Genomic DNA, 107,572 nt, shown 5'->3' on the forward strand with positions numbered 1-107,572 from the left:
AAACCACAGAGAGAATTTGAGTATGATAATGACTTACCACTTGCAGGCTTTAATTCCACATGGCTTATTTTATACTTGCAAACAATCAATATTCCAGTGATAAAATTGAGTCTTCGACATTGTTTTTTCTCTCTCCTTTTAAATCCCCAAAGCACACGATCAAATAAAACACCCTGTTTGACAACTATTCATGCCCTCTGCACAAGGTCCTTTTGGTTCGAAGTCTCAAGGCTATACTAAAGCCTGTCTGCTTTTCAAACAAAAACCCGCAACAAGGTACACAATAAAAATCGAGTAATTGAATCTTTAACGTAAAATACAAAACATTTCAATAGCAATACTTCCTGTAAGAATCAAAAGCTGCTATATCTATTCCTCTTGGAAAGGTTGTGTGATCAGATGATAGGACAAAGTAGAGCTAAGATCATACGTCTGATGACAATGAGTGTTGTGCTGTTATTATCGTCACCCTCCTGCATGGTCGAGACTGGAGCCTGTCTGTAAGCGCTGGAAACTCCATGTGCACACGTCCCAAAACAGTGAGTCCGTGGCCGTGCTGAGTACATAGGACCGTCTCTTTCTGTACTATTTTGTGTGTGTGTGTGTGAGTGTGTGTGTGATGGATCATACTGTACTTCCTCCCACAGCCAAACACAGGACCTCTTCACTATACTGTATCTCATTAATACGGCCTTATACAGTTGTGTACTAGTGAGTCTTGGCATAATACTGTAGCTTTCAAGATGAAATAAAAGACATCAATGTCAACTCTCGGTTACCCAGGTTACTACATTGGAGTTATCATTGAGAGTATTGTTGTTGTGATTCTGTATATTTCCCACTTGGTCTGTGGTGATGAATGAGAAACAGATATGGTTGTGCTTCTACTGCACCATTAACAGTAGCCACATGATAAATAAGCATCGGTTGACTAGACTAAGCAACACACCACTGAATATCACACTGCCAAGGACTGTGTTCACCCCAGAAGTCTATACCACAAATGGATTAATACACACTAGCAGTAGCTGTGGTTTTTTATCATGTGTTTATTATTTCATCGTGGTACACCCCCCCGTCAAATACACGTGGATCAATGTACAGTAATAAAGAAACCGACGTCTTTGATCCTCAGCTAGTTTCAGAGGCAGACAACCTACAGTAAATGTGCCTGTGCTCACAAACAATCATCATCCCCTCGCAGCTTGAGGTTCTACATGGAAGCCAAAATACTTCTGTCCACTATGGGGACTGCCACAGAACCCTTTTGGAACCCTTTTGTCATAGATATCTATTTTCTAGTAACCCTTCAAAATGTCATTCATATGAACCTTTTTCATTTCCATACGTATGTACTGCTGTAGGAGGCTAAGTGTTTGTTTCTTGGGCTTTAGGAATATGACTGAAAAAGTGACTCAGGCCTTGACAAATAAAAATAAAATACTGGTTGAACACATAAGGGGATATCGGTTGACAAATGCCGCGGTCAAGGCTACGCCAGTGTAATGAGTGGAGCTTACACAAGTGCTCAAAAGGCATATCAGAACAAGAGCCTAATGCTTCTAGTTCTTCGTGAGTTTTAGTTTGGAAAACAATCTCTCCGCAGAAGCGACAGTTACAGGATGGTAAAAAAACAGCTTTATTACCTTGGGATACATCAGGGAAACTGGGCCGAAGGGAGTTGGGCTTCAAATAGAGCAGCTCTGCAACATCTTTAATTGAGCCGCTCATTCTCCTTAATTGCCGGCCTCCACACGTTACGGAAAGAGATTAACTGTACAGGTCGTCTGGATACTGGACAGCCAATACATTGGCAGACGCAAATAGATGATCATGTTTAGTGGACAAAAAAAAGAGGGTTGCAATTTTGTTCATTCTGGTGAACCGCCGTTTGTGTTGTGTGGTTGTAAATATCAACAGTCCTTTACCTCTGGTATGTCTTCGCACGCACCATTCAAAACTAAGTTTAAATTGTGTGCATCACAGTGGACATAGGCATACAATGCACAATGTTTCAGGAAAGACTGTCTAGGTTGGCAATACTTGGTATAGAAAACAGTCGGCCCGCAACCTGGACAGACAGGCCATGGTGAATTTGTTTTCTCCAGGGGACTCTCTGAAGTTGGATTTCATGTAATTTACCTTGAATATTGCAGGCCATTTGTGTAGGCTATTAGCCAGAAAAAAATATGTCGACTTCAACAATAAATAGTTGCTTCATTTATCCTCGAGCCAACTACTTTTTTCCTCATTGTTAGGCTATTTGTATTTATTGAGGATGACCATTAGCTGCTGTGTAGTTTTTATACCAAGTTCATAAATAGCATCTAAATACGATAGATGGCTATAGATAGTGTACTGAATTAAGAAACAATCCCTAGGAAGCTAGTGTTTTGAAGGTGGACTGACTATTATTTGGCATTGTTAGACTGGTTTTTACACACAACAGCTTTCCATCCAAGCTGGGAGAGAGCACGGGGACGGCTCATGTCATGCAGGTTCAGGTAGCCTACACTGGACAGGTGCATATTATAAAACATCTCGTGGTAGCTGATTAGTATTAGTTGCAGAAAACATTTATTTTACAATCTGCAATGTTTGAATTTCCAAATTGAATTACTGAACAAGTAATTACATCATCATTGCCATCAACCAGCAGTCAAGAAATGACAACATTGAAACACCATGTATAGCTTCGTGAAATAGGCTTAACGAAAATGATGAACAAATACGCCTACCAATAAACATGTATCCATTAGCTAAAGCAAAGATACACATGCCCTTGCACCACAGAAAGCCTATCATCGATTCATTAGGCATGCAGCCAAATGGGGGAGTCTGGGTGTTTGCTACCATGTCTGTGCTGGATGTGCCAGGGCCTGGGGATGGATGGATAGTGGGGCTGGGGCTTGGAGAGAGGTCTGGGGACTGGGGATGGATAGAGGGCTGGGGGTTGGGGCTTGGAGAGAGGGCTAGGGCTGGGGCTTGGAGAGAGGGCTGGGAATGGGGCATGAGATGGTTGTCTTGTATTACAGGTTAGAGAGGCAAAGACTGAAAAATAAACTTGTAAATAAACATTTATTACAGTAAAGTGCAACACAAAAAACTCTCTTACTCTAGATACAAAGATTTCTGTTTGTTGGTTTATCTAATGTCATTATGAATATACCACTTTTTAACATAGCTATTGATCTTGATCAACATTGTCCTCGTCACTATGGTAAATGCAATTCCCGAGCATAAAATAATGAACTTACAGTAGCAGTCAAAAGTTTGGAGACACCTACTCATTCAAGGCTTTTTCTTTATTTTTACTATTTTCTACATTGTAAAATAATATTGAAGACACTAAAACTATGAAATAACACATATGGAATCATGTAGTAACCAAAAAAGTGTTAAACAAATCAAAGTTGCCACCCTTTGCACACTCTTGGCATTTTCTCAACCAGCTTCATGAGGTAGTCACCTGGAATGCATTTCAATTAACAGGTGTGCCTTGTTAAAAGTTAATTTGTGGAATTTCTTTCCTTCGTTAATGTGTTTGAGCCAATCAGTTGAATTGTGACAAGGTAGGGGTGGTATACAGAAGATAGCCCTATTTGATAAAAGACCAAGTTCATATTATGGCAAGAACAGCTGAAATAAGAAAAGAGAAACGACAGTCCATCATTACTGTAATCTACAATGTAAAAAAAAATGAAAAAATAAAGAAAAACCCTTGAATGAGTAGGTGTCTCCAAACTTTTGACTGCTACTGTATATCAATCGAGCTTTCCTGAGGCTATAATATGAATACTGTTCGATACAAACTGTAGCTTATTCACTTCAGTTGACACTGTACTTAGTAGTGTTTGAGTTTATTACATTTTTTACAGGGATAGTGCACATTAATCAATGTTTCTGTAAAAGGGATGGTTTTAGCCGGCCAGCTAATTTTCAACCGCTCTCCCTAGTGTATATGGTAACTTTGTGTTGTTATGAGCTCATGAGAACAGTTATGAGAACGGTTTAGAGATATTCCTCCTCAAGCATCAGAGTTAACCCCTCTGAACTCTGCAGGGTCTGAAGAGGGATCATACAAGGTGTTGAAGAATGACAGCTCAGATTCCCTTCCGACTTCTAAACCCTAGAAATAAAAATGGAGTCTCTTCATTACAGTCCTAGACAGAGCACAACTTGGCCAATATGGCTCTCAAACACACGTTATTCACGATGGCATTGACTGTCATAACTTTTAACAGTATAGAATATGATTTTGTGATGATGTTCGCTATTTTATGTTATTTCATGTAATTCTACTTACGCTGCTAAGATCAAAAACGTGGACATTTTCCAGAGGTTCAGGTAGGCTGTGGGGGAGACATCACTGAATTATTTCTACCACTGTTGTGATCAGATATCATTGGATCTGTTTTTACATTGGAATCACAAATATTGTCATTGTCATCGTCACTGCTATAATCATTAGCAGCAGCAGCAGCAGCATTCTCATCACCACGAAAGACATCACCAACTCATCATTAACAACTTGATCATAATTCTCATCGTGACATACTTGGTGGAGCGTTTCCGTGGGAGGACAAAGAGAACAGCGGCGATGACAGCCACCGCCAGCAGAGAGAGAACCACTCCCAACCACATGGCCCACGAATCTGTTGGCACAGGAACACATTAGAGAGTTCAAAAGTCCATGAACACTGTAACATTGTGTACATCAGTGTAACACCCTCGTCCAAACGGGGTTGTTCGTAAACTCATTCTAATACCATCCTGTCGACCACACCAAATGTCTAAACCTGGGGGGGCTGAGGGACCATTGATCAGACGTTCCAGTCCAGAACAAGTCCAGCCCAGTCCAGTACAGTACAGTACAATACAATACAGCTCAGTGCAGTGTGGTCCAGTCTACTGCAGTGCAGTCTAGTACAGCACAGTACAATACAATACAGCTCAGTGCAGTGTGGTCCAGTCTAGTGCAGTGCAGTCTAGTACAGTACAGTACAATACAATACAGCTCAGTGCAGTGTGGTCCAGTCTAGTGCAGTGCAGTCTAGTACAGCACAGTACAATACAATACAGCTCAGTGCAGTGTGGTCCAGTCTAGTGCAGTGCAGTCTAGTACAGTACAGTACAATACAATACAGCTCAGTGCAGTGTGGTCCAGTCTAGTGCAGTGCAGTCTAGTACAGCACAGTACAATACAATACAGCTAGGTGCAGTGTGGTCCAGTCTAGTGCAGTGCAGTCTAGTACAATACAGAGAGAGGCCTACTATCTGGAGTTGGAGTGTCCGTGGGTACGGTGTTGTAGCAGTGACCAGGATGGATGGTGATGTCATCGAGAGCCACGTCACCGCCGGGGGCCCGGCCCCTCCAGTACATGAACACAAACTGTGGAGGGGACAGGACACAGCCTTTATATAAATCACAGACATATAGAGTATAATTAGTGACACATCAGTCTCACATTACCGTACTTCCAAGTCTTGTTAATGATTTGGCTTGGAAGCCTGGGAATGGTGGTTTCTGACACAGGTAGTCACACACTAATACGGTAGTCCAGTGATGTTTAATCAAACCAGGGACAAAACGTATATGGAGAAGACAAGTATAAAATGTAAGAAGATCCTTGTATACTTTACCTGGCCACTACAACGACCGCTTCATATAAAGCCTCCCTGAAGAGTTAAATGAGTTACTTAATATGTATGACTGTAGACACTTACCCAGAATGGCTGTGTATAATCCACGTATACACTGTCCTCCAACCACACGTCTCCCTGGCTGCCTGACTCCGTCCACAAGACATCAGCAGCACCTCCACTAGCATGCTGTTTCCTGGGGGAATGAAAGAATCAACCAATCAATAAGCAAATCAATCTACCATTCATACACCCCGTCCATCAATCCATCCATCCATCCACCCACCGTCCAAACTGTCCATCCATCCTTCCATCCTTCCCGAGGACAACACGATCGTACCCACCTGTCATTGCGGTAGAGGTTGAGGGTCCCGATGTGAGGGCCATACATGTGAAACCAGAAAGTCAGACAGTAACCCCTGCTGTCCGCCTGCAGTATCTCACTGACCAGCATGGATCTGTCTCCCCATTGGCCAACAGAACTGTCCACATACAGGTAGTAACCTGGGAGGAGACAGGACAGGGAGAAACTAACGGGCCTTTTCTGACCAGCATCCCATTGACAGCCAGACTATCCAAAATATAGAACTGACACTTACCTTAAACCTAACCTTAAAGGGATAGTTTCGGATTTTGGCAAGTTCCATTTATCTACTCCCCAAGAGTCAGATGAACTCGTGGATACCATTTCTATGCATCTGCGTGCAGTTTGAAAGAGGTTGCTAATTAGCATTAGCGTAATGACTGGAAGTCTATGTAGACTTCCAGTCATTGCTTTTAAAAGCTAGTTAGCATTGGCTTGTGAATCTACCTCCGACTTCCTTTATACTGGAGGCAGATACATAAAAATGGTATCCACTAGTTCGTCTGACTCTTGGAGAAGTAGATAAATGGCACTTGCCAAAATCCCAAACTATCCCTTTAATGTTAGGGTTAAGGTAAGTGTCAGTTATATATTTTTGTTAGTCGGGCTGTCCCTTTAACCAAACCCCTAACCTAGGGGTGTCAAACTCAATCAGTGCAAGGGCCATACTGAAAAAAAAAAATCACAGGCCAGACATAGCCTATTATGTTTGTTAAAAACATTTTTTTTTAAATCATACAACTACGACCTAAACTGGCTGCTGCGACCCTAACCAAAAAAACAATTGAATAACTCCAAATAACAAAAACATAGCTAGGTTGTTGTATCATTTAAACCTAAAACTACGTTTTTCCGTTTTTTTGCACTGCATGGATCACCGGTGAGGTTGAATGCAGATTTGCTGTATGGCAGTGGAGGCTGGTGGGAGGAGCTATAGGAGGACAGGTAATAGTTATAATGGAATAAATGAAATGGAGTCAAACATGTGGTTTCCATATGTTTGACACTTTTCCATTCCATCCAATATAATAAGCCTGTCCTCCTAAAGCTTCTCCCACCAGCCTCCTCTGCTGAATGGTGCACTCAAAGGGCCGGTTTCCCGGACACAGATTAACCCTAGTCCTGGACTAAAGAGTACTTTCAATGGAGATTTTCCATTGATCTTGCTTTTTAGTCCAGGATTAGGCTTATTTCTGTACCCAGGAAACCGCCCCATTATGTCTTGTAGTTGTAGGCTACAGAAAAGGGCCCGTTGGAACCCAAACTTGGCACGACCAGTTAGCCTACAACAAGTTTACACTTTCAGTCTGGTAAAAGATTTGGTCAGTGCCATTAGTGATGATATGACACAGTGCACTGGCTGGCTCGTGTGTAGGTCTGGGAGGAGGCGTGTTGTGTGTGGCCATTTGGCGTGCAGCACATTGGCTGTGACTTGTAGTGCAATGCATCTTTTGGCCCGCTTCCATGCAGCTGTATGCAGCTGTATGGAAGCGGGCCAAAATGAATTGACAACCCAAATCCTTGCGTGGCCCGGATAGAAATGTGTCATGGGCCGGATTCAGCCCGCGGGCCTTGTGTTTCACACGTGCCCTAACCCTAACCGAATTTGAACAAATTCTCTAATTAAATAGCCGTTTGCACGTCAGCAACGTCCCCTGTGTTTTCCCCCACAGGACAGGTACACGTAACACAAAAACTTTCAAAATGTTTGGAAAACAGAGACAATCATACCAGAACGGTAACATTAAGAACGCTAATTTGATTTCTCTGTTTGAAAACATTTTGCTACGTTGTGCCCTACTGAACATAACACATGCTCACCTAGGGAGGAGTTGGTGGTGTGGTCCACACTGGGTCCAGTGTTAGGGTTTGGTGAGGCCCCTCTGCCCCTCAGCCAGTCCCCCTCATCCACCCCTGCCATGGCGACGTTGGTCCAGCCACACAGGTTGGTCTGGAAGTCACAGCGTCCAGGGGGAGGACAGGGGCTGTTGGACACCAGGATGTCATCAAAGGCCATGTCTCCCTCATCACTGCTCCCCTTCACCCCCTCCACAATGATCTGAAACAGTGTAATAGCTATGAGAACCACCAGGAACAAAATCACTGTCATGTACAGCCACCTTCAAACGACTCCTTGTGGACCCCCAGATGTATCAACATTTTGTTGTGGCCCTGAAATAACTCACCTGGTTCACCTATTCAAGAGTTTGATGGTTAAATCAAATTAAATTGTATTTATCACACGCGCCGAATACAACTGGTGTAGACTTTCACAGTGAAATGCTTTGCTTACGAACCTTTCCCACAGATGCAGTTGTATTGATTATTATAAAAGTTATTATAAAAAATAAAATAGTAACTAACACGAGAGGAATACAATAAAATACATAAGAATGGAGCTATATACAGGAAATACCCATACCAGGTCAATGTGGAGCTATATACAGGGAGTACCAGGTCAATGTGGAGCTATATACAGGGAGTACCAGGTCAATGTGGAGCTATATACAGGGAGTACCAGGTCAATGTGGAGCTATATACAGGGAGTACCAGTACCAGGTCAATGTGGAGCTATATACAGGGAGTACCAGGTCAATGTGGAGTTATATACAGGGAGTACCAGATCAATGTGGAGCTATATACAGGGAGTACCAGGTCAATGTGGAGCTATATACAGGGAGTACCAGGTCAATGTGGAGCTATATACAGGGAGTACCAGGCCAATGTGGAGTTATATACAGGGAGTACCAGGTCAATGTGGAGCTATATACAGGGAGTACCAGGTCAATGTGGAGCTATATACAGGGAGTACCAGGTCAATGTGGAGTTATATACAGGGAGTACCAGATCAATGTGGAGCTATATACAGGGAGTACCAGGTCAATGTGGAGCTATATACAGGGAGTACCAGGTCAATGTGGAGCTATATACAGGGAGTACCAGTACCAGGTCAATGTGGAGCTATATACAGGGATTACCAGGTCAATGTGGAGCTATATACAGGGAGCACCAGGTCAATGTGGAGCTATATACAGGGAGTACCAGGTCAATGTGGAGCTATATACAGGGTGTACCAGGTCAATGTGGAGTTATATACAGGGAGTACCAGGTCAATGTGGAGTTATATACAGGGAGTACCAGGTCAATGTGGAGTTATATACAGGGAGTACCAGGTCAATGTGGAGCTATATACAGGGAGTACCAGGTCAATGTGGAGCTATATACAGGGAGTACCAGGTCAATGTGGAGTTATATACAGGGAGTAACAGCACCAGGTCAATGTGGAGCTATATACAGGGTGTACCAGGTCAATGTGGAGCTATATACAGGGAGTACCAGGTCAATGTGGAGCTATATACAGGGAGTACCAGGTCAATGTGGAGTTATATACAGGGAGTACCAGGTCAATGTGGAGTTATATACAGGGAGTACCAGGTCAATGTGGAGCTATATACAGGGAGTACCAGGTCAATGTGGAGTTATATACAGGGAGTACCAGGTCAATGTGGAGTTATATACAGGGAGTACCAGGTCAATGTGGAGCTATATACAGGGAGTACCAGGTCAATGTGGAGTTATATACAGGGAGTACCAGGTCAATGTGGAGTTATATACAGGGAGTAACAGCACCAGGTCAATGTGGAGCTATATACAGGGTGTACCAGGTCAATGTGGAGCTATATACAGGGAGGACCAGGTCAATGTGGAGCTATATACAGGGAGTACCAGCACCAGGTCAATGTGGAGCTATATACAGGGAGTACCAGCACCAGGTCAATGTGGAGCTATATACAGGGAGTACCAGGTCAATGTGGAGCTATATACAGGGAGTACCAGTACCAGGTCAATGTGGAGCTATATACAGGGAGTAACAGCACCAGGTCAATGTGGAGCTATATACAGGGTGTACCAGGTCAATGTGGAGTTATATACAGGGAGTACCAGGTCAATGTGGAGTTATATACAGGGAGTACCAGGTCAATGTGGAGCTATGTACAGGGAGTACCAGCACCAGGTCAATGTGGAGCTATATACAGGGAGTACCAGGTCAATGTGGAGCTATATACAGGGAGGACCAGGTCAATGTGGAGCTATATACAGGGAGTACCAGGTCAATGTGGAGCTATATACAGGGAGTACCAGATCAATGTGGATCTATATACAGGGAGTACCAGGTCAATGTGGAGTTATATACAGGGAGTACCAGATCAATGTGGAGATATATACAGGGAGTACCAGGTCAATGTGGAGCTATATACAGGGAGTACCAGGTCAATGTGGAGTTATATACAGGGAGTACCAGATCAATGTGGAGCTATATACAGGGAGTACCAGGTCAATGTGGAGCTATATACAGGGAGTACCAGGTCAATGTGGAGCTATATACAGGGAGTACCAGGTCAATGTGGAGCTATATACAGGGAGTACCAGGTCAATGTGGAGCTATATACAGGGAGTACCAGGTCAATGTGGAGCTATATACAGGGAGTACCAGGTCAATGTGGAGCTATATACAGGGAGTACCAGGTCAATGTGGAGCTATATACAGGGAGTACCAGGCCAATGTGGAGCTATATACAGGGAGTACCAGGTCAATGTGGAGCTATATACAGGGAGTACCAGTACCAGGTCAATGTGGAGCTATATACAGGGAGTACCAGTACCAGGTCAATGTGGAGCTATATACAGGGATTACCAGTACCAGGTCAATGTGGAGCTATATACAGGGTGTACCAGGTCAATGTGGAGTTATATACAGGGAGTACCAGGTCAATGTGGAGTTATATACAGGGAGTACCAGGTCAATGTGGAGTTATATACAGGGAGTACCAGGTCAATGTGGAGCTATATACAGGGAGTAACAGGTCAATGTGGAGCTATATACAGGGAGGACCAGGTCAATGTGGAGCTATATACAGGGAGTACCAGCACCAGGTCAATGTGGAGCTATATACAGGGATTACCAGGTCAATGTGGAGCTATATACAGGAGGTACCAGGTCAATGTGGAGCTATATACAGGGAGTACCAGGTCAATGTGGAGCTATATACAGGGAGTACCAGTACCAGGTCAATGTGGAGCTATATACAGGGAGTAACAGCACCAGGTCAATGTGGAGCTATATACAGGGTGTACCAGGTCAATGTGGAGTTATATACAGGGAGTACCAGGTCAATGTGGAGTTATATACAGGGAGTACCAGGTCAATGTGGAGCTATGTAAAGGGAGTACCAGCACCAGGTCAATGTGGAGCTATATACAGGGATTACCAGGTCAATGTGGAGCTATATACAGGAGGTACCAGGTCAATGTGGAGCTATATACAGGGAGTACCAGGTCAATGTGGAGCTATATACAGGGAGTACCAGTACCAGGTCAATGTGGAGCTATATACAGGGAGTAACAGCACCAGGTCAATGTGGAGCTATATACAGGGTGTACCAGGTCAATGTGGAGTTATATACAGGGAGTACCAGGTCAATGTGGAGCTATATACAGGGAGTACCAGGTCAATGTGGAGCTATATACAGGGAGTACCAGGTCAATGTGGAGCTATATACAGGGAGGACCAGGTCAATGTGGAGCTATATACAGGGAGTACCAGCACCAGGTCAATGTGGAGCTACATACAGGGATTACCAGCACCAGGTCAATGTGGAGCTATATACAGGGAGTACCAGCACCAGGTCAATGTGGAGCTATATACAGGGATTACCAGGTCAATGTGGAGCTATATACAGGGAGTACCAGGTCAATGTGGAGCTATATACAGGGAGTACCAGTACCAGGTCAATGTGGAGCTATGTACAGGGAGTACCAGCACCAGGTCAATGTGGAGCTATATACAGGGAGTACCAGGTCAATGTGGAGCTATATACAGGGAGTACCAGGTCAATGTGGAGCTATATACAGGGAGTACCAGGTCAATGTGGAGCTATATACAGGGAGTACCAGGTCAATGTGGAGCTATATACAGGGAGTACCAGGTCAATGTGGAGTTATATACAGGGAGTACCAGATCAATGTGGAGCTATATACAGGGAGTACCAGGTCAATGTGGAGTTATATACAGGGAGTACCAGATCAATGTGGAGATATATACAGGGAGTACCAGGTCAATGTGGAGCTATATACAGGGAGTACCAGGTCAATGTGGAGCTATATACAGGGAGTACCAGGTCAATGTGGAGCTATATACAGGGAGTACCAGGTCAATGTGGAGCTATATACAGGGAGTACCAGATCAATGTGGAGCTATATACAGGGAGTACCAGGTCAATGTGGAGTTATATACAGGGAGTACCAGATCAATGTGGAGCTATATACAGGGAGTACCAGGTCAATGTGGAGCTATATACAGGGAGTACCAGGTCAATGTGGAGCTATATACAGGGAGTACCAGGTCAATGTGGAGCTATATACAGGGAGTACCAGGTCAATGTGGAGCTATATACAGGGAGTACCAGGTCAATGTGGAGCTATATACAGGGAGTACCAGGTCAATGTGGAGCTATATACAGGGAGTACCAGGCCAATGTGGAGCTATATACAGGGAGTACCAGGTCAATGTGGAGCTATATACAGGGAGTACCAGTACCAGGTCAATGTGGAGCTATATACAGGGAGTACCAGTACCAGGTCAATGTGGAGCTATATACAGGGATTACCAGTACCAGGTCAATGTGGAGCTATATACAGGGTGTACCAGGTCAATGTGGAGTTATATACAGGGAGTACCAGGTCAATGTGGAGTTATATACAGGGAGTACCAGGTCAATGTGGAGTTATATACAGGGAGTACCAGGTCAATGTGGAGCTATATACAGGGAGTACCAGGTCAATGTGGAGCTATATACAGGGATTACCAGTACCAGGTCAATGTGGAGCTATATACAGGGTGTACCAGGTCAATGTGGAGCTATATACAGGGTGTACCAGGTCAATGTGGAGTTATATACAGGGAGTACCAGGTCAATGTGGAGTTATATACAGGGAGTACCAGGTCAATGTGGAGCTATATACAGGGAGTACCAGGTCAATGTGGAGTTATATACAGGGAGTACCAGGTCAATGTGGAGCTATATACAGGGAGTACCAGGTCAATGTGGAGCTATATACAGGGAGTACCAGGTCAATGTGGAGCTATATACAGGGAGTACCAGGTCAATGTGGAGCTATATACAGGGAGGACCAGGTCAATGTGGAGCTATATACAGGGAGTAACAGCACCAAGTCAATGTGGAGCTATATACAGGGTGTACCAGGTCAATGTGGAGTTATATACAGGGAGTACCAGGTCAATGTGGAGTTATATACAGGGAGTACCAGGTCAATGTGGAGCTATATACAGGGAGTACCAGGTCAATGTGGAGCTATATACAGGGAGGACCAGGTCAATGTGGAGCTATATACAGGGAGTACCAGCACCAGGTCAATGTGGAGCTATATACAGGGATTACCAGGTCAATGTGGAGCTATATACAGGAGGTACCAGGTCAATGTGGAGCTATATACAGGGAGTACCAGGTCAATGTGGAGCTATATACAGGGAGTACCAGTACCAGGTCAATGTGGAGCTATATACAGGGAGTAACAGCACCAGGTCAATGTGGAGCTATATACAGGGTGTACCAGGTCAATGTGGAGTTATATACAGGGAGTACCAGGTCAATGTGGAGTTATATACAGGGAGTACCAGGTCAATGTGGAGCTATGTAAAGGGAGTACCAGCACCAGGTCAATGTGGAGCTATATACAGGGATTACCAGGTCAATGTGGAGCTATATACAGGAGGTACCAGGTCAATGTGGAGCTATATACAGGGAGTACCAGGTCAATGTGGAGCTATATACAGGGAGTACCAGTACCAGGTCAATGTGGAGCTATATACAGGGAGTAACAGCACCAGGTCAATGTGGAGCTATATACAGGGTGTACCAGGTCAATGTGGAGTTATATACAGGGAGTACCAGGTCAATGTGGAGCTATATACAGGGAGTACCAGGTCAATGTGGAGCTATATACAGGGAGGACCAGGTCAATGTGGAGCTATATACAGGGAGTACCAGCACCAGGTCAATGTGGAGCTACATACAGGGATTACCAGCACCAGGTCAATGTGGAGCTATATACAGGGAGTACCAGCACCAGGTCAATGTGGAGCTATATACAGGGAGTACCAGTACCAGGTCAATGTGGAGCTATATACAGGGATTACCAGTACCAGGTCAATGTGGAGCTATATACAGGGAGTACCAGCACCAGGTCAATGTGGAGCTATATACAGGGAGTACCAGCACCAGGTCAATGTGGAGCTATATACAGGGAGTACCAGTACCAGGTCAATGTGGAGCTATATACAGGGAGTACCAGTACCAGGTCAATGTGGAGCTATATACAGGGAGTACCAGTACCAGGTCAATGTGGAGCTATATACAGGGAGTACCAGCACCAGGTCAATGTGGAGCTATATACAGGGAGTACCAGGTCAATGTGGAGTTATATACAGGGAGTACCAGGTCAATGTGGAGCTATATACAGGGAGTACCAGGTCAATGTGGAGTTATATACAGGGAGTAACAGCACCAAGTCAATGTGGAGCTATATACAGGGTGTACCAGGTCAATGTGGAGTTATATACAGGGAGTACCAGGTCAATGTGGAGTTATATACAGGGAGTACCAGGTCAATGTGGAGCTATATACAGGGAGTACCAGGTCAATGTGGAGCTATATACAGGGAGGACCAGGTCAATGTGGAGCTATATACAGGGAGTACCAGCACCAGGTCAATGTGGAGCTATATACAGGGATTACCAGGTCAATGTGGAGCTATATACAGGAGGTACCAGGTCAATGTGGAGCTATATACAGGGAGTACCAGGTCAATGTGGAGCTATATACAGGGAGTACCAGTACCAGGTCAATGTGGAGCTATATACAGGGAGTAACAGCACCAGGTCAATGTGGAGCTATATACAGGGTGTACCAGGTCAATGTGGAGTTATATACAGGGAGTACCAGGTCAATGTGGAGCTATGTACAGGGAGTACCAGGTCAATGTGGAGCTATATACAGGGAGTACCAGGTCAATGTGGAGTTATATACAGGGAGTACCAGGTCAATGTGGAGCTATGTACAGGGAGTACCAGGTCAATGTGGAGCTATATACAGGAGGTACCAGGTCAATGTGGAGCTATATACAGGGAGTACCAGGTCAATGTGGAGCTATATACAGGGAGTACCAGTACCAGGTCAATGTGGAGCTATATACAGGGAGTAACAGCACCAGGTCAATGTGGAGCTATATACAGGGTGTACCAGGTCAATGTGGAGCTATATACAGGGAGTACCAGGTCAATGTGGAGTTATATACAGGGAGTACCAGGTCAATGTGGAGCTATATACAGGGAGTACCAGGTCAATGTGGAGCTATATACAGGGAGTACCAGGTCAATGTGGAGCTATATACAGGGAGGACCAGGTCAATGTGGAGCTATATACAGGGAGTACCAGCACCAGGTCAATGTGGAGCTACATACAGGGATTACCAGCACCAGGTCAATGTGGAGCTATATACAGGGAGTACCAGCACCAGGTCAATGTGGAGCTATATACAGGGAGTACCAGTACCAGGTCAATGTGGAGCTATATACAGGGATTACCAGTACCAGGTCAATGTGGAGCTATATACAGGGAGTACCAGCACCAGGTCAATGTGGAGCTATATACAGGGAGTACCAGTACCAGGTCAATGTGGAGCTATATACAGGGAGTACCAGTACCAGGTCAATGTGGAGCTATATACAGGGAGTACCAGTACCAGGTCAATGTGGAGCTATATACAGGGAGTACCAGCACCAGGTCAATGTGGAGCTATATACAGGGAGTACCAGAACCAGGTCAATGTGGAGCTATATACAGGGAGTACCAGCACCAGGTCAATGTGGAGCTAAATACAGGGAGTACCAGTACCAGGTCAATGTGGAGCTATATACAGGGAGTACCAGCACCAGGTCAATGTGGAGCTATATACAGGGAGTACCAGTACCAGGTCAATGTGCAGAGGTACGGGATACCTTAGGTAGATATGTACATGAAGGCAGGGTAAAGTGACTAGACATCCAGATAGAAAATAATAAAAGTTAAATAAAGAACAGAGTAGCAGCAGGAAACGATTAGTGTAAAAGTGAGTGAGTGTGCATGTAGGTTTGTTTACATAGTGTTGATATGTTATGTGTGTGTGCGTATGTAGTGTTTGAATGTGTGAGAGATTTGTGTGGGAGTGACCGTGTGGGATTGAGTGTTACCCGTTTCAAGAAGCTAGGTGTATGTCACACGTCACTACTTCACAGGAGAGGCATTTTAACGCAATCATTTATTTTTAATCTAAATTTTGTGAACATGTCTAGACAATAGTGATCCAACCAATTACCTAGATGTGGCTGGTGGGAGGTTAAAGCATTTCTTTCACATGACCCATCAATTTAACAGGTGTGTCTGGGTAAGCATCACCTAATTATTATAAAATATTTATACAATATTTTTTATCTGGACACTTACAAAGTCAGATTAGGATATAGGCCAAGGACTAGATGAGGTGTATTTTTTACCTGGAGTTTTTCCTTATTGTAGGCTACTACTTTCATCACGTTTAGTTTTGAAATCTTTCGTTGTTTACTAACACTACCTTACTCACTCTGTTTAGCACATGGCCTCACATGTGAATCCTTAGAGGTGGGTGGGGCTAAAGCTTAAGATTCTGAATGGGTGTAGACAAAGAACAGCTCTCCAGTAGGTGTACCAAAAATATTCAAGGGAATTTGCTCAAAAGTGGGGTTACAAGTTTATCAACTTTCAAATGAGAATTACTTTCCCATTGTTCCTCAACTGTAGTGTATGATATATCATTTTGTAGCTGAGTCTCTACTTTTATGTAAAAAATGTAAAAAATGTAAAAATGTAAAAAAACACAATTTCAAATTTTGCTACATAAGACCGAATAGAGGAGGTCGGTCACATATATGGTGAGTATATAAAGTGAGGGTGCGTAGGGTCAGTGCAGATAGTTTGTGTACCATTAATTGACTTATTAACTATTTAGCAGTCTTATGACTTGGGGGTAGAAGTTGTCTCGGAGACTGTTGGTCCGAGAGCCGATGCTCTGGTACTGTTTGCCAGACGGGCTTTCCTCTGACACCACCTGATATAGAGGTCCTGGATGGCAGGGAGCTCGGCCTCAGTAACGTACTGGGCTGTCCGCACCACCCTTTGTAGCGCTTTACGGTCAAGGGTGGTGAAATGACCATACCAAGCGCTGATGCAGCCAGTCAAGATGCTCTCGATGGTGTCGCTGTAGAACTTTGAGGATCTGAGGGCTCATGCCAAATCTTTTCAGACTCCTGAGGGAGAAGATGCACTGCCGTGCCCTCTTCACAACTGTGAGGGTGTGTGCGGATCAAGCCCTTAGTGATGTGGACACCAAGGAACTTAAAGCTCTCGAACCACTCCACAATAGTCCTGTCGATGTGGATGGGGGCCTGCTCTCCCATCTTTCTCCTTTAGTCCACGATTAGCTCCTTGGTCTTACTTTGTGGGAGAGGTTGTTGTCCTGGCACCACACTGCTAAGTCTCTGACATCCTCCCTGTGGGCTGACTCATCACCGTCGGTGATCAGACCTACCACCATCGTGTCATCAGAAAACTTGATTTTGGTGTTGGAGTCGTGCGCGGCCACACAGTCATGGGTGAACAGGGAATAGAGGAGAGGACTAAGAACACCCCTGAAGAGCCCCCGTGTTGAGGGCCAGCATGGCAGGGGTGTTGTAGCCTACCCTCACCACCTGGGGCTGACCCATCAGGAAGTCCAGGATCCAGTTGCAGGTTGAAGGGGTGAGTCCCAGGGTCCCTAACTTGGTGATAAACTTGGAGGGGACTTTGGTGTTGAACGCTGAGCTGTAGTCTATGAACAGCATTCTCACATAGTTATTTCCCCTTTTGTACAAGTGGGAGAGGGCAGCGTGAAATGTAATTTAGATTGCGTCATCTGTGGATCTTTTGTGGAGGTATGCAAATTGGAATGGGTACAGGGTGTCTGGGATGATGGTGTTGATGTGTGTCATGACCAGCCTTTCAGAGTACTTCATAATTACATTTAGGCTGATTAACTTGGAGCTCGTGGGAACAGGGACAATGGCGGTCAGTTTGAAACATGTTGGGATTACAGACTGGGACAAGGAGAGATTGAAACTGTCTGAAGATACCTACCATCTGGTCTGCACATGCTGTGAGAACGTGCCCTGGTATTCCATCTGTCCCGGCAGCCTTGTGATTGTTAACCTGTTTAAACATTTTGCTCACATTGGCCACGGAGAGCGGTATCATATAGTTATCCGGAAAAGCATGGGCTTTCGCGCGAGGCACAGTGTTATATTCCTCGACGCGAGCATAAAAGACATTCAGCTTGTTTGGGAGTTCTGTGTTGCAGGGCAGCTCATGGCTGGGTTTCCCTTTGTAATCCGTTATCGTCTGCAAGCCCTACCACACAAGACAAGTGTAGAACAAGTAGTAGGATTCCACCTTAAACAGGATTGTTTACAGTAAGGGTTAGGCTGGAGAAGGATGGGAATAGAAACTAAAAACATTGGGTTTCGACACATAGCAATCATCAGTGTGTTTGGTCTAGGACGGCATCCCACAGCGCCAAGACAGGGGCTCACCCTGTAATCGTCCCTGTCCAGCTGCAGCGTTGCCTGGGCAAACCTCCACAGAGCCCCCTGGTCCCCTGAGCGGGACAGCAGCATTACCAGGGCCCCTTGTTCACTCCACTGGTACACATTCAGCGTCCCCATGCCCCTCCCGGACATGTGGTACCACAGCTGAAGACACACCCCTTTACCTGCGCCACAAACAGATACGTAACAAATATTATTTTTCTGTTTTTTTAGGATCTGCTCAAAAGTAGTACACTATATGCAAGTGAAATAAGCTATAATTTAAGACCGAACCTCCGTCATCTCTAGGAGATGGTTGCCAGTCTATGATTGCGTTCTGATTCCCTCAAAGTGTGCACTGATTCTCTCAGTGTGCACAAGTGTGCACTTGTCCACTCTCCCCCACGCATTGAATAGCATTGGGGATGGCATGGGTTCATACCAATCTTCCACCAGCCCTTTCCTTTTAATTCAATGAAGGGAAGTGAACAAGTGCACATAGAGCAGAAGGGTAGAGAAATGGGACGCAGAATATCCCTTTCACCTGCAGGGAAAAGTGGGGAGGCCATCCTGGCTGTCTGTCCAGGCTGGTCAACCCCCGATGAGGGCAGGTAGAAGTAGTGTCCAGTGGCGGTGTTGGTGGTGTGGTCGTAGTCCGGACCAGTGTTAGGGTTAGGTGTGGACCCGGACCCCCTGACCCAGTCACCGTCATCATCAGCCTGCTGAAGCCAGTTACAACTGCTCTCCTCGAAGTCACACAGGTCTGGAAGGTAAAAAAATATTTTAAGATATACAAAATATACACAAAATATGCAAAGGTATGTGGATGTCAAATTAGTGGATTTAGCTATTTTAGCCACTCACAGCCATGCAGTCTCCATAGACAAACATTGTCAGTAGAATGGTGTTACTTAAGAGCTCAATGACTTTCAATGTGGCAGCGTCATAGGATACCACCTGTCCAGCAAGTCAGTTGGTCAAATTGCAAAGTGGTAGGCCACACAAGGTCACAGAACGGGACCGCCGAGTGCTGAAGCGCGAAGTGCGTAAATATCTTCTGTCCTCGGTTGCAACACTTAATACTGAATTCCAAACTGCCTCTGGAAGCAACGTCAGCACAAGAACTGTGTGTTGGGAGATCATGAAATGTGTTTCCATGGCCGAGCAGCCGCACACAAGCCTAAGATAACCATGCCAATGCCAAGCATCGGCTAGTGGTATAAAGCTCACCGCCATTGGACTCTGGAGCAGTGGAAATGCGTTCTCTGGAGTGATGAATCATGCTTCACCATCTGGTAGTCCAACGGACAAATCTGGGTTTGGCGGATGCCAGGAGAATGCTATATGCCCGAATGCATACTGCCAACTGTAATGTTTGGCGGAGGGAGGAGGAATAATGGTCTGGGGATGTTTTTCATAGTTCGGGCTAGGCCCCTTAGTACCAGTGAAGGGAAATCTTAACACTTTGTGTAGTTTGGGAAAGGCCCTTTCCTGTTAAAGCATGACAATGCCCCCGTGCACAAAGTGAGGTCCATACAGAAATGGTTTGTTGAGATCGGTGTGGAAGAACTTGACTGGCTCCATTGAACACCTTTGGGATGAATTGGAACACTGACTGCGAGCCAGGCCTAATCTCCCAACATCAGTGCCCGACCTCACGAATGCTCTTGTGGCTAAATGGAAGCAAGTCCCCGCAGGAATGTTCCAACATCTAGTGGAAAGCCTTTCCAGAATAGCGGAGGGTGTTATAACAGCAAAGGTGGGACCAAGTCCATATTAATGCCCATGATTTTGGAATGAGATGTTAGATGAGCAGGTGTCCACATACTTTAGGTCATGTAGTGTATCAACATATAGTTAATGATATACGGAAATATACAGGTATATTAACATATACAGACATACATAAAAACTAACAAATGCATGCTAGGACTTGTATCAGAGTACACCATTAAGAAGAGTTATACTAAGTGTACAGAATGAAGTTATGATGAAGGGTACCTGATGGGGCACAGAGTCCCGCGGTGAAGGTTATGTCATCGATGGCGATGTCCCCCGCCTCCCCGCCCACCGAGCCCTCCAATACCACCAAGTGGACTTCTTGTAAGGTCACATGACTCTGGGCCAGCCGCCACTCATCCCCCTGAGTGCGACCCCTGTACCACACCTATAGATAAAGACAGGAGAGCAGGTAGATGATATAGATCACTGATCTAGTGTCAGATATTACCTATAGATCATGGATAAAGACAGGGGGAGATTTAGATGTTACTCCTAATCTCTGATCCAGGTTATGTTCTTACCAGTGTTCCTAGCCGGGACTGTGTGGTGTGTAGCACCATCCTGAGTGAACCTACTGTGGGCCCAAACATGTGGTACCAGAAAGAGAGGCAGTACCCCTGGGGCCCTGCAGGGGGCAGCAACTGGGACTTCAGCTGAGCAACACTACCAACAATGCTGGGAGCAGAGCTCTCGATGTACAGGTAATACCCTAGGAATTAAACAACACACTGATTAACATTGAGGAAACCATTGAATTATGCAACAGGTTGGAACCATTGAAGAAATTGAAAGCACCCTGCTGACTATGCCAACATAAAAAAATAGCAACAGTTCCATAATATTACGTTATATTGTCCAGATTTGATGAAATCATGATCATTGGTTACACTACCCCTTTAAAGTACCAGAAACAGTGAGGGAAGAACCACAGCCTACTATATCGCTAGCATCAAACATTGAGAGATGCTTTTATGTTGCAATAAAATATCAAATTAAAACAGGGTGTGTTTTAATGTACATCGTCATGAAATGAGTACATTGAGTGGTGATGTGATGCAACTGTGGGACTGACTGACCAGTGGTGGTGGTGTGGTCCCCAGCAGGCCCAGTGTTTGGGGTGTCTGTAGGACCAGACTTCACCTGCCAGTCCTGTTCCTCCTCTGCCCCCTGCATCCAGCCACACAAGTCCCTCTCGAAGGAACAGTCATATGCAGACAGGGCTGGGGAGAGAAAAGTCAAATAGTGACCCAGTGACATGATGTGGCCTCGGCCTGTATTCATAAAGCTTCTCAAAGCACTGATCTAGGATCAGGTCTAGGATCAGGTCCCGCCCTGTCTACCTAGTCTTATTCCTTATGATCTAAAAGGCTAAACTGATCCAGTCCTAACCCTACCTGGTGGCTGGTAGGATGTGTCACAGTTGAGGAAGGAGATATCGTCCAGAGCAACAGCACGGGAGACATCTGAGAGGCTCTCCCCGGCCAAGCTTCTGAACACTACCTGAGAGTACAGACAATTACGTCAGTACAGTCAACTAGCATGATCGCCTGACCTGAGAACAGAATAATCTCGGCCCTAGTAGAGTCGAGTAGCGACCAGAGTTTTTCCTGGTCTAGTAACATGATCGGTTAAAAATGACTCCTGGACCTAAACATGTGGTTTTATGGCTCCACTGAAGTACCGTGCCAGATCAATGTACGCCCCAATGGGGTCATATCAACAAAGCTAGTAAAGGGTATATGGGAACACACACCTTGTAGGGCTGCAGATGTTGACCTAGGGGCAGGTGCTCTGGTCTCCACTGGGGGGCGGTGGTGAGTGTGCGTGACCATAGTGCTACCTCTTTGCCCTCAGCCTCCTGCAGAAGAACAGTCAGAGAACCTACACTTTTACCACGCATCTGGAAGTGAAACCTGAGTGAGTGAGTGAGAGAGTGAGAGAGAGAAGGGTGTGGTGGATAGAGAGAAGGGGGGGGGGGGCAGAGAGAGATGCTAATACATGGTCCGTGAGTCTATAATACAAAATATTGTTGAATAAAACGGAGGTCAAAATCCACAGGTAGACATCGAAGGCGGGCTCGTGGCATCAGCCTACTAGCTGTCCTGTCTGTCACTCACAGTATCTGGCAGTAGGGGGACAAGGATGGGAGGGCGGGACTCTGGAGACGAGCCTCGATTTGGGACTGGCTGAAATTGACTGCCATGTAGAAGCCTATACACAAAGTAGGAGGGAGAAGGAAAAGGCTTAAAACATGCAATCTGTAACTTTCATTTCCTGTCAAAAGTGCTGCTGCTGCACTTGCTTTTTCAACTGTGTTGAGGAACGTAACCATCTGTTTTTTTCTTGGCTGATTGTGTTAATAGTACCGATCGAGTTGTCACTGGTGAAATGAAAATAACAGAACACACCTTTATGTTAAATGGCTTTACATGTGCTGTTGCGTTGTCATTGGTAGGTGGTTGTGGCCATGTGTTTGGTCAGTGTGTGTGGTCCATTGTAGTTACCTGTGCCAGTCGTGTGGTCCGTCTCTGGTACTGTGTGGTTTCCGGCTTCCTGTCTCTGCCATCTGTTGACGCCCTCGCTGGTGTCACTCCACAGACACTGGTCACTCTCAAACGTACAGGGACTGGTGGTGGGAGGGACTGAGGAAGTGGGTGTGGTTTCAGTTGTGGGAAGGTCTGAGGGAGTGGGTGTGGCTGGATTAGTTGGAGGGACAGAGGAAGGTGGGTTGACTGGCAGCTGGCTGTTGTTAGGGTCGTGGACACACTCCTTGAAGAAGGAAACGTCGTCAACTGCAACCAGACCAATGTGGTTATCTCCTCTCTTATACTGGAATACAATCTGCAGACACACAAGCATACGTACACACACACCAAGTGAGTCGATGTGAGCAAGACGGATTACCAGGACATGTGATCAGAGCATGTGCTGACCAACTTGCAAGTGTCTTCACTGACATTTTCAACCTCTCCCTGACCGAGTCTGTAATGCCTACATGTTTCAAGCAGACCACGATAGTCCCTGTGCCCAAGAAAGCTAAGGTAACCTGTCTAAATGACTACCGCCCGTAGCACTCACGTCGGTAGCCATGAAGTGCTTTGAAAGGCTGGTCATGGCTCACATCAACACCATCATTCCAGAAACCCTAGACCCACTTCAATTCACATACCGCCCAACAGATCCACAGATGACACAATCTCAATCGCACTCCACACTTCCGTTTCCCACCTGGACAAAAGGAACACCTATTTGAGAATGTTGTTCATTGACTACAGCTCAGCGTTCAACGCCATAGTGCCCACAAACTCATCACTAAGCTAATGACCCTGGATCCTGGACTTCCTGATGGGCCGACCCTAGGTGGTAAGGGTAGGGAACAACATATCTTCCACGCTGATCCTCAACATGGAGGCCCCTCATGAGTGTGTGCTTAGTCCCCACCTGTACTCCCTGTTCACCCACGACTGCGTGGCCAAGCACCACTCCAACACCATCATTAAGTTTGCCGACGATACAACGGTGGTAGGCCTGATCACCGACAACGATGAGACAGCCTATAGGGAGGAGGTCAGAGACCTGGCAGTGTGGTGCCAGGACAACAACCTCTCACTCAATGTGAGCAAGACAAAGGAGCTGATCGTGGACTACAGGAAAAGGAGGGCCGAACAGTCCCCCATTAACATGTTACGGGGCTGTGGTGGAGCGGGTCGAGAGTTTCAAGTTCCTTGGTGTCCACATCACCAACAAACTATCATGGTCCAAACACACCAAGAAAGTCGTGAAGAGGGCTCGACCACGTCTTTTCCCCTCAGGAGACTGAAAAGATTTGGCATGGGTCCCCAGATCCTCAACAGTTCTACAGCTGCACCATCAAGAGCATCCTGAATGGTTGCATCACCGCTTGGTATGGCAACTGCTCGGCATCCAGATGTAAGGCACTACAGTAGGTAATGCGTACAGCCCAGTACATCACTGGGGCCAAGCTTCCTGCCATCCAGGACCTATATACTAGGCGGTGTCAGAGGAAGGCCCAAAGAATTGTCAAAGACTACAGTCACCCAAGTCATAGACTGTTCTCGCTGCTACCGCGCGGCAAGCGGTACCGGAGTGCCACGTCTAGGTCCACAAAAGGCTCCTTAACAGCTTCTACCCTCAAGCCATAAGACTGCTGAACAATTAATCATATGGCCACCTGGACTATTTACATTTACATTGCCACCTCTCCTCCCTTTGTTTTTACACTGCTGCTACTCGCTGTTTGTTATCTATGCATATTCACTTAACCCCTACCTACATATTACCTCTAACCTGTACCCCTGCACATTGACCCGGTACAGGTACCCCTTGTATTTAACCTCATTACTGGGTTTTTTCCCCCTTTAGTTTATCTAGTAAATATTTTCGTTATTATATTTTCTTAACTGCATCATTGGTTAAGTAAGCATTTCACGGTAAGTTCTACACCTGTTGTTTTCGGCACATGTGACAAATAAAATTATATTTTAATTTGACACCAATGAGCTATCCAATCTGATATGCAATACACACTAAATAATCTCCATGTCACAAATGTATGTGTGTGTGTGTGTTTGTATGTGTATGTGTGTTGTCCTCTCTGACCTTGCTGTTGACCGGTATGAACAGTATGACCTCTGCCCTGTGCCAGCTGTAGTCCTGTGATGAGTCTCTGGTCCACAGCACAGTGTCATCAGCCCCATCCTGGTCTGTCCTCAGCCTCATAGTCAGACTGGCTGTCTCCTCATCCTGACTGTAGTAGAAGAACCTCACCTGTAGGGAGAGACAGAGAGCAGCGTCGCACTGAGAGAACTACAGACTAGCTTGAGGAGGCTTCGGCACTGCTGTTGGCAAGTGCACCCTCTAGCCAACTCTATGTGCTGGTGTAACATTCATGTTCATTGTGAACCATATAGATAGCGATTGACAGAGTGGTTGTGAACGTAGAGCGACTCACGGTGCAGTTAGAGCTGGGTAGCAGAGTGCTGGAAAGCAGCTCTGATGTCTGGCCCTTCTCAGTCAGGTGGCTCCCGGGAATCACATAGTGCCCTGAAACATAAAGACAACCTCGTTCTATCACAAAGAACCGGCCTGTATCGACACCACCGACAGTAGTGGGGGGACGGTAATCTCAGCACACTGAAGTAAATCTCTCAGGAGCGTTGCTACTCTATAAGTCTGTGACGAAAGACCACGGGGATGGCCAGAGGGCAATTCTTGAACTCCCCGATCCACACACTATAATCTGTCTCGAAGTGCACCGAGTGGACCTACCTGCTCCGTTGTTTTTGGTGTGGTCCCTCGGCGGCCCGTGTTGAGGCCAGGCGCTCTCTCCCTTCTGGAAGGTCCAGTCAGCCCCGGGGGTGTCCACCTCACTCTCCTCCCAGGAGCACAGGCCCTGCTCGAAGCTGCAGTGCCCTTCGTAACCCTGCTTCTCTGGATACACGCGGACAGAGGAAAGGGAACACTCAGGATACAACCAACCCGATTAGAGCACTTTGTTATTATTATGTGACCTGGCCAGGAAAAACTCCAGGTCCTTGTTAAAAGTGTGAACCAAGGTTTTCCTGCGTACAAAACGGTCCTTCTCACTCACCACAGTCGGCCTCGTCAGTCCCATCCCCACAGTCATCGGTGTAGTCACACACTCGGCTCTGCGCCACACACACACGGTTAGAGCAGGTGAACACTCCAGCTGGACAGGAGTCCTGGGGCTCTGAGGGGGAGCGAAAACAGAGTTCAGCAAAGACTCACTCAACCTGCTTTAAAATCAGCACTGGAGCAAAGTGAGATTCAATCTATATACTGTAGCTCCTGTAATAGACAGGTAGTACTATGCTATGTTTTGCTATACTATATTCCCCTAAATGCAATTGACCACTTAGGATATTGCCATTGTATTTTACAGTGTAATAGTTTCCCTTCCTCTGCAACACAAGTACCACAACCCCTGTCTACAGTCACTTTGTGTGTTTGTTGCTCACCAGGCAGACTACAGTTGAGGAAGAGGATGTCGTCGATGGCGATGTCCCCTAGCTGACTGAAGGTCCTGGTCGCCTGGAAGAACAGGGTGAACACATGGGGGGTACGACCCACGATCACCTCCCCCCGACGCCACGCGTCCCCCTGGTCCCCCGACCGCCACCACAGAGGAGTGGTCCTGGAACCCTCCTGAAGATGCACACGGAGTTCCCCTACACCTGCATCAACGCAAGCACACACACAATACACACACCCCTAAACACTACGACGGCACGTACCAAAAATGTAACCATTAGCAGACCAAACTCTTTGGTCCTTTAAAAACCTGCTGTATGTAAAACATTGTGTGCTATAGCTTGGAAAATAAATAAATGTGACTCTGGGTGACAACATAATGATGTTTGTTTCCAACATTAGGTCTGTTTTCCTGAAGAAGTTAAATCCGCTTTGTGTTTTGTTTCCTTGCCACGATACTAACGAGTATCACGATACTGGTATCATCCCGGCCCTTATAAACACGCATAAACGCAAAACGTGCACATACAGGTAAAAAGTATATTGAAATAAGGTGCTTCCACACAGGTGTAGCTCCTGAGCTAATTAAGCAATTAACAGCCCATCATGCTGGGCAGGCCATTATTTTGGCCACCGTGGCTATGTTCCTATAGGACGACAATGCTCCCCATCCACCGAGCACGAGGGGTCCCTGAATGGTTTGATGAGCATGACAACGATGTCAATCCTACGCCATGGCCGTCTCAGTCACCAGAGCTCAACCCAGTTGAACCCTTAAGGGAGATCCTGGAGCGCCCTGCCTGAGACACCGTTTTCCACCACCAACAACAAAACACCAAAGGATGAAATGTATATGGAGTTCCAGACACTTGTAGAATCTATAGCAATGTATGGAAGCTGTTCTGGTGACTCGCGGTGGCCCATTACACTATCAAAACACTTTATGTTGGTGTTCCCTTTATTTGGGCAGTTACCCGTACGTGCAAGCACGCACAAACACACAGCACTTGTTACGCACGCGTGCAGATGTGTTGGAGCATCTTACCTGTTCCATACATGTGGTAGTAGAACTCCAGCAAGCACACAGCACTGGCCTGCTTCATGGTGGGACTCTGCAGCGCTGCAAAGCTGTTCACATCCCCACGGCTAGACTCCACCGCCATGTACCAGCCTGGAGGAATACAGGGCAAACAGAGGGGAGTTCAAGTAGAACTACAAGGGTGGTGTGTGTCTTAAATGTATGTATGTATGTGTGTGTGTATGTATGTGTGTATGTATGTGTGTATGTGTGTGTGTGTATGTGTGTATGTATGTATGGATGTATGTATGTGTGTATGTGTGTGTGTGTCTTACCCAGCTCAGTGCCCAAGGTGTGGTCTAGTGACGGGCCAGTGTTTTCCGTGGTAGTGCCATTCCTGCCCCGCTGCCAGGTAAACTGTCCCACACTGACATCCGCCCAATCACAGGTGCCGTTCTCAAAGGAGCACCCCACAAAGTCGCCGCTGGTCCCATTGTCTGTCGGGACAGGTGAACGTGGGATGGAAGGACATGGAATAGGGTATGGGGGGCCCGAAACAGGTGTAGGGGACAAGGGCCGACAGAGGACAGGGACAGTCTACAACTATAGCTATAAAGCCCCATGGTTTGTACTGTACCTGGACAAAGCCCTGGCGTTACAATGATGTCATCAACAGCAATAAATCCACGGTCTCCAGATTCTGCGTCTATCAGCACCTAGACAGACAGGGGTTAGAAAGTACACTCAGATGAGCAGGACCAGTGTGTGAGCTGCTTACAAAGCGTTAAACCAGTCACTCAGTCACTGTACCTGGAATGGGCCGGACTTCTCCACAGAGCCAGAAAAACGGGTCCAGTTGGATCCCCCAGACTGGGTCTCAAACAGTAACTTTTGTTTTGTTGGACCAGAGCGCTCAAACACGCGCAGGGCCCCAGACTCACTACACAATAAGGAACACATAAAGGGAGGGCCGATAATTATTCTATTAGAGAAATGTTGACTCCTACCACACTTTACCAATATAGAGCCTGCTATCCCAATAGTAGTAGTTCATATACAGGTCATTACAATAGTAATGTTCCATAAAGGTGGCAGGTAGCCTAGTGGTTAAGAGCGTTGGGCCAGTAACCAAAAAGTCGCTGGTTCGAAACCCCGAGCCGACTAGATGAAGAAAAAAACATCTGTTGATGTGCCCTTGAGCAAGGCACTTAACCTTAAACTGCTTCTCGATAAGTGTCTGCTAAATTACTAATACGTAAATTACTCCAACCAGAGGGGGGGGTGTGTATGTCTTGTTTTTGAATGTATGTAACTTGTCATATGTGGTTTTAATGTACCGGACACCACACAAAATAACTTCCCCTCTAAGAAAAGTCAAGTCCCAGTAAGTCTAAGCTCTGACCTGCCATTCATGTGGTACCAGATGGTAAGGCAGGTGGCTTCAGCCTGAGACTGGATCCACTCGGAGACCACCACGGCCCGACTGCTCTGGTTCTGTGGCAGGGCCGGGCTCAGCAAAAACCTCCCTGATAGGAGAACAGATCACAATATAGGTATACATCAGTCATCATCATAAGGCAGCAACTATCATTTCAGCTTGAATATCTGATGCACAGGAAGATGGGCTTTGATGTCTGACTGCACCACATTAAGCTACTAAAACGATGTGTGTACAATCTCTGTGACTGAGAGCATCTTCTCTTTCACAGGTCTAATTGGAAGGGAATCCTATTCTAGCATGATTTTCAACTAGTTGACCTGGATCGATCGACATGTTTCTCTTTGTAACTGCCTGCGGTGCCTGTGGTCCAAGCTCTCACCCTCTGGTGTCTGACTGGTGTGGTCAGTGTCTGGGCCATGGAAGCGTCCGTCTGCCTGTACCCAGTCGTGTCCGCTTGTCTGGACCTCGTTGACCCAGGTACACTGGCCAGACTCAAAGTCACAGCTGCCCGTGGGAGTACAGGCTCCTTCCCTCATAGACACATCATCAATCTGCACCGTCCAATCAGAGCCCGGCGCGTGCTCTGCTCTGAAAACCACCTGAGAGTGTGTGTGGTGTGTGGGGTGAGGGGATGGGAGGTTTGTGGGCGTGTGAAGTCAGAAGTCAGAAGAAAGTGGAAAGATATCCATCAGTCACTCGCCATTCCACTTTCCAATGAGGATACCTGGTCATAGGAATGGCTGGTATCACAGCCAATTAGAATGCGTACAGTGTTGCGGTAGCTAGCTAGCGGAGCTAACCTTAAAGGTGTTAGGGGCGGACACAGTGAGTTCTGCCACCTCCCAGCCTGTAGAGGGAGCTCCAGAACGCTGCCACAGAGCCAAGCCCTGCTCCTCGCTCCTCAGGACATGCACTGACAGACGGTCAGTGGAGCCAGCAGGCAGCCAGTACCTAGAGGCGAGGAGTGAGAGATCAGGGCGGTGAAATGAGAAGATTGTGGGGTGAGGTTTTTAGTAGGAGAGTGAGGTGAGAAACGAGGCTAAGGGGTGAGAGGGGAAAAGAAAGGTGAGGAGAGGTGAGTTGGGAGGAGAGTAAGGTAACAGCGAGGGACTGAGCTCACCAGAAACGAACACACATCCCTGTGGTAGAGCTTAGCTCTGAAGAAAGCAACTGAGCCACCTCGATCTCCTCAGAGTTCCGTTTCAACACAGTCAGATAGAAACCTACAGGACACAGACAATCAATATTTGCCATTATAATAGATTGGATTTACGCAGCACTTTAACGGGTGCTCAAATCCCGCTTTTGCACCAGCTAAATTCTCAGCCAAACAATGCCATGAATGACTACTGTTTGACCTGCTTCCTGACGGCCAGGTGGGACTTCCTGGTTAGATAAGGTTAAAAAAAAAATAGATGTATCCCTTCCTTTTCTATCACCCTTCCCAAACACAAGGATATTGGGCCATAATAGCACTCACCATTCTCAGTTCTGTAGGTGTGGTCCAGTCGGTCCTTCCTGCCTCTCAAACGGCCCCAGCGCCCCTTGTGACTCACGTCTACCTCAAAGTCACACCAGGAGTCTACCTCAAATCCACACGGATCTGTATGAAGCAAACACTTATTACCCCCTGATACTTCCCCATCCTCTCGCGATTTAGAATATCCTCATAGTCTCAAATCAGTGAGGAAATATATTGCCTACATGATGTGTTTCATTTGGTGTAACCCCACAGAATGAAATGGAACTCTAGTAAGTGATATGATCGATATAGGTTATACTATGTGCATTAGTGGCAATATAATAACAACAATTATATACACTTTCAGTGTTAAAAAAATGCTTCACAGGGCAGTGTGTTTATAGAGCCATTATGAACGCATCTCTTACGTTGATCTTTGCAGGCCCCTTCCTTGACTGTGACATCATCGATGGCTATAAACCCACTGCCAGAGGTATTCCTGCTTCCAGAGAACTGAACCTAGACCACAGATCATACATACGTGCATTTATTATGGATCCCCATTAGCCAAGGCAGCAGCTACTCTTCCTGGGGTCCAGCAAAATGAAGGCAGTTTATACAATTTTCAAAACATTACAATACATTCACAGATTTCACAACACACTGTGTGCCCTCGGGCCCCTACTCCACCACTACCACATATCTACAGTACAAAATCCATGTGCACGTGTGTGTATGTTATCGTGTGTGTGTGTGTATGCATGTGTCTGTGCCTATGTTTGTGTTACTTCACAGTCCCCGATGTTCAATAAGGTGTATTTTTATCAGTTTAAAAATATATATAATTCACTGCTTGCATCAGTTGTGTGTGTGTGTGTGTGTGTGTGTGTGTGTGTGTGTGTGTGTGTGTGTGTGTGTGTGTGTGTGTGTGTGTGTGTGTGTGTGTGTGTGCGCGCGCATACCTCCTGTGTGTCTACTATGCCGAGTTGAACCTGTGCATTCATCCACTCTGAATCCTGGCTGCCTTGGCGAGTCCACACCACAGTTCTTGATGTTTTCTACCATGAAGAGAATGATTATAGTTCCATGTAATACTAAATGTTACAGTACTCTTATAGGTGACGCATTGAAAAAAACAGAACTATTAGTTGAGAAGGTAGTTATGTGCAAGTTAGAGGACAATAACATAAAAGCTTGGTGATGAAAGGCACTTGTTCAACCGTCAGTTCAACCAACTGTAGAAGGCTGTTACTCTAAACCCCCTCGCCACTAAAACATATATTGACAATGATTTGGGCAATTGCAGTCATCAGGGAATTCTGTATGTTTATTATAACGTAACTAAGGCCCAGAGTTGTAAAACTCCTTATAAAACATCTGTGTAAAAAAATATACGGCCAGGACAGGAGATTAAGCCTAGCCCCGGATTAAAAAACAAGCTCAATTTGGATTCTGAATTGAAAGTACTTCTCAGTCCAAGACCCGGTTGAGTCTGTGTCTGGGAAAGCAGCCCATACTGTAGTAGCTGTCTACTGTACATACCGTCTGCACTAAGAGGTCCAGGGTGGACACAGATGGTCCCAACATGTAATACCAGAAGCCAACACAGAGGTCCGTGGTTTGGAACGTAAGAGGAACAGAGACGACCGCGGTCTCACCGTCCACGCTACCAGACATATTCACCATCAGGTAAAACCCTGTCACACACACAGGACACAAAGCAGCCATTTTTTAAACGACAGTCTTCGCCACTTTGAGTGAAACTTGTGGCAGATGCACAAGGCGACATGACCCCCTCCTTTGGACCATCTGGCAGAACGGCCAGAATATGTAGGAGACGGTGACAGACGCATGACGGAACCAACCCTATGAACTATGCCTATGTAACGTGTAACCAGTATATACAGTGCCTTGCGAAAGTATTCGGCCCCCTTGAACTTTGCGACCTTTTGCCACATTTCAGGCTTCAAACATAAAGATATAAAACTGTATTTTTTTGTGAAGAATCAACAAGTGGGACACAATCATGAAGTGGAACGACTTTTATTGGATATTTCAAACTTTTTTAACAAATCAAAAACTGAAAAATTGGGCGTGCAAAATTATTCAGCCCCCTTAAGTTAATACTTTGTAGCGCCACCTTTTGCTGCGATTACAGCTGTAAGTCGCTTGGGGTATGTCTCTATCAGTTTTGCACATCGAGAGACTGATTTTTTTTCCCATTCCTCCTTGCAAAACAGCTCGAGCTCAGTGAGGTTGGATGGAGAGCATTTGTGAACAGATTCTCGATTGGATTCAGGTCTGGACTTTGACTTGGCCATTCTAACACCTGGATATGTTTATTTTTGAACCATTCCATTGTAGATTTTGTTTTATGTTTTGGATCATTGTCTTGTTGGAAGACAAATCTCCGTCCCAGTCTCAGGTCTTTTGCAGACTCCATCAGGTTTTCTTCCAGAATGGTCCTGTATTTGGCTCCATCCATCTTCCCATCAATTGTAACCATCTTCCCTGTCCCTGCTGAAGAAAAGCAGGCCCAAACCATGATGCTGCCACCACCATGTTTGACAGTGGGGATAGGGTGTTCAGGGTGATGAGCTGTGTTGCTTTTACACCAAACATAACATTTTGCATTGTTGCCAAAAAGTTCAATTTTGGTTTCATCTGACCAGAGCACCTTCTTCCACATGTTTGGTGTGTCTCCCAGGTGGCTTGTGGCAAACTTTAAACAACACTTTTTATGGATATCTTTAAGAAATGGCTTTCTTCTTGCCACTCTTCCATAAAGGCCAGATTTCTGCAATATACGACTGATTGTTGTCCTATGGACAGAGTCTCCCACCTCAGCTGTAGATCTCTGCAGTTCATCCAGAGTGATCATGGGCCTCTTGGCTGCATCTCTGATCAGTCTTCTCCTTGTATGAGCTGAAAGTTTAGAGGGACAGCCAGGTCTTGGTAGATTTGCAGTGGTCTGATACTCCTTCCATTTCAATATTATCGCTTGCACAGTGCTCCTTGGGATATTTAAAGCTTGGGAAATCTTTTTGTATCCAAATCCGGCTTTAAACTTCTTCACAACAGTATCTCGGAACTGCCTGGTGTGTTCCTTGTTCTTCATGATGCTCTCTGCGCTTTTAACGGACCTCTGAGACTATCACAGGTGGATTGTATTTATCATCATTAGTCATTTAGGTCAACATTGGATCATTCAGAGATCCTCACTGAACTTCTGGAGAGAGTTTGCTGCACTGAAAGTAAAGGGGCTGAATAATTTTGCACGCCCAATTTTTCAGTTTTTGATTTGTTAAAAAAGTTTGAAATATCCAATAAATGTCGTTCCACTTCATGATTGTGTCCCACTTGTTGTTGATTCTTCACAAAAAAATACAGTTTTATATCTTTATGTTTGAAGCCTGAAATGTGACAAAAGGTCGCAAAGTTCAAGGGGGCCGAATACTTTCGCAAGGCACTGTAAAGAGATCTAACGGGACTGCCCCGTGGGGGAAGCTCACTTCAGACCGGTACTTTATGCATCTATCCAGCATGCTGATAATAAACAATGATTGATTTAAACATTTATTTGGAATGTCCCTGTGTAAAATGTCCATGACAGTAGCTAGCTCTTCAGGTCCAGAACAGTACCTTTGTCATTTCCGACCGTGTGGTCATACAGCGGTCCATTCCATGGCTGGTCCACCTGCAGGCCTTGGGAGTGGACCCAGTCGAAGGCGTCGTCGGTCTCCTGGACACAGTTACACAGGCCTGATGGGGAAAGACAGGAACATTTTCATCTCATGTAGTTTTCCCATCTTCTCTGTTACAGGCGTATGTTATTGCTTCCTTCACAGTGCTCCTTTATGAAGCTGAACCCTCCCCGCAACTCATTCTTAATGCCAATCAGACCTAAGTAAATCTTCTTGGAATTCTTCCGCAATTCCAGGAGACTTCAGGCTAAACTAGGAGGGGTTGGCAAACAGATCTGGGACCAGGTTGATGTATTTCCTAGTAAGCCTCTTCCCTGTGCCTCACCATGTTCAAAGGTGCAGTCCATAGGAGTGGCTGGAGGGGTGGTGGGTACTGTGGTGGGGGCTGAAGTGGTTGGGATCAGCTCTGCACAGCTCAGGTTCATCCTAACGTGGATGTCATCCAGGGCTATGCCTCCGTCTTCCCTGCCGGGGCGCCTGGTAGAAAATATGATCTGCAACAAAACACATGGTCCAACAATGTCTACTTGAATGCTCACTGGTACATTGGTTGACCGCTGTCTGATTGGTTGACCGTTGTCTGACCTGGTGTGGTCCTGTAGCGTTGTAGTCCACCATGGCCTGATACCAGATTGGGTCGAGTTGACCAAATCTGCTCCATATCGAACGTAGAACACCTGTCTCGTTCACATAGACTGTCAGCTCCATCTGGTCTGGGGAGGGAAGCAAACACTAAATGCACACTTTTTTGGGGGTATGTATGACACTAGTAGGCCCTATAGTGGCATGGTATTACACGCACATGAGGCTGCTGTGGGGAGGACAACTCATAATAATGGCCGGAACGGAGCAAATGGAATGGCATCAAACACCTGGAAACCATGTTGGATGTATTTGACACCATTCCACTGACTTCACTCCAGCCATTACCACGAGCCCAATTAAGGCCGCCGCCAACCTCCTGTGCGTGCAAGATCGGTTTATTGTTTTGCATTATATCCTTCAGCATTTACAGCCATATCAGAGCCAGTTTAGGCTACTTACCCATGGTTCCCCACATGTCCATGAAGTACCAGAACTCTATACATGCATTCTCTACCGCCTCCATAGGTTCACTCTGCAGCTGGGTAATCTCCAGTCCAGAGGAAAATACACCTGTCGAGAAGATGATGTAGTGTCCTGGAGAGGAGAGCCACAACAAACACAAGTAAAGCCATTTTCTTTAGACAACGAAAACCACAGCGGGAAACGCTGTGCCCTGGGTATAAACTTCAGCAGGCTAACGCTGTCTTGTGGCACAGGGCCGACCAGGGCTCAAACCCAATTGGTCACACAGGCTTGAGGACTTGTTAAAAGCTCCCCAAGCCTAAAGTTGAGCTAAGACTTTAGCTCAGCGGTCAAATACGATCTTGTGGCACAGACAGAATTGACCTAGGATCAAACCCCTTCAGTCACACCGTCAGCCTACCCTGGCCAGAGTTGGTGGTGTGGTCCACTGTTGGAGAGAAGCGTCCTCCACTGGACCCTGACCACCATTCCCAGTCCACTCCTGACGCAGCTGGGGGACTGTTCAGCCAGCCACAGTAGTCCATCTCAAAGTCACAGAACCCTGCAGAACACACACACACACACACTGATGGACTTCAAATCAAATCAAATTTTATTTGTCACATACACATGGTTAGCAGATGTTAATGCGAGTGTAGCGAAATGCTTGTGCTTCTAGTTCCGACAATGCAGTAATAACGAACAAGTAATCTAACTAACAATTCCAAAAAAACTACTGTCTTATACACAGTGTAAGGGGATAAAGAATATGTACATAAGGATATATGAATGAGTGATGGTACAGAGCAGCATAGGCAAGATACAGTAGATGATATCAAGTACAGTATATACATATGAGATGAGTATGTAAACCAAGTGGCGTAGTTAAAGTGGCTAGTGATACATGTATTACATAAGGATGCAGTCGATGATATAGAGTACAGTATCTACGTATGCATATGAGATGAATAATGTAGGGTAAGTAACATTATATAAGGTAGCATTGTTTAAAGTGGCTAGTGATATATTTACATCATTTCCCATCAATTCCCATGATTAAAGTGGCTGGAGTAGAGTCAGTGTCATTGACAGTGTGTTGGCAGTAGCCACTCAATGTTAGTGGCTGTTTAACAGTCTGATGGCCTTGAGATAGAAGCTGTTTTTCAGTCTCTCGGTCCCAGCTTTGATGCACCTGTACTGACCTCGCCTTCTGGATGACAGCGGGGTGAACAGGCAGTGGCTCGGGTGGTTGATGTCCTTGATGATCTTTATGGCCTTCCTGTAGCATCGGGTGGTGTAGGTGTCCTGGAGGGCAGGTAGTTTGCCCCCGGTGATGCGTTGTGCAGACCTCACTACCCTCTGGAGAGCCTTACGGTTGAGGGCGGTGCAGTTGCCATACCAGGCGGTGATACAGCCCGCCAGGATGCTCTCGATTGTGCATCTGTAGAAGTTTGTGAGTGCTTTTGGTGACAAGCCAAATTTCTTCAGCCTCCTGAGGTTGAAGAGGCGCTGCTGCGCCTTCCTCACGATGCTGTCTGTGTGAGTGGACCAATTCAGTTTGTCTGTGATGTGTATGCCGAGGAACTTAAAACTTGCTACCCTCTCCACTACTGTTCCATCGATGTGGATGGGGGGGTGTTCCCTCTGCTGTTTCCTGAAGTCCACAATCATCTCCTTAGTTTTGTTGACGTTGAGTGTGAGGTTATTTTCCTGACACCACACTCAGAGGGCCCTCACCTCCTCCCTGTAGGCCGTCTCGTCGTTATTGGTAATCAAGCCTACCACTGTTGTGTCGTCCGCAAACTTGATGATTGAGTTGGAGGCGTGCATGGCCACGCAGTCGTGGGTGAACAGGGAGTACAGGAGAGGGCTCAGAACGCACCCTTGTGGGGCCCCAGTGTTGAGGATCAGCGGGGAGGAGATGTTGTTGCCTACCCTCACCACCTGGGGGCGGCCCGTCAGGAAGTCCAGTACCCAGTTGCACAGGGCGGGGTCGAGACCCAGGGTCTCGAGCTTGATGACGAGCTTGGAGGGTACTATGGTGTTGAATGCCGAGCTGTAGTCGATGAACAGCATTCTCACATAGGTATTCCTCTTGTCCAGATGGGTTAGGGCAGTGTGCAGTGTGGTTGAGATTGCATCGTCTGTGGACCTATTTGGGCGGTAAGCAAATTGGAGTGGGTCAAGGGTGTCTGGTAGGGTGGAGGTGATATGGTCCTTGACTAGTCTCTCAAAGCACTTCATGATGACGGATGTGAGTGCTACGGGGCGGTAGTTGTTTAGCTCAGTTACCTTAGCTTTCTTGGGAACAGGAACAATGGTGGCCCTCTTGAAGCATGTGGGAACAGCAGACTGGTATAGGGATTGATTGAATATGTCCGTAAACACACCGGCCAGCTGGTCTGCGCATGCTCTGAGGGCGCGGCTGGGGATGCCGTCTGGGCCTGCAGCCTTGCGAGGGTTAACACGTCTAAATGTCTTACTCACTTCGGCTGCAGTGAAGGAGAGACCGCATGTTTTCGTTGCAGGCCGTGTCGGTGGCACTGTATTGTCCTCAAAGCGGGCAAAAAAGTTATTTAGTCTGCCTGGGAGCAAGACATCCTGGTCCGTGACTGGGCTGTGTTTCTTCCTGTAGTCCGTGATTGACTGTAGACCCTGCCACATGCCTCGTGTCTGAGCCGTTGAATTGAGATTCTACTTTGTCTCTGTACTGGCGCTTAGCTTGTTTGATAGCCTTGCGGAGGGAATAGCTGCACTGTTTGTATTCAGTCATGTCACCAGACACTTTGCCCTGATTAAAAGCAGTGGTTCGCGCCTTCAGTTCCACACGAATGCTGCCATCAATCCACGGTTTCTTGTTAGGGAATGTTTTAATCGTTGCTATGGGAACGACATCTTCAACGCACGTTCTAATGAACTCGCACACCGAATCAGCGTATTCGTCAATGTTGTTATCTGACGCAATACGAAACATCTCCCAGTCCACGTGATGGAAGCAGTCTTGGAGTGTGGAGTCAGCTTGGTCGGACCCATGTTGGACAGACCTCAGCGTGGGAGCTTCTTATTTTAGTTTCTGTCTGTAGGCAGGGATCAACAAAATGGAGTCGTGGTCAGCTTTTCCGAAAGGGGGGCGGGGCAGGGCCTTATATGCGTCACGGAAGTTAGAGTAACAATGATCCAGGGTCTTTCCACCCCTGGTTGCGCAATCGATATGCTGATAAAATTTAGGGAGTCTTGTTTTCAGATTAGCCTTGTTAAAATCCCCAGCTACAATGAATGCAGCCTCCGGATAAATCGTTTCCAGTTTGCAGAGAGTTAAATAAAGTTCGTTCAGAGCCATCGATGTGTCTGCTTGGGGGGGGATATATACGGCTGTGATTATAATCGAAGAGAATTCTCTTGGTAGATAATGCGGTGTACATTTGATTGTGAGGAATTCTAAATCAGGTGAACAGAAGGATTTGAGTTCCTGTATGTTTCTTTCATCACAGCATGTCACGTTGGCCATAAGGCATACGCCCCCGCCCCTCTTCTTACCAGAAAGATGTTCGTTTCTGTCGTTTCTGTCGAGAAACCCGCTGGCTGCACCGCTTCGGATTGCGTCTCTCCAGTTAGCCATGTTTCCGTGAAGCAGAGAACGTTACAGTCTCTGATGTCCCTCTGGAATGCTACCCTTGCTCGGATTTCATCAACCTTGTTGTCAAGAGACTGGACATTGGCAAGAAGAATGCTAGGGAGTGGTGCACGATGTGCCCGTCTCCGGAGTCTGACCAGAAGACCGCTTCGTTTCCCTCTTTTTCTGAGTCGTTTTTTTGGGTCGCTGCATGTAATCCACTCCGTTACACTGGTTGTAAGGCTGAACACAGGATCCGCATCGCGAAAAACATATTCTTGGTCGTACTGATGGTGAGTTGACGCTGATCTTATATTCAGTAGTTCTCGGCTGTATGTAATGAAACCTAAGATGACCTGGGGTACTAGTGTAAGAAATAACACGTAAAAAAACAAAAAACTGCATAGTTTCCTAGGAACGCGAAGCGAGGCGGCCATCTCTGTCGGCGCCATATGTGCACACACATATGGATGGACGCATGCACGAACTCAAGAACACACACACATAGTAAGAATAGCTTTCAGAGCCTTTCTGGTTTCTGTGTGTATTTTTTTGTTTTTTACATTAACATTCCACTGGTCATCGATTTATTGACACACTCACCTTGTGGTGGACACGGCCCATTAACAAGGGTGAGGTCATCAATGGCAATGTCCCCCTCCCGTCCATCCCCGGCCACAGCCTCAAAGATGACCTGTCAATCAGGAAACACATTGCTGTAATCTTAGTGAGTCTATCTATGAACGGTCTGTGTTTGATTGTACGACAATACGTACAGGGTCCATGCTTCATAAGTGTAAATTAGTGGGAAAGTAGATTACAGGGTACAGTAAACAGTGGTCCTCAGCTGAAGGTTTCCTCAGCTGAATTCCAGAGTAGAAGTCATACTATATCTAGGGTTTGTCTGAAATTGAACTCTATTCCCTATATAGTGCACCACTGTAGGGCTCTGGTCAAAAGTAGTGCACTATTTAGGGAATAGGGTGCCAATAGGATGCCTTGATATCACCCCGTACTCTCATTCTGACTCTCTGTGTGTGCTAGTACACCTTTAGTGGTCTACTGAAGGGTTGAAGTGCACAACGTGACTGCAGATTGCACGTCAGCACTCACCAGACTGTTTGCACAAAACGCATCTGATTATGTTGAGGGTATATTTCTGTTTTTTTTCCAGATTATCCAAAGATTATATATCGCAGACCATGGTGGACTTTGTGACAAACTCAACCATGTACGTGCCAGCTGTTTTATCTCCAGCGCAGAAAAGCAAGACTCCTCTTTTCTTTATCTTTTCATTGGAAGATGATTTATGACGCTCAATCAGATGTTTAACGGTTCACATGTGATAAAACACTTTATCGGTGTGGATCTACTTCTAGTGTTAATTCATGTACGACCAAAATGTGTGTTTAGCTTTCACATGCAAACACCACAGTTGGGGGTCAATGCGATTTCAATTAAGTTGTGTAGTAAGTCAGTGTTGGGGCAGATTACTTTTAACATGAAAAAATAAAGTAATCAGTAACGTAACCGATTACTTTTGGATTACTTTCAATTTTAACACCCCGGGCATATTTTAACTGCAACTAAAATATAGTAACATGACTATTTCTAATTTGGGGACTGGTGTGAAAGCATTCAAATGCTATAATTCACATTATATTTGATATTGTTAGACCATCCACAGGGCTCAAAAGAAACTTTTTGGCGGCACAAGCCAACAAATCTGGTCATGCGGGGTCAGGCAATAGAACACACGAGTAGTCTAATGATCTTATCTTAAACCCACTCAAATGACTTAAGTCTAATAGACTACTAAAATGGTATGATTCAATAAATCAATTGTTTAAATTAATTAGCATGTCCGAGCAGGAATGCATGATTCAAGATACTGTGGTGTATAACCTTAACCACGGATTATCATAACATTTGGGTTGGACAATAGGTTCGATAGTTCATGGTTTGAAATGTTGCTCAATTAGAAAGCATTTTCTTTCCCGCTACTAAGGGACAGAGTAAAAGTGAACTGTAAATACACTACAAAGCAGCAACTCTATGGAGTCCAGACAACTTTCTGATTGACCAGGCCTGTGGTATATGGTTTGGTAGCCTTACCTATCGATTCAATCAATTGGAACACAAAAGAAGCCACGCACCCTTGACGGGCGATCAGCAGGACAATAGAATCTTGCCGAGCTGAGGGCATGTGAGAAGTCTTGAGGGTGCACAAAATGACAGCAGTGCTGATGAAGTGTTATCAAATGTTCCTATTCATATTGGATGAAGAAATCCTATTTAAAAATAAAAAAAATTATACCTTTATTTAACTAGGCAAATCAGTTAAGAACAAATTCTTATTTTCAATGATGGCCTAGGAACAGTGGGTTAACTGTCTGTTCGGGGGCAGAACGACAGATTTGTACCTTGTCAGCTCAGGGGTTTGAACCTGCAACCTTCCGGTTACTAGTCCAACGCTGTAACCACTAGGCTACCCTGCCGCCCCAACATCATTAGCTGTTTAAGAAAGTAACTGTAATCCTGATTAAACATGTTTTTAAGTCGTCCGGGCTGATTACAGTTACCTCATTTTTGTAATTTGATTACTTAATCTCCATTACAAATAATCCATAGGAGCAGCAGTAGTAGTAGTAGCAGTAATAATAGTAGTAGTAGTAGCAGCAGCAGTAGTAGTAGTAGCACCAGTAGTAGTAGTAATAGTGGTAGTAGTGGTAGCAGTAGCAGCATCAGTAGTAGTAGTAATAGTGGTAGTAGTGGTAGCAGTAGCAGTAGTAGTAGTAGCACCAGTAGTAGTAGTAATAGTGGTAGTAGTGGTAGCAGTAGCAGCATCAGCAGTTGTTGCAGTAGTAGCACCAGTAGTAGTAGCAGTAGTAGTAGCACCAGTAGTAGTAGTAGTAGTAGTAGTAGTAGTAGTAGTAGTGGCAGTAGTAGTACCAGTAGTAGTAGCACCAGTAGTAGTAGCACCAGTAGTAGTAATAGTAATAGTAGTAGTAGCCCCAGTAGTAGTAGCAGCACCAGTAGTAGCAGCACCAGTAGTAGTAGCACCAGTAGTAGTAGCACCAGTAGTAGTAATAGTAATAGTAGTAGTAGCCCCAGTAGTAGTAGCAGCACCAGTAGTAGCAGCACCAGTAGTAGCAGCACCAGTAGTAGTAGCACCAGTAATAGTAGCCCCAGTAGTAGTAGCAGCACCAGTAGTAGCAGCACCAGTAGTAGTAGCCCCAGTAGTAGTAGCAGCACCAGTAGTAGTAGCACCAGTAGTAGTAATAGTAATAGTAGCTCCAGTAGTAGTAGCAGCACCAGTAGTAGCAGCACCAGTAGTAGCAGCACCAGTAGTAGCAGCACCAGTAGTAGTAGCACCAGTAGTAGTAATAGTAATAGTAGCCCCAGTAGTAGTAGCAGCACCAGTAGTAGCAGCACCAGTAGTAGTAGCACCAGTAGTAGTAATAGTAATAGTAGTAGTAGCCCCAGTAGTAGTAGCAGCACCAGTAGTAGCAGCACCAGTAGTAGTAGCACCAGTAGTAGTAGCACCAGTAGTAGTAATAGTAATAGTAGTAGTAGCCCCAGTAGTAGTAGCAGCACCAGTAGTAGCAGCACCAGTAGTAGCAGCACCAGTAGTAGCAGCACCAGTAGTAGCAGCACCAGTAGTAGTAGCACCAGTAATAGTAGCCCCAGTAGTAGTAGCAGCACCAGTAGTAGCAGCACCAGTAGTAGTAGCCCAAGTAGTAGTAGCAGCACCAGTAGTAGCAGCACCAGTAGTAGTAGCACCAGTAGTAGTAATAGTAATAGTAGCCCCAGTAGTAGTAGCAGCACCAGTAGTAGCAGCACCAGTAGTAGCAGCACCAGTAGTAGCAGCACCAGTAGTAGCAGCACCAGTAGTAGCAGCACCAGTAGTAGTAATAGTAATAGTAGCCCCAGTAGTAGTAGCAGCACCAGTAGTAGCAGCACCAGTAGTAGCAGCACCAGTAGTAGCAGCACCAGTAGTAGTAGCACCAGTAGTAGTAGTAGCCCCAGTAGTAGTAGCAGCACCAGTAGTAGTAATAGTAATAGTAGCCCCAGTAGTAGTAGTAGCACCAGTAGTAGCAGCACCAGTAGTAGCAGCACCAGTAGTAGTAATAGTAATAGTAGCCCCAGTAGTAATAGTAGCCCCAGTAGTAGTAGTAGCACCAGTAGTAGCAGCACCAGTAGTAGCAGCACCAGTAGTAGCAGCACCAGTAGTAGTAATAGTAATAGTAATAGTAGCCCCAGTAGTAGTAGCAGCACCAGTAGTAGCAGCACCAGTAGTAGCAGCACCAGTAGTAGCAGCACCAGTAGTAGTAGCACCAGTAGTAGTAGCACCAGTAGTAGTAATAGTAATAGTAGCCCCAGTAGTAGTAGTAGCACCAGTAGTAGCAGCACCAGTAGTAGCAGCACCAGTAGTAGTAATAGTAATAGTAGCCCCAGTAGTAGTAGTAGCACCAGTAGTAGTAGCACCAGTAGTAGTAATAGTAATAGTAGCCCCAGTAGTAGTAGTAGCACCAGTAGTAGCAGCACCAGTAGTAGCATCACCAGTAGTAGCAGCACCAGTAGTAGTAATAGTAATAGTAGCCCCAGTAGTAGTAGCAGCACCAGTAGTAGCAGCACCAGTAGTAGCAGCACCAGTAGTAGTAATAGTAGCCCCAGTAGTAGTAGCAGCACCAGTAGTAGCAGCACCAGTAGTAGCAGCACCAGTAGTAGTAATAGTAATAGTAGCCCCAGTAGTAGTAGCAGCACCAGTAGTAGCAGCACCAGTAGTAGCAGCACCAGTAGTAGTAGTAGTAATAGTAATAGTAGCCCCAGTAGTAGTAGCAGCACCAGTAGTAGCAGCACCAGTAGTAGCAGCACCAGTAGTAGTAGTAGTAGTAGTAGTGATAGTAATAGTAATAGTAGCCCCAGTAGTAGTAGCAGCACCAGTAGTAGCAGCACCAGTAGTAGTAGTAGTAGTAGTAGTGATAGTAATAGTAATAGTAGCCCCAGTAGTAGTAGCAGCACCAGTAGTAGCAGCACCAGTAGTAGTAGCACCAGTAGCAGCAGCAGTAAAAGCAGTGCCAGTAGTGTCTGCATGTACCTGGTAAGGTATATCAGGGCTGAGGACCGTAGTTCGGCCGTGTCTCCAGCGATCTCCCTGGTCTCCAGTCCTGCTCCACAGTAGGGTCTGGGTCCTGGAGCCTGGGAAGGGCTGCAGATAGATGTTGAGCTCCCCTGAGGCCCTGCCCTCCATGTGGTACCAAAACATCCAGCACTCTCCACTGCGAGGGGTGGCATCGTTCACCCCCGTTATCATACGCCCCCTGCTACCCACGTGGTGGTTCCACAGCTGGGCACTCAGGTAGTATCCTGAGCAAAAACATACCATCATATACAGGATGAGTGTGTGTGTGTGTACACGAGTGCCTGCTTGTGTACGTGCGTGTGCGTACGTGTCTCTCTCACCCAGTTCAGTACCCAGAGTGTGATCCAGCGCTGGGCTGGAGGTGTTGGCTCCCAGGGCCCCGGTGGTTCTGTTCCAGGTGAAGTCTCCAGACATCTCCACCTGCAGGCCACACAGGGACCCCTGGAAGGTGCACTCTCTCTCCGCCGGACAGGAGCCATTCACATTGCTGCTGCTGCTCACTACCATGTCGTCTATGACAATGCTACCTTGCTTACCACCCACCACAGCCTCCAATATGAACTGAAAAACACACGTTTTGTGGTCAAAATACATGACAATACATTGAAAAATACAGATGGTATATGGTCAAAATGTAGAGACGGCGCATTTGCCATACCAGGCGGTGATACAGCCCGACAGGATGCTTTCAATTAAGAAACTACTCAAGCAGCTCCTCCAGTAAGAGTAAACAAAGTATCCAGCCAGAAGTACTAGTTACACATTTAGTTTGGTCATTTTTTTACACCTTATGGTAAACTGTGACAGCAAACAAAAAAGACAACTACTTAGTCTAACTGATTTGACATTCATTTATTATTTAACCCTGCCAGCAGGTAGTCTTCAGGTAGTCTTCAGTGGAGACTGACACCAGACACAAGTCCGTAGCCTGTCGTTTTTTTTCTGCCTAAATTGGTCATTACAGTCACGTCCCATCGCTGCATCTCCTGTACGGACTTGGGAGACGCGAAAGTCGAGAACCACAAAAAATGACCCTGCCAAGCTGCACTGTTCCTTGACACACTGCTCGCTTAACCTGGAAGCCAGCCGCGCCAATGTGTCAGGGGAAACACCGTGCAACCCGGCAGGCCAAACCCTCCCCGAACCCGGACGACGCTGGGCCAGTTGGCGCTGCCTCCCGTCTACATCCATTTTTGCCATATATATTCTATTACAGACACCTTAATGCAAACTTTTCAATTATACTATGTGAGCTAAACATTCAAATAAAAAAAATATGTAAAACATTTTCCTTATAGTATTATTTTTTGAGATTACTAATGATACTGTCCCGACTACAACAAAAAAAGACTTTAATACGTGTAATTTTGTCCTTGAAAATGTTTAGTGAAATACTATTCATTACTGCATTAGTGGTGTGGGGGCTGTGCTTTGGCAAAGTGGGTGGGGTTATATCCTTCCTGTTTGGCCCTGTCCGGGGGTGTCCTCGGATGGGGCCACAGTGTCTCCTGACCCCTCCTGTCTCAGCCTCCAGTATTTATGCTGCAGTAGTTTATGTGTCGGGGGGCTAGGGTCAGTTTGTTATATCTGGAGTACTTCTCCTGTCCTATTCGGTGTCCTGTGTGAATCTAAGTGTGCTCTCTCTAATTCTCTCTTTCTCTCTTTATTTCTCTCTCTCGGGGGACCTGAGCCCTAGGACCATGCCTCAGGACTACCTGACATGATGACTCCTTGCTGTCCCCAGTCCACCTGGCCGTGCTGCTGCTCCAGTTTCAACTGTTCTGCCTTATTATTATTGGACCATGCTGGTCATTTATGAACATTTGAACATCTTGGCCATGTTCTGTTATAATCTCCACCCGGCACAGCCAGAAAAGGACTGGCCACCCCACATAGCCTGGTTCCTCTCTAGGTTTCTTCCTAGGTTTTGGCCTTTCTAGGGAGTTTTTCCTAGCCACCGTGCTTCTACACCTGCATTGCTTGCTGTTTGGGCTTTTAAGCTGGGTTTCTGTACAGCACTTTGAGATATCAGCTGATGTACATTACTGATTCAAACCCATGCCGACTCCGGCATACGTGAGCCGGGTCAGCGGCTGTAACCACTGGATCACACAGGCACTGAGGCAACCAATCATTTATTTGGCCTATTGTTTGCCTTGAACAATTTATTATAACAAAAAAATACATCTACCCCCTACAAATATGTAAATTTATTCTAAATATTAAACACCCATTCAAACCCTTCTGCTGCAGGATTATTTCTTCTCCTGCGGCGAAAGGGGTCAAATTAAGATCCGACATACCTGTAGTGGGGTGTCAGTGGTGAAGGTAAGGTCTGTAAAGCGCCACTTGTTCCCCTGAGTCCCATGTCTCATCCACACAACAGTCTCTGGCTCTCTGGTTGACTTGGTGAGGAACCTCACAGAGCCTGGAGAAGAACCAGATAGGGGTCATGTCTGTTCAACTGTGACAATAGACAGTAGGCACCATTTGGTCTGTTTTGATCCCCCTCAGAGTCTGATGTCAGAGTTATCATGCCTATTGAAACTCCCCACGCAATTGTATCTTTCATGGGCCGGGAAAAAAATTACTAATTGCCTTTTGCAAATAATGAATTTAAAGATATTGAGTTTGGCCATCAGTGGCGCCTAAAAAAAATATCCTTACCAATATCACTGCCGTACATGCGATACCAGAAGCTGACACAGATGACTGTGCCTGCTGGCTGAGGGTAGCTGATGAGTCTGGCTGTTGATGAGGGGTCCAGCTTACTGCCGGGGTTAATGGACATGAAATAACCTGTTAACACATGCACACGCACACGCACAGTTGAGAACGATCTTGTACTCTAACCAGGTTTCCATCCAACTGTTTTATGCAAGTAAAGTATGGATTTAAAAAAATGGAACAGTCTTTGGTAAAAAAATTATTATAATAATTCACTAGGTGGCATCTTTTTGTTTCAGTAAAATGAATTATGCAGCATGCAGTTTATTAGACTACAGACTAAATACATTATGATGAACTTCACAGGGGGATGAAAGTGCAAGGTGATGAGTTTGATGATCCATTCACACCGATCTCAACAAATCATTTCTGTATGGACTTCGCTTTGTGCACGGTGGCATTGTCATGCTGAAACAGGAAAGAGCCGTCCAAACTGTTGCCACAAACTTGGAAGCACAGAATTGTCTAGCATGTCATTGCATGCTGTAGCGTCTGTCGGACTGCCAGATGGTGAAACGTGATTAAACACTGCAGAGAACGCATTTCCACTGCACCAGAGGCCAATGGAGGTGAACTTTACACCACTACAGCCGACGCTTGGCATTGTGCATGGTGATCTTAGACCTGTGTGCGGCTACTTGGCCATGGAAAGCCATTTCACTAAGCTCCCAACTAACAGTTATTGTGCTGATCTTGCTTCCAGAGGCAGTTTGGAACTTGGTAGTGAGTGTTGCAACCGAGGACAGGCAAATATTATGCGCTACGCGCTTCAGCACTCAGCGGTCCCGTTCTGTGAACTTGTGTGGCCTCCCACTTTGCTGAGCTGTTGTTGCTCCTAAACGTTTCCACTTCACAATAACAACACTTACAGTTGACCCGGGAAGCTCTAGCAGGGCAGAAATTTGACGAACTGACTTGTTGGAAAGGTGGCATCCTATGACGGTCCACGTCGACAGTCACTGAGCTCATCAGTAAGGCCATTTTACTGCCAATGTTTGTCTATGGAGATTGCATGGCTGTGTGTTTTATTTTATACACATGTCAGCAACAGTTGTGGCTGAACTGGCCAAATCCACTAATTCGAAGGGGTGTCCACATACTGTTGCATGTGTAGTGTAGTCAACATCCAAAATATACATCAAATAAACAAAACCACACACCAAGAGAATAATCATGTTTACATTTCCTGACTAAAACACCTCTCCTTCCATCTCTCCATCTAGGATATGATCTAGTCTGTGGTTTGGCAAACCCTTGACTTACCACTGCCAGTAGTGTGGTCTATTCCTCTTGCTCTCTTCCACAGAAGGGAAACAGTCTGGTCTGGGTACCTTTAAACATCACCAGGAATAATGTTATCTTAAGGAGGAGGATGATGAGTATGATCATGAGGATTGGAGATTATATTGATTCTTATTATGGTTGTTATTGTCATTACCAGGCACAGGTGTCCTTCTCAAAGTCACAGGTGAGGAGTTGGGAGCCTGCAGGTATGTCCCCTTCCCCACAGCTCTCAAAGCTGATATCATCCAGCATGATGTCCTGAGCTCCAAGGAATGAGGGGTCCACAGAAAACTCCAACTAAAGGGGGGAGGAAAATAGAGATAGAGCAAGAGAGAAAGAGTGTGCATGTACAAGTGTGAGAGTGTGTGTGTGTGTGTGTGTGTGTGTGTGTGTGTGTGTGTGTGTGTGTGTGTGTGTGTGTGTGTGTGTGTGTGTGTGTGTGTGTGTGTGTGTGTGTGTGTGTTTCCAATGCCAACCTTGAAACCTCCTGGTTGATTACCGATGAAGGCCGTAGCATTCTCCCATCCTCTATTCTGCTGTGGCTTGGAGATCATCAGTAATTCTGTGCTCCCAGTGGTTCGGATCATCTTCAGATACATCCGAGCGGACACACTACTGTCATCATAGAGGTGGTACCAGAAGCTAAAAATATCAGAGCATCCTTAGTACAACAGCTACTGTAGCGACCTCAACAAGAGGCTTGGACCTCTTGGCTATAAGGTGTAATGGCTAAGGCCAATTACCTCTGACCATGTCTGGCTAAGAACCCACAAATATTATTTTAAACTCTTTCTTGATATAATAGTAAATGAGGTCTAGCTACCACATAGAAAAGCATCTGTCAATACACCATCAGGTTATTAAATACTTTTAAGAAGACACAAAACAAACTTTTTCCCAGATGAAAAACTATGACTTCATACCTCACAAACTCTCCCTCCTCCTCTTTTTGTTACGCAATGATTAAAACCGTAAAGCCGTAAATCAAAGGGAAACGCTGACTAGTACAGAATTTCTCCTTACCTTATATGGCATCCCAAAGCCATTGGTTTGTCAACGGAATGCAGCAACACGGCCTTGCCAAAGTGTGTTGCTGAGTCTCCTTCCACATGCATAACATGACCTGGGACATATAAACACACACATCAAGCAGGCAGCACAGATACTGTACAAAGACGCACATGGACAACACAGCAGTCATAACAATGGAGCTATGTGACCATTCTATTCCCTAGGGCTGGGTTTCCCTTAAAGCAACGCAGCACTGAGATCATCTTTCGTCCATTTCAATGGAATGAAGATGAACTTAGTGTGTGTATTGAGACATATACCCCAGGGTGATCCCGTGGTGTGGTCCTGTCCAGGAATCAGGCTGATGTTAGCCATCTCCAGCCTCCAGCGGTACACTCCCACACTGCTGTCGTTCCATCCACAGGAGTGGCGCTCAAAATCACACGACCCTGAGAGGGGACACCAGGGTCATATTCATTTGGCACAAAACAGAAGATAACAGGCGGACACAGGGATGGACTACCTGAACTTGTCCAATAGAAACGCTCGTTTTTTTTGTTTGTTGTTGCACGGTGTGCCCTAATGAATATGACACAGCAAACAGTCTGAGACGCGCTAGAGAAACACTAAGACTAAAACTAAAAGGGATAGAAAGTGTTTGATTGTTAGACAGAATGGTGTTTGTTTGTTTTTTATCAAAGGAAGAAACAACTGGTTCCCACAGCCTCTGTCGGGCATTTTGAACGAGAAGAACGAAGAGTTTTGAGCAGAGAGAAGAGAATAATAGCTCTCTAGAGCTGAAGAGTACGCAGAGAAGCCGGAGGAAGATTTCAGATTGACGTACCACAGAACTCCTCATCGGAACCATCGTCACAGTCGTCCTTGAAATCACAGACATCATCAACTGGGACACATTTGCCAGACGCACACAGGAAGTCGCTCTCAGGACAACAGGAAACTAGGATCAAAAAGACTGAAAAAGAAAAAATCCCATTAGATGAGTTCCTTGACCTCTCGGATCTGATCATTCTATATTTTGAATGACAACATTACATTGGTAAACTGCAATTAATAGAATTCAGGAGGTGTGTGTCTACTGAAATGAGAAAGGGAGAAACAAATTAAGAAATATGTAGAGTATTTTCATTCTGAATAGCACTGCTTGATCATTGTCTGCCATGCTGGACTTATATTCACAAAGCGAATTCACCGTTCAGATGGTTGATTACAGCGGCAACCATTTGAATATAACGGTTACCGACGGCCTCTGACGAACCATTCCATTCCCTCTAGGTATCACTGTTGCGCCACACGTGAGACCACCCTGACTGTCCTGCTTATACACTCATCCAAGAGGCAAACACAGTCGTGCACATAGGATCATGCGAAGTCAGTATGTGTAAGGTAAACTCACCTGATAGGAGAACCAATAATCTTCTCATGTTGAACAAACCATGGAAACAATACAATGAATACAGAAAAGAAAGAAAAGGAATGTGAGGCTTCAGAAAACTGCCTGACTGGTATAAACTTTATCATCCTATCCAAGGAACTGATTGAACTGATCGTTTTTATAAAGATTCCATTATCTCAACCGTTTGGTCTTATCAATAGCATGTGCTTAAAGTCCACACAGTGCACTCATTAAACTCACATCACATTCCCTCTGCCTAGTCTTTATGGCCCACCGTGTATTTCAGGGCCAGTATTCATTAAGAGAGTCTCAGAGTAGGAGTGCTGATCTAGGATCAGTTTAGCCTTTTAGATCATAATGAAGAAGATTGTATTACGGGGGGGGGGGGGGGGGGGGGGGGCTGATCCTAGATCAGAACTCCTAATCTGAGATGCTTTTTGAAAACGGGCCTTGAACCCCTTTCACTCTGTCTGTCTGGCACAGCACAGCTGAGCTCTGGACTACCTGATCTAGAGAGAGAGTTAATATGGTTCTGCCCCTTGAACCCTATCACTCTGTCTGTCTGGCACAGCACAGCTGAGCTCTGGACTACCTGATCTAGAGAGAGAGTTAATATGGTTCTGCCCCTTGATCCCTCACTGTGTTCCTATCTTTGCCAGCTTTCCTAGAGATTGTAAGGCGGTGGGAGTTGAGGCAACAAAAATCAAGTGTGCTTGTAACCAACTGGCAGTGAACCTAGTCGTCAGTGTTGAGAGTGGGAACAGTACACCGACGTTAAACGTCAAACGACTGTACAGTTCACCTATCAGTGTAAGGGTGACAGTTGCATATGAGGTCTGGAAATCAAAGTCAGTGATAAGCTACTGTGTGATTCTAATTTAATCTAATCTAATCTAATCTAATCGACACGGACACAAAAGTGACGTGATTGGGACATACATTTTTTTATTTTTTTTTAATGAAAGTTAATACAAATTATTTACCATAGTAACATTCATTGGGTTATTGATAGATGGACTTCTAAATAACGCAAATAATATGTTACTATGGTAGTCAGACTATGGAATTGTGATGTGGAACCTCCTCTGTGACATCATATTGTGTCCAAGCACAGTCACCATAGACATTATGACATCATGAACAGTCATCTGTGGTTTATTGTGACATCACCATCCCTCTGTATCCATTTGAGGACAACAAAGTCAGTGGGTCATGAGGTATGGCATCTTGGAGGTTGTCAAATCCATCAACTGCCCCTGGTATGTTCAGATAATTAATTGAAAATAAATATTGCATTACAATATCATTGGTTATTACAATATATAGAACATGCCAATAGTTTGAATTATGCATTTACTTTGTAGATTCATATGTTTACTCTTACAGAATATTAGTAAGGTCAACCCTGTCTGAATTAACAGTTTCTTTAAGATGCCATTAAAGAGGCGAGGGCTACAAATCTTATAGATTATAGTGGTAAAACATACGGTAACAGGCTACTGTAGGTGGTTGTTTCTGTCTGAGAAAACTTAGTGGTACTCTGTTTCCCTGCCAGTCTGTGGGAGGCGTAGGGGGCTCAGGAGACCTCTCTCCATGGCCAGAGACTCACTGAAAGTACTGAGGAGGGGGAGAGAGGGGAGAGGGAAGCGTGGGACTCCGGCTTGCCCCTGCCCACCAGGAGCCTCTGAGCCAACAGAGCAGAGAGACTCTCCCCAGCCACAGTGCAGGAGAGTGGACGCCAACTCTGTGAGAAGGCGCAGGCCTCCAGTAATCGGCTCTAGAGATGGGATGAAACACTTTCCCCGTAAGAGGCTGGAGGCCGACTCTGTGAGGAGGTGCAGGTCTCCGTGCGGAAGAAGGAGAAACTCTCCCCAAGGCAGGAGGTTAGACAACCCTATCAGGAGACGCAGGTCCCAGATCGAGAGGGACCAATCTCCTGGGAGCTGCAGAGAGAGGGAGGGAGTGAGTGATGAGAGTAAGGAAGAAGAGGAAGGTAGCAGCAGCAGCTCTGGCTCTGCCAGTGAGAGTGAGACATCTGGAGAGAGTGAAGGAGAAAGACAGGAGAGAGAAAGTAGAAGAGTGATGAAGCAGGCTGCTTGTCTGTTTGAAGAGATATCAGGGCTGAGGGTCAGGGAGAGTCACACCCAGGAGACAGAGAGTGAGGAAGAACAACAACAAGCATTCCCTTATTTGTTGAGAGTAAGGACCAACAGAACACCCAACCATTTACCAGTAGAGAACGCTAGAGGCCGAGCCAGACCCAAACCAAAACCAAGTAGGAGCGAACCCACCAACAACGACTCTCCCGGCCCATCCCGAGCCAAGAACCCACGCATGAGGCCCATCATGATCAAACTGAATTCCAGAGAGAGAGTCAAAGCCAAGGACATGGGGGAGGAATCGCTCCTGAGCCGACGCAGAAGTCGAAGTGAGACATCCAGCAGAAGTCCTTCTTCTCAGAGTGAGACAGTAGGAAGACGGGTCACTCCAGCCTTAACGTACACTTACAGACTAAGGCCCAGAGCCCCAGCTCCAGCTCCACATAGGCAGGCCGAGCTTGAGAGAGAAGCTGCTGCCATTAGAGAGAGGGGGAGGAAGAGAAAAGAGGAAACCCTGAGAGGACAGAACAAAGTCCAGGAGGAAGAGGAAGACGAGGAGGAGGAGGAGGGAAAGGAGAGCGCAGCTCTTTCCTGCTCGGGACTGAAGGGAGGGAGAGGAGGGTTGGTGAACAATGGTAAGGGACTAAACCTGAGATGGCGTGATGACAACACCAAACGGAAGAGAAGAAAGAGGGCCAGAGAGGAGGAGGAGAGCAGTGAGGAGTTGGTGGAGAGGGTGTGGTCCAGGGAGGGCTGGAAGAGGAATAAGAACAATAGAAACACTAGTCCGGAGAAACCCATCGTTATCCACTATCTAACCCGACAAAGGAGAGGCCAGTTGAAGAACCCACTACCCAACGATAGAGGATCGTCCTCTTCTTCTTCGTCCTCAGACTCCAGTATCTTTAATCTTGGACCCAACCCCAGTAAGACCGGACTACACGTAGTATCAATTCAGCAGAAGAAGAATTAGCCTGGTCCCAGATGTGTTAGTGCTGTCTTGGCATGGGCCTGACAATGACCACAGGAGCTGGCAAGACAGCACAAAGACATCTGGGACCAGGCTAAAGAAGAACTAGTATTTGGATATGACATGAAACAGTATCTAATCTTGAGTTTGTTATTTCTAATCTGTGATGATTTGGGCATTATCTCATGCGTAACTTTGTTGCAGGTAGCTTTGAGTCTCTTTTCACACTAGGGAGCATGCTGGGTAAAGGAGGATGTGGGGCGGTCTACGCCGCCATGCGCAAAAGTGACGGCCAACAGGTGAAGCTTTTAACAGTTGGTTAAAGAATTCTAATTCTGGTCGTAGTAAGTTAACAGATAGGAGTAAACATTAGAATTTTCATCTATCAATATTCACATAAGGCAAGAAGTGAAAGCACACTACTATATGAATATATCATGTTGCTTTTACCCCGTCAGGTGGCCATAAAGTATGTGAACAGAGGAATGGCCGAGCCATACGTAAAGCTTGTAAGTAGCCTGTTTTAGTTGACGCAATGGCAAGTACTGTAAGTCTAAGAAGACAAGAACGCTCCTACTGGGTTTTAGTCTGGGTTTGGCTCGCCCTCTTGCGTTCTCCGTTGGGAAACAGTTGGGTGTTGTTTGTCTTTACGCTCAATAAAGGGAACGCTTGTTGTTGTTGTTGTTCTTCACTCTCCTTCTCACCTGTGGAGAACACCTCATCTAATGGCAACCCCCCCCCCCCTCTCAACCTTTCCACCCCATCTCTCCAACTTCCCCACCCCTCTCACCTCCAGCCCGGAGAGAGGAGTGCCTTGCCCCTGGAGGTGGCCCTGATGCAGATCGTCTCACGGCCCCCGTCCTGCTGCTACGTGCTGGGCCTGCTGGACTGGTTCGAGGAGGCCGAGCGTTTCATCCTGGTGCTGGAGAGACCCTATCCGTGCATGGACCTGTTTGATTTCATCGAGGAGCTGGGAGGCCGGGTGGACGAGTGTCTGGCCAGGATCATCATGATACAGGTGATGGGTCAAGACCTGTGTGGCGCAGTTGGTAAAAGTGTGGCGCTAGAAACGCTAAGGTTGTGTGTTCATTTCCCACAGGGATCACATACACAAATATCTCTAGTCACTCCTAAGTCACACTTTACTTAATCACTGTTTTTTTAAGAGGCATATATTATGTTATTGCCAGGTGGTACTGGCTGTTCGGCATTGCCGCGACCGAGGGGTCCTGCACCGAGACGTCAAGGCTGAGAACCTGCTGGTGCAGACGGACAACCTGCGGGTTAAGCTCATCGACTTTGGCTGCGGAGACCTTCTGAGAGAATCCTCCTACAGAGACTACTCAGGTAGGACACAACAGGAGAATGGCAGGTCAGGGTGATCATGTTCAGTAGGCACGGAATGCAAGGAAACGCTCTGAAACCGAGGGAAATGTGGAGGTACTATCTAAACTCGTCCAATAAGAAACGCTCATTACCGTTTAAAAAAAACAACATTTTGTCAGTGTGCCCTAATGTACATGACCAGTGGTAAAGATAAATAAAAAATAATGTTTCACCCCTCAGGCACAGAGGAGTACTGTCCTCCAGAGTGGGTGCTGAGCGGTGTGTACCAGGGCCGCCACGCCACCATCTGGTCACTGGGGGTACTGCTCTACGGCCTGGTGTGCGGCCGTCTGCCCTTCAACAAGGAGGCTGATATCATTGCTGGGCGCCTGCGCTTCAAAAAGGGCCTGACTAAAGGTGAGCGGGAGGGAGGCAAGTGCAATAGACCATTTGAGAGAGAAAAATAAAGAGTTTGTGTTGGTAAACGTGGGTATGCATTTAGATGTGGTTATGGATACATAAAATGGTGCTCAATGACAAAAAAAATATATAAAATAGGGACCCAAAGGCAAACTCACCATCCTATCATTTTTCCCCCCTTTATGGTACAGAGTGTAAGGAGTTGATCAACTGCTGTCTGCAGCAGGATCCCACCAAGAGGCCTGTTCTAGAGCAGATCCTCCTTCATGACTGGATGGCAGATGGACCGGTGATCTAGGAGGAACTTTATGAGACTGGGTGATCTACCACCTGGGTCAGCTGTGGTCGGCTCGCAGGTTACCATGACAACAACGATCAGGGAAGAAACGCAAAATGAACCTCAGCAAGATACCAGTATATGAATAAAGAGAAGAAAGCAATCAAAACACACCGAGTGGCATGTCAGGGTTTTTTTCCGGCAGTTTTTTCATAGACATTTTCCATTGTCTTGTTTAGTGTTTGAAATTTAAGAAATGTTTAAATTTCAAGGAAAAAAAAAAATTGTAAGATGTTTGTTTATTAAATCCAGAAATGTCCTATACAGCATATATATAAAAAATGAATATTTCAATAAGGCATTTTGGTCATTTGATTCAGAATGTGTACACTTGTTCTAAAGGAATGTGCTATTCCCTCAATAACTCTACCAAGACATTCGGATATTTTTCTATACTTGTAAATAGAAAAGAAGAGGCCCTCTGAGACATGTGTCCAGGATCATAGTGATAACGTCACTCCATCACTACATTCCAAAGGGCTCGTTCCTAGCTTGGCCCTAGATCTGTTAGTGCTGTATATTATTCATGCCCAGTGGAGTTGGCTATAGATGACAAACAGATCTGGGACCAGGTTAACTTGTTCCAGCGTAATCGCACACAAACTGGTCTCTGCATTAGAGGGCATGAAAGCTTAATTGACGGTGCCATCCTACCCACCATGACGATAGCACAATATTTATCTAGGAAAATGACACAATAGCACATGTCATCCTTACGACGTTACGATGACGTAAATCTTACAATATAAGTATTTCTCAACTTCGTTAACAACAACAACATTTTGACAAACGTTGGATTCCGATGGAATATCGTTAAGCATTTTAGGACTACGAAGGGGCCGTTTGAGACAGGCTGTCCGATGTCTGCAAGCATAGAAAGAAAACCAGTCCTGGGGGGGGGGGGGGGGGGGGGGGGCACATTCATAAAGAATCTCAAGAGTGTCCGTGTATTCTTACTCATTAGGATCTAAAAGGCCAGACTGATCCTAGGTCAGTGCTCCTGCTTTGAGACGCGTTATGAACACACGCCCCCTGGGGGGGGGGGGGTTTCCAGTGCCAGCACATCCCCTGAGTGAGTGGTCCCAGCGGTCAGTCAGTCAGGTCCAGTACAAGCCCTTACACAGTTTTCCTGGCCGTGAGCACTCTCACGATGGAGCCCACTCCTCCTGCAGAGAGAGCCTAGAACACACACAGAAAGAGACACACAGTATGAACACAGTGAATGCAAAGAACAGCATTATATCAGCAGCTTGCGGGACACCCACTGGAGATGTTTGTCATCACTCAATTGTAATTCCTCTCTCCTGCTAATCAAATAGCCTGTGTGTTTATCTGGTCAGCTTTTGGTGTCTCTGGATAGACTGACAACGTTCTCAAAATAACGTGTTATATAGGGTGCGGTTTTTGGAGGAAACTTGCTTTCTGGACCGTTACTGACGTTTGTGAGATGTGCGACATGCCCACTCGCTGCCGCGTGTGTAGGTGTCACATGGTTTGATATGAATAACATGGGTTCGTGGTAGGCCTATTTATTTAAAAACAGAAGCCTAGAATGTAATGACTATAGTGATGCATAATTGCAATGCAGTTCACCCCCGTCTGCAAATTAAAAATGTGTTCATCTGTTCAGGTTTTTGGTCTCTGGATATAGAAAAAAACCTCCCACAGGTCATTTTTTTGAGGCCAATGTGTTTATATATTTTGTTCGGGGGGGCATTACAGGTACAATATTTAAATTAATATCAATTCATATTCCTCCCATGGGCCTATTTCCCTTGGGATCGTGGCACTTCTATTTACAATTAAATGTTTTGATAGGCATTTTTACATTTAGGTCATTTAGTAGACGCTCTTATCAAAAGCGACTTACAAAAAAATAAAAGGATAGTGATCCACTTTAAAATGACAGCTGGTGGGGACTTGGTGGGACACAAACACAGGATGTCATTCAGCCAACCGCGTCGTTGTCTGGTATCAGGGGGTCAAAGGTGAGCAATGGTGGTGAGTGCATACATCTTCATACTTTTCTCTCGTACTGGTCCCCTGTGGGAATCGAACCTACAAGCCTGGAGTTGCAAGCGCCATGCTCTACCAATTGAGCCACACGGGAAAACATTTGCCTACCCATGAGCCTTCCAACTGCACCTACCATGAACCCATCTCATCCGTATCTATTTTTAAAAAAGCACAGTAGGCCTGTAGGTTAGGGATGGTCCTGCATGTCCGTTGTGCAAGACTGTCCGCCATAGACTATAAGCGCAGCGGCGCAGTTGATAGGATGCTGTGCCTTGGATACTGCGGATCGCTGGCTGCGTATTCATATTACGACGCATAATTGCCATGGTAATTTGGAATGTTCAGTCAATTAGCATATCTATTAGGGATCCCCATGGCAGCAGCTACTCTTCCTGGGGCCTGGCAAAATTAAGGCAGTTATACAATACCGAATTCACAACACACTAAGTGAGTGCCCTCCTCAGGCCCATACTCCACTACCACATATCTACAACACAAAATCCATGTGTACGTGTGTATTCCATGTTTGTTAATTCCATGTGTAACTCCGTGTTGTTGTTTGTGTCGCACTGCTTTGCTTTATCTTGGCCAGGTCGCAGTTGTAAATGAGAACTTGTTCTCAACTAGCCTACCTGGTTAAATAAAAGTGAAATAAAAATAAAAAATTAAGAAATTGTGCATATGTTATCGTGTGTGTGTGTGTGTGTGTGTATGCATGTGTCTGTGCCTATGCTTGTTGCTTCACAGTCTCCGCTGTTCCACAAGGTGTATTTTTATCTGCTTTTTAAATCTGATTCTATTGCTTACATCAGTTACCTGATGTGGAGTAGAGTTCCATGTAGTCATGGCTCTATGTAGTACTGTGCGCCTCCCATAGTCTGTTCTAGACTTGGGGACTGTGAAGAGACCTCTGGTGGCATGTCTTGTGGGGTATGCGTGGGTGTCCGAGCTGTGTGCTAGTATTTTCAAAACAGACAGCTCTGTACCTTCAGCTTGTCAACACCTCTTACAAAAACAAGTAATGAGGAAGTCAGTCTCTCTTCCACTTTGAGCCAGGAGAGATTGACATGCATGTCATTAATGTTAGATCTCCGTGTACTTTTAAGGGCCAGCAGTGCTGCCCTGTTCTGAGCCAACTACAATTTTCAGAGGCCCCTCTTTGTGGCACCTGACCACACGACTGAACAGTAGCCCAGGTGCTACAAAACTGGGGCCTGCAGGACCTGCATTGTTGATAGTGTTGTTAAGGCAAAGCATCACTTTATTATGGACAGACTTCTCCCCATCTTAGCTACTGTTGTTTCAATATGTTTTGACCATGACAGTTTTACAATCCAGGGTTACTCCAAGCAATTTAGTCACCTCAACTTGCTCAATTTCCACCTTATTCATTATGATATGTAGTTGAGGTTTATGGTTTAGGGATTGATTGATTTGTCCCAAATATAATGCTTTTAGTCTTGGAAATATTTAGGATGAATTTATTCCTTGCTACCCAACACTTTGTTAAGTGTTGCAGTCATTTAGCTGAAGTGTCTAGCGTTGAGTCATCCGCATACATAGATATAATGCCCTTACTCAAAGCATGTCGTTAGTAAAGATTGAAAAAACCAAGTGGCCTAAACAGCTACCCTGGGGAATTCCTGCTTCTACCTGGATTATGTTTGAGAGGCTTCCATTAAAGAACACCCTCTGTGAACACCCTCTGTTAGACAAGTAACTCTTATCCACATTATAGCAGAGGGTGTAAAGCCATAACACATACATTTTCCAGCAGCAGACTATGATCGATAATGTCAAAAGCTGCACTGAAGTCTAACAAAATAGCCCCCACAATCATTTTATCATCAATTTCTCTCAGCCAATCATCAGTCATTTGTGTAAGTGCCGTGCTTGTTGAGTGGCCTTCCGTATAAGCACGCTGAAAGTCTGTTGTCAATTTATTTACTGTGAAATAGTATTGTATCTGGTCAAACACTATTTTTTCCAGAAGTTTACTAAGGGTTGGTAACAGGCTGATTGGTCAGCTATTTGAGACAGTAAAGGGGGCTTTACTATTCTTGGGTGGTGGAATGACTTTAGCTTCCCTCCAGGCCTGAGGGCACACACTATCTAGTAGTCTGAAATTGAAGATGTGATTTTCCATCCAGATTGTCAGACCCCGGTGGCTTGTCATTGTTGATAGACAACAATAATTTTGTCACCTCTTCCAAACTGACTTTACGGAATTCAAAAGTACAATTCTTGCCTTTCATAATTTGGTCAGATACACTTGGATGTGTAGTGTCAGCATTTGTTGACGTTTATCTTGCCAATGAAAAAGGAATTAAATAAGATGGCAATATCAGTGGGTTTTGTGATAAATAAGCCATCTGACTCAATGAATGATGGAGCCGAGTTGTCTTGTTTCGCCAAAACGTCATTTAAGGTGCCCCTAAGCTTTTTTACTATCTATCTTTATATCATTTATTTATGTCTCATAGTACAATTTATTTGTATTTGTATTCAGCTTTGTCACATGACTTCTTAATTTGCAGTACTATTGCCAATCAGTTGGGCTGCCAGACTTATTTGCCATACCTTTTGCCTCATCCCACTAAACCATACAATTTTCAATCCCTCATCAATTCAAGGGGACTTAACAGTTTTTACAGTCATTTTCTTAATGGGTGCGTCCTTATTATTAACTGGAATAAGCTATTTCATAAATGTGTCAAGTGCAGCGTCTGGTTGCTCCTCATTACACACCACAGACCAGCAGCGTCTGGTTGCTCCTCATTACACACCACAGACCAGCAGCGTCTGGTTGCTCCTCATTACACACCACAGACCAGAAAATATTCTTTACATCATCAACATATGAATCCCTACAAAACTTCTTGTATGACCTCTTATACACTATATTAGGCCCAGCCTTTGGAACTTTGGTTTTCCTAGATATGGCTATTATATTGTGATCACTCCATCCTATGGATTTGGATACATGTTGAAGATTTCATTCCTGTGCTGTTTGTAAATACCCTGGCAGGTTGACTGATAACCTGAACCAGTTTACAAGACCTGGTTACAGTTTGAAGTTTTTTCTTGAGTGTGCAGCTTGATGATAGCCAGTCAATATTTAGAAATCACACAGAAAATATACTTCTCTGTTGATATCACATACAGTATCAAGCATTTCACACATATTATCCAGATACTGACTGTTAGCACTTGGTGGTCTATAGCAGCTTCCCACAAGAATACAGTTGAAGTCAGAAGTTTACATACACTAAGTTGACTGTGCCTTTAAACAGCTTGGAAAATTCCAGAAAATGATGTCATGACTATAGAAGCTTCTGATAGGCTAATTGACATCATTTGAGTCCATTAGAGGGGTACCTGTGGATGTATTTGAAGGCCTACCTTCAAAACTCTTGATATGATGGAAAAATAAAAATAAATCAGCCAAGACCTCAGAAAGAAAATTGTAGACCTCCACAAGTCTGGTTCATACTTGGGAGCAATTTCCAAACGCCTGAAGGTACCACGTTCATCTGTACAAACAATAATACGCAAGTATAAACACCATGGGATCACACAGCCGTCATACCGCTCAGGAAGGAGACGCCTTCTGTCTCCTAGAGATGAACGTTTCATGAGCTCTGTCAGAAGGAATGGGCCAAAATTCACCCAACTTATTGTGGGAAGCTTGTGGAAGGCTACCTGACACATTTGACCCAAGTTAAACAATTTAAAGGCAATGCTACCAAATACTAATTGAGTGTATGTTAACTTCTGACCCACTGGGAATGTGATGAAAAAAATAAAAGCTTGAATAAATCATTCTCTCTACTATTATTCAGACATTTCACATTCTTGAAATGAAGTAGTGATCCTAACTGACCTAAGACAGGGAATTTGTACTAGGATTAAATGTCAGGAATTGTAAAAAAAACTGAGTTTAAATGTATTTGTAAACTTTCGACAGTCAGGCTTTAGCATGCCCACACACCCTGTAAGTGCTTCCAGCCATTCACCAATAAGAATACGTCTTACCTTTTCGTGCCACAGCAGCAGTGTAGCACTGCTGTTTTCAGAAGGCTTCTCAAAACCCTTGTAGATGTACTTCATGAGCAGGTCAACGCCGTTCTTATCCAGAGACTGAACAGCCTTCTCAATGTCACTACTCTTGAAGGCGCTCAGCACTTTAAGCACCAGGGCCTCCGCACGATCCTATAAACACACACTTTAGTATCTTCTGCTAAGGAAGTACACACTTTCACATGCCTCGACTCTGTATGATGTCATGATGTGTGAACCGCATATACATATACAGTTCTGTTTTGAGGAGATGGAAGCTCAAAGTGTATGTTGAGGAACACAGAGGCAAGTTGTGTTTAACATTGGGCTGTTATTAATGCTCAAAACGGATCTATTGTGTTGTAATGAAGACTCACCTTAACATTTTGGTTTTTGGTGTTGATTGGAGGATTCTTCAGCACAGCCTGCAGAGCTTCCATCAGGTTGCCTGTGCATCACAGTGTTAAGGAAAACAGACAGAGAGACAACACACAACACAGTTTAACACTGATGAGACAGTCATGGTCGGCTTGATTCACCTCTTCAAATCAAGTTGCTTTTATGTTTCAGAAACTCAATGACTAACTGACTTGTGGAATCCACTTCCTACCCCCCAATTTGTCAGAACCTGCTTTGAGGTAATAAACAGAACCTGCTTCAGGTAATAAACAAAATATTAGGCCTACCACCACCACTAAACTTCTACTGAATAAAACACCAAATCTGACTGCACAACGTGTATTGTATTTTCTCCTCAAATATACATACATATATATACTGGAATTATATATATATATATATATATATATATATATATATATATATATATATATATATATATATATATATATATATATATATATATATATATATATATATATATATAACGATTAAAATAAATAAGAGCACCACGCCCTGACTTGAAGTGACACGCGCAAAGGCATATACTTGATTCTGCAAAATCATACCACGACTTGCCAGATGGTCTGTGCATTGCAACATTTGAGAAAATCTGTATCGGCTTCACGACACTTTATCAAATGTAAATGTGCACGTATTAAATCAAATCAATGTAAAAGGATATTGTCTGATCAGCGAATCCACTTCTGCTTCATCTGGACCGACCTGACTCTCTCCATTATCCTCATCATCCACAAATTTGTTCTCGTCGTACTCGTCAACGTCCACCTTCCTGAATTGGTTCGAATCAGTATTTTTCGACATTTTGACGATATGGTTTGTTGTTTAAAGAAGAATACTGCAATCTGTCTGTGCTCCTTTTACAGTAAAATAATTCCTGGTTTAATTTCCTGTCTCGCACTGACAGCTTCACTTCCGCATAGAGGGCGCTTTCTAGTGGTTGATGTATGATTTGTATAGTTGGAGCAGTACTCATAAATAACAGTAGATGGTGGTAGAGGTCAAGAAAACACTATCTCTCTGCCTAAGTGAAAAGCTAGGCTGAAACGCCTGCATTTTGGAGCTGCCTTACTCAAGAAAAAAAGAGACCATGTTTGTATTCGGCTTTTTAATAAATAAATAAACTTTGTATGCAAACTGATATGTGACACGTATTAATGCCAAAATAGTATGCAAAACAGGCAACGAAAAAGTATATATACAGTGGGGCAAAAAAGTATTTAGTCAGCCACCAATTGTGCATGTTCTCCCACTTAAAAAGATGAGAGAGGCCTGTAATTTTCATCATATGTACACTTAAACTATGACAGAAAAAATGAGGAAAATCACATTGTAGGATTTTTAAATGAATTTATTTGCAAATTATGGTGGAAAATAAGTATTTGGTCACCGACAAACAAGAAAGATTTCTGGATCTCACAGACCTGTAACTTTAAGAGGCTCCTCTGTCCTCCACTCGTTACCTGTATTAACGGCACCTGCTTGAACTTGTTATCAGTATAAAAGACACCTGTCCACAACCTCAAACAGTCACACTCCAAACTCCACTATGGCCAAGACCAAAGAGCTGTCAAAGGACACCAGAAACAAAATTGTAGACCTGCACCAGGCTGGCAAGACTGAATCTGCAATAGGTAAGCAGCTTGGTTTGAAGAAATCAACTGTGGGAGCAATTATTAGGAAATGGAAGACATACAAGACCACTGATAATCTCCCTCGATCTGGGGCATCACGCAAGATCTCCCCCCATGGGGTCAAAATGATCACAAGAACGGTGAACAAAAATCCCAGAACCACACGGGGGGACCTAGTGAATGACCTGCAGAGAGCTGGGACCAAAGTAACAAAGCCTACCATCAGTAACACACTATGCCGCCAGGGACTCAAATCCTGCAGTGCCAGACGTGTCCCTCTGCTTAAGCCAGTACATGTCCAGGCCGTCTGAAGTTTGCTAGAGAGCATTTTGATGATCCAGAAGAAGATTGGAAGAATGTCATATGGTCAGATGAAACCAAAATATAACTTTTTGAATGCTGAGTTGCATCCAAAGAACACCATACCTACTGTGAAGCATGGGGGTGGAAACATCATGCTTTGGGGCTGTTTTTCTGCAAAGGGACCAGGACGACTGATCCGTGTAAAGGAAAGAATGAATGGGGCCATGTATTGTGAGATTTTGAGTGAAAACCTGCTTCCATCAGCAAGGGCATTGAAGATGAAACGTGGCTGGGTCTTTCAGCATGACAATGAACCCAAACACACCGCCCGGGCAACGAAGGAGTGGCTTCGTAAGAAGCATTTCAAGGTCCTGGAGTGGCCTAGCCAGTCTCCAGATCTAAACCCCATAGAAAATCTTTGGAGGGAGTTGAAAGTCTGTGTTGCCCAGCAACAGCCCCAAAACACCACTGCTCTAGAGGAGATCTGCATGGAGGAATGGGACAAAATACCAGCAACAGTATGTGAAAACATTGTGAAGACTTGACCTCTGTCATGACCTCTGTCATTGCCAACAAAGGGTATTTAACAAAGTATTGAGATAAACTTTTGTTATTGACCAAATACTTATTTTCCACCATAATTTGCAAATAAATTCATTACAAATCCTGTGATTTTCAGCATTTTTTTTCTCATTTAGTCTGTCAGTTGAAGTGTACCTATGATGAAAATTACAGGCCGCTCTCATCTTTTTAAGTGGGAGAACTTGCACAATTGGTGGCTGACTAAATACTTTTTGCCCCACTGTATATACAGTACCAGTCAAAAGTTTGGACACACCTACTCATTCAAGGGTTTTTCTTTATTTTTACTATTTTCTACATTGTAGAATAATAGTGAAGACATCAAAACTATGAAATACACACATGGAGTCATGTAGTAACCAAAAAAGTATTAAACAAATCAAAATATATTTGAGATTCTTCAAAGTAGCCACCCTTTGCCTTGATGACAGCTTTGCACACTCTTGGCATTCTCTCAACCAGCTTCTTGAGGTAGTCACCTGGAATGCATTTCAATTAACAGGAGTGCCTTGTTAAAAGTTAATTTGTGTAATTTCTTTCCTCCTTAATGCGTTTGAGCCAATCAGTTGTTTTATGACAAGGTAGGGGTGGTATACAGAAGATAACCCTATTTGTTAAAAGACCATGTCCATATTATGGCTTTTTGGATTCCTTTCTCTGCAAGTTGAACGAATGGATAACTCAATTCGATGGTGCCAACTAAACTGACTTTTTGGGATATAAAGAACGATTTTATCTTACAAAACGACCATGCATGTTGTAGCTGGGAACCTGTGGATTGCAAATCAGAGGAAGATTTTCAAAAAGTAAATGAATATTTAATCGCTATTTGTGATGTCAGGTGTTGGTTGAAAAATATTTTGTTGTGGGGCGCCGTCCTCAAACAATCGCATGGCATGCTTTCGCTGTCAAGCCTATTGTAAATCGGACAATGCAGTTAGATGTACAAGACTTTAAGCTTTTAACCGATATAAGACACTTGTATGTACCTAAATGTTTAATATACATAATTTTTATGATTATTTATTTGAATTGCGCATCCTCCAATTTCACCGGAAGAAGTCGACAGGTTTCCCGCTGATAGGACGCCTAGCCCTAAGAAGTTCAGTCAATCCGGAAAATTTCAAGAGCAAAAACCATCAAGCGCAATGATGAAACTGGCTCTCATGAGGACCGGCACAGGAAAGTAAGATCCAAAGATACCTCTGCTGCAGAGGATAAGTTCATTAGAGTTAACTGCACCTCAGATTGCAGCCCAAATAAATGCTTCACAGAGTTCAAATAACAGACACATCTCAACATCAATTATTCAGAGGAGACTGCGTGACTCAGGCCTTCATGGTCGAATTTCTGCAAATAAACCACCACTAAAGGACACCAATAAGAAGAAGAGACTTGCTTGGGGCAAGAAACACGAGCAATGAACATCAGACTGGTGGCAATCTGTCCTTTGGTCTGGAGTCCAAATTTGGCCGAGACCCCCCCCAACCTCGGGGTCTTTGTGAGACGCAGAGTAGGTGAACGGATGATCTCCATATGTGTGGTTCCCACCGTGGAGGAAGAGGTGTGATGGTGTGGGGGTGCTTTGCTGGTGACTTCGCTTAGTGGGACTGTCCTTTGTTTTTCAACTGGACAATGACCGAACACACCTCCAGTCTGTGTAAGGTCTATTTGACCAAGCAGGAGATTGATGGAGTGCTGCGTCAGATGACCTGGTCTCTACAATCACCCAACATCAACCCAATTGACATGGCTTGGGATGAGTTGGACCACAGAGTGAAGGAAAAACAGCCAACAAGTGCTCAGCATACAGCATGTGAGAACTCCTACAAGACTGTTGTGAAAGCATTCCAGGTGAAGCTGGTTGAGAGAATGCCAAGAGTGTGCAAAGCTGTCATCAAGGCAAAGGGTGCCTACTTTGAAGAATCTCAAATTTAAAATATATTTAGATTTAACACGTTTTTGGTTACTACATGATTCCATATGTATTATTTCATGGTTTTGATGTCTTCACTTTTATTCTACAATGTAGAAAATAGTAAAAAATTAAGGAAATCCCTTGAGTAGGTGGGAGTAGGTGTGTCCAAACTTTTGACTGGTACTGTATATATCTTTTTTTTGCTAAACAGGTGTACCAATAAAACATTATGAATGCGTTTAGACAGGCAGCCCACTTCTGATCTTTTTTTCACTAATTGGTTTTATGACCAGTCACATAAGATCTTTTCACAGCAGCTCTTTTTCAGAGCTGATCTGAATGGTCAAAAGACCAATTAGTGGGAAAAAAGATCAGAAATTAGCTGCCCGTCTGAACGCAGCCTATGAGCCACATAAATAAGAAGTATTATTGAGGTTGCATAGTGACCATTTGAGAATAATAATAAACAAGGTATCGTTGTATATTAGACAAAATCCATGTGAATAATTTTGGGGCGGCAGGTAGCCTAGTGGTTAGAGCTTTAGGCCAGTAACCGAAAGGTTGCTAGATTGAATCTCTGAGCCGACAACGTAAAAATCTGTTGTTCTGCCCTTGAACAAGGCAGTTAACCCACTGTTCCTAGGCTGTCATTGTAAGTAAGAATTTGTTCTTAACGGACTTTTCTAGATAGGTAAAGGTTAAGTAATAAAGAAATATGCAAAAAATATGCTGTGTCAGATCAAATGTATTGAGTGTACTGTGCTTTATTTCAGTTTCATAGCCATTGGTAGGGTTACTGAAGTTGGTGGGTACTTTTATTTGTCATGTTACACACTTGTACAAGTGTGTAATGCAAATTTGTTTTTTGCATATCCCAACTCCCCCCGAGACACCCGCGGAGAGTGGCTTCACAGACAGGGTCACCATTTTGCAGCACCCCTGGAGCAATTGGGGTTAAGTGCCTTGCTCAACTGCATTGCAACAGATTTTTAACTTTGTCAGCTCTATAATTCGAACAAGCAGAATTTTGGTTACTGTCCTAACGCTCTAACCCGGAAACTGGTGTGAGAGAGAAGAGGGAACTTCCCTCTCAATTATAGGTGAGGAATGATGAAATTCCCAAGTAACCTATTGAAACACATTGCTTAAATGAGGAATGATGAAATTCCCATGTAGTCTATTGAAATGTATTGCTTAAATGAGGAATGACGAAATTCCCGGGTAGCCTATCGAAACGCATTGCTTAAATGAGGAATGACGAAATTCCCAAGAAGCCTATTGAAACATGTTGCTTAAGTGGGTTCCTAGCAAGAGGTAGGACGTTCTATGACTCCTGTATGCCATACCACTGCCATAAGCCTACCCCTAACCACTTTCAATACAACGAGGACCCCGCTAACCATCAGCGGACAACGAAGTATGCTAAGTTGAGAGCCTAGTCAACTAGGTTAACAGAGGGTACTGTGACATAACATGAGTCAACTAACACATTCCTGCTCCAGTTTATTCCAGTTTATGAATGGAATAGATACATACTGTGTGTTTAGGTGATTCACTTAAGTGTTAGTAGTATGTGTTATTAAATATACCTTTGAAAACCAGGAAATAGGGGTGAAACAGTGAGTCAGCATTCAATTTCTACAGTAGATGACAAGTGTGTGAGTCTTTGAAGTTTTTACTAGGGGAAATGCAGGAGCATATGTCTAGACAGCTGGTTCACAGACAAAAAGGTCTTAGAGCTGAGTCATTGTTTTTGTAATGATCTCTTTTCGGTCTACCAAGAGCTGTATGTGATTCCCTTCCACTTGCACACATAGCAAGTATACAATACAAATACAATCAAATTTTATTCACACGCGCCGAATACAACAGTTTTAGACCTTACTGTGAAATGCTTACACACAAGCCCTAGGATTGACACTCCGGTACCGCTTGCCGTGCGGTAGCAGAGAGAACAGTCTATGACTTGGGTGACTGGAGTCTTTGACAATTTTTAGGGCCTTCCTCTGACACCCCCTACTACATAGGTCCTGGATGACAAGAAGCTTGGCCCCAGTGATGTACTGTGCCGTACGCCCTACCCTCTGTAGGTGAGGGTGATGGTTGGATGCCGAGCAGTTGCCATACCAGTCGGTGATGCAACCGGTCAGGATGCTCTTGATGGTGCAGCTGTAGAACTTTTTAAGGATCTGGGGACCCATGCCAAATCTTTTCAGTCTCCTGAGGGGGAAAAGGTGTTGTCGTGCCCTCTTCACAACTGTCTTGGTGTGTTTGGACCATGATAGTTTGTTGGTGATGTGGACACCAAGGAGCTTGAAGTTCTCAACCTGCTCCACTACAGCCTCGTCGATGAGAATTTTCCTGTAGTCCACGATCAACTCCTTTGTCTTGCTCACATTGAGTGAGAGGTTGTTGTCCTGGCACCACACTGCAAGGTCTCTGACCTCCTCCCAATAGGCTGTCTCATCGTTGTCGGTGATCAGGCCTACCACTGTTGTATCGTCGGCAAACTTAATGATGGTGTTGGAGTCGTGCTTGGCCACTCAGTCGTGGGTGAACAGGGAGTACAGGAGGGGACTAAGTATGCACTCAATGTTCTAATGCAGATCTTAATTTCTTGACGATATTAGTGAATCAAGAATGACAATGCAATTTATGTGGGCTTATTCTGTCAAAAGTTTGAGTTACTACACACATAGGGCTAATTTAAAAGGCAAATAGCAGTTTCATTTGTCATGTAAATAAACATTGACCCATTTTCTAAACACATACCATCGCACACATACTGTCCAGTCCATATTGTCCATTTCTTTATCAGTATTTGATACTTGTAAACAACATTGTCTACCTGTGAAACAGGAACCCATAACTTTAATTTACATGAAACATTGCTACACTACCGGTTCACAAAGACAGATTTTTAAACACATTCAAACCATTAATGAATCATTGCATCTCCTGGCCCACTTTTTTGAATATATCTCTGTATTGGCAACAGGGCAGTATACTATTTGTTATCTATTATATACAAATAAGTGGTTAACCATTCCACAGGTATACAGTAGGTTCACTTTGTTGCATGATTTGGCCAGTGGCAGAGTAGCTAAAAGCAACCCAAAGGAGGTGAGACACCATCAATGGAATAGGGCCATCCCAATGTGGAATGTGTGTATAATGAGCTTATGGTATGTTGCCAATCCATTTCAGCCTGCCAGCCTGCCAGCCTCTGAGAAATAAAATAGAGGTTTGCTCAACTTTCCACACAAACACATTTCTTTTCACCCTCACATCACGCCACTCAGTCAGCCATCCCCTGCTTCTCTCCCACTGGGTAGAACAGGGGAAGGGGAGGGGAGCTCTAACATTTCCCCCAACCCCTTTCTCTGCTTCTCTTCCGCAGTGTAGGGGATGGAGAAGGAGGGCCGAAGGAACTGAGCACTGTGTGAACGCTGTGAATAGTGAGTGAGGTTACGTAGGGAGAGTGTGGGCTCGGGCCAATGGAATTTCACTGATTGACTCACATAAGGAGTGGTGGCGCTGTGGAAAGGCAGGCATGTGCTCCTCATTAGTATAGTGAGTGGTCAGTATCCCCGCCTGCCACGGGTGGGCCAGTCGTGTATAGCCGTAGCACAATTTTGGTGACCTTATGACCTTTTTTAAGACACGGTTTGATCCCACCCAGGAACACATAATTATTTACAATACTTGTCACACCGTACTTAATAAAACATTCATCATATGATAACGTTTACTCTGTTGATAGGGATCAATGGCGGTCTATAGACAACAGAGCAGAATGCCTCAAGATAAAAACCTAATATTCAATATCTGTAAATCTGACTAAATACTTCACTCCACATACTCGTATGCTGGTGGGAAATAACCTTCAATCTGGATAACACAAAACAAAATGAAAAGACTAGAGATATGTATCAACCAATATTACCAATACATTCAACACCAAAACATGTTGAAGAATAAGCACAGAGAACCAATCCCCAAAAGAAAAGTAGACTCCTCGACTGGCACAAACGATGTATGCTTTTCACCACCAGGAACGGTAAGCGTAGAAACCAACTTGCTAAAGTCGATCAATTATATTGGGCTTACTTGAACTTGAGATGAGTGACCAAAAAGACGCGACAATAGAGAAAGAAAGAATGAAACAAGCTTAAAGGTGCAGTCAGTACTATTGAAACGGACGTTACTCTGAGAGAAATTTTACTTGAAATACAGACTGGATCTAGGCGGGAAAATATGGTATTTACCGGTATTAAAGGGAATGAGGGTGAAGATCCAGCGAGTGTGGTGAAAGATTTCCTGGTTAAAACGCTACAGATCCCAGGTGATACTGTAGACTAAATCAAACTTTAGCATGACATAGTTTGAGTCAGATTGACTTGCTGGCACGAAAATAGACATGAATGATCAGTTCCTGAAGGAAATTGCAGGACAGCACAAAGATCTCTACCCACTCTTCAAAGTGAGTAGACTAAAATGGAAACGTGTAGCTCTCGTAGTCGATAAACTGTACATTGCTAACCAACTATTCCGAGACACCAAGACAACCTTCAGACAAGTCAGTTAAGAACAGATTCTTATTTTCAATGACGGCCTAGGAACTGCCTGTTCAGGGGTAGAACGACAGATTTGTACCTTGTCAGCTCGGGGATTTGAACATGAAACCTTTCGGTTTCCAGTCCAACGCTCTAACAAAACAAATTGCTAAAGACATAAATTACAAATACACTATACCATTCACGATAGGGAATGTTGTAAAATAATTTATGTTTGAATTTATTTTTATAAATGGATAAAAGACAGCATTAGAAGAAGGGACAATTATAGAAATAATACTTTTTTCAAATATAAAGGTACTGGAATACAAAAAGTTGTCAAAAAGCCTGAAATGAGGTGGGAATCAACATGGTAGGGTATATAAACACAATAAACAGAGGACATAGAGAGCCAGTATGTGGGTATGTGCAGGTGTATATATGGGAGGAGTGTGGTTGTGATTGAATATGGGGTGTGTGTTTTTGTGATTGGAAAAGTGTGGGGAAAAATGGAAATGGTTGCAAATGCCAGAGCCCATGTGTGTCTGTGAGCAGGAGTTGTGACAGAGTTTTCTATTTTGTGCAGATATGCGATATACATTTGAAAATAAATGACAAATAGGCTATTTATTTATTGTCCTATCATGATGGAACGGTCCCCAACCCTATACCCTAGACACCCACCTGAGCAACCCACACACTAAGGAGAAGTCCTTATCTGTTTTATAGGCCTACTGCAAGTAGCCTATACGTGGCCAAGACAGATAGATAAACGCGGTCAGAGACCCACTAAAGCAACACTGCCCCCTCAAGAGTCTGAGCCTGCCTGGCAAGGTTGGTCAAACAAAGCCAAAGCCACCGGGTGGGTGAGCATTATATACAAGGAATTTCTCAAAGCTGCTAATGAGAAACTTGATGACCTTGTACCAAGCTGGTGGGAATTCTGGTGGAGATACAGTACACCTGATCTGGCAGACTCACTAAAGACAAAATGCTTTGTTTGTGAATTATGTTGGAGTGTTGGAGTGTGCCCCTGGCTATTTGTCAATAAAACAATTGTGCTGTCTGGTTTGCTTAATATAAGGAATTTTAAATTATATCTGCTTTTACTTTTGATACTTAAGTATTTTTAAAACCAAGTACTTTTAGACTTTTACTCAAGTAGTATTTTACTGGGTGACTTTGACTTTTTCTTCAGTCATTTTATATGAAGGTATTTCTACTTTTACTCAAGTATGACAATTTAGTACTTTTTCCACCACTGCTGTAAAGACAGTTGTACATTTGTCCACATGTCGGCGCCAAATGACGACAAATGCGTCTGACCGTCCATACAGCTCCCACCGTCCATACTGTACATGGTCCGTGCACGTGGTCCGTTTTGACAAAGCTCTTAAAAAGGAAAGAAGAGAACATTTATATTTATCCTACTGTTTTTACTAAACAAATGTCCATGATTTCTATATTGTGTAGGCCCTGGAACAATTTTGAATACACTGGAAGCTGACAGTCTACCTTGACTTCCTTATAGTACCTTCTTTAGACTTTCATGTCCTCTCATCTGATGGAGGGGATGGTATACCAGACCCCTCCTCTGAATCCTCTTCACCAAAGAAAAAAACGCATTATCTGGATCATCATCAGCATTGTCCTCTATCTCTGAAATGTCTTCTGTCTCTGAAACCTCTTCTTCTATTTCACTGTCACAGTCCAGAATTTGTGACGAGGCTTCGTTGACTGAAAAAAAAAATGTGGAGCTCATTTTTGCCGAGTCTGTGTCAGAGATCTGCTGCTCTGGCACTGAGAAGGAGAAGCTTGGGGAAAGCTCATTTTCACCCAAACAGAATTATAAAAGTGCAACCAGAACCAGTCAAAACAAAACACATCAAAGACACTTGTTTATTTTGGACCTGTGCAAATATCTATACAGATGAAAGCTTCCTTGGTCAAAATGACGCACCAACTCATGTTTGAATAAAAAAATCTACAGACATTCCACAACACATCAGTGTGTCCACATTTTGAAGTTAGGTTTATGACCCTAAATTAGGAAAAGTCATTTCATTTCATGGCGAAAAACAGAGGTAAACTGGTATTTTAGACAACTCAAAAGCAGAAATGGGTCAAATTGACCCTCAACATAACAGGAGGGTTAACAATTTAAAACACATACAAATGTTACAACCCGAAACAGATACATATACATGTACAAAAACTGTTGAGGATATAAACACAATAAAGTCCAAATACTTTAGTATTGTGTGCCAAAACGTTTGTTGACAGCGTCAGATAGCCTATGATGGTAAAGTAAATCTTCCCTATGGCCGACAAACTTTAGTGTGGTATTAGCCTGGTGTCTCAAATAACAATGTATACTTAGTCGCAACAGTGTAGGGCTGTAGGATGTATTTCTTTCAGTTTTGTTATCAATATTCAGTGGGAAAACAAGGAAAAGTCTCAACACACGTCAGATGCAAATTTATTTTGATTGTAGTTACGCTTTCGGTCAGTCGACCTTCATCGGAGCATTTCTCCACAAACCATAGTGATAGATAAGGACACACAGAGAGCCAGAGGTCAACTGACCGAAAGTATAGCTGCGATCAAAATACTTTTTGGATCTACCTGGAAGTGTGCGAATACTTTTTCCTGTTGTTCATTTTTTCACTAATCGATTTTGGATGTGCGGTAGATTCTGCCTCTTATACGTTTTTAGAAAATGTGTTCCTTTTCTTATCAATCTTTACACAATAGAATAAAATAAGACGAAAAAAACAATGTTCAGTGATTGAATACACTGTAAATACCGTTACTTTTGTTTTATTGTTTTAAATTCTCACTATGTGGATGCCAAAATAGACTGGATGCAGATAGACCAAATACCTCCAAGAGGAAGATGATTGGTTAAAATGTTCAAGAGCGTAATAGTTTGCGTAGGAGCTTGGAATGAGCATCATACATAAATATGGACCAGGCATCCAAGAACCTCAGAATCACTGTGACCAGAAGTGAGCAGGAGTCGACTGGAATTTGACATTTTATACCGGATTGCGATTCAATAGAATCTTTCGGGGATGAATAAAGTAATCTGTATAATTTTGCTCTTGACTGTGGGGCTCTACTTCTGCGAAGGAGGTGAGCATATTTATTTTTGATTCTCATGTGAATATTTTTTTCATCTTTAGTTATTCTATTGTGAATAACTAAATTATACCTTTACTGTACATAAGGTGTTTTCGATTTATCTGAATTGTTTGTTAAAGATTATAATGCTTGTAATGAAAAACAAATAGTCATTAATAATAATTTTGTATAGCCTTCTAAACTTTTGCCGTATCTTTTCAGTTGATCCTTGCTGTTCACAACCTTGTGAAAATAGGGGGTTATGTAATTCAAAAGGCTTTGACAACTATGAGTGCGACTGCACAAGGACTGGATATTATGGAAAGAACTGCACAACTCGTAAGTAAAACATGTTCAGTAATACAGATTATTCCAACGATATAATAGGGCATTCTTATTCACGCGATTTATTCGTTATTGTTGTCATACATATTTCCCACTTCTATCCACTCTGCAGCTGAATTCCTAACATGGATAAAAATATCATTGAAACCAGCTCCGAACACTATTCACTACATCCTTACTCACTACAAAGGGTTGTGGAACGTCATCAACAAGATCACCTTTGTGAGAAACGCTATAATGAGCTATGTCCTGACATGTAAGTTGAAATAGTAAAACCTTTTCGTCAGCACATTATAGAAGTTTGCATTAAGATTTGTCTATGAATGAAAGAAAGTTGACTCAAGTAATTATGTGGATATATGATATTTACTGATATGGGAAGTATGGAGATAAAGTAAGAATATAATAAATAAATAAATGATACATTGAAAATATTTTTTCTTTTTACATTCAATTTAAAAGATTAGGTCTTTGCTCAGCTTCCTAACAAAATTAATATTTCTGCCTTTGCCTCTATAGCCCGCTCACATTTGGTGGACAGCCCACCGACTTACAATGCTGATTATGGCTACAAGAGCTGGGAGGCCTACTCCAACCTGTCTTACTACACACGGACGCTCCCCCCATTGCCAAAGGACTGCCCTACACCTATGGGAACCGCAGGTAACGTCTAACCAGTCTTTTGGGATTCCTTACAGTAAAAATTCCCCTCCGATGGGTTACTCAATCATTCCCACCAGTCGAAAGTCACAGACTTCCCAAGAGTCCAAAAGGAGACGGAACAATAACGCAGTCATATGAACATTATTTTAACTGTCTTTATTAACCAAATACATTATGTTCCTAACATCTTTTTTGTGTGTCTCTTGATAGGAAGAGCAGTACTCCCGGATGTCAAGCTCGTGGTGGAGAAGGTTTTGTTGAGGAAGCGGTTCATTCCGGATCCTCAGGGTTCCAATCTCATGTTCGCCTTCTTCGCCCAGCACTTCACCCACCAGTTCTTCAAATCAGACTTCATGAAAGGACCAGCTTTCACCAAAGCCTTGGGCCATGGCGTAAGTCAAATTTACAATACATGACAAATAGTGCGTCTGTCACATGAAAATATGTTTCCATTTTGTTTCATGGTTGACTTTAACTTAGGCTTAGAGTGTATGTTTGGTCTCACTTTCTACCTCTGTGTTTCAGGTGGACTTAAACCATGTTTACGGAGACACTCTGGAGAGACAGCACAAGCTGAGGCTGTTCAAGGATGGCAAACTGAAGTATCGGGTTTTGAACGGCGAGGTCTACCCCCCATTGGTAAGGGAGGTTGGGGCCGAGATGCACTACCCACCCCAAGTGCCCGAGGAGCACCGCTTCGCTGTGGGCCACGAGCATTTTGGCTTGGTCCCCGGGCTCATGATGTATGCCACCATCTGGCTGCGCGAGCACAACCGTGTCTGTGACGTCCTGAGGCAGGAGCATCCCGAATGGGATGACGAACGCATATTCCAGACCACACGCCTTATCCTAATTGGTGAGTCACCAGTACCAAAAGTGGACACGCATACTGTACCTACTGGTCATAATGGGAATCGTATATGATCAAAGTATGGCAATATTCAAGTATGTTCTAGAAACTGTACAATGCATACAGATGAAAACAGCTCTGTATAAAACAGATCAAAACTCTATATTTGGGTGTCAGGTGTTTATTGAGAAATGTCTCACCAACCTCAAGGAGAGTCGTCATGCATTCTCTTACTCCCGCCCTCCCTTCTTTCCTGGCTCGCAGGCGAGACCATTAAGATCGTGATTGAGGACTATGTCCAGCACCTGAGTGGCTACCACTTCCAGCTCAAGTTCGACCCGGAGCTCCTCTTCAACCAGCGTTTCCAGTACCAGAACCGTATCGCGGCTGAGTTCAATACCCTGTACCACTGGCACCCGCTGATGCCTGAAACCTTCAGCATTGAGGACCGTGCCTACACCTACCCCCAGTTTGTCTTCAACAACTCCCTGGTCACAGAGCACGGCATCAACAACCTGGTGGAGTCCTTCACCAAGCAGATCGCTGGAAGGGTGAGTTGTCTGGTGGGGTGGACACCGTGGGGTCCAATGAGGAATAGCGGAAATGAGTGGACACTAAGATCCTAACAGCAATAGTCTTTCATTGGGGCCTAAGTGACAATTCTTATATCAACATTATATGCTAAATAATGAATAAATGAGTGGAGCTGTATAAGCGCACTGGAGTTTGGTAGGTGTTCACTTCATAGGGCAACAACACCTATATCTAATGCTGGAAATATATTAACGAGAATGACAACAGACACCATACCCCAACAAGATATTTTTACATAGAAAAAAAGGTGTCAAAAGTTGATATTGACCGAGGATCTTGATTCCCTTTGGTTCCCAGGTGGCTGGTGGACGGAACCTGCCTCCTGCACTAGTGGGTGTGGCAGCTAAGGCCCTGGAGCACAGCAGAGACATGCGTTACCAGTCCCTCAACGCCTACAGGAAACGCTTCAACATGAGGGCCTACACCTCCTTTGAGGACCTCACAGGTGAGAACTAAAATTGTACACACCCTATTATGATATGTGTATATCCTCAATCTAATAGTTACTTAGTTACTAGGTGAAAGGTAACATTTAGTAAGCACAGGTCCATGGCAACTGAAGTAGTCCCTGGATAAAGTGACAGGATTGGCCCAGCTCTTTTGTTATTGGAATGGTTACCACCTTCATGACAGCTGCTGATAGAGAGTGGGCAGGGAATGAGTGGGCAGGGAGGGAGTGATCCAAGTGTATGGTGTCTGTACTTGTATCATTGAGTTCCCATAAAGACCAAAACACAGACTTGTCATAGTATGCACCTTGTTTGTCAACTTATTTTTTGGGGGGGAGGTGAGGATGTATTGCATGCCTTTCTTTTGCTGCATTGTGGTATAGACATTTGTGAGTAGCAGGCTAGAGTTATTAACCCTTTGTTTGTTGTTCTGTTGGTGTTGCAGGAGAGACAGAGCTGGCTGCGGAACTAGAGAGTCTATATGGGGATGTAGATGCTGTGGAGCTGTACCCAGGCCTTCTGGTGGAGCGCCCCAGACCTAACGCTGTTTTCGGGGAGACTATGGTCGAGATGGGTGCACCCTACTCCCTGAAAGGTCTTCTGGGAAACCCCATTTGCTCGCCGGAATACTGGATGCCCAGCACGTTCGGCGGGAGTGTGGGCTTTGACATCGTCAACACTGCTTCATTGGAGAGGCTGGTGTGCAGCAATGTCAAGGGTTCTTGTCCGATGGTGTCCTTTCAAGTGCCTGATTTTTTGAGAGCATTTGAGTCGGCGTCAGTCAACACAAGTGAGGCACACCTGAGTGACATGAACCCAGGTGTTCTGTTCAAAGAAAGGACTTCCGAGCTTTAAATAACTTAAACACTAGGTTCTATTCAAGTACACAAATACACAGTTTCTCAGTGTTCTAAACATGGTCTCGTTTTAGCTTAATTTGCTTTATTTAGTTATTTATTATTGATTAATTTATGTATTTAATATTTATTTTGTATTGTTGAATATTGAGTTGTTATTAAGTAATTATTATGTTTTTTAAATATGGATATTACAAATGTCTTACATGAACAGAAGCAAGTTATTTTACTCTGTATACAATGTGGAACCTGGAGTTGCATTTACTTGAAGAAAAGAACTATTACAAATGCTTGTATGTTGTTCAGCTACTGAATGGATACAGCTGGGCTGTATTTGTCAATACTTTTTTTGTTATTTTAAAGACAAAGACTTTATTATTGTAAATGGACGAAGTGAATAATGGATGTAGAAATATACCGGGTTTTTTTTTTCAGAAAGTATGAAGACACCGTATTTTTCTCCAGCTCCATCCCTCAGCTGTTTACCAAAGACAGTGGCGGGCTGTCTGTTTTTTTGTTGTTGTTGTTTCAATTGCAGATTGCCCCTTAAATGTTACGAAAGTCATGATTTACATTCCAACTAAAATGGATAGGCACTTGAGAAAACATTAAAAGACAATCGATTTGTCAAGATTATAATTTTATTCGTCTGATTCAATTGCGTATATTCATGTCACTATGTCACCCCTGGACCACATTTTGTTGTGTTACTGCCTGAATAAAAAAATTATTAAATTGAGATTGTTTTGTCAATGACCTATACACAATATCCCATAATGTCAATGGAGAATTATCTTTTTTGACATTTTTACAAAATTTGAAATATCTTGAGTCAATTCAACCCCTTTTTTGTGGCAAGCCCAAATAGGCTCAGGAGTTTAAAAAAATGCTTAACAAGTCACATAAGTTGCATGGACTAATAATGTTTAACATGATTTTTTAATGACTACCTTGTCTCTCTACCCCACACATACAATTATCTGTTAGGTCCCTCAGTCCAGCAGTGAATTTCAAACACAGATTCAACCACAAAGATCAGGAAGGTTTTCTAATGCCTTGCAACGAAGGTCACCTAGAGTACCTTGAAAAAGTATTCATCCCCCTTGGCATTTTTTCCTATTTTGTTGCATTTAACCTTTCATTTAAATAGATTTTTATTTGTATTTCATGTAATAGACATACACAAAATCGTCCAAATTGATGAAGTAAAATTCAAAAAAATACAAAACGGAAAAGTGGTGCGTGTATATGTATTCATCCCCTTTGCTACGAAGCCCCTAAATACAATCTGGTGCAACCAATTACCTTCAGAAATCACATAATTAGTTAAATAAAGTCCACCTGTGTGCAATCTAAGTGTCACACGATCTCAGTATATATATATACCTGTTCTGAAAGGCCCCTGAGTCTGCAACACCATCAAGCAAGGTGCACCATCAAGCAAGCGGCACCATGAAGACCAAGGAGCTCTCCAAACAGGTCAGGGACAAAGTTAAGGAGAAGTACAGATCAGGGTTGGGTTATAAAAAAATATCTGAAATTTTGACCATCCCACGGAGCACCATTAAATCCATTATTCAAAAAATTGAAAGAATATGGCACCACAACTTTACCTGCCAAGAGAGAGCCGCCCACCAAAACTCACAGACCAGGCAAGGAGGGCATTAATTAGAGAGACAACAAAGAGACCAAAGATAACCCTGAAGGAGCTGCAAAGAGATTGAATTACATGTCCATAGGACCCCTTTAAGCTGTACACTCCACAGAGCTGGGCTTTGCGGAAGAGTGGCCAGAAAAAAGCCATTGCTTAAAGACAAAATAAGCAAACACGTTTGGTGTTCGACAAAAGGCATGTGGGAGACTCCCCAAACATATGGAAGAAGGTACTCTGGTCAGATGAGACTAAAATTTAGCTTTTTGGTCATCAAGGAAAACACTATGTCTGGAGGAAACCCAACACCTCTCATCACCCCGAGAACACTATCCCCTCAGTGAAGCATGGTGGTGGCAGCATCATGCTGTGGGGATGTTTTTCATAGGCAGGGATTGGGAAACTGGTCAGAATTGAAGAAATGATGGATGGCGCTAAATACAGGGAAATCCTTGAGGGACACCTGTTTCAGTCTTTGAGACTGGGACAGAGGTTCACCTTCCAGCAGGACAATGACGCTAAGCCTACTGCTAATGCAACACTTGAGTGGTTTAAGGGGATACATTTAAATGTCTTGGAGTGGCCTAGTCAAAGCCCAGACCTCAATCCAATTGAGAATTTATGGTATGACTTAAAGATTGCTGTACACCAGGAGCTGGAGCAGTTTTGCCTTGAAGAATGGGCAAAAATCTCAGTGGCTAGATGTGCCAAGCTGATAGAGACATACCCCAAGAGACTTGCAGCTGTAAATACTGCAAAAGGTGGCTCTACAAAGTATTGACTTTGGGGGGGTTGAATAGTTATGCATGCTCAAGTTTTCTGTTTTTTTGTCTTATTTCTTGTTTGTTTCACAATAATGTGGAAATCAAATGATACAAACCCCCCAAAAATCCATTTTAATTCCAGGTTGTAAAGCAACAAAATAGGAAAAATGCCAAAGGGGTGAATACTTTCGGAAGCCACTGTATTTGTAGATGGGTAAAAATAAAAAAGCAGACATTGAACATCCCTTTGAGCATGGTGAAGTTATTAATTACACTTTGGATGGTGTACCTGTACCTTGGCATGTTCTCTGGATTATTGACCCTAGCCTGCCTTGACATGTCGTTTGCCTGCCTCTGTTACAATAAACTTTGTTACTCACACAGTCTACACTTGGGTCTTACCTTGGTATTGTAAGAGAATCTGGTGATTTTCATTACCTATACTGTTCTCTTTGAAGTAGAAAGAAGAATCGATATAAGTTTAAATATTAGACATGTGTAAGCAGAATGAAGGCTGAGCCCATGTGAGTGTACTGTGTGGATGAGGCAAGGTAGACCAACAAGATGTGACTGGTCTGGGCCATATCTGAACTTGTGAAGGCTACTGGACATGCACATGGGTTAATCATACATAGACAACATCGGCCTGAACTTGTGAAGACCTTTGGACAGGAACATTAGCTAATCAGTGATAAGTACCAGTAGGAATGTGCATGTCACGCCACCAATAGAATCTACACCCCAATGTTTGAGCCAATAAGAGAGTGGAAACTAAGCAAGACAACAAGATTCATAAAGTGGAGTGATTATGTTATGTACGGGTAAGACTGTATAAAAGCCAAGTACTAAGAATGGAGAGTCAGTTCTTCCATGGAATTGCTCGGCTTTGCTACTGTTTGTAATAAAGTCTATTTGCATTCACAAGCTCTGGTATCGGAGAGATATTTGATTCAATATTTCCACGACAGTACCTGAACTAAAGTAATACCGCAAAAATGTGGCAAAGCAATTCACTTTTGTCATGAATACAAGGTGTTATGTTTGTGGCAGCACATTACTGAGTACCATTCTCCATATTTTCAATCACAGTGGTGGCTGCATCATATTATGGGTAATATGGGTATGCTTGTAATCGTTATGGACTGGAGACGTTTTCAGGATAAAAAAAGAAATGTAATGCGCTAAGCACAGGCAAAATCCCAGAGGAAAACCTGGTTCAGTCTACTTTCTACCAGACACAGAGATGAATTCACCATTCAGCAGGACCACAACCTAAAACACAAGGCCAAATCTACACTGAGATGCTTACCAAGCAGACAATGAATGTACAGTTTTGACTTATATCTATTGCAAACTCTATGGTAAGACCTGAAAATGGTTGTCTAGCAATGATCAACCAATTTGAAAGAGCTTGAATAATTTTGCATAGAATAATGGGCAAATGTTGGACAATCCAGGTTCGGAACGCTGTTAGAGACTTAAAGACTCGCAGCTGTAATCGCTGCAAAAGGTGCTTCTACAAAGTATTGACTCAGGGGTGTGAATACTTATGTAAATGAGGTATTTCTGTATTTCATTTTCCAATACATTTGAAAACTTTCTAAAAACATGTTTTCTCTTTGTAGTTATTGGGTATTGTGTGGATAGGTGAGATTTTTTATTTTTATCCGTTTAGAATTCAGGTTGTAACACGACATGTGGAATAAGTCAAGTGGTGTGAATACTTTCTGAAGGCACTGTAAACACTTTGTTGCAATAACTGTCTCCACTCTTCTGGAAAGACTTTCCACTATATGATGGAACATTGCTGTGGAGACTTCCATTCAGCCACCAGAGCATTACTGAGGTCGGGCACTGATGTTGAGCGATTAGACCTGGCTTGTGGTCGTCGTTCCAATTCGTCCCAAAGATGTTCGATGGGTTTGAAGTCAGGGCTCTGTGCAGGGCCAATCAAGTTCTTCCACACCGGTCTCGACAAACAATTTCTGTATTGACCTCATTTTGTGCACGGGGAATTGTCATGCGTTTAGTGAAGGCCCTTTCCTGTTTCAACAGGAAAGGGCCTTCACCAAACTGTTGCCACAAAGTTGAAAGCACAGAATCATCAAGATTATTTTTACGTGTTACGCGCTTCAGCATTTGGCGGTCCCGTTCTGTGAGCTTGTGTGACCTACCACTTTTACAGCCAAGCCGTTGTTGCTCCTAGACATGTCCACTTCACAATAACAGCACTTACAGGGCAGACATTTGTTGGAAAGGTGAAATCCTATGACGGTGAAAGTCAATGAGCTCTTCAGGAAGGCCATTCTAATGTTTGTCTATTATTTTTTTACATTTTGTTTCACCTTTATTTAACCAGGTAGGCCAGTTGAGAACAAGTATTAATTTACAACTGCGAGCTGGCCAAGATAAAGCAAAGCAGTGCGACACAAACAGCACAGAGTTACATACGGGATAAACAAATGTACAGTCAATAACACAATAGAAAAATGTGCAGTGTGTGCAAATGATTCATTTTCTATAATGGATTAAATTATTTTTTCCCCTCATCAATCTACTCACAATAACCCATAATAACAAAGAGAAAACAGGTTTTTAGAAGGTTTGCAAAAAAACAGAAATCCCTTATTTACAAAAGTATTCAGACCCTTTGCTATGAGACACAAAATTGAGCTCAGGTGGATCCTGTTTCCATTGATCATCCTTGTGATTTTTCTACAACTTGATTGGAGTCCACCTGTGGTAAATTCAATTGATTGGACATGACTTGGAAAAGCACACACCTGTCTATATAAGGTCCCAGAGTTGATAGTGCATGTCAGAGCAAAAAACAAGCCATGAGGTTTACGGAATTGTTCGTAGACGAGGCACATTCTTAAATGGAAGAAGTTTAGAACCACCAAGACTCTTCTTAGAGCTGGCCGCCCGGCCAAACTGAGCAATTGGGGGAGAAGGGCCTTGGTCAGGGAGGTGACCAAGAACACGATGGTCACTCTGACAGAGCTCCAGAGTTCCTCTGTGGAGATGCGAGAACCTTCCAGAAGGACAACCATCTCTGCAGTACTCCAGCAATGAGGCCTTTATGGTAGAGTGTCCAGACGGAAGCCACTACTCAGTAAAAGGCACATGACAGCCGCTTGGAGTTTGCCAAAAGGCACCTAAAGGACTCTCAGACCATGAGAAACAAGATTCTCTGGTCTGATGAAACCAATATTGAACTCCTTGGCCTGAATGCCAAGCGTCACGTCTGGCACCGTCCTGAATGCCAAGCGTCGGAAACCTGGCACCGTCCCTACAGTGAAGCATGATGGTGGCAGCATCATGCTGTGGGGATGTTCTTCAGTGGCAGGGACTATTCTGCTACTCAGAATCAGCCTCAGTTTTGAGTCTAGCTTTAAGTCTGATGAAGAGGGTGTAGCTAATAGCAAGCTAATTCTGGTCCACACTAGCTTTGGTTCAGGGCATAGCTAGTAGCTCTGGTTTGCACTAGCTCTGGTCCAGGGATTATCTAGGAGCTAGCTAGCTCTGGTCTACGGCGTAGCTAGTACCTCTGATCCACACTAGCTCTGGTCCAGGGTGTAGCTAGTACCTAGCTAGCTCTGGTCCGCACTAGCACTGGTCCAGGCCGTAGCTAGTAGCTACAATGAAAAAAATATAAACACAACATAAGTTAAGTGTTGGTCCCATGTTTCATGAGCAGAAATTAAAGATCACAGAAATATTCCATATGCACTAAATGCGTATTTCTCTCAAATGTTGTGCATATATTTGTTTACATTTATGTTAGTGAGCATTTCTCCTTTGTGTAATGATCATGATGTGTAATGATCATGCTGTTTAATCAGCTTCTTGATATGCCACACCTGTCAGGTGGATGGATTATCTTGGCAAAGGAGAAATTCTCACAGGGATGTACAGTGCATTCAGAAGGTATTCAGACCCCTTCCCCTTTTCCACATTTTGTTATGTTCCAGCCTTATATTTAAAAAATGTTTTAAATTAACTTTTTTCTTCATCAATCTACAAAGAATACCCCATAAAGCAAAAACATATATATTTCTTTAGAAAAATACCTTATTTACATAAGTATTCAGACCCTTTGCTATGATACTTGAAATTGAGCTCAGGTGCATACTGTTCCATTGATCATCCTTGAGATGTTTCTACGACTTGATAGGAGTACACATGTGGTAAATTAAATTGATTGGACATGATTTGGAAAGGCACACACCTGTCTATACTGTATAAGGTCCCACAGTGGACAAGGCATGTCAGAGCAAAAACCAAGCCATGAGGTCGAAGGAATTGTCTGTAGAGTTCCGAGACAGGATTGTGTTGAGGCACAGTTCTGGGGAAGGGTACCAAAAAATGTCTGCAGCATTGAAGGTCCCCAATAACATAGTGGCCTCCGTCATTCTTAAATGGAAGATGTTTGTAACCACCAAGACTTTTGCTAGAGCTGGCTGCCCAGTCAAACAATCAATGGGAGAACCTTCCAGAAGGACAACCATCTCTGCAGCACTCCACTAATCAGGCCTTTATGGAAGAGTGGCCAGACAGAAGCCACTCTTCAATTAAAGGCACACAGCCCACTTGTTTGCCAAAAGGCTCCTGGTCTGATGAAACCAAGATTGAACTCTTTGGCCTGAATGCCAAGTGTCGCGTCTGAAGGAAACCTGGCATCATCCCTACGGTGAAGCATGGTGGTAGCAGCATCATGCTGTGGGGATGTTTTTCAGCGGCCGGGACTGGGAGACTAGTCTGGATCAATAGAAAGATGAACGGACCAAAGTACAGAGATTTCCTTGATGAAAACCTACTCCAGAATGCTCAGGAACTCAGACTGGAGTGAAAGTTCACCTTTCAACAGGACAACGACCCTAAGCACACAGCCAAGACAACGCAGGAGTGGCTTCAGGATAAGTCTCTGAATGTCCTTGAGTGGCCCAGACAGAGCCCGGACTTGAACCCGATCAAACATCTCTGGAGAGACCTGAAAATAGCTGTGGAGCGATACTCCCCATCGAAGCTGACAGAGCTTGAGAGGATCTGCTGAGAAGAATGGAAGAAACTCCCCAAATACAGGTGTGCCAAGCTTGTAGCGTCATACCCAAGAAGACTCGAGGCTGTAATCGCTGCTAAAGGTGCTTCAACAAACTATTGAGTAAAGGGTCTGAATACTTATGTAAATGTGGAACATTTCTGCGATCTTTTTTCATCTAAAGAAAACAACACTTCACATGTTGGGACCAAGACTTTACATGTTGCGTTTATATTTTGTTCAGTGTAGATAACTCTCTGTCGATCAGAAGCAAGGATGGTTCTGTGCTATGTACCGAATTGTAACCACTACTCCGATAAGTACATTTGCATTTAATATTTTGTTGACCTCTGTAATCGAGAGGCATTGCTGGAGCCGTGTGATGAGGTAAGCCCTGTTTGCTATATGCTAACAAGCTATTTTGGTACGGTCAAAGCTAGTTGCTTGTGAAAATTTGCTAGATAACCCCCGACTGTAGTTATGTGTACAACGTACATTGCCTTTCTTACAAGGAAGAAGAAAACCAGCATAGGCTAGCAGAAGGACTGTTGTGACCTCTTTAGTGATCTAGCCAGCTAGATAATGTTAGCTCATGGTTTGTGTAGTCATACTTTTTCATGTGGTGACATGCTATCTAGCATTAGCCCACCAGGGAAGGGATATTTAAATCAAATCAAATCAAATCTACAAAGAAGGCGCCGACATAAAGGGCCTCCTTGCTTCTAGTCCTTAGGAAACTTTGCAGTATTTTTTCTTTTTTTTGTTAGCCCAGAAAATCTTAAGTGTTATTACATACAGCCGGGAAGAACTATTGTCAACTTACCAGCACTACTACCAGGAATACGACTTAGCTTGCTAGTTAACGTTAACTCACCGTTTGTGTAGTCAGATTTGCTCTCAAACGTTAGGCCGGCACCATGGCAAGGGTAATTGGTTAGCTAGCGTGTCACTACTTAGAAAAGTCTGACTACACAAACAGTGAGCTAATGTTAACTAGCTGGCTTAATATCACCTGGTGGGCTAGCTAGTTAGGTACCTTGGTTGGCTAGTTAGCTACATTAGCTCAAGTTGGCTAGCTAGCTCACAAAGGACTTTGTGGGCTCAATGTTTTCCCCATACAACAGTTTTGTTCCACGAGCACATCTGTTGTACATGACTAATCAAATGACCTGTGAAGTCAGTTAGAAATGTCAACTGAGAGGAAGATCCAGACACATCCACCATGACAGAAAACGAAAATCCAGACACATGAAATTCCAGGCCCCGTGGCTGCTGAAGAATGTAGGAGGCTGCTGTCTGCACAGTTGCAAAATGTTCTCACAGAGGTCCACCTTGAGGAAACATTGGCACAGTTCTCCTACTGGAGAATCAGCTGTATACAGGTATTCAGCATCACAGCTGTCTGATAAAGTACTTAGGATGGGAACAGGACTTCCAGACAAGAAATGTTGATTACTTTGAACGTTACAAGGACTGCAATGTCTATTTTGCCAAGTGGAGGGTCGAGATGCTGTCATTTGAGGATCAATTGTTTACGGTGCATATGAAGTTGCATCACAGCTACACCAACTTGCACCTGGCTCAACTATTCTGTTGTTATGCAAGCACTGTCAGCAATGTTGCCATCACTTTCATTAAGGTGATCTACAAGCTGTTTTTCCAGTAGCATCATGAAGACTGTTCCAAGTCGGGAGAAGAACCAAACGTGCTTAAATGCGTCTTTTCAGGGGTCCAGCAGAAATTGCAGGATGATCATTGACTGTACTGACATAGAAGTTGCTCCTCCAAGTCAGATGGATCTGCAGAAGCAAACCTACTCTGTGTACTGTTCAATGTACCCCTTCAAGATACTCCTGGGAGTTGCAACTAATGCGGTTATCACATACTGCAGTGATCTGTATTTAGGCTCTGTGTCGGATAAAGCCATTGTCCAGAAGGCGAGGTTTGAGAAGATCTTCACGTCTGGTGACATGATTTTGGCAGACAAAGGCTTCTTGATACAGAGCTTGATGCCTGCAGGAGTCACTGTGAACATTCCTCCATTCCTGAACCACAGAAGGTTCACAGAGAGTGATATACATCTCATAAAAGACATCGCAAGAAACAGGATCCATGTTGAGAGGGCAAATGCTTGACTAAAATCTTTTTTTTTATTGTGATATTTATCCCACCTTATCTGCGTTGTTATAGTAATGTGCTGGCGCAGACGTGCTGTGTACTTGTTAACCTCCAAGACCAACTCATCAGATAAGTAGCTGTTGATTGGGAAACAACGAGGCATGAGGTTTGGGTGTTGTGGGGACCATTTGTCACATTTTCCACGGTGGGTTTGTGTTCTGAAAAACAATGTATTTCCTGTCCAGATAAAGATGTTGATACAGCAGTAGCTAACAAACATGAATTATTACAAAGCAGAGTCAGTGCAGTAAGTGACCTCCCACCAGCTGCTGCTGTGCACAGTTGACCAAACATGCTGGTCTACGGACTGATTTATTCTGATATCAATCCCTCTTATTAGGGGCAGCATGTCTACAACATCAGGGCAAATGAAGCCAGCAATCTCTTTACGTCAGAAGAGATAGAGCTAGCAAGTTGTCGAAGTGGGACCATGTCTATGTTCCCTCAGCACTACGTTCCGACAGTTCTACTAAACTAGGGATCGGCAACCCAAATGGAAGAGGAGGAGTTACTTTTCAAATTCTCTCGATATCTAGTATTTTTGTTATGTGATAAATGTTTTACATTGCGCATTTTCTTAATGCTCTTGATGTACACAGATCTTTTGGTGAGTTGATCCACTGTTGCATGAATTCATAAATAAGGACGATCAATAACGGATTAGATGCATGTTTGTTGTAACACATAATTTTACAATAAACGTTGAGTCAGGCCATACAGTTCTTTCAGAAAGTATTCACACCCTTTGACTTTTTAAATATTTTGTTGTTACAGCCTGAATTTAAAATGGATTAAATTGAGAAGTTGTGTCACTGGCCTACACACAATACCCCATAATGTCAAAGTGGAGGAGGGTGGTGTGGGGGGCAGTGTTGCTGGCTGTTCTTCAGTCTCTGTGAGGTGCCAATGGATGCAGGTCTAAAAGAGGGTCTGATTTGTCTCAGGGTGGCTGTCCCGTTGCTTCTGTGTTGTGAGGTGGACTGGCTGCCCAGAGCAACATCCTTTGACGTCCTGGCGAAGGTGGAGACTGCCTCTTTGTACAATGGAAAATTGTCATAAAGACAGTCCAGGCTGAGGGTGGGATGGTGGGACAGGTGTACGTTTAAGTGATAATGTCCGAAAAGCCAGTGTTTGGAGGATATATTGATATTGAAACGGGTGTTCTTTTTTTTTACCCCTTTTTTCTCCCCAATTTCATGGTATCCAATTGTTGTAGTATCTACTATCTTGTCTCATCGCTACAACTCCCGTACGGGCTCGGGAGAGATGAAGGTTGAAAGTCATGCGTCCTCCGATACACAACCCAACCAGTCGTACTGATTCTTAACACAGCGCGCATCCAACCAGGAAGCCAGCCGCACCAATGTGTCGGAGGGTACACCGTGCACCTGGCAACCTTGGTTAGTGCTCACTGCGCCCGGCCCGCCACAGGAGTCGCTGGTGCGCGATGAGACAAGGACATCCCTACCGACCAAGCCCTCCCTAACCCGGACGACGCTAGGCCAATTGTGTGTCGCCCCACGGACCTCCCGGTTACGACAGAGCCTGGGCGCGAACCCAGGGACTCTGATGGCACAGCTGGCGCTGCAGTACAGCGCCCTTAACCACTGCGCCACCCGGGAAACGGGTGTTCTTATGCCCGAGACGAAGTCGAGGTCTGGAAAACCATGCCAATATATCCTCCAAAGACTGGCTTCGAGGGCATTATCACTTTTATGCAATGGGTTACAAACATATTCAAATAATGATTGACATATTTTCATTAATGTTATTTTTATTTATTTCGTATATATCCATATATTTATGCCAGCTGATTATCGATTTAGACTGGCTGAGAAATCTATCTGTCTCGTCACGACTCCTGACACGTTCAATACTATGGGAAAGCTGGAGATATAATTTGAATATTGAAACAATGTTGCAAATGTCAGAGAGACAGATAGCAAAGTTTGTTCAAATCTCCACTGTTGAAAACAAAATGTTAGTCTAAAAGAAATGTGAGATAATGTCTAGATGCTTTTTATAGTGGAGACCAAGTTTATAAATTGCCTGGCTGGGCTGATGAGACAGTGGATTGCGCAGTCAGATGGAACAGAGTAAATAGGAATTTTAACGTCATAGATTTAGCCGGTGGTAACTTGTGGAATTCGGTTTTAATCAATCAACATTCAGGATTAGAATGGGCCATAGCACACAGTCCCGAGAGAGCCTGGCAGGGTGGAAGCTTCTCCTCTGGGTAGATATTACTATCTTTGCAAGGGGGTAGATGGTGAAGGCCCTCTCTATCACTTCCCTTAGTGATGTGGCCACCCTTCTCCTGTTGACCACACAGGTCAATGGTCCCCATGTGAATGATGATATGGCTTGGGGAGCAAAGTTGGGCCACAGTCAAGAGCTCCATAGCTCTCTCTGTTGAGGGGCATCATTACTATGACACCTTTTTATTTGGGAAAAGTTTATTCCGTTTGAGTCCATCATTAATACATTGTCTGGTTTCTCTTCAGGTCTCTGGAGGATGGAAGGAGTGATGGGAGTAATTACAGGCCGTGAAATGGGGATGGAGGGGTTCAGCTGGGTTGGTGCATTGGTTGGTTGGGTTAGTTGGTTGGTTGGGTTGGTTGGTTGGTTGGTAGGCTCTGATTCAGCTGTTGGCCTGGTTCTGGGATTTGTGGGACTCTTTGTAGAGTGGATGGTGGTGGCTGAGAAATTCCTGCCTTAGCTCATGTAGCTCCTTCTGCAGGTTGTGCTTGTGGCTAGTGTTGACTGTGCTGGACAGTTCCTCTCTAAGTCTGTGCAATTCCATCCTGAGAGCCTGATTGTCCTCCACATTTTTCATTGCACACATTGCAGTTCCTGGATCCCATCCCTACGCTGACGCACCAGGCTGATCTCCTCCTCTATAAGATGCTGTGGTACTGCAGGTATCACATGTCAGAGAGGCATGCTCAGGACTGTGTCTACTGCAGATGAGGGAGGGAGAGACTTCATACTGGGGCACAGAGGGAGTGGAGACTGTTGTTAGGTATTGACAGTGGAGCGATTTTAAGTTCAGCAACAATATGTTATTTTTGGTAGTGGTAGTGGACAAATTGATCCAGACTGGCCTCCGAACCTTGAACCATCACAGTGCTATTATTATACATTTTATTGTTACATTTGGGAGTGAAATCATTTTAAGTTCATTGTTGGTCTTGTGTAGAGCTGTGTGCCAAGCATTAGGATCATCCGTGTCCTTTTATTTCCTTGATCGGGAATAAATCTGCCCTCAGTCTCTAGGGATTATTTGAGAAATATTTGTTTCCTAACTCACTCGTAACATTTTGAGGATACATGCTGGCAAGGTCTCTGAAACAATGCTTAGAGAATGCATCTTCATCTTCTTCATCTCCATGGTGACCTCTTTGAACAATGCATTCTGCTCTAGAATTATGTGCCTTTTGATGTGTTAGGTTCTTATTTTTTGGAGTAAATGAGTCACGGACACTAGAGAAGCTTAACCAAGTTTAATTCTTCCCAAAGGTTCTGTACAGATGTATTCAGACAGCAAAACATTTCTCACCATCACAGTTATATACATCCCACTTAAGACCCTCCTCCTTCTCTCCAATCCTTACATCTTATGGTTCAACAGGAAAAGGGTAACAGGATACCAAACCCTTATTACTCCCTTAAGGGGATCTGACCTCACCTCTTAACCTCAACCCCTCCTTCACCCAATCCACAGATGGATTGGGTGACACGGTTTTCTCCTCCCGTCCCCCAACACATTCCAAAGTCACTCTGTCTTTCTACAGACCTCACTCCTTAATATACTATGCGTCTGATCTGTCATGTCTTTAATATCTCAATGTTCAAAATGTTGAATCCAACAGATGAAAACACTTGTTTAAATAATGCACCTATAGATAAATGATGTTTTTAACCAATGCACTTTTATGAATAATACAAAAATATATTAAATGTGTTTTTCAATTAAACAACACATTACACATAAATGAAAATACTCTCGCAAATGTTCAGAACGTTTCTACCTCCTTTCCAAGTGCTCTTTTGCTTGCTTATTTGTTCATCTGAATACTTGCTTCGCTGTCAAGGCCTGAACTATCCTCCAGAAATCGCTAAGAAATTCTTCCTCTTTCTCCCTCTGTTGGTTTTGTGTTTGTTTATCTATGTCTTAATTCCTGTTGTTGTCCTTGTTGGGTTTATGGTCCTCCTATCCCATTCCTTCGTTGTGTTGCCTGATGATTCAGCAGATGAGTCTTGCAAGAACCAAGTCGATCAATCTCTCAAAATCTCACCAAAGTATTTCCACAAAATAAAAGTTTCTTCCAATTCCTCTAGATGGGCAGAACACAGCAATGCATTAAAATAACTAAACTGATCACACCTTTTTTTGTTGTTAAAAAATGGCAATTTAAGGAGTAACTCTTCTTAAGTGCTGCTGCTCATGGAATTTGTTGTTAGGAGATGCATGTATTCAATCTGTGTGCAATAACAGTGTTTAACATGACTGTTGAATGACTACCTCAGCTCTGTACCCAACACATATAATCTTATCTGTAAGGTCCTCAGTCGAGCAGTGAATTTAAAACACAGATTCAACCACAAAGACCAGGGAGGTTTTTCAATGCCTCGTAGATGGATAAAAAAACACACAAAAACAGGCATTTTGGATGGTGTATCAATACACACAGTCACTACAAAGATACAGGTGTCCTTTCTAACTCAGCTGCCGGAGAGGAAAGAAACCTCTCATGGATTTCACCATGGGGCCAATGGTGACTTTAAAACAGTTACAGAGTTTAATGGCTGTGAGAGGAGAAAACTGAGGATGGATCAACAACATTGTAGTTATTTCACAATACTAAATGACAGAGTGAAAAGAGGGAAGCATGCATCCTGTTTGCAATAAGGCACTAAAGTTCAACTGCACAAAATGTGGCAAAGAAATTCATTTTTTGTCCTAAATACAAAGCATTATATTTTGTGCAAATCCAACACAACACATCACTGAGTACCACGAGTGGTTAGAACGTTGGGCCAGTAACTGAAAGGTTGCTGGATCAAATCCCCGAGCTGACAAGGTAAAAATCTGTCGTTCTGCCCCTGATCAAGGCAGTTAACCCACTGTTCCCCGGGTGCTGAAGATGTGGATATAGACTAAGGCAGCCCCCCGCACCACTCTGATTCAGAGGTTGGGTTAAATGCGGAAAAGACACATTTCTGTAGGTATCCCCCTTTCCCCTTGTCATATTTTCAAGCATGGTGGTAGCTGCATCATGTTATGGGTATGCTTGTCATTGGCAAGGCATAGGGAGTTATTTTTGCAATAAACAGAATAGAGCTAAGCATAGTCAAAATTCTAGAGGGAAAACTTGTACAGTCTGCTTTCCAACAGACACGGGGAGAAAAATGGACCTTTCAGAAGGACATTAACCTAAAACACAAGGCCAAATATACACTGGAGTTGCTTCCTAAGATGACATTGAATGTTCCAGAGCGGCATAATTACAGTTTTGACCTGCAGCATACCAACCTGCATACCACTGCTGGCTTGCTTCTGAAGCTAAGCAGGGTTGGTCCTGGTCAGTCCCTGTATGGGAGACCAAATGCCAGGAAGTGGTGTTGGAGGGCCAGTAGGAGGCACTCTTTCCTCTGGTCTAAAAAATATCCCAAATCCCCAGGGCAGTGTTTGGTGCCGTCTTTCGGATGGGATGTTAAACGGATGTCCTCTCTGAGGTCATTAAAGATCCAATGGCACTTATCCTAAGAGTAGGGGTGTTAACCCCGGTGTCCTGGTGAAATTCCCAATCTGGCCCTCAAACCATCACGGTCACCTAATAATCCCCAGTTTACAATTGGCTCATTCATCCCCAGTAACTGTTCCCCAGGTCGTTGCTGTAAATGAGAATGTGTTCTCAGTCAACTTACTTGGTAAAATAACAGGGGGAAAAATATATGTATTGTACAATCCAGGCGTGCAAAGCTATTAGTATCACGTTTCAGGAGAAGACCCAGATGCAGACAGTGTCGAAGTAACAACAGCTTATTACTAGAACAGGGGCAGGCAAAATGACCGGTCAAGGGCAGACAGAGGTCAGTAATCCAGAGGCGAGTCCAAAAGGTACAGAACGGCAGGCTCAAGGTCAGGCAGAGGTCAATAATGCAGTGTGGTGTGACAAGGTACAGAATGGCAGGCAGGCTCAGGGCAGGTAGAACGGTCAAAACAGGAACTAGAACTAGAAACAGACAGGAGCGTGGAGGAAACCACTGGTAGGCTTGACTGGCAACAGAGAACACAGGTATAAATAGGGGGGTGGGGGGTGGAGACAAGCACAAAGATAGGTGAAAGAGATAAGGTTTGATCACAGAATCTGGATTGTCAGTACTTTTACACCTTGCCATCTACTGGACAGGTTCAATTACTACGTCTACACTGTCATAGGGAAACATCAATACGCGAATGACATGAATAAAGGACAAAAACACCATTTAATCCAAGGGGTGCATTCAGTTCAATTAAACGTTTTCTACGTTCCCCAAAACGTTCTTGAACAGACTTTTATTTTTTATTTTATTGTATTTTTTTACCTTTATTTAACCAGGCAAGTCAGTTAAGAACAAATTCTTATTTTTCAATGACGGCCTAGGAACAGTGGGTTAACTGCCTGTTCAGGGGCAGAACAACAGATTTGAAGGTACTTTAAGGTACTGTATGTTTACTCTGGTTAGGTGGGTGTGGCAGGGGGTGGCTTGAAGCAATGAGTGACGTAAACAATCGTTCTGAAAGCGTTCCCCAACCCCTCCCCGTTTTTTTCAACTGGTCGTTCAGAACAGTTTCCGTTGAATTTTTTTGTTGTTGTGCTGAACGCAGTCCTGATTAAATGGCAGATTGGACTGATTCGAGGAATCAAAATATAATTTTTCAGTTTTGAAATACCCAATTCTAACATTTAATCCAATCTCATTGCCGAAATTTGACCAATTCAATTTTGAAAAACTGGGCCCTGGAGATACGTAAGGAATTTGGAGATTCCATCTTCTCCCTGCCCCTGTGAACTACACCTCCCGAGAGGCTAAAGCAGAATGATGTTTCACAGCGGTCAAGCCCCCCCTACTGGGGTACGGATGTAAAAATCCCTCTAAATGTTTTTTACAATTAAACACCAAGTCTTATGCTTCGCCTCTTCCTCTCTGATGTTAAAGGTGCAATTTGTAGAAATTGCTCCTCCATTTACTGGTTGCTAAAATTCTAATATTTTGTCTAGTGTCCGTTTATGTGACAAAACAAGCAATTCGCAGTATAAAGCAGTGGATCTTAACTTTTTATAGTCCTGTACCACTTCAAACATTCAACCTCCAGCTGCGTACCCCCTCTAGCACCAGGGTCAGCGTACCTTCAAATGTTGTTTTTTGCCATCATTATAAGCCTGCCACACACACACACACACTATACGATACATTTATTAAACATAAGAATTAGTGTTTTTGTCACAACCCGGCTCATGGCAAGTGACAAAGAGCTCTCTTATAGGACCAGGGCACAAATAATCATATAATAATAAAGAATTATGCTCTTTATTTAGCCATCAATAAAAAAAAATGTGAATAACTCACCACAGGTTAATGAGAAGGGTGTGCTTGAAGGGATGCACATAACTCTACAATGTTGGGTTGAATTGGAGAGAGTCTCAGTCTTCAATAATTTTCCACACATAGTCTGTGCCTGTATTTAGTTTTCATGCTAGTGAGGGCCAAGAATCCACTCTCACATAAGTACGTGGTTGCAAAGGACATCAGTGTCTTAATTGCAAAGGGCATCACTTTCTTAACAGCCGATTTGCCAAGGCAGGATACTCTGAGCGAAGCCCTATCCAGATATCTGGTAGTGGTTCCTGATTAAATAAAATCTTCACAGAACCACTTTTGAACCACGTTTTGGGAAAATACCTGCGTAATTTCGCACCCAGCTCACTCAGGTGCTTCGCTATATATCACATTTGAGATTGTCCGTAAGCTTGAGTTCATTTGCACCCAAAAAAATCATACAATGATGGAAAGACCTGTGTGTTGTCCTTGTTAATGCAGACAGAGAAGAGCTCTAACTTCTTAATCATATCCTCAATTTTGTCCCGCACATTGAATATAGTTGTGGAGAGTCCCTGTAATCCTAGATTCAGATCATTCAGGCGAGAAAAAACATCCAGATAGGTTAGTCATGTCAGAAACTCGTCAGACAAGTGAAAATTATGGTCAGTAAAGAAAACGTTAAGCGCGTTTCTCACTTTAAAAAAAAACGTGTCAGTACTTTGCACCTTGATAACCAGTGCACTTCTTAATGTTGTAAAAGCGTTAAATGGTCGCTGCCCATATAATGCATAATGCAGAAAATACACGAGAGTTCAGCGGCCTTACTTTAACAAAGTTATCCATTTTCACTGTAGTTTTCAAAACGGCTTTCAAGCTGTCAGGCATTCTATTGGCAGCAAGAGCCTCTCGGTGGATGCTGCAGTGTCCCCAAGTGGCATCGGGAGCAACTGCTTGCATGTGCATTACCACTCCACTATGTCTCCCTGTCATGGCTTTTGCGCCATCAGTACAGATACCAACACATCTTGACCACCAAAGTCCATTTGATGTCACAAAGCTGTCCAGTACTTTTAAAGTATCCTCTCCTGTTGTCCTGGTTTCCAATGGTTTGCAGAAGAGGATGTCTTCCTTAATTGACCCCCCATAAAAGTAACGGACATATACCAGGAGCTGTGCCAGGTCTGTTGACTCATCAGATCAACCAAAAAGTTCCATGTTGCAGCTTCAACCAAGTGATCAGCACCCTGCACAATTAGCTTCCTGTGGTTGGGCAAGGACTTTGGCCGGAGTGACGCACAAATTCTTTGCTTGTCAAAAGCTAGTGGCGGGACACAAAAATGGCAGTTATTTTATAGGTCCATTATCATTTCTACATACTTTCTACCTGGTTTGAGATGTCCAAGTCAGGGATGCACTGATGTGGAAATTCTGATCCAATGCCTATAGTGCCTTCAGAAAGTAATCATACCCTTTGACTTATTCCACATTTGTTGTGTTACAGCCTGAATTCAAAATCGATAAAACATTTTTTTTACCCATCTACACAAAATACCACATATTGACAAAATGAAAACATGTTTGCAAATAAATACAGAAATATCTCATTTACTATAAGAACCGACACTGGAGACGAGAAGCAAATACAGGGAGTGAACATTTAATGGAAAAAAGACATCAAACAAAACAAGAACAGCGTCTGGTCGGGGGGGAACAAAACGACATTGCAACAATAATTGTTAAGGGTGTGCACTGGAGTCGAAGTCAGGTGCAGGAGAGCAGAGTGTAGTGAACAGGCACACTTTTTTATTCCGGACCAACGAAAGCACAAAACACGGAACATTGACAAAAAGTAAGGCGCTTAACTATACCCACATGACATAAATACAATTTCACACAAAGACATGGAGGGGAACAGAGGACTAAATACACACGGTGTGATTAGGGAATGAAAACCAGGTGTGTATGGAACAAGACAAAACAAATGGAAATATGAAAAACGGAGCGGCGATGGCTAGAAAGTCGGTGACGTCGATCACCAAACGCCGCCCGAACAAGGAAAGGAGCCGACTTCGGCGGAAGTCGTGACAATAATGCTGACACGAGTACATAACTGAGGAACAAACAGATATAGAGGGGGCAATCAACAACGTGAAGGAGTCCAGGTGTGTCCAATGAACGCTGATGCGCATAATGATGGTGACAAGTGTGCGTAATGAAGGGCAGCCTGGCGCCCTCTAGCTCCAAGAGAGGGGAAGCGGAAGCAGGCGTGACAATTTACATAAGTATTCACACCTCATTGCTGAGAAATTCTAAATTGAGCTCAGGTGCATCCAATTTCCTTTGATCATCCTTTAGATTTCCCTGCAACTTGATTGGAGTCAACTTGTGGCCAATTAAATTGTTTGGACATGAGTTGGAAAGAAACACACCTGGCTATATAGGGTCCTACAGCTGAAAATGCATGTCAGAGCAGAAACTTTACCATGAAGTCCAAGGAACTGTCCGTAGATCTCCAATATATAATTGTGATGAGGAATATATCTGGGAAAGGGTATGAAACCATTTCTAGAGTGTTGAAAGCTTCCAAGTGCACAGTGGTCTCCATCATTGGGTATTGGAAAAAATATGGAACTACCCAGACAGACTCTGCCTAAAGCTGACCGTCCAACCAAATTGAGCAACCAGGCAAGAAGGACCTTGGTCAGGGAGGTGACCAAGAACCCATTGACCACTCTAATAGAACTACATAGTTCCTTGGCTGAGATGGGAGAACCTGTCGGAAGGGAAACAGTCTCTACAGCACTTCACCAATCTGGGCTTTATGGGAGTGGCCAGGTGGAAGCACTCCTGAGAGAAATAACCTGCTTCAGAGTACAAATTACCTTAGACTGGGGTGAAGATTTACATTCCAACAGGACAATGACCCCAAGCATACAGCCAAAGCATAGCTGGAATAGCTTCAGAACAAGAATGTGAAAGTCCTTGAGTGGCCCAGCCAAAACCCAGACCTGAATCCCATTGAAAATCTGTGGAAAGACTTGAAAATTGCTGTTCACTGCCGCTCTCCATCTAACTTAACAAAGCGTGAGGAAATCTGCCAGGAAGAATGGAAGAAAATCCCCTAATCCAGATGTGCAAAGCTGATACAGACATACCCAAGATGACTCAAACTGTAATCGCCGGCAAAGGAGCTTCTATAAAGTATTGACTCAGGGGAGTGAATACCTATGTAAATGAGATATTTCTGTATTTAATTGTCAATAAATTGGCAAACATCTCTAAAAACATGTTTTCACTTTGTTGTTATGGGGTGTTGTGTGTAGATGGGTGAGGGGAAACATATATTTAATCCATGTGGAATATGTCAAGGGGTATGAATACTTTCTGAAGGGGCTGTATATCTGATATTTTCTTTGCAACATCGACCTATATATATATATATACAGTACCAGTCAAACATTTGGACACACCTATTAATTCAAAGGGTTTTTCTTTATTTTGACTATTTTCTACATTGTATAATAATAGTGAAGACATTCAAACTATGACATAACACACATTGAATCACGTAGTAACCAAAAAAAGTGTTAAACAGTTGCAGGTGGGGCCTGCTTTGTATGTTATTTTGGCATTAATACGTGTCACATATCAGTTTGCAAACAATGTAAAATATAAATATATAAACTCAAAAAAAGAAACGCACTCTCACTGTCAACTTCCGGCGCCGACAGAGATGGCCGCCTCGCTTCGCGTTCCTAGGAAACTATGCAGTTTTTTGTTTTTTTACGTGTTATTTCTTACACTAGTACCCCAGGTCATCTTAGGTTTCATTACATACAGCCGAGAAGAACTACTGAATATAAGATCAGCGTCAACTCACCATCAGTACGACCAAGAATATGTTTTTCGCGATGCGGATCCTGTGTTCTGCCTTACAACCAGTGCCACGGGATGGTTCCCATGCAGCGACCCAAAAAAACGACTCAGAAAAAGAGGGAAACGAAGCGGTCTTCTGGTCAGACTCCGGAGACGGGCACATCGTGCACCACTCCCTAGCATTCTTCTTGCCAATGTCCAGTCTCTTGACAACAAGGTTGATGAAATCCGAGCAAGGGTAGCATTCCAGAGGGACATCAGAGACTGTAACGTTCTCTGCATCACGGAAACATGGCTAACCTTGAGAGACGCAATCCGAAGCGGTGCAGCCAGCGGGTTTCTCCACGCATCGCGCCGACAGAAACGAACATCTTTCTGGTAAGAAGAGGGGCGGGGGCGTATGCCTTATGGCCAACGTGACATGGTGTGATGAAAGAAACATACAGGAACTCAAATCCTTCTGTTCACCTGATTTAGAATTCCTCACAATCAAATGTAGACCGCATTATCTACCAAGAGAATTCTCTTCGATTATAATCACAGCCGTATATATCCCCCCCCAAGCAGACACATCGATGGCTCTGAACGAACTTTATTTAACTCTCTGCAAACTGGAAACGATTTATCCGGAGGCTGCATTCATTGTAGCTGGGGATTTTAACAAGGCTAATCTGAAAACAAGACTCCCTAAATTTTATCAGCATATCGATTGCGCAACCAGGGGTGGAAAGACCCTGGATCATTGTTACTCTAACTTCCGCGACGCATATAAGGCCCTTCCCCGCCCCCCTTTCAGTAAAGCTGACCACGACTCCATTTTGTTGATCCCTGCCTACAGACAGAAACTAAAACAAGAAGCTCCCACGCTGAGGTCTGTCCAACGCTGGTCCGACCAAGCTGACTCCACACTCCAAGACTGCTTCCATCACGCGGACTGGGAGATGTTTCGTATTGCGTCAGCCAACAACATTGACGAATACGCTGATTCGGTGTGCGAGTTCATTAGAACGTGCGTTGAAGATGTCGTTCCCATAGCACCGATTAAAACATTCCCCAACCAGAAACCGTGGATTGATGGCAGCATTCGTGTGGAACTGAAGGCGCGAACCACTGCTTTTAATCAGGGCAAGGTGTCTGGTAACATGACTGAATACAAACAGTGCAGCTATTCCCTCCGCAAGGCTATCAAACAAGCTAAGCGCCAGTACAGAGACAAAGTAGAATCTCAATTCAACGGCTCAGACACAAGAGGCATGTGGCAGGGTCTACAGTCAATCACGGACTACAGGAAGAAACCCAGCCCAGTCACGGACCAGGATGTCTTGCTCCCAGGCAGACTAAACAACTTTTTTGCCCGCTTTGAGGACAATACAGTGCCACTGACACGGCCTGCAACGAAAACATGCGGTCTCTCCTTCACTGCAGCCGAAGTGAGTAAGACATTTAAACGTGTTAACCCTCGCAAGGCTGCAGGCCCAGACGGCATCCCCAGCCGCGCCCTCAGAGCATGCGCAGACCAGCTGGCCGGTGTGTTTACGGACATATTCAACCAATCCCTATGCCAGTCTGCTGTTCCCACATGCTTCAAGAGGGCCACCATTGTTCCTGTTCCCAAGAAAGCTAAGGTAACTGAGCTAAACGACTACCGCCCCGTAGCACTCACATCCGTCATCATGAAGTGCTTTGAGAGACTAGTCAAGGACCATATCATCTCCACCCTACCTGACACCCTTGACCCACTCCAATTTGCTTACCGCCCAAATAGGTCCACAGACGATGCAATCTCAACCACACTGCACACTGCCCTAACCCATCTGGACAAGAGGAATACCTATGTGAGAATGCTGTTCATCGACTACAGCTCGGCATTCAACACCATAGTACCCTCCAAGCTCGTCATCAAGCTCGAGACCCTGGGTCTCGACCCCGCCCTGTGCAACTGGGTACTGGACTTCCTGACGGGCCACCCCCAGGTGGTGAGGGTAGGCAACAACATCTCCTCCCCGCTGATCCTCAACACTGGGGCCCCACAAGGGTGCGTTCTGAGCCCTCTCCTGTACTCCCTGTTCACCCACGACTGCGTGGCCACGCACGCCTCCAACTCAATCATCAAGTTTGCGGACGACACAACAGTGGTAGGCTTGATTACCAACAACGACGAGACGGCCTACAGGGAGGAGGTGAGGGCCCTCGGAGTGTGGTGTCAGGAAAATAACCTCACACTCAACGTCAACAAAACTAAGGAGATGATTGTGGACTTCAGGAAACAGCAGAGGGAACACCCCCCCATCCACATCGATGGAACAGTAGTGGAGAGGGTAGCAAGTTTTAAGTTCCTCGGCATACACATCACAGACAAACTGAATTGGTCCACTCACACAGACAGCATCGTGAGGAAGGCGCAGCAGCGCCTCTTCAACCTCAGGAGGCTGAAGAAATTCGGCTTGTCACCAAAAGCACTCACAAACTTCTACAGATGCACAATCGAGAGCATCCTGGCGGGCTGTATCACCGCCTGGTATGGCAACTGCACCGCCCTCAACCGTAAGGCTCTCCAGAGGGTAGTGAGGTCTGCACAACGCATCACCGGGGGCAAACTACCTGCCCTCCAGGACACCTACACCACCCGATGCTACAGGAAGGCCATAAAGATCATCAAGGACATCAACCACCCGAGCCACTGCCTGTTCACCCCGCTGTCATCCAGAAGGCGAGGTCAGTACAGGTGCATCAAAGCTGGGACCGAGAGACTGAAAAACAGCTTCTATCTCAAGGCCATCAGACTGTTTAACAGCCACCACTAACATTGAGTGGCTACTGCCAACACACTGTCAACGACACTGACTCTACTCCAGCCACTTTAATCATGGGAATTGATGGGAAATGATGTAAATATATCACTAGCCACTTTAAACAATGCTACCTTATATAATGTTACTTACCCTACATTATTCATCTCATATGCATACGTAGATACTGTACTCTATATCATCGACTGCATCCTTATGTAATACATGTATCACTAGCCACTTTAACTATGCCACTTGGTTTACATACTCATCTCATATGTATATACTGTACTCGATATCATCTACTGTATCTTGCCTATGCTGCTCTGTACCATCACTCATTCATATATCCTTATGTACATATTCTTTATCCCCTTACACTGTGTATAAGACAGTAGTTTTTTTTGGAATTGTTAGTTAGATTACTTGTTCGTTATTACTGCATTGTCGGAACTAGAAGCACAAGCATTTCGCTACACTCGCATTAACATCTGCTAACCATGTGATTGTGACAAATAAATTTGATTTGATTTGATTTGAACTGTGTTCATTTTCAGCAAACTTAACATGTGTAAATATTTGTATGAACATAACAATATTCAACAACCCGAGACATAAACTGAACAAGTTCCACAGACATGTGACTAACAGAAATTGAATAATGTGTCCCTGAACAAAGGTGGGGTCAAAATCAAAAGTAACAGTCAGTATCTGTTGTGGCCACCAGCAGCATTAAGTACTGCAGTGCATCCCTTCCTCATGGACTGCACCAGATTTGCCAGTCCTTTCTGTGAGATGTTACCCCACTCTTCCAACAAGGCACCTGCAAGTTCCAGGACATTTCTGGGGGGAATGGCCCTCGCCCTCTTATCCAACAGGTCCCAGACGTGCTCAATGGGATTGAGATCCTGCCTCTTCGCTGGCCATGGCAGAATACTGACATTCCTGTCTTGCAGAAAATCACACACAGAACAAGCAGTATGGCTGGTGGCATTGTCATGCTGGAGGGTCATGTCAGAATGAGCCTGCAGGAAGGGTACCACATGAGGGAGGAGGATTTCTTCCCTGTAACGCACAGCATTGAGATTGCCTGCAATGACAACAAGCTCAGTCCGATGATGCTGTGACACACCGCCCCAGACCATGACGACCCTCCACCTACAAATCGATCCCGCTCCAGAGTACAGACCTTGGTGTAACGCTCATTCCTTCGACAACAAAATGTCAGTGAAGAGCAGTGCCCATTGGCGACGTTGTTGCCGGTGATGTCTGGTGAGGACCTGCCTTACAACAGGCCTACAAGCCCTCAGTCCAGCCTCTCTCAGCCTATTGCGGACAGTTTGACCACTGATGGAGGGATTGTGTGTTCATGGTGTAACTCGGGCAATTGTTGTTGCCATCCTGTACCTGTCCAGCAGGTGTTGTTACACGTGATCTGCCACTGCGAGGACAATCAGCTGTCCGTCCTGTCTCCCTGTAGCGCTGTCTTAGGCGCCTCTCAGTACGGACATTGCAATTTATTGCCCTGGCCACATCTGCAGTCCTCATGCCTCCTTGCAGCATGCCTAAGGCACGTTCACGCAGATGAGCAGGGACCCTGGGCATCTTTCTTTTTGTGTTTTTCAGAGTCAGTAGAAAGGCCTCTTTAGTGTCCTAAATTGTGAATCAAGTCGACAATCTACTGGCTATTATTTTTTAATCCTTGTCATATGAAGAGAAATAATTAACAGAAATTATAGATAAAATGTATCGGTGCTCATCGCCCATTGGAAATCGAAAAATTCAACAATGAGTGGTTTGGAAGGAATCAGTGACAATGGCTAAATGTAAGCATTGCAAACAATCACTAGCCTGCTATTCAGTGGAGTGGCTGTGTGGTCTAAAATCTGGGATGAAGGGGCTATTTTTCAAGTTTAAAATTATAAACATTCAACATTGGCCATGCTGTCAATGAAGCATGATTTGTGACATGCTCAAAACAGTGAGTTCAAGGTAACTGAGAAGTCAGGAATAAACAAGCTCCTACTGGGAAAATACGTTTTCAACGGTCATGCAACTCGGAATTGTAAATCCGGCCTCTTTCTAGAGCTACGACCTGAAGATCAATGACATAATCACCATTCAACCTTGTTTTTTCCGAGTTCCCAGTTGTTTTGAAAGCACCATAAATCCAGAGAAAACCAGACTTTGATTACAAAATTTGCCCATGAAGGACCGCCGTGCCACCTTCCTATCCAAGTGAACACAGCACAACAAGGTGAGTCCAACAATGTATTGTATGATGCTGCATAAATTATGTAATATGCCAGGGGGATATGTATACTGTAGCTAAGAAAGTAATACTAAGTGTATGTTGTGTAGTAAGCTGTTAGTAGCCCATGTGCCTCACCCTAATCATTTGGAATATTTACTCTTCTTAATTTCACCTACTGTTCTGACTTGGTGGTGCACATGTAGCCTATAACCTGTTTTAGAGAAATGTGACCCGATTCAGAAAAATAGGCATATGTCACGACTTCACAGGAGAGCCGTTTTTGGCATAAATTCCTTCTTGACCATGTGAACTTTCATGTGCCTTAATAACAAATGTGTATGCCATCTGTAAATATTAATAAAATTGTTAAATTACGAGCCTTGTTGGGTAAGCCACAGAAAAAGTTGGCAATCTTCCAACTACCCATGATTGGCTGAGAAAATGAGTGCGCTGGACATGCCATGAGAGGTGTTTGGATTGGTCTGCCAAAGAAGCTCGTCAGTCTGTGTTGATAATCCTGTCGAACGCGGCTTTAAAAAAAAAGTATTGCATAGTGGAGCTGCATAAGTGTGGCTCTCCACTTTCTGGAGGAAATGTCTTCATCGGAATTACGGATTGCCTCTTATACGTTTGTCGTCCCCTTATGCCATAGGTTGTACATTTCAATTGTCAGTTTAAGCAAGTCAGCCATATCAGCGTTGTTTTTTTAAAAGGCAGTAAATGAGGCTGAATGAACTGTTTCGCTGCCAGACAAGGCTCTGCTGATAGCCAGGTGTAACAGTGGTAAGATGTTGGGACTGATGTTGGGACGGCATTTTGTAGGTCCTAACAGTTTGTGGGCACAGTTTGTCACCGTTATAGTGCAATTAATGTATTGTTTAGTGTTATGGCTTTGCTGTCATATATGTTTTTTTGCCCCACCAAGATTTACATGCTAAAATCGCCACTGTAAACAAAGAGTGTTCAAAGCTGTCATCAAGACAAGGGGTGGCTGCTTTGAAGAATCTCACATATAAAATATACTTTGATTTGTTTAACACTTTTTTGGCTACTACATGGTTCCATATGTGTTATTTCATAGTTTTGATGTCTTCACTATTAAATTACAATGTAGAAAATAGTAAAAAATAAAGAAAAACCCTGGAATGAGTAGGTGTGTCCCAACGTTTGACTGGTACTGTGTATATATATTACATTTTATGTCCTTTTTAACCAAGTACAAGATGTAAAATTACTTGAATATGGGAAAGGTGTAACAATTGTTATTGCATCAAAAGTTACTGAAATGTACCAGAAATGTTTTGGAAAGTTTCGGTAAAACATACGGGAAGTTCATCAGGTAATAAATGTGTGTAAAAATAAAGATCTGCATTGCTGTTAATTTGTCACAGTCCCTTCCAACTTGTCCTGTGCAGCATGTGCGCGATGTAGAGGGAAACTAAAGACACATAAACGACTTGTTCCGGAGAGTCTCAGCTTTCAGGAATGCGGTCATGAAAGCTAATAGCCCCAACCGTTCATAAACTAGAGCCAAATATAGAGGAAGAAAACTAAACTGCTCCGTTTGTCCAACTGCTAATAGCGGACATCGGAGGTTATTCACGTAACCGCGGTTCTATGAACCAAGTGGCTCAGTCACTTTCCTTTCACTCCTCTGTCATCCTCGGGTCTGTCCCTCTGCATCAACTTTTTTTTGCAACCCTGACAGTCCACTTGCAGGCAGCGCTACTGGGAAAGTTGCAATAACCATCTCTGGATACTGGAAGAGGCATTAGAGGGTACATGGAAAATCGCTGTCTCTCTCCTCCACAATCAGCGTTACTGCACATGTAGTAGCTGTTCAGAAATGACGAAATGATAGCTATCACCATAACCAAGCAAACCATAAAAGCGCTGGAAATGTATTGTGGTGTACATGGAGGCTACACGTTGCTGTATGTATGGACCCAGTAGCGGAAATGTGGTCCCATTTCAAAAGCAAGAGATTAAACAAAATAATTTTCCAAACGATTCCAAACTAACCAATTGATTACAACATTACCCCCAAAATGGCGGGAGGCAGTGGGAGGAGGTAGGGAACTGGTCTGTCTGCCCATAATAAAGGATTAAAACTAGCTGATGAATAAAAATAGCATAAATAGGAAAGTATACCAGTTTCATTTGAGGACCAGGATTTTGCCATCCTAGCCATACAGATTGCAAAATAGTTGGGGAGAGATTTTTATTGTACCGATTCCATGGTAGAAGGTATATGAGTTGATAAATAAAACAACGCAAGATTCAAGACTTCGTGCTTTCATCTAAAATGATTATACAGAAACCTTGCCACCAATTTTTTTTTGAATATTGTGGCATAAAATCATTGAACCTCTGCAGATTTTGTTATGAGGATACAGAATCAATAGACCATTTATTTTGGTATTGCCCTCAGGTAGCCTGTTTCTGGTCTCAGGTTCAGGAATGGCTGAAAATGCATAGCATTGATCTAAAATTGACCCTAGAAATAGTACTGTTAGGAGATCTGGAGAGACCGGGTCAGTCAATTACTAATATACTAATACTCTTAGTATAAGTATTTATCTTCAACTCACAATCTGTGGATTGTATTTGATTAGATTGAAATTTTACGTTAAACATCACATCACAGTTGAAAGATAGATGTTGCGTAGAAATCCGAAGAGGGTGGCCAGCAGAGAAAAAAAGTACATTTGAATGACACTGAGAGGCAGTGTTTTTACAGCTAATACCGGTTTGCCTGATGCTGTGCAGGTGTTTGTACACATGCATATACACACACTCTCATTCAAATAAACACATACAAGAACAGACATGTACATGGAATAGTGCCAGACATACACACAAACATATACAGTTGGCATTACTGTTGTGATTTTAGATGTCCTTGATGCCCTTTGTTTTGTGTTTTTGTTGTTGTTGTTTTATGCATTGTTGTTTGCTGTTTTCGTCTGTTTTTTTCCTCTTTAGTTCATTCTTTTGGTTGTTGGTGCATTGGGGGGTTCTTGGGGGTGGGGAATGGAATTAATTGTATTTTTTATTTGAATGTTTTTTTTTGAGACCCGACTGTGGTACGGGTCTCGAATGGTTGAGGGACAGCTATTGGGGAACTGTTGGGGGGGATCTTGGAGGATTTCGGGTTCATGTTCTTTTGGCCTGGTGTGAGATCTGTCAACGTGCCCTTGAGCAGGGCATTGACCATGGATGCTTCTGTGTGTCACTCTGTTGGATGACTGGTATGGTGTAGTTGTTGAGCGGCTTCACTGCAAGTATATTGTATGTTTGGATATTCAATAAAAATATACATATAAAATTTAAAAAATACTATTTTAAAATAGTAGGTTCCCACAAGTTAATTCCATTTCCAATGAATAACATGGTCTCTTTGAAGCTATGGAAAGTTACAGAGGACCTGTTTTGCTTGGGTTGTCACAAACAAAGGAAATCAGTCAACCAAGTCAAATTCTAAACTTTCATAGTCATCTATATTTAGATAAGGTCCTTTGAGATAAG

At 44.1% G+C, this 107,572-nt stretch overlaps 4 protein-coding genes across 4 annotated transcripts; 2 read left to right on the forward strand and 2 right to left on the reverse strand.

The window, feature by feature from the left end:
* Positions 1-3,059: 3,059 nt before the first annotated feature.
* Positions 3,060-50,592, reverse strand: si:ch211-106h4.4 (MAM and LDL-receptor class A domain-containing protein 2). Its single transcript, XM_031810744.1, has 50 exons — positions 50,381-50,592; positions 49,811-49,939; positions 49,287-49,415; positions 48,979-49,078; positions 48,432-48,597; positions 48,110-48,252; positions 47,935-48,002; positions 46,612-46,743; positions 46,248-46,372; positions 44,265-44,505; positions 43,900-44,168; positions 39,402-39,492; positions 35,607-35,747; positions 35,183-35,317; positions 34,724-34,851; positions 34,464-34,632; positions 34,077-34,196; positions 31,977-32,131; positions 31,397-31,492; positions 30,863-30,953; positions 30,453-30,575; positions 30,093-30,195; positions 29,773-29,923; positions 29,352-29,571; positions 28,934-29,057; positions 28,342-28,471; positions 28,169-28,247; positions 27,867-28,028; positions 27,559-27,684; positions 26,501-26,716; positions 26,113-26,232; positions 25,791-25,952; positions 25,474-25,565; positions 25,122-25,289; positions 23,006-23,342; positions 22,619-22,712; positions 22,255-22,414; positions 21,896-22,001; positions 21,578-21,721; positions 21,023-21,210; positions 20,721-20,886; positions 19,264-19,482; positions 18,726-18,904; positions 7,829-8,066; positions 5,988-6,147; positions 5,728-5,839; positions 5,275-5,392; positions 4,559-4,655; positions 4,307-4,352; positions 3,060-4,129 (listed from the first exon to the last, which is right to left on the reverse strand). The coding sequence occupies exons 1-50, from the start codon at positions 50,406-50,408 to the stop codon at positions 4,028-4,030; spliced, it is 7,098 nt and encodes a 2,365-aa protein (XP_031666604.1). The 5' UTR covers positions 50,409-50,592; the 3' UTR covers positions 3,060-4,027.
* Positions 50,593-50,784: 192 nt separating this feature from the next.
* On the forward strand, positions 50,785-55,699 carry LOC109874637 (serine/threonine-protein kinase DCLK3). The gene is made up of 7 exons (XM_020466635.2): positions 50,785-53,405; positions 53,654-53,748; positions 53,908-53,958; positions 54,246-54,467; positions 54,640-54,796; positions 55,016-55,192; positions 55,387-55,699. The coding sequence occupies exons 1-7, from the start codon at positions 51,974-51,976 to the stop codon at positions 55,491-55,493; spliced, it is 2,241 nt and encodes a 746-aa protein (XP_020322224.1). The 5' UTR covers positions 50,785-51,973; the 3' UTR covers positions 55,494-55,699.
* Positions 55,700-55,756: 57 nt separating this feature from the next.
* On the reverse strand, positions 55,757-62,955 carry LOC109875416 (actin-related protein 2/3 complex subunit 5). Its single transcript, XM_031810746.1, has 4 exons — positions 62,692-62,955; positions 61,985-62,057; positions 61,584-61,760; positions 55,757-56,711 (listed from the first exon to the last, which is right to left on the reverse strand). Exons 1-4 carry the CDS (start codon positions 62,829-62,831, stop codon positions 56,649-56,651), a joined length of 453 nt encoding a protein of 150 aa, XP_031666606.1. The 5' UTR covers positions 62,832-62,955; the 3' UTR covers positions 55,757-56,648.
* An 11,049-nt stretch (positions 62,956-74,004) lies between these two features.
* On the forward strand, positions 74,005-78,640 carry LOC109874966 (prostaglandin G/H synthase 2-like). Its single transcript, XM_020467048.2, has 9 exons — positions 74,005-74,155; positions 74,366-74,482; positions 74,601-74,744; positions 75,008-75,151; positions 75,362-75,543; positions 75,677-76,007; positions 76,266-76,552; positions 76,893-77,040; positions 77,490-78,640. The coding sequence occupies exons 1-9, from the start codon at positions 74,095-74,097 to the stop codon at positions 77,897-77,899; spliced, it is 1,824 nt and encodes a 607-aa protein (XP_020322637.1). The 5' UTR covers positions 74,005-74,094; the 3' UTR covers positions 77,900-78,640.
* The last annotated feature ends 28,932 nt before the right edge of the window (positions 78,641-107,572 follow it).

Source organism: Oncorhynchus kisutch, linkage group LG30, assembly GCF_002021735.2.
Source record: "Oncorhynchus kisutch isolate 150728-3 linkage group LG30, Okis_V2, whole genome shotgun sequence".
NCBI lineage: Eukaryota > Metazoa > Chordata > Actinopteri > Salmoniformes > Salmonidae > Oncorhynchus > Oncorhynchus kisutch.

What these genes read in the sequence shown, in the direction of transcription:
- LOC109875416 (XM_031810746.1), bottom strand. Translation starts at nt 62,831, where the DNA reads ATGTCGAAAAATACTGATTCGAACCAATTCAGGAAGGTGGACGTTGAC. An exon ending in CCAAAAACCAAAATGTTAAG is followed by an intron (nt 61,761 to 61,984) that starts GTGAGTCTTCAT and finishes GTGTGTTTATAG; the next exon opens with GATCGTGCGGAGGCCCTGGT. An exon ending in TGCTGCTGTGGCACGAAAAG is followed by an intron (nt 56,712 to 61,583) that starts GTAAGACGTATT and finishes TGTGTGTTCTAG; the next exon opens with GCTCTCTCTGCAGGAGGAGT.
- si:ch211-106h4.4 (XM_031810744.1), bottom strand. Translation starts at nt 50,408, where the DNA reads ATGAGAAGATTATTGGTTCTCCTATCAG. An exon ending in TGGTACCACATGAATGGCAG is followed by an intron (nt 28,472 to 28,933) that starts GTCAGAGCTTAG and finishes CTTATTGTGTAG; the next exon opens with TGAGTCTGGGGCCCTGCGCG. An exon ending in GGACCACACCACCACCACTG is followed by an intron (nt 21,211 to 21,577) that starts GTCAGTCAGTCC and finishes TTTAATTCCTAG; the next exon opens with GGTATTACCTGTACATCGAG.
- LOC109874966 (XM_020467048.2), top strand. Translation starts at nt 74,095, where the DNA reads ATGAATAAAGTAATCTGTATAATTTTGCTCTTGACTGTGGGGCTCTAC. An exon ending in TACACCTATGGGAACCGCAG is followed by an intron (nt 75,152 to 75,361) that starts GTAACGTCTAAC and finishes GTCTCTTGATAG; the next exon opens with GAAGAGCAGTACTCCCGGAT. An exon ending in CTCCTTTGAGGACCTCACAG is followed by an intron (nt 77,041 to 77,489) that starts GTGAGAACTAAA and finishes TTGGTGTTGCAG; the next exon opens with GAGAGACAGAGCTGGCTGCG.
- LOC109874637 (XM_020466635.2), top strand. Translation starts at nt 51,974, where the DNA reads ATGGCCAGAGACTCACTGAAAGTACTGAGGAGGGGGAGAGAGGGGAGA. An exon ending in TAATCTTGGACCCAACCCCA is followed by an intron (nt 53,406 to 53,653) that starts GTAAGACCGGAC and finishes ACTTTGTTGCAG; the next exon opens with GTAGCTTTGAGTCTCTTTTC. An exon ending in CAAAAAGGGCCTGACTAAAG is followed by an intron (nt 55,193 to 55,386) that starts GTGAGCGGGAGG and finishes TTTATGGTACAG; the next exon opens with AGTGTAAGGAGTTGATCAAC.